This window comes from Opisthocomus hoazin, chromosome 3 (genome assembly GCF_030867145.1).
Source record: "Opisthocomus hoazin isolate bOpiHoa1 chromosome 3, bOpiHoa1.hap1, whole genome shotgun sequence".
NCBI lineage: Eukaryota > Metazoa > Chordata > Aves > Opisthocomiformes > Opisthocomidae > Opisthocomus > Opisthocomus hoazin.
The window spans coordinates 107,907,354-108,048,208 of NC_134416.1; the positions used below are offsets into that span (position 1 = coordinate 107,907,354).

The window sequence follows — 140,855 nt, forward strand, 5'->3', positions numbered from 1 at the left end:
GCAGAAGTAATTTGACTTTTAGATTTTTTTCTGAATTTAAATGAATGAGTTTGCTCTCATTACATGCTGCCTGGCATGCTATAATTACTGTAACACTACACTCTGCTGAGTGATATACCTGATTTGTTTAAGGAGATGCCAAGGTAAGGAAAAGAAAAGAAACCTGTGCCTTTCACCTTTCAGGGAAGTTCTTACGGCATCCAAAACTGATCGACATTTTTATCAACACTTCAATGTTTCTTAATACATCTTCTGCTGTCACCTATCTTAGAGTTTTCATAAGACGGGAAGAAAATGGCACTGTGCTCTTTCTAGTCCTTCATCTCAAACCACCAACACTTCTAGTGTCATTCATCTACAAAATTATAATCTGGTCTAAAGATTCTGTGAAAGAAATAGAAACACTTCCATTGGTTTGGAGAGGTTCAGAACTGAGGTTCAAGAAGACTTCTTTTTCTGAGTTGTTCTCACAGAACAAACTACTTAAATTGAGGCAAATGTAGATACATATTCTCATCCTAAACACAGCATAGGATCACATCCGCAGTTAACTTGACCTAGTGGTATGTTAGATCAGTGGCATAAAGCCAGTAATCAAAAGTGGACCTGAAAATAAATATTGAAAGAACGCATTCAACTTCTCGATATATTCGCAAGCAGCTGAGCTACACAGCCTGCTTCCTATGGCACGGTGCCTGCCCGCGTAATCACACACTTACAGATATCTTCTCTGCATAACCTCTTGCCAGCTTGGGGCCCAGTGCGGTAGGTAAAATTTTTACATCCCAACTAGTGAACCTAAGCTTTATTTTTCAATTCTGCAAACATCAGAGGCCTCCCCAGGGAGGCTGTGGAGTCTTCTTCTCTGGAGATATTCCAGACCCATCTGGACAAGGTCCTGTGCAGCCTGCTCTGGGTGACCCTGCTTCGGCAGGGGGCTGGGCTGGGTGACCCACAGAGGTCCCTTCCAACCCCGACCATTCTGTGATGCTGTGATTCTGTGATTCTATTCTTCTTTCATCTGGCTAAATCCTGACGTGTTTACTCAGCTTTTCCCCAGTGTTTTATGAAGCAAAAATTCCCATCATTTTGCACAACTCGCTTTCACCAACTTTCCAAACTTCCTATTTCCAGGGAGTGGGACCAAGGCGGCCAGCTTGTTTCATCACGGAACAACTATTAGGCCTAGTTCTTCAGTCTACAGGTCTTCCAAGTCCAGTTACAGCTACTGGTGTGCACTGGAGATTATCTCCACAGATGCCTTTGTTTCTGTGAAGCAATTTCTAGGTCCTTTACGCCCCTCTCGCCTCTTGTCCAGCTGCCTGGGACTCCCCCAGCTGTGGCTGAATGTGGATTTCCCCCTAAATGGGGAAGTTCCCCAGAGCAGATGGGACTCACAGAGAAATGAATGCGAGTCTCCAGTTGTGCGGAGCATTGAAAAGATTTCCCATGGGACTAACAGAGGGACAACGAATTTCTTCCCTTGAACTACCTCCTCTCTGAATCTTGTGCTCACACTTCAGAGAAAAAAAACCCAAAAAGCAAGCATTGAAAAATATGTACAAGAATCACGACAGTCTAGCAGAGGATACCGAGACAGAAGTGGAAGCAGGGATAAAGAGCATCACGCGTGCGGGCAGGGTATTACTTCCAAACACTGGGTTTGGGAAAATTGCCTGGGCTTCTGGGAGCTTGACCCCAATAAAGGCTGATGAAAAACCGAATTCTTCTCTATCACACTGGGGAAGCAGAGAGAAGAGCTGAAACTCTCAGGAAAGCTGGAAGAAAGAAAGTTGGCCCAGGTAACAATTTCCAGATCCATCCCAGGAGGTCTCTGGAGGAGGTAACTCAGAACAAGAGGGCAGGGTAGGCCAGTCCAGCTGACCTTGGACGGAGCCTGGCTGTGTCTGCAGTTCAGCGTTGTTGTTAATGACGCTCCTGTTGTGAAAATGCTGCCCTACTGCTTAGCCTGATTACAACACATGAATCCAGTCCTACTGCCAGAAGAGGCAACAGGAGTTTGACTTCAATGGGACCATGAAAATTGAGATCCATGCTGTACCAGACATTGTCCTACTGCATTGAGTTTAACCCCACTAAAACGTGGATGAGGGCAGGAGATAATCTCTTCCTTTGGTGTTATTTTACCTCTAATATCTACTGCTTCGAAACTTCCCCTTTTATTCCACTCTATACTACGTTCTGTCTTCACAATTCACAAACTTTCTATTCTCCGTATTCTTCTTCTTTCATTTTGGTTTAATGATTCACCCACCTCTTCTTCAGGGTCAAGAACAGCTTCCCATGATATGATGCGTGAAACGTGGGGGCGTTTACAGGAACTTGGAAGCATTTCTATAAACATTCCTATCAAGAAAGGAGCTTTGCAAATCGGAATTTGGTTTTTTTTTTCAGATAAAGTAGTTTCACAGAGTGTCTTCAGTGGTTTCCCTTTGTAGAAAGAAAGAAACTAAAAATAATCATTATTATATCATAATGGTACGATCTGAATAGTTTCAGAACAATCTTTAATTAGCTCAACGCTTTCTGCAGCTGACAGTGACATCTTTTGTTTACACTGAAGTAGTGCAACCAATATTCTTTCCTTTGGATCCTTGCTTTGAAGGGCGAGTTCTGTAGCTGTGACTCAGTGGATGCACGTTACATAGTGTGGACTCTCACCCACAACTCCAGCTCTGCCTTTTCTCCTGTGTTAGTGATGAAATGAAGCTTGTCAGACAAGCACTGAAATTCGTATCTGGACTTGTAACTGAATCAGGTCCCGGAGCTTCTCACTTGCCATCCTACTTCCTTCCTTGTGTCTATGCTGCATCTTGAGATAAAAATCTTCTGCTAGATCCTTGTCCCACAGATACTAATTCATGCTAAGTTCTTACTTTCTCCCTCTATTTTAAGAAGGTAAGAGTGAGAAAGAACCATAGGGAAAAAATCTGTATTAATAGTTTCCTGTGGGTGCCTGTCAATACACTTTGTCATAACCAAAATTAGGGGCTGACTTTTCTGTGAAGAATATGAAAATGGAAGAAATTAAAAATTGCGAAGACCGTGAATCTCAACTCTAATCTTCTCTTTTTTGCATGCACAGATAGTTTATTAGTAGCTTCATTACCAAAGAAAAAAATGAACTTTAATCAATCATGTAACCAAAAATCCTAGAAGGAAAAAAATGCTGTTCAGAGTAAAATAGTTATTTTGCTATTTTGCACTAAGGAACTTTTTTTTTTTTAATGACAATAAAGAAGTAAAATGAATTTCAGTTAGAGACTGGGCATGACCTTACTCACACCAGTGTTGCCTGGAGAAACTTAGATCCACATTTAATCTTTCACAGAATATTATGCTCTCCCTCTCTTTAGCTTGATGAAAGAAGCAGTGAACAAAGAACATAATGAAATATTTAGATCCATGGCAAAGGAACATGACTCTTATCTGTACTAGGTGGTGCATCAAGATCAAGGCACAGGTATTCATGCCAAGCCTTTTCAACTGTGATCTGTTTGTAGTCCCTGTCCTAGAGTCTTGCTCCGTTGTGGATTTGAATGTATCCAAAATCTCAATGAAAAATCGCCCAGATGCAGGGTGAAATTCTGCCAAATGGCCATGGGTTGTTTTACCTCAGTGAGTGACCCGAGTCAAGCTCTTCAGGAGAGTCAGCCATCAGAATGCTCCTTTTGGTTAGCCTGACACACGGCCGGAGGCTGTTGTAACCACACCGATCTGTAGTACATAACTTTGTTCGAACTGCTGGGCAGCAAGTCTGGGTACTAAAGGCCATAGCAAGAGTAAATGCTGCTTGATTTTAATCAAATATGCTTACATTATAACTTCAAATAAGTGCTGCCCAGTGTAGCACAGTTCTGGGTGAAACCAGCAGCTGCTTCTGGTCTCATGCCACTACACCAAAACCACTGGACAGATTCGACTGTTCCTCTCCAGCATCCCCCCCTCCGCTTCCCCCTCTACAACTCACCCTCTTCTAAGGGCAAATTCCCAGAGGCCTCTGTTCCCCTGTTCATTATTTTCTCCAGGAGGCATCTGCCCGTTGTGAGCAACAAACAAGGATTTCTTTTCAGACTTCAGACAGGTGAACCTTTCTTTCACCAGCCACAACGTGTTGCTTACTCTGGGAAAGAAGTAGCTGTGTGGCAACTGAGACAAGTCAGCCCCTCTGTTTGCCCCTTGAACAAAAGTGCAAAAATGGACATGAGCACTTCCATGTGGAAGGCTGACACCTTGCAGATGGAGCCAACAGAAAAAACAGCCACCTTCTCCGCTTCCCTGAGTGGCCACACTAAGTGGACCTGTCAGTTGGACTGTGCAAAGCATTTGTACCCGCACCCAGAGAACAGAAAATCTCTACAGGGCTGTGCTCGGTTAAGAACAGGGACCCCCTTGCAGTTATATCTGCAGCTCTTCTCGGCTCTGAAAACTTTTCTGAGTGGGAGTAGTGAGACGAAGCAGAAAGCTGGCTTAGCTCCTGAAAGTGCCAGCTGGGCACTGGAGAGAAAGCTTGCCATACGCTGCAAGCCACAGGGAACAACTTTCCAGGAAGGGAAAGTCCCAGAAACTACCAGCAGGGAAAAAGCCTGTGGGAAAAATGAATCACAGTCTTTTCCAACCAAAATTGGCCTCATTCGGGTATCAGTGAGCATTCATTCTCTCGTTCCCCTGAAATACTGAAGGGGATGACCAAGCACCAGGCACAGCTGAAGGTAACTGAGCAGCGTACCCTGTTCCAAAACCTTTGTGACAGCCGTATGATGTGCCTCTCCTTCACGTTCACGCCAAACACCTAAAGGAATTCCACTAGCACTCCAGGGCGCACGCAAGCCATTTGCTATTGGTGTAAAACATCCGTCTATCTACTTGTTGTAGCAGGGCTGCAGAGATTTTCAAATCATTTCAGCCACGGAAACACACCGGATAAGACAGCTATTTAAAGGAACAGCACTGAATTTCTACACACTAACCAGCACAAGCAGATTCCTCGTAGCGCACAGAGGCGAAAGAAAAGCTTCCACAGCAGGGCCGCTGCTATTTCCTTCGCTGCCAAGTCAGCATCAACTCGCCTTTTGACTGATCCCTGAGGAACTTCTCTTTGCAGCACTGCCTTTTGCTGTCTTCCCATTACCTCCCACTCCAAAGCTAGAGGAAGGCACAAGATGGCACAAAGACGATCCCAAACCCGTGGCACTTGCAAGCGAGCCAAAGCTGCTCGGTTCCTCTGTTGCCATAGACTCCCTCTGAAGAGCGCTGTGCAACTGCATCGTCTCAGTGCTCAGTCCAGCCCCAGAACAATTTATTTTTCAGAAGACTACAGTAAGGTCAGTGTATCAAACCCTGTGCTAGTGGAGTCATTCAGATACCGTGAGACAAACTTCAAATTTTGTTCGCAACCTTTTGTGTGCTCTTCAGAAAGAGAGGCTGGGTGGGGGGCAGAGGGGTTCCCCTGCACTGGAGGCCAAGCGGTAACATTTAGCAGTTTTCTATCATTGATAACCTCTTCCTGACCTGTGAGTTTCAGAGAATGCACGCAGCGCCTTTATCATCTTCGCTACCTATTGCCTCTCACTTGCAGAGGATGTGGGTGCTGTGGGCTACCAGAAGATGTTGGTAGAAGACGTTCCTCTTGCTTGAGAGCACATTTCACAGTGAAAATAACCGTTCGTGAACAATTCCACACCACAGCCTTGGACCTTGTTCGTATCTGGATGGGAGATACCAAGCGAGCCAAAATGCAAGCGCAACGTTGGGACCTGCACAGGAGCACTCCTGTCTCCGAGTCAGCCTTCCTTCGGGGACAGCGGGCTGAAAACACGGTGCTGCTGCCCTGGGAAGGCAAACACACCAGGGACCTTCTGTCAGTTTGGGCAAATGGAGGCTGTAAACGTCAGCGCGGTGGTCAAATTCAAACCATCAGTGAGGGATTCCCAGTAGTGCAGAATCGAACTGGATCAAACACTAATTGAAATCCACTTGAAATAAAATCAAAACTGAAATCCAATTTCATTCATAACGTTCTTCTGTAGCTGATTGGGTACCGTTGTTGAGCACGGTAAATATAATTTCTCAGTCTCCCACAGAGGTCCCTTCCAACCCCTACCATTCTGTGATTCTGTGATATTTGGCAAACCTTTAGATCACTGATAATGAATGGAAATACATAAATGTGAGACAATCACTTTCAAATTTTCCAGGCAGCTCCTAAATTTACACAACTAACTGACCTTCCTGCATATTTGCAATATTTTGAAAACCAGTGGAAAATGGGTTATTGAGTCTCCCAAGTGGTCTCCATGAAATTAACTTTTCTAATAATGGGAGAGAAGAAAAGGAATTGTTTAGAAAGGGAACCGTATAAGCCCGACAAATAAAAACTGAAGAGCTACAGTTCTAGATGGAGGAAAAACCCTCTCTGCAAAAAGCATCTGGGATTCCACCAAGCAGCCAGGGAAGACCCAAGGTCACGGAACCAGCAGAGATGCGTTGATTTCAGTTCAAGGGGGGTTTTTATGTATTATATTCAGTCAATGTATCAAGCTTTTGGACCTCTCACGTATTACAGAAATCGAGAGGAAAATGGCTACCTCATCTTTGTTGGGTTAGTTATGTGTAGGTATTTAGCAACAAATTCTACTTTGGAAAAAAAAATGAGGATTCTGTGCTTTCATGCAAGCCTGATATTCTGTCCTTTACTTATGTGAATACGTGCTTTTCATACAGGTACATGCATATGTACATATATTTAGTGACTAAATTAAAAAGAAGATCGCAGAAAATGAAGGCTACTGGTTTTACACAGTCACCCACTGGAGACTTGGACCTGAATAAGCTATGCCTGGCACGCCACTGAAGCCACAGGGCAAGCAAAGGTGCCTGCCGTACCATCTGCAACGTATCCAGTCCCCTGGGGACAGTGACAGCGTGTAATGATTTTCCTGGAGCCAATATGCCAGAGGGGAATTTCTTTCACATGCCCCTAAACAAGAGGTGTCTTCAAGGTCCTTGCTTTGCTTTACCATCAAGTGGGGACTTCCCTTGATGGGGAAATCCCTAGCTTCTCTGTCAGAGTGACTTTCCAGTCCGAAAGGGACTAGAGTAACCCCTATGAATCAGATCCTTGGCATAAAGTTGAATGAAGTACATGAAGTTCAGTGAAAATATTTCTTAGCACACTGCATCTGTGTAAAAAACCCCACAAACCCATCAGTACACTGCTATTCAATTTCTGATATGTCTTTGAAATGAAGGCTCGACTTCTTATGGTGAGCACAGAAGCAATTGGCAGAAGTCCAGTTCCTGTAAAGTATCAGTGAAACGTTATAACTTCATGCAAAACACCCTTAGCAGGCTTTGTCCTAGTAACAGTCACAAGTAAATTCAACTGAAGATAAAGAAGAGAGGATATCTTACCAGTTTAGTTTTCTAAAAGGACAATTAGCAAATTCACTAGAAGATAGGGCTGGTCCTTAATAAATGGACATGGTGGCTTTTTGATACAATTTTTTAAAAAAATTTTTTTGAAAATAAAATTTTAGAATTCTATTTTAGGCTACGTCCCATGCTTTATTCCACAGACAATCCTAGAATTCCTCCAAACCACAAAACAATTTCTTAACAGACAAGCTTTTTAGCTTTTCCTCTCTCTTCTCAGAACTTGGCCATTCTAACCCGGAGCTGCTCACATTTCGAGAATGTGAGCGTTACGCTCATCAGCAAACATGCTCCTTTACCGGGAAATACCTTCATCTTCACGCAAAGCTCTTCTAAAGCAAAGTGACAACAACAAGACGGTAAATTTGGTGCAGACAGCATGATGTAATAGTTCACGTTTCTGAGGTAAAATTAAAGCTTTTTCTTAGAAATTAACCACAAAATCACAATACAAGTTTGGTCAATTGGCTGCCCGCTAGAAGAGCTGACGCAGAATCCCACTGCTGGGACCGTGCTGGCCCCAGCAAGCACCTGTAGGGAACATAAGAGGAGTAACAGGAGAACTGTACAGCTTCACTGAATTTCTGAAGGATTAAAGGAAAAGACACTACGCAGAAGATCAAGAAGATGTAGGAAGGATATCCAAATGGACAAATTCTGTCTTTGTCGGAGCCCTGGAAAGCAAGGCTGGCTACTGAGGAAGAGACGGGTGTACTCAGAGAGGCAACAATCATCAGGACAACAGCAGCAGCTGCTTCCACCGTTCTTCCGTTGCCCCCAAAACATCTACAGTCTCTCCTAAGCTCCACCATATCTCATCTCCCAATTCTTCCATCTTTATCTACCTCCATCCAGCCTTGACATCTTTGGGCAAGTACTGGCACTGAGCTGGTCCTGGCTATCGTGCTGCCTCGGTGAGTCACCGCAGTCAACATGGTGGCACGACCCACTGATGAGGTGTTCTGAGCCACCAGCAAGGGAAGAGTTTCCTGACCAGCCAGGGAAATGAAACAACGTCCAGTCGCAGAATACAGATACAAGGAATTGAAGGCTCAGACAGCTCCGGGAGAAAGGGAGGCCCACGGGCTAGGTGGTACTTTCATTACTCAGAATGTCGTTTCATTACGCATGTGGTGCCTTTGCTTTCTCTCACAACTTCCTTATCAAAAGCTGTGCAACGCACACGCTACGATACCACGCTACTACTGCACTGGGAGCAGCCTCCACGTCACTGCCAGACTCCTCCGGATCTGTCCCTTCCTAGCCCCTTCATGCAGCCTCCACTCTTTTTGTCGCACTTTCTAAGCAGCTCAAAGTCTCTTCTCTTCTGAGTCCTACAGCATAACCCCGAGCAGGGCAAATATAAAGTCAAACAAACCCCCAGGTATGCAGCAGGACTTCGATACTACTACAGCAGCCCCACAGAAGAAAGAAGGAAGGAAGCACAGGACTTTTAAACAACTTCTCCTTTTCACAGGGTCTTTCTGGGAGGGCTTTTGCAGGCAGCGCTGTGAAGCGAGGAGCTACAGTACCAGGCTGCCATCTGAGGCAATCAATTTGCTACACAGGATTTTCAGACAGGGGTTCGGTGTCAAGCTGGGTACTTTGGAAAGCTTGTTGCAGTAGGCATTTTTTTCTTCCTAATATTTAAATGGAAGAGACGCCGTGCAACTGAGCTGAGCTCAACTTCTCTGTAACCGTTCCTCCATAAAAACCATGACTGATAGAGGTTGAAAAATGTCTTGGTTTTGTTTGTTTTGTAATGCAGGCTGCTACCAGGAGTCTTAAGATTATTTAAGAAGAATATTAAACTAGCATGTCACACGGATCAAATTCTGCAGCGTCTGATATTGGGAGGTACGTCAGGCAAAGTTCTGTCACTAGGTTCACGTTAAGTTTACTGACAGTGGAGGTTCAAATCCCAGCAAGATCAGCTCATCCCTCCATCTTTCAGACCAGAAAGATGAGATGGAGATGTGAGGCTTTTCCTGAATATGGCTTCATTTCCAAGGAAGAGTTTTGGAATACAATGTCATTAAAAACTGGGATAAAATCTTTTGGCTTCTCTTTCGTAGAGGAAGCGTCTATGATGGCAGCTGCGCTTCAGCTGTCTGCAGTAACTACCTACACTGTGGCACAGCTATTTTAACTAATGCTGTATGACGACTTCCAATAAGCGTGAATAAACTGCCAGTAAAATTGAAGATTTTTTAGATCTGTGACAGAAACGGTATCTGAACTATGAACACTGCCTTAATAAAGACAGGCTATTAAAGAGTAAAAGCTGACGAGTGCTTAAACCTTGTACCCAGCTGATGTTAAGTAAAGATTCCTGCCCAAGGCAGGGTGAGCCCTCTGTCGACACATCAATGACTTCATTGATTTTCAATAGTGAAAATTTAAGTCTAAGACACACAGTCTTAATTTCATTCAAGTTATTTGGTTTTGATTCTGGGTCTTACTGAAAACTTCTACTTGGTTTTCATGCCTAGAGCTGTTTTCCTGTTAGTCTTGTACTATCTCTGAAGGAAGCAAAGTTCGCTCTGTTTGGAAAGTCGTGTACACAGGGAAATAAAGGCTCACTTTCTTCTCCCACGGTTGCATGACATCGCTTACATGCAGTCATTTCTCTCCACACACCCACGGTTTAAAAACCAAAATTATTAATAAGATTTGGCACGTGATATCGTATGATCTTGGGACCTGGGGACAAACAGAGGTAGTCTTTACAGCCCAAACTCACCCATGCTGCGGCTCAGCCCTTGGCTCCGCGCGTGTCTCCAACCCCAGGGGAATCACAGAATCATTAAGGCTGGAGAAGACCTCTAAGATCAGAGGAAGCCTTCCCAAGCAGCGTCTCTCGCTGTTGCGATTTCTGCTAGGTGCTGCTGGCTCCAAGCCGTCTTCCCCTTCACGGAACGTGCCTGCCTGCCCCGAGTGCAGGGGGCTAGGGATATCGCCTCATACACTTCCCAGCCAGACTGTCCTTCCACCTAGCCATCGCCTGCGAGTTCTGCTGTGGGCAGGGGAAAAGTGACGCGTGTTCGACATCCAACGAGACCGCTGCCATTTCCTTCTCATTGCACGGATTCCCCAGCTCCAGAAGAGCTCTCAGCAGGGCTCAGTGGCAGCGAACAGTAGGTGACACTGAGTGATGGTGACGATATGGACACCAAATAAACTGTCAGCAAGGTGCTTGCATAGACCGATCAAACATACGTTGCCACATCTGTTTCGAGCAATATAAACGGTACTTTCAGAATCTCGTACGTGAATCCTAGTGTGTGGTTGTGAGCAGGCAGTTTTCCAAAGCACAGTTGTATTGTGGAAGTGGGAAAGCAAATAATCAATGCTATGGGATGCACAAAGATGTAGTTCTTCCCCAGAGACCTTTCAACACAGTGAAAGAATGATTTTAGGTTTCATACTGCTCCAGGGTGGCAAGTCAAGCAAGGAGGTTGGATAGGGTAATCAAAACGAAACTGAAATTTGTCTTAAAGAACAATACTTTCCAAAAGCAGCGTCATGAAGAGAGGACCCTGGCATTAGCAAGTATCAGCCCACGTCAGAAACCGTCAGAAGAGCTTTACGAGTGTTACCTGCCACGTGCAGGCACACAAAGAAATGAGTCACTGCGTCACAACGGACGAAACCATTAGAATCAGCGAACCCTGCAGGCGAGGTGTTCGCACAGCCCTGCCCCAAGCCATGCCCCAGCACACGCCAGGCTCAGCAGAAACCTGGTGTGCTTCCAGCAGGCCCGAAAACAGTGCTCTACTCCAGAACGTGGTGCTGGGGAGAAAGGCTTGGGTAAACGTCTCCGCAGCGTAACCACTGGCACCTAGGAGGTTACTCAAGCAGTTCGGTATCTGTCCTATGATTTTTATTAGAAAGAAACCAAGTGTGATCCATACCCTGTCATATTAGGTACCCAATATTATGCCAGTCTGCAACAGGTAAAGTAAGAAGTGCTGCCATGAAATGCAGGTGTTGGAAAGAGAGCAGCTTGGTCAAAGGTTTTGGTAGACAAACAAAAAAAAGGAAGAAATTGGTTTCTGTTAGTCCCAGGCTAAGTGTTCCCGCCTGGCTCCTGTCATATCGCTAAGAATGCAGCTGGCTAGTTATCCGCAGGGGTTTCTGTTACCGCATCGTTTTTTTAAGCTCAATTCTATGACACATTTACACAGACCAGGAATGTGTAGTGCATGTTCCTGTTCCCATTTCCCTCATCTTTCCATTGATTTCTTTTTTTAAACTTTTCTTACAGTTAAAAAAATAACTCGGGTCAAGACATCAGGGGGTTGGACTAGAGTACCTTGAAAGGTCCCTCCTGTCACAAACTATGCTATGATTCTGTGATCACCGCATTGTGTGGCAGCAAGACCTCCCGAGATCAACCCAAACCCACCACCATCATTTACAGCTCTCCTGTGAAGCAACACAGAATTTCCCCATCACAGCCAAGTTATCCTTGAGCAGGGAGCGTCCAAGCTTCACCACCTGTGGGCCCTCCTCACGCGGCGGGGCACGAGGCTGTCAGCTTTCGTACCCCGTGTGGACTGCGACTCCTCGGTGTGACGGCAGCAGCGGGGAGGCACAACAGAGGTGGGGGATCTCCTGCAGCCAGCTGGGCAGAGGGACAGCAGGAGTGAAAGGAGACGGGGAAACTGCTGTGGATGTTTGGCTGCCCTTCTTCCCCTCGCCTTCCTAAATGGTTCACCTTGAGCACCAGCCTACCTTGTTAAATAAGCATTCCCGATAGCCAGCGTTTTCGTAACAGAACCACAGCATGGTCGGGGTTAGAAGGGACCTCTGGGGGTCACCCAGCCCAACCCCCTGCCCAAGCAGGGTCATCTACAGTAGGTTATAGAGGACCTTGTCCAGGCGAGTCTGGAATATCTCCAGAGAAGGAGACTCCACAGCCTCCCTGGGCAGCCTGGGCCAGGGCTCCGTCACCCTCAGAGGGAAGAAGTTCTTCTTCATGTTCAGACGGAGCTTCCTCTGCTTCAGTTTGTGCCCATTGCCCCTTGTCCTGTCACTGGGCACCACTGGAAAGAGTCTGGCCCCATCCTCCTGACACCCACCCTGCAGATATTTGTAAGCATTTATAAGGTCCCCTAACACTTCTGCTGTACAGCCCTTTTTTCAGAAGTAGCCGTTCATTTCGGGGGGCCCAGCCTGAGCTCGCTCTCAACAACTGCCTGCCGCCAAGGGGTTTCTAATAAACCCGCTGGGACAGGGGCTGTGCCGCCCTTTGGCACCCCCCATCTCTTTCAAGATCAGCTTCCAAATTCGAGATAAATTAACCCACATTAAATGAATGAACACACAAAACAATAGTCTATGCAACTTTTCCCTGGCCAAAAAGACTGTCAGTGGCAGAGATGAAATGTTCTTGCCTCCCAGTCCCGCATGTATCTCCCTGACTCTTCTGTCTCTAAACCAATATATTTTTCCGTAATTGTATCCACTACCACAAACATTAATGCACAATTTTCCGGGTAAGATTCTGCTCCCGTAACAGTAGTTAGAGAGGTAGAAATGGAAAAAAAAAACAAAAAAAAAACCAAACGTATCTTGCTATGCTATCTTCCCACAATGTAAAACTGCAGTAGGGAGGGATTCTGTTACTGGGCAGAGTAATTATAAGAAAAAAAAAGACAACCATGATGGCCAGCAGGGCGAGGGAGGTTCTCCTTCCCCTCTACACTGCCCTAGTGAGGCCCCATCTGGAGTACCCTGTCCAGTGCTGGGCTCCCCAGTTCAAGAGAGATGAGGAACTGCTGGAGAGAGTCCAGCGGAGGGCTATGAGGATGAGGAGGGGACTGGAGCATCTCTCCTACGAGGAGAGGCTGAGGGAGCTGGGCTTGTTCAGCCTGGAGAAGAGAAGGCTGAGAGGGGACCTTAGAAATGCTTATAAATATCTGCAGGGGGGGGTCAGGAGGACAGGGCCAGACTCTTTCCAGTGGGTGCCCAGCGACAGGACAAGGGGCAACGGGCACAAACTGAAGCAGAGGAAGCTCCAGCTGAACCCGAGGAAGAACTTCTTCCCTCTGAGGGTGACGGAGCCCTGGCCCAGGCTGCCCAGGGAGGCTGTGGAGCCTCCTTCTCTGGAGATATTCCAGACCCACCTGGACAAGGTCCTGTGCAGCCTGCTCTGGGTGACCCTGCTTGGGCAGGGGGTTGGGCTGGGTGACCCACAGAGGTCCCTGCCAACCCCCACCTTTCTGTGATTCTGTGATTCTGTCTTTTTATTCAAAAATGTACGGAGCTGAAGTGTTTGGGTTTGTAGGGAGAGAAGGAAGGTGGAAAGGGAGGGGAGGGGAGAGAAGCTCACTTCTCTTTCAATTTTCCACTTGGGGTTTTGTTGTCAGCTTTGACTGCTGCATAGCAGCTGCGATACTGCTCTGCAGTCCGAGCCCCTGAACCACAGCAATTAATCCCAGAGCAAATTATTTGGGCTCGTGAGGTGGTGTGACGCAGGATGCTAAATGCCGACAGGCCGCGGAAAAGGTCAAAAAAACCAAGGGGGGAAGCAATGCAGATGTCGGGTTCTGTGAGAGCTACGCCGAGTCGCTGCACGGATAACTGAGTTTGGGGGATTTCTCAGCTCTGCTCGTTGCTCTTGGGGTTTGCAGCAGAGAGAAAGGGGGGGAGGGGAAGGAGCCAGCGGCGCAGATGCGCGGTAAGGAAGCAACTCTAAGATGCGACTTGTCGCAGCGGTGGTGGATCCGCGCGACTGGGTACGGTGCTGCAGGGAAGGAAGTTTGTGATGTGCCTTTGGTGGGGGAGGTCGGGGCACAAACGGGGATACCCCGCAGCAAGGTGAAAAAAAGCCAGCTCTGTGATTAACGCCACTTCGTGCGTGGGACAGACCTCTCTGAACCACACGCCGAGTCTTTGCCAACTGTGTCGCGCAGATCAAGCGCAGAAGCAGTCTAAGGTAACGGGGCACACGGAGGTGATTTTGGTTCATGTTATAGCAACTAACATAATATTTCTAAAACCAGAACTCTCAAAGAGTAAACACTAAGCACATGCAAATCACGCAATTAACAACAACTTGTATGAATATGCAATTTTACATCGCCCTAAGGCACATCCGCTCTGCCATTTGCCAAAAACTCGTCCTGGTTGGTCTGTAAGGCTGCTATATTCCACCGTGCGGGGCAGCTCAGCAGGCCAGGGTCTGCACGGGTGCCACAACCACCCCCTGTTCTGCGGGAATGCCCTTCTGTCTGCACTCGGGGAGGAGGCACACGTGGGCAGCGGGTACTTCTCTGTTCAGACTCCCCTCTCGCAGAGACGGGGGGGAGCAGCTATCAGATACGGCAACGCTCCAGTCCTGCAAAGGCTCACCTTATATCCTAAGTATTATAAAAGCCGGTATTTATCTGAGCACATCAACCCAGAGATCATCACAGCCCAGGTGTGCTTCAGGAGCGAGCAGCCCGCGGCAGCACTCGGACCCTGACCGGGCAGGGGCTGGGAGGTCAGCACCCAAGCAGCCATTTTCCAGGGGGTCGCCAGCCAAACCCCAGCTGCCCCCCGGGACAGCCCCGTTGCTGCCTGCAGCCTGTGTCGGGGCAGTTACCAGAGCAGAGCCGACACGGACATCCAGGCAAAGAGGGGTCCTGGGGGGCTGGGGAGTCCAGGGCCACCGAAAGGCAGATTACCTGCAGCCAGGCAGCAGGGACACAAGAGCACATAATATCAGGAATGTGTTTTGAATCCTCTGCTTCCCCAACCATGTGGGCACATCCCGAGCGAGCAGCGACCCGCAGCCCCCGCTCCCACACCCACAAGTCAGCGCGTATCTTTCCCTGCGTGTGCACGTGCCCATTTTTACATTTCCCCCCTTCTATATTCTAGCCTGATGATTAAGACTGGAATCCGAACCCTGCCTCCCCAGAGAGGATTTGATCACAGGTTTCACACCGCAGTGCGCCTCAGCCACCAAGCCCCATGACACTACAGAAGAGCAGGAGGGGGGGAAGGCTGGGCACCCCCCGGCTGAAGAAACCCTGACCTGCAGAAGGGAGCCGAGGGACCAGGCTGTAGCCTGCTGGCTGGCCCCGTCGGTGCGGGGAGGAGAAGTCTGGATGCCAGCTCTGGCTCCAGGGACGTTCCCTGTGTTTCACACTACACAGTCAGCACCTAAGACGTTCCTGGGCAAATGCTAAGTCAGAAGGTTTGCTCCAGGTGGACTTTAAGCGTAGCAGATTAGTCAGCAGAGCAGTCTAAAGGGCTGAAATTTTACACATAGGCAGACTGGAGGTAGCTATATCTTTTGCTGAGTCTCTCCCTTAGTCTCTAAGCACTGGTTTGCCTATCCATCAAATATAAATTAGTATTCTTTGTTTGTATCAAATACTATGGCAACAATATCTGTTCTATGAGTAAGCTGTTAAATGGACAGGTGGAACTCAAGATACCTAGATTCTTTGTCTGACATATAAAAAAGACCAGGAAAGGGTGGTGGAGGTAACAAAACAGCTTCTCAGCAGAATCACGCAGAAATGAAGTGACGAAAAGGAGTCGTGAAATAAATCTGAAAGACTGCGCTGTGGGCTGAGCATCCACATACACAAAGCACCTGGCAAACACAAGAAAGATTTGGACCGATTATTCCCTGTTCGTTTGGCGGCTTCCCCGAGACAGGAGCACGCACCCGCTACGGGGTGGGTGCTGCTGAGAGCATCTCTAGGCGCTTCAGCGTTTACCAGTGCCGAGCTCGGCTCCGCAGCACCCTCCGCCGGGCTTCGGCCAGCCAAGCACCGTCCTCCCTGCTGCAGGATTCCGTGTCAGGGCGCTGGAGAGAACGAGCCGCTGCTCCGCTCCGGCTGAAGCCTCAGAGTCCTTCCGTGGCAGAAATTCAGAGGTGCCTCCCCCCCGAATTACGTCCTCTGCGTAACTATTCCTTTGAACACCGGCTAAGTAGCTGGGTTTGTTTCAAAGCTGATCAGCACTGGCTGGCTCGCTATTTCCAATGCCAGGCGGTTAATCTTGAGCCTGGGTAGGGCACCGTGTGTTAAAACACTTTGATGACTTTTCCACCTTGGTTAACGTTCAGATCACGGGATGATGTGTCCATGTGCAGGGCTGATCCCACATTATAGCCTGATTCCAGGTCACTCAGCAGTAACCAGGCGGCCATAACCAAGTTACGTCACGGGTACGTCCCGTAACAAACCTTGCCAGGGTGGGTGGGTGCTCCCTCTCGGCGAGCTGCCTTTCTCCCCAGGTGGATGGCACCTGCGCGGAGGGGCTTGTCAGCGGGCGTTTCAGACAAGCACTCTGGCATGTAAAGAATTCTGCCTGCAAAAATCCCTCTGGAAATAACACCTAAAATTAGTTGCTTCTGAAATATGTTGTGTCACACATCACTGGACTGGCCCGAGGCAGCACCTTATCTACCTGCTGACGCCTAACTGAAGTTCATCAGCTTTATGGAATTGTGTTTGTCCCCGCCACAACAGGCTTCAGCCAGCAGCTGGGCTCCTTTCCAGCCTTACTTCTCAAATTTAAAGAAGCATCAGGCGGAATATGAAAACAGACTGTCAACTTGATGTATGACCTTTTCTCTGTAATAGACAAATATAAATCTTACATCTGGGATAGAAAGTAACTCTGAAGTGCAATGACTACAAAAGCAGGTCTCCCAAGTTTTTGTTTCATCTAAAGGAAAAATTATTGGTATAGAAAAATTACTTTCTCACTCCTCTGCCTCTCCCCTGGGGGGGTGGATCTTTAAAACTCTGCTTGGAGCTAGTGTTCAAAATCCAACAGGCAGAGCTGTAGAATAACTGCAGATTTTAAAGCACCTTCTCAGCAAATGGCCCAGATGTATTCATGTTTTTTAATACCACAGCTCTCAGTTCAAATACTCCACAAAGTGCCTTCCCCTGAACTCAAACCTCCTGTTTATTACCTCTTTAGGTACCAGCTAATATTCATTCCGCTCTGTATTTACATGAATAATTCCACAAGAAGCAGAGGGAGAGCGTAGACACAACCTGTGGCCTTTTGCTGTCACAAATGGGGCGAAGAAAGACAGTCACGCTTGGCAAAGGTTCTCATTATTCAGACGCAAAGGCAAATCCTAGATCTGCCGTGCTTTACACACAAAGACTGAGTCTACAGTCAGGTTTGAAGCTCCAGCCTGTGTTCGAAAGAGCATCACAGGCCAGACTTCTCAATCAAAAAGTACAGAAGAGATTACCAATTTACAAGTAACAAATTCATGTATCCCAGAATTTGTATTTGAATGACCTAGTCCCCTTACTTCCTGGCAAATATCTGCTAGCAGAAGCTGCAATTAAATTTCAGAGATAAAAGCCTTAAATACATATTTTGTTTATCACTTTAGTAGTGTTAAATATTCAACATCACAAGGTTTAAAAACAAGCACTAAGAATTGTTTCCCAGGACACTATCCCTGTTGATGGTTCGCTTTTCATTTTATAGACTTGTTAACCCCGGAGGTCACCATTTTCAGTTTCTCTTACTCACTACCAGACAGAGAGACGGAGAAGAAACACAGGTCGGAGTGAGAGGCTGTCAGTCACACAGTCCTCCTGCTGCCTCCCTTCCTCTCGCACAAGCCTGCCAACTCTTCTGCTCCAAGGAGAGAGATCGATGGGAGGACGACTGTTACCTTTACTAGCTGACCAAAGAAGCCTAGGAATAACTACAGTGTTACTGTGATGCACACAGGGGTACAGACCGATGCAAAAATATTTTCTGTAGGATATTACTTCTTAATTTCTCTTTTTTTCCTTCCTTTTTCAGTGCAGAACCACAGTACTGGCTGGTTAGAACTACTCTCTCAGTGGCCGTGTTCTCTGCAATGGTCACAGAAAACTAATATCAAATAGGATTTCTCTTATACTAACGATTTGCAAGCATCGTTTTTCCTTGCTGTCATTCTTAAAACATCTCCTCTAGGATAGAACTTGCGTTCAAGATTAAGAACTCGGCCTCGGTGAAGGCATCGCTTCTGCTGTGAAGAGAAGCCCTCGCCCCGGGCGCTGGAGGCCACAGCAGATAATCCTTTGGAGAGAAGGTATTGCAAAACCTTAGCATGCTGCTCCAGAGAGAAAACAACACCTACGATAAACTTTGTATTAATCCTAGGAAAAGGCATAAGGAAAACTAAAATAGTTCCTGCACAGTTACATTCTAATCCATTTCTTTCCTAAGACAGACGACCGTACCTTGCACCCCAACCCACGTCTGTAACCTGTATGTAGAAAATGCACATATGATATTAGCATTTCCACTTGAATTTATACAACAGATATTAAGGATCAAAAAATTGTGTGCTATATCATCTGATAAAGCGTGGGGAGGGAAAAAAACAGATTGCTAATCTAGTTCAGTTGCTGAAGGAATCAGGCAACCTAAGTGCTGTGTGTGTTTGTATTTTATGCTGTCATCTGTAAAGTTTCTGATGGTGTTGATGACTCAGTTCGTTGCTGGCTTGAAGCAACAAATCTGATTATTTCAGAGTAGTTTAGTCCTTGAACTTGAGAGAGTCTTATTATAGTATTCAATAACGCATTCTTAGCATGCAGATTTTAATGTTAGGACATAATATTATGTTCATATAATGAACATAACTTGGAGGCAATGTGTTATTTCCTCTCTATTAGATGTATTTGAAGTACAGGATTTTCTTATTTTTCTCCTATAATCAACTCAAATTTTCACTCCAGTGCTTGCAAGATGTTAGAACAGAACGTAAATAAAAGCACCTAGTTGTTTTCAGGTGTTCAGATACTCTTGTTTTGACCCTTTTTATTTCCTTTTTACCACCAATTGACAAACAACTTTTTTTTCTCCTACAGAAGGCTGCTGTAGGAAGCTTTCTTCGGACACACCTGAGGAACAGAGGCCTCTTTCTGCTCGCACAGCAGCACGACGCGTGAGGCAGCGCCGCAGATGTCCCCGTGTCGCCGTGCCACTACATCACAGTTTTGACCTGGAAAAACTCCTTTCGTTTCCATGTGCAATATTCCGGTGCTACACCTGCTCGTGGCTGTGTCTAGATGCTTCTCCCTGCAGCCACTTCCTAACCTGCAGTTTTTCAGTCTCCCTCCTGCTTCTGGCGTACTTCGCGGTGTAAATTTTGCCGGCACCGTCACAGCAATGAGCACTAGGCTCACTCTGAACGCTTCCCAGCAGAGGGGTTTCTGGCTTCTGACTCCTCATGAACAGTTCTACCTCAGGTATTTTATAACGCGGTGCTCACCGCACCCGGTGCCAGACAGCAATTAGCCTCAGCACGGTCGCAAAATACGCAAGTATCCCTTATTTCCTTGCCTTTTGACGTGATATAGCTGCGTTTTATTTACTTGGAAAACTGGGGTCTTTTACACGCCCCTGACAGGGAGAGCAGCACCCCTCTCCCCGCAGCCCGCCAAACGCCGCCCGCGCGCGGGTGAGGGCGGGGGCGGCCGCGCGCCATCATGGCGGCGGGCGGCGCGCGCTCGCGGCCTCTAACGGCCCCTGGAGCCCGGCGGGCGGCCTCGGGAGGGCAGCGGGAAGAACCGGCCGCCGCGCAACGCCTTCCCGCACCGGCGCAGAAGGCCGCGTTTCCTTCCTCGCGCCTTCCCCGGCTGTTTCTCGCATCAGCGGCTCAGCGGTGCGAGCTGCCCGGCCCCGGCGGGCTCTGAGGAGAGAAGCGAGGCAGCGCGGCGGGAAGATGGCAGGTAAGGGCCCATCCCGATGGCGCGTTCGGCGGGGTAGTGAGGCATTGCTCTGTCAGATGGCTGGAGCTGCTTCGGGAAGCGGTGCCTGCGGAAAGCCCGCTGTCCCCGAGCACCGTGCCCGAGCTCCCTCGGCCCCACCGGGACGGAAGCGAGCCAGCGGCGGAGTTTTTATCCTACCGCATCTGTGAGCTGGCGGCACCCCCGGCCACCGAACCGCTCGCCGCTTGCTGGGAGCTGCGGGGAGGAAACCGCTCTGGGTACTCCAGGGTGAGTGATGGAGCAGGGGTTTAAAGAACATACACACGTCTGAAATCCGTGACAGCATCTGACCGCACGTTTGAACAGTCTCTTCGCAAAGCTGCTGTTTCACGGGCGCTGCGCACACTGGAGAAATAATCACCCCTTGTAATTTAAGTGAAGAATGAGGTGGTGTTTCTTCAAGCGTGCAGCTTGCGTTCTGTTAGTTCTCTCTCCGACTGCTGAAACTTCTCTGTCACGCCGGTGGTGCTCTGGGCCGTACAGCGTCTGTGTCCCTGGAGGAACCGAGCTCGGGAGATGCCCGAGGTGTTGTGTCGGCAGGTAGGAGCCGAGAGCTGCGTGTTTTGCAGACCCAGTCATTTTCAATAGTCCCTGGAAATTTCCCTCTCTGCAGCGGTTATGTATAAACAACTACTGCCCCACAGAAGTATTTCACCTTTCTCGTGTGTTCAGTGATGAATGAGTTTTTTTTAGAGAATTATTAAAACTGAATGGCCTGCGTACAATAAAATTTTTAACAAGCAAGCTCTGGTACACCCTGTTACATCCCTTTAAGAAGCTCCGTCCTTGCCCCTCAGCTTACCTTGAATCCACTTTGTCAGCAGTTTGGGATACACTAGACAGCTCACTCTGGCATCTAAGAAAAAAATCACGTTGCTTTCTACTGAAGTGGCTGTGGTGACGCTGAAGTGGGATAGTGGCATCTTGAACATCTACCCCGACGCTGTCACTTGCGCAGCACTGAACTGGAAGATGAGGGGATCCCACACCGCAGTAGGAAGATGCTCTGAGCTCTCAGAATTTGTATCCACGACCTTTTGAGGGAATCTGAGGTGGCACTGCTTTGATCCCAGCCTGCCCCTTTCATTTGCTCTGTCACTTGTCTGACCCAGCCCAGGGAGCTAAACCAGCAGACTGCTGTTTTTTTTTCCTTTCTCCTGTTGTTGGGTGAGTTTTGGGGGGGGTTAGTGGAATCAGACAAACACAAATGCTGACTCAAGAGGAACGACTGGGTTGTGCTGATGTAGGGCAGTGTGACCTGCTGTGGAAACGCACCCATTGGCCACTGAGTTCCGCCCAGGAAAGCACAAAATTGCTGGGCTGGGGACATTCACTGATTAGTTCCTTGTGAGCCACTCGTTACTGCTGAGCAGGAGTCAAATGCTGCCACTGTCATTCTGTTGTCACCGATTTTGTGCCGCTTGGAAAACGCGCCACAGAAATATGAAGAACGAGGCATCAGCTCCACAAACTGTTTCATATCTGCCTCTTATGCTCAAAGGTATCTTCTGTTTTTCTTTCTGCCTCCAGGGAGAAAAGTCCTGATAGTCTATGCACATCAAGAGCCCAAGTCCTTGAACGGATCTTTGAAGAAGGTTGCTGTGGAGGAACTGAGCAGGCAGGGCTGCAGTGTCACAGTATCTGATTTATATGCAATGCAGTTCGAGCCAAGAGCAACAAGAAATGACATTGTTGGTGAGACTAGCCGAAATACACTTTTTTCAACAATAACGATGAGACAAACTTTCACCTTATCTATCCTGCTGCATGAACAATCCAGAACCATGCTGTTAGGTGCACTCTGAAAAAGTAGCTACTGTTATTTTATACAAACATCCCTCGACTAACAAGACACAGCTTTTTATTTGCTATTAGCATTGACTAAGAAATGTCAGTGTAGGAACCCAACAAGTGTCATCTCTATTTAAATAAATCTGATCGCTAGAAATGGCCTCTCAATCAGAAAAATTAAATATCTGTATAGTACAGATTTGTAAAACTGTTTTTAGACTAAAGTGAATGAGGGAAAACACTGTCTCTACAGTATTTGCAATCAACTGCAGCGACGTTCTAAGAACCACCTCCCCTTAACCAGCACGACTGCAAGTGCTTTCTGCACGCCCGCTCCAGGCGCTGCAGTGCTTGGGCTTTTGAGCTGTCTTGGCACCTCCTGACTACCCTTGGTAGTGTATGATTACTAAAAATAACTAGATGGTGCAGTTAAGACTTGAGAAAAACAGTGATGCTCGTTAGGCTTATGTGATATTTTCACTGTGCTCTTACTAGCATTTAGCCCCAGGATTTTTCCGAGTTAGAAAACACAAAGCCATAACATAATCTGCGACAGCTGAAACTCTTTCTTTAAAACAAGAATCAAATGAAATATGACAGGTCCAGTGCAAGCACTGGCAAAAAGAAGGAGAAACTTATTAACAACCAGACATAAACATTTCTTAAAGTCCACTCCTAGATATGAGCCTTGGCTCACAGAGACATTACTGAGAGGGAAAAATGCGTTAGCACGTGTCCACAGTCAGTCTCTGAAGTCCCCTTCTTGTGGGTGAGAAATGCCTTCAGATACTGTTCTGTGACTTGCTAGAGTTTAGTTCATGACGCTACTGCCTCTCTCTTCTGCTAGAGATTGGTGGTCTGCTGGTTGAATCAGCAGAATTAATGTATATGTCTGATTCAGACGTACTTGAATCAGCTCACCCAACTGTAGTGGAGTCAGCAGAGCTGGCTGATACTGGTTCCCCAGTGCTGCCAAGTTTCCCAGTTACAGAGGCTGAAAAGCAGCTGTGTAGTGCTTGTGACTGGGTGGTGGTTTCAGTAATCCCTAATGCAGAGGCAAAGCAATTAGCAAAATTCTCTTAAATCCTCTTAAATCATCCACCTGCGTCACCAGTGTCTAGAGCCAAGCTTAGGTCCTCTTTACTACCGAAAGGCGAAACTTTTAGTACTGTGAGACGCGACATTCCTCGCCAGTTTAAAATCAAATCACAGTCAGCTGTGATGATGCTGAATGTCCACACAAAATAAAAAAAAAAAAGGGAAGCGGGGAAAAATGGAAAGTGGTAACTAAATTCAGAACTGTAGATTGCAGCATGTATTTAATTCCTGTTCAGCTACGGCACTAGAACCAGGGCAAGGAGTGACTGTTCACTTCTACCCACAGGTTGCTTGCACAACTCGGAAGAGTTCAATTATGGCCTGGAGGCATGGGAAGCTTACAAGAGAGGAGGTTTGTCCAGTGATCTGGTTGAAGAGCAAAAGAAGGTGCAGGAAGCAGACTTACTGATTTTTCAGGTCATTATTTTAACTTCTATTAAAAAAGACTTTGGTTCTGATATACAGGGTTGAACGAAAGCAAAGCAATAGTGAGAAGACTATAAATTTCATTAGGAATGTTGAATCTAGCCAGAGTAAAAAGAGGTAGTAGCTCTGCCATCAACATAAAACAGTCTGTACCCAGCATAGCAATTTCAGGGTGTCAGGTTTTTCTGATACAGTATGGATTTTAGAAAATACAAAAAATACTAGGTCATGTGTGAGCATTATTCGTGCTAGCACACTATGAGTTTTTCACACAAATAATGGCTCCACACTGGCATTTTTTGGAGAGCAGGAAGGCATTTGAAATTTAAAATACCTGAGTAAAATTCACAGCAGTGCTTCACTTAAAAATCAACATTCAAAAGTAGTCTGATTGCATAGGTTTTGTGAAAACTGGTCCTTACACTACCCACGCTCCAAACCGATTGCATTCAGCAACTCAGACCAGGAAGTACTGAGTGCAAAATAACACTATAATTATCAATATAACAACCGAGCCATGTTATCAGGCAGCCCAATACTGTCGCTTTGCCTTGGAGCTCACGCAGCGTGAGCACAGATCTACACCCAGAAATGCGTGTGATGGCTTGAGGCAGCAGGTTCAGGGAATCTCGGCTTCCCCGCCTGGACTGTCCTCATTTATCGCTGAGCTGCAGAAGCACTGTCTGGACTTGCTAATGGATCCTTACACCCCATCTCCGTCCCCCACTGTGCCAGCTCTGTCCTCAGTGTCTACAAGTCCCAGAGGCACTGCATAAGGCAATACTAGCCTTACATTTCTTTATGTGACTGTGGGCCTCAGGCATAGCCTATATACGTACACCACTGTCTGATTCTAGGTGAAATTTAGGATGTGACCTTATCTCAAGCATTTCACTGTAAGTCTGCATCATTTTTACACTGTTGCTACTGAGACAAGTATAGTAAAACATCCCCCGAAGGAAGTGGGGGAAGTTTTACTACTTTCTTTAGAATGCTATTAAGAGTTGAGTATGGGGGGGGGGGGGGGGGGGGAGAAAGGAAAAAAGCCTCTGAAAGACACCATGAAGTAATTTACTACAGGCTAAACTCACCACTGCTAGAGATAGTGGTGATTGCTTAGTGTCCACATTGTTCCCACCTCGAATTAAGCCATACACGGATAAGCTTTTACAGAATTTCTTCTCCTGTACTGCAGTGTGCACAAAGGTTTAGGGATAGCGATGCATCCTAGAAGAAGAGTCCAGAAAGTATTCAAGATAATGCAAGTGAGACATCATAGCTTTAGGCTGCAGTCCCATGGGCTAAGTGGAGGATCTAGAAACAGGGGGTCCTACTGTTAAAGAATTAGTTTTCTTCTCAATAAAGTGATTCAGGGTGCTGGTGTCAGCAGGGCGTGAAAGTAAGTATTCCTTAAGATCCCACGGCATTTGTCAGCAGACTGTCAGATCAGAACTGATCACCAGATGTCAGTCCTGGTAGTAAGGCTCTCTGTGTGCATTTTGGCCACATTCTCTGTTAGATCATATGTTGCTTTTGTATTTCAGCAATAGGAGAGACAATTCTGTACAGTCTTAAGTTTGAATTAAATGGCACCATCCTACTTCATCATATTCCAACTTCAGTTTGTGTGGAAGCCCTCACGTTCATCGCGGTGTTAGCGTGCTGTAGATGCTCAGGTATGTACCTGAGACTACTACAAACATGAAGCACTTCAGTTATTTTTCCCAAGCATAGTTACTGCCTCTCCTGACGGGGAGCTGGGAGAAGGCATGCGCAAGACCTGAACAGATGAAGGGAATAGGATCTGGCCTGTAGACCAGGCCTAAGGATGGCCCGGATGCTCTGTGCTAACGAGGTAATTTACTTTTTGCCTAGTTTCCCTTGTATTGGTTCAGCATGCCAGCAATCATGAAGGGCTGGATGGACAGAGTCTTGGTCCAAGGATTTGCTCACGAATTTCCAAACTGTTACGATTCCGGTTTGCTCAAGGTAAGTTTCTGAGATTGTTTTATTAAGATCAAGATTTGCACAATGCTCTTGAGAGTATTGGTCTTTCTTTTCCATTATATTAGTTTAAAACTCTCACTTGACGCTATTCTGAAATAATACTTTGGTAACATGCTGAGTAACTTTCTGGCTTCTTAAAACTGTCTGAAAGGTAGTACAATAGGGGGAATGCAGTGGTTACTAAAGATTTAAGCAGTCTCCCAGAGATTTCTAGTTAGTCTACAAAATGGGCTTTGCAATTTGGTGGGTGTATCGGCGTGCACTAGGATGGCACACAGCTTGCCAACAGTTTAAATCAATCCATTTCCTAAAACTGTAGTCTGTCATTCTTCCCACTGCCGCAGAGCCACACAGATCTGTAATGAGTGACACACTAGAATAGGTGACAAGATCCTGTTCTGGGATTAGATGTCAAAGGTTGGAATTAAACTGTGAAACTTTATCAAAAACCTGAAATACCCAGTGCACGAGCCTCTGTCCCAACTATCTCTTTTAAACCTTTTCTTCTGTGTAGCTTATAAATCAGGCAAGATCAGTATCTCTAGATGCCAATTCATAAATTTTTAGTTCTCTGCAGCACTGGGAATATCCTTGGAAAATTTTGTCCCACTGTCTGCTGGATCTTATTTGGTAACAACTGCAGCATCCAGGAACAATATTATTTTCATCTTTATGTTTGCTGCGTATTAATCTCTGTAATTTCTGATCTTCTTAACAATTCCAGAAATTTCAGTTTGCTTACATTTCAGCAATGGCTGTCTCACTGAGCTGAACAGGCACAATCCCCTATGACCGTAGCTGCATGCTGAGCGCAGGCTTGAGGCAGTTCGGGTGCTGCACTGGAAAAATGTTATCTCAATTACAGAAGCTAAAACTTGCACAGGCCGGTGGCTAACGCCATAGTTACAGAAGCAGAAGGAACACAGGGGCTTAGAACACCTGAGGAATACTTTGTTCTCAAGTTATTCCTTGGCAAGTGACAAGCAAGCCCAGGTTTGACAGGGTACTGTAGCATTCAATTGCTGCGTTCAGAAAGGACAGGAATAAAGAGATTACCAGTAACGGAGCGCTTTCCAGCCAGTTTTCCAAACACTGCACAAGGGAGAACAAGGGTCAGCCCTGCTTCATATGAAGGTGTCAGACGTGTAATTCCTTTTCTTTTTAACCTGTTTCTGCCCAAAGCCCTGACACACAGTCCATTGTCTAGTTGTCAATCTTTGCCTCAGAGCTGCCACTACACATAAGGTCTGGGAAGGAAGAGGACACCACCTCCTCTAGAAATTCATGCTGTCCAGGTTCCCCTGAATATCCAAAAACCGCTCTTGAACCACCAGCCACTCTTCTTCAAACATGCCTAACTCAAGTGTTGCTTGCTTAATCCTAGAACAAGTTAGCCCTGTTTTCTTTCACCACTGGAGGAAGCAGAGAGATGTATGCAAAAGGAGGTATCAGCGGGGATATTCGCTATCTCCTGTGGCCAATGCAGGTATAATATAAGAATATTTGGTTGTTTGCCTTAATTCTTATTATTCCAATTATTTTTAACAGTTGTATTACTGTTTAGTTTATACAAAATATAATATAATAAGAAAGAATTAGGTTGTCAGTTCCAAGCATCTGCAGGTTATAAATTGGGCCCTAAAATCCTGAGACTACTTTAAAAGTCCACGGAGTTTTAAAGTTGTTTTGTGCCCCTTCCTCCCAACTGTAATCGGGAGAAAGCTCAGCCTTTTAAGTTTCTCTGGGTTTACAGAATTTCCTTGAGCCCTAGCGTGCAGGATTTCTTTTCCCCACATCTACCCGATTCATGTAGGATGCGGGGCAGGAGGGGAGTCACACGTTATCCTGGCATTAATGATCAGCATATGAAAGTTAGCTTGCCTTTTCTTATTGCTGCCCTTTTATCAGAAGTAGCAAGCATGCCTTGAGAAATTTGGGTTGCAAGGCAAACTGTGCCAGCTACTTCTTGACAGAATACAACTGATGTGTTGGTCTCCTACCCGTCGGCCCTTGTGAGGGTACCTTGCTGCAGAGCGTGCAGGTCAACGTGACAAAGAACGTGAAAAGCAGCTGTGAATTCAGAAATGCACACAGGGAAGATGGCAAGTTGGGCTAATTTGAAAGGCACTAGCCTTCATTCAGGATCGTTTTGCTAAGCCAGAGGCAAAAGATTAAAAAGGAAAAAAACAAACAAACTTAGAAGTAGATCAGAAATACACTGCAGTTCAGGAACAATCTGTGGAGATTCAAACAGTACAGTGAACTTTAGGCTGTCTCTGATCCTTGCAAATTTAATAGCATACAGCAGCCGCAGAGAACAGTTCTGTGGGTTTAATAGCACTTAAAAATAAATTCCAGAGAGCAGAATAAATGAAGTTTGCCTTATTTTTCAATGTATGGTGTGTCAATCTGCTTAATGCCTAGCCTTCAATAGTGACTGCCGGGATAGGTAATGAACTTTTGCAATTTATTTCCCTTCTCCTGATAAAAGCACAGGTTTAGAAAACCTGCCATATATTGGGTCAGAGGAACAAGCTTCCACATTCTTGAACTGAAAGTGAAGACGACCTTATTTCCTGAGGCATTTCTTCCTTTGTTTTGTGTCCAGCACGGAATCATGCACTTCTGTGGTGTCAAAGTCCTCGCACCTCACATCTGCTTCGCTCCAGAGTATGTCTCTGAGGAGAAGAGGAAGGAGATGCTGATTGCCTGGGCCCAGCGTCTGAAGACTCTTTGGAAGGAAGCGCCCATAAACTGCTCTCCTGAGTGGTATTTCAAGTGATGTTCAAGTACAGGACTACAGAGGGAAGAATTTTTTCTCCATTCTTTTGATGCTTTGTCTCGATAGCTGAATGCTAATCTCCTAATTCGAATGTATTATAAGTATCTTCAGTACTACAGTTAGCAGCTTAACTGACAATGTAGCATTTATTTTCCTTGATTCCTGAGGGATTCTCTTCAATGATGGGTGCAAAACTCTTTATGAAGAATTATCTTTGCTCATATAAACAGCAACATCCTGCCCACAAGTGGTTGATAACACAAGCAGTATTTAATTGCAGATTATACTGTTGCTGCTTATGAAACAGTACTTTGCCAAGTTTAACACTTTTTGTACCAGCTGCTGCCTTTTTTTTTTTTTTTTTTTGCCAGGGTATCTGCTGCCCATACTTGACCTTGTTATGGCCAGTCCTGTTCTTTTAACTGAGATCTACACTCGTGCCTTTGAGCTATGAAGCCAGATGCTGAATAATGCAAGATGGTGTACAGTTGCACAGTGACTTAGACAGCTAGAAAGCCCTGTGGGCGGCCTTAGGCTTTTCCAGATGTTTACAAAGCAAGATTAAAGCTATGACAGATACCAGAAAAGGAAAAAAACAAATACTGTATAGCAGTAAGTGCGTGTATTGCCTTTATTTATAGAACATAGCTCCCATTTGTAAAGTGTGTAGTTTCCTAAAATTCAAGGGAGTTCTCTATTTTTGTTGCCCAAAGTAGGGACAAAAAGGAATCCTCCCCGTTCCCTGCCCCTTCACAACAGTCAGTATTGCTGTTTGGGTCTGGAGGGCCGGGTGCATCTCCTCCGGCATCAGAGTAGGGGGGCTTCTGCGGAGATCGCCAGCACTGGCAGTTGGCGAGGCAGAACACCTACCCGAAAACCCCCAGGAGCACCGTCTGTCTGCGAGCCAGGATCTAGTGGGACAAAATGACTGTCTGGCTCTTAACATCCATGACTTTTACCTTGAACTTCAGGGGGATTATTTTTGTGCTCGAGAGCTGTTAGCCCTTTTTGTGCGTATGGCAAAGGGTGGGTTTCTCACTTAGCTATACAGTTTCTTGCTTCGATCAGCTTGCCTAACAGCTGGCTTTGCCCTTCGTTATTAAAAGAACAGTAGCCTGAATAAGAAATGGTCTTCTGAGTCACTGTCAAGTGCCACTTAGGCCTCTGCGTACAGAGCGTGCATCTGCCATACATTCTTTGTAGCAGCCTTGTCGTGCCCCACCCTTAGGTTTCTTTAACGGCTATTTGGGTGACAAACAGGCTGAGGGCAGATTCTGTAAGCTGATACACCCGACTGGGAACTGCCATCGCAGGGAAGGACTCGCCTGTTCCTGTCTGTCACCCTGTGGAGCGCAGCCCTTCACCTCTAGCAGAGACAGACCCGTGGGGAAGCAGAGCTGCCCTAAGCTGCTGCAGGCGTCCGCTTCAGTATGAGTCAAAGGCTTTAGGTTACGCAAGCTAGAAACTTGCTTTGGCTCAGTAAGTCTTGTATAGGAAAAAGAAAGTGAAAACATAAAACGTCACACACATAACTTGTGGAGAATGCAGATTCTTGCCCGAAAGACGTAAGGAAACAACTTTTAAGTTACCTGATGAGAGACTGAAGGGCAAACGCAAATTTTAAAACTGTATAGGAGAAGAATCATCCTTATGTTCACTGTGTTCAGTTACCAGACTATTGAAGAAAGAAGGAAATGGATATGAAAGCGGAACTTGCAACTGTCAAACCAAACGTTACTGTACTGGATCAACTGCAGAACTTAGCGCGTTTAACTGTTAGATGAAGAATCTCAGACTGACCTATGTGATGAAAATACACTTCTTGACACTATTTGGCACACGTTTGCCAGCTCCCACACGCATGGCAGCATTAAATGCCTGTGTTAGACTCGATACTAGCAATGTAAGTATACAAGAGTGGCTGTGCTAGGTCAGAACAAGGATCCTCCGACCCTGACCTTTTTCTCCACAGTGGTTGTAGGCCAGGAAGAGCAAGCACTTCCCCTGAATACTGTCCTGGGCTCCAACTGTATTTAGTTTGGGGGATTTCCTGGGCTATATATATATATATATCTATGTTTTCTCTGTATTTACCAAGCGAGATAGATCTCTGCTCTGAATTTTGTTCAGTCTTCTCTTGAATTCATGCCAACTTGAAGCAGCCAACATTTTTTGGCAAAGTTCAGCGGGTCAGCTTTTTCCTTGCATGAAGCATTGGAGTGGGGAGGGATCCTGGGGAGGGTGAAGCACCTGCTTCCCAGTAGCTTCATTTGATTCCTCCCAGTTAACAGTAAATGATCAGTCCCATCCATTCTTTTACACCGTGTTTAAGAGTTTTGTAGACACACATGACCTCCCCTCCTAAATAATCTCCTTCCCAGGCCATGGAGTCCTGTCCTGTTCAGTTGTTCTTCCAAGAGAAGGCATTGGCCTTCGGTCACCCTTGTTGCTCTTCGCTGAACTCCTCCAGTCTCACCATCCCATTACTGAGAAGAGGGGACCAGAAGTGCACAGAGAGTCAACTCCATGGCTCTTGGATTCATATCACTTTCTCTGCTCCTTTTCCAATAATCTCTGACGTACAATTTGCTTTAGCTGATGTTTTTGTCTGTTGTAACCTTAGATCTTGGATGTCACTGGTGATTGTCAGGGGCCATTATTTTATATGTCAATTTAGGGTCATTTTTTTTTCTCATGTGCACCCCTTTAAATAACGTGAATTTCACTTCCCATCTCATTGCCCAGTCACTCAGCCATGTTTCTAGAACTCTTGACAATCTGCTTTCCTTGTCCCCGCTCCCCCGAGTAATCTGTATCGTCGGCAGCCTTTCTCAGCCTCATTGCTCATATCCTTTTCCAGACCATTTTCAACAGCTCAGATCGCTGCGCTTGTAACCTGTTCTGAGAGCTGACCGGTCACTATTGTCCTCTTTGTGCTGTCTTTTAAACATGTCTCCATGGCACGACCTTCTTTCTTATCCCCTACCTGCTTAGTTTCCTTACAAAAACTTTGATAAGAAACTTTGCCAAAAGCCTCTTGGAAATGCAAGTAGACTATACCAGCCAGATCACCATTCTGCACATGCTTTGACTCCTCCTAAAGTAAATTCTTCAAGAATATCATTCCAATTTGAAAGCCACTGTACAAGGGGGTATATGATCAGGGGGAAACTAAGAGCCACTATCCAGCTGTCACTTTCTGCCATCAATCTCACTGCTCGTCCATGTAGTCTATTCTCATACAGAAACTGTTCCACGGGCCTCATAATTCTTGTCACTTTATTTCATGTCTGGCTCTCCTACATCTGTTCAGAGAAGAGGTGATCAGAGCTGCGAGCTGCGTCTCGGCTGCGGACACGTAACAGGTTAAACCACGTTTGCTGAAGGGTTCTGCGCTCGCAGTGCTTTGGCCGCCGGGCAGCTGGGCAGCGACAGTGGGCGCGGAGCCCAGATCAGTGTCCTTGTCCTGACGTGCTTTCAGCACCCGCCCCAGAGCACGCTCTGCAGGGGCGCGGGGATGTTCTGGCCCCTGCCTTTCAAAAACTCACGGGAGAATTTTACCGTGTAGAAAACCAACAGAGCGTGGTCTGTGGTTAATCAGGAGAGAGACAGGAAGTGGCACTATTAGTTTCTTAGTAGTACTGGAAACGTTACAGCCGTTTTGATCTAAAGAGTGATTGCCCTGCTAAATCACATTATGCTAAAAAACTCAAATATAGCCCTGTCAAAACAGCATTGATTTCATCAGAATAAAGCTAGAATTAGGTAACTGGTAGCTGCGTTTCAGGCTGGGGAGAAGGGTATAAGGGCAACATGCTTTCCTCTTCCATTTAGCCTGAGGATTTGTTTTTTTGTTGCTGGTGGTCCTCCTCTCCCACACACTTTCAGGCAATGCTCTGGTCTTTTTCTCCGACAATTTGTTCCAAAAATCATAACTCAATTTCTTTTATTTGATGTTCTGAAACAGCAGGTGAAACACGCTTGCAACCTCAGAAAAACACAGGGAAACAAGCAGATCCCCATCTGAACTACATTAACAAGAAGCCTCACAGCCCAGAGTAACCACAACAGATTTCTTACAGTAAGGTGCTTTTAATCCAGGTTTCAAAAAACTAACATTTAAAGGCAGATGTAGATAGCTCTTTCTTTGGTTTAATATTTGAGTCCTGGAACAACGTCGCTGAGATTAGCTGCCTGCTTGCAGAGTAACATGCTTTGCAACAGACAACTTACAGAACCATAGAACCGTTCACGTTGGGGGAGTCCATCAACATCGTCAAGCCTAACCCCATTAACCTAGCACTGTCAGTTCCACCACTAAACCACGTCCCTAAGCTCCGCACAAGGAGGAACAGCCAAGAATAAACACCATGCATAACTCATGTACAACTTTTTTTTTTTTCTAAGAAAAATCCTACTATGTTAGTAGGTAACCTAAAGCCTAAGGAACCTACATTGCACAAAAGAGATGCAAAAAAATTAAGCTTAGGGCGCTCTCAAGTTTTAGTGCCGGGTAATTGTCTCATCATTCTACGGGTATTCAGATGCCTACTGTATCCACACAAAAACAAGCTCCAAGATCCTGATGTTTCCTTTTAAATTAGGTGAGTCACTACAAAGAGCAGGCAAGAGAGCTGTTGCAGCCTTAGTTCCAAACCTGGAGTTAAAAAGTATAAAAGAATCTTTGACTACAAACATTTGGGGAAGCGGAGGGCTTAGCCCAGAGCAGCAGCCTCACATTTCAGCAGCCTTATTTTAGGTCCTTTAACACAGAGGCAGTAGTTGATCATTTCACAAACAAGTCAGGGAAATGTCTGTTCCTGCAATACTTTTGTTGCTTCCATCTTACTCTGCAGGTGTTCACGTATTTACAGAAACATTCTCCATAGAACAAAATACCAAGGAAACACCTACTGAAGAATTTGTGTTGCAATGCTTGGCACAGACTGATAAAAAATAATATATCAATAAAATACATCTATAAATACTGTTGAAGTTCTTATTTTTTTGAACAGTAAAATTTTGTGAAATAATGTTTCATAACCAGTTATTTCAAACCATCCTAAGACATTTTTTAACTCCTCCAGATTCAGCAGCATTGGTTTAACACAGTTTGAATGCACAGGAGTTCTGATCTCTTTGAAAAACTCTGGAAGGAGACAGAAGACCAGGTTCTTCCGTAGGACTGAGCAGCCAAAATACCCCATAGCCCTTCCTGACTTACCAATTGCCCTTGATGAAACAAGAAAGCATTTTGTTAACACCCGACAGAGAGAAGAAACCAAGACCTCACCAGCTTGCCTGGGCAACAGGTTGTCACAGAGGACTGCCACACCTGCAGACGCTGTGTGCTCCCGCAAGACGTGCGGAGCAAAGGCGGTGCCTTCACTGGAACTTCACACGAAGCCAAGGGCAAGCAAAGGCCTCTCAATATACCCTACACGTACACTCTTGTATTTCTGTCATCTGTTCCCAGGCCACACCTGAGCGCCCAGAGGAGACCACAGCTGGTCATCCTCCGAACTTAACTGCAATGAAAAATTGTGGCTGCGGACACGGTGGTTCCCAAGTCTCTTGGGGCATCCCGTGCCGCGTTCGGACTCCCCAAGCGCCAACACTGCTGGCTGCGCAGCGCTGCAGCTTCTCCACCTCAGCCCTCTGAGGGCTCAGAGAAATATGATTCAAGTTTTGTTGCACTGATGAGCCAAAGCTAGCTCAAATCATGGCTTCTTTCTGTAACATCAGCTGTACAACATAATATCTTGACAGCTGATGGACAGCAGTGCGATCAATCAGACCAGATAATGCTTCAGCTTTAGATTCAGAGGTAGAGCACAGAAAGATGACAGAAAAATATCTCCTTCAGGTTTTGCCCGTCGATGACCGATCCTCCCCAGAGGGGCACGGTGCTGAGCTCAGGTTTAACGTTTCAGCAGCGACTCGTCCCCGGAGCTGGGCAGCTCCCGCGCCAGGAAGCGCTCATCCCTGCTGCGCCCAGTGGAGCCCTTCGCCGGGGACGGCCACGGCACCAGCTCGCCCGGGTCCCACCACAGCCCGCAACTCACGCCAGACACGGAGAGGGAAAAGCCCTGAAGAGACACCTGGCACTGAACCGCAAGCAGAAAGAAAGGAGCAGAAAAATTTAAACCTCTGTAGGCAAAGCTGACTACAAGACAGCCTTCAAAGTCAGTACCAGGAAAACATCCCCGCGCAAAGTCACTTTCCCGTTACGACACAAGCTTACTGGGATTTGATTTTAGTTTTTAGGGTTCCTGAGACAGGTAACCATTCCAGGGAGTCTTGGCTTAGCGCTGTGGAGTTTTGATGTTTTTTATTTACCAGCCCCTGCAATTTTTCCAGTGGTGCAATGAAACCTGCAAATTTCACGTACAGCAGTTGTCATCCTGAGGACAAGAAAAACAGCGACATGGGGTTTTTCTTTAAAAAAAGCATTTAGAAATCCATGTATTTACATTTTTTCTGTCAGTTTTAATAAGATAGCTGAGATTTTTAGTACAAAGTAAGTGAAAGTTTGGTCAAGACTAGTGAAAGTTTCAGTTAAAAGAGAACTGATGGGCTTATTTTATTTTCTTTAATACTAAAATTGAAAACCGCTCACGTAAATGCATTATTGTGAAAAGCATTACAACTGTACTGGCCGTATCGTCCAGTTCAGGATAACCTTCCTTTCTTCTCAGCCAGAATTCAGAGATTGCTCAGTAAATTCAGGCTGCATTCTTGGATCAGTTTATTTTCCCTATTCACTTCGAGAAGCAATGTCGTAACTGGCAACGCTGACCTCTAAGCACCAACAAATGAATGCTAATTTCTGTCTTTTTTTGCCTAACGCTTGTTGGCAAACTGCCACTGGATGAGGCTGAAACCTTTTTAACTACACAGTTGTTGTAAATTTAGCCATCTTGCTCCCTGCCTGCAGCCCAGGTCTTCAGCCCCATACACAACGCAAAGCTCAAAAGCAGAGGAAACAAAACCAAAAAAACATCCAAAGTAAAACGTTATCAAAAGATTTCTGTAATGTTTGGGACTGCAACAGGAGACCAAAACTGCACGCCAGAGATACCACATCTGGATTTGCTTTTGCATTTTTAGCTGACGAATGTCCCAGATTCTCCAGGTTGCGGGTTGAATCCCACCCTCCGTACGCTACCGGACAACGCGGATGGACGCGAGACGTCTGTACTCAAAGTACGATGAGCTTGGCTTGGCCGTTCAGCACGGCCGTCCCGAGTCCCCTCGTCGCCGTCGGTGTGATCATCTGGAGCTGCTGGATTTACACCCACGTAAACCTCAACGGCCGCGTAATACTGAACGGGGCTCTTTTGTTTGCTGACGTGTTGTTTGTGGCAGGAACCGGGCAGGCACAAACACAGCCTCGCAAGTCCTCCACAGCCGAGGAACCCCGTACGTGAAATCCACCACGGGGCCGAGCGCAGAATTAAACCAAACCCTCTGCGCCCGTTGTGCTTCTCCCAGATCTGCGGCAGTCTGGGGGCTCGGCGTCAGCCAGGAAACAGGACCAGGTTCCCGGACCACTTCTGTCCTCTCACCGCTGCCAGGCTTGCCCTCCCGCTGTGCTGAGGCTCCCTCCCTCACACGCGAGCTGTGGGCTGCTGCTGCTGGCGTGGTGCCTGGGGTACCAAGCCGTGAGCTCCGCAGCGTCTGCAGAGCCCCGCGGGGAACGCAACAGCTCCCCAGAATGGGAAAGGCCCCGGCAGAGAGGGCGGACGCTCGCCATCGCCGTCGCTTCACTGGAGGAAAGGCACAGGGATCGGTCTTTTGTAAAGAATCACAGCATGGTCGGGGTTGGCAGGGCCCTCTGTGGGTCACCCAGTCCAACCCCCTGCCCAAGCAGGGTCACCCAGAGCAGGCTGCACAGGACCTTGTCCAGGCGGGGCTGGAATATCTCCAGAGAAGGAGACTCCACAGCCTCCCTGGGCAGCCTGGGCCAGGGCTCCGTCACCCTCAGAGGGAAGAAGTTCTTCCTCGGGTTCAGCTGGAGCTTCCTCTGCTTCGGTTTGTGCCCATTGCCCCCTGTCCTGTCACTGGGCACCACTGGAAAGAGCTTGGCCCCATCCTCCTGACACCCACCCTGCAGATATTTATAAGCATTTATTAGGTCCCCTCTCAGCCTTCTCTTCTCCAGGCTGAACAAGCCCAGCTCCCTCAGCCTCTCCTCGCAGGGGAGATGTTCCAGTCCCCTCATCATCCTCGTAGCCCTGCGCTGGACTCTCTCCAGTAGCTCCTCATCTTTCTTGAACTGGGGAGCCCAGCACTGGACCCAGCACTGCAGATGGGGCCTCCCCAGGGCAGAGCAGAGGGGGAGGAGAACCTCCCTCGCCCCGCTGCCCACACTCCTCCTCAGGCACCCCAGGATCTGCCCCTCCCGGACGCAGACCCGCCTCACCGGCCGCGGAACCGCAGCAAACAGACGCGTGGCACCGAGCTCCCCGCCGCCGCCGCCCGTCTCGCTGAGGCGGCCGGGCCGGCCCCGCACGCTGCTCCCGCCGGGCCGGGGGGCAGCGGGACCGGCTCCGCCGCGCCCTCCGCCGAGGCCGCGCCGCCTCCCCCCGCTTCCGAGCAGGCGCGGCGGGGCGGGCCGGGCCGGGGCCGCCGCCCGGGCCTCCGAGCGAGGCGGCAGGACGGAGGGGAGCGGGCCGCGGACGCGGTAAGGGACGGCGGGCCCCGGGGGCTGCGGGGAATCCCGCCTCCGCGGGGAGCCTTGGCGGGCAGCGGCGGCTGGAAGCCGGCGGCAGGGGCGGGGAGGAGGTCGGGCGGCGAGGAACTAGGCCGGGGAGAGCCCGCGGCCCGGCCGGGCTGCGGGGCCGAGCGCGGCCGGGGAGGGCTCAGGCGGGAGCGGTGGGGCCGAGGAGCACCCGCCGCTTGTGGAACGTCTTCCTCGCGTTTTGACCGCCAGCCGCCGGGACCCTGCCATCTGTCCCCTGTTCCCCGTTACCAGCGCGGGCTCCCGGGTGTTGTCCCCCTCCGCGCCCGGCCGGTCGCTGAGCCCCCCGCTCGCTGCCTGCGGTCGCACCGCGTAACCCCTCCGAGGAGCATCGCTGGAGGGAAGCGGCGGCGATGGCTGCGGGACCAGCCGTAACCCCGTGCCGGCTACGCGAGGGCTGCGTCCGAGCGGTGGCGAATCGCTAGGACAGAGCCAGCCGCTGCCCGATGGCCGTCAGGCCCGAGGGGACCCGGTGACCGGGTCACGGCTCCTGGGAGTTTGTGGGGTTCGAGGGCAGAACGTGGTGTTAAAAACACCGCAAAGCCGCTTGTTACGTTTTTATCCCTCCCTAAAGAAAACTAAAACATATTATTGGGCAAAATCCCCCTCTTCTAGCAACCAGTGTTGAAAGTTTTCGTAATACATCTTGGCACTTGTTAAATTGAACCCACCCAAATACAGATGCTCAGAATAGTATCGTAAAAAAAATTGCTTTATAGTATAGTTTTTCAAGTATACAGATGCGGGCTACCTCACGGAACACAAATTAACCCCTAGAAGCACGCGTAGCTTCTGCAAGTTAGGCTAAACCAAACTACAGAATTTCTTTTCTCCCAACCACAGGTACGTAATGTATGCCGTGGTGTATCCCGAGTGCTGAGGATAGACCTGAATCACCACCTGTCTCAATAAAAAGCAGTAAGCCTGGGATGAACTTGAGCCTTTGAGCTTCCCTCCTTGGTTTCTTTATCATCTGACACTTCCAGGTAACATCAGCCAATACCTCATGTTAAATAATACACCAAAATAAGTAGTCTTTGCTTAAAAACAAAGACTAGCTAGAGATTGCTTTCCTGCGATATCTGTCCTACAGAAAAAATCTTTAGAACAAAATAAGTCTTAAGATCAGCGAGCTTTTACTCAGGAGTACCTCACTATTTAATAACTTAACAAAAAGTAGTCGCATCCTAATAGTAGAGCATGCCCAAGGAAGAGGGTTCCCTCCCGTCTCATAAGAAAATTCCCTCTGTGGGGTGTTACCCAGCTCACTTCAGCAGATATCTTACGATTTCAGAAGTTTTTACTTCTTCTGAATTTCCAAGCCTTCTGGTTACGGTGATTACACGCTACCTGTTCCTACCAGGCATTACCAGTGTGAATACGAACAAGGTCCTGTATTGTTGCAGTTTGAGGCAGGGCTGGTTTTCATCAGGTTATTTGGTATTGAGTGGCAGCCCCAAGCTATCAGTAGCATTAACTGCAAACTATCAGTAGTATTAACAGTGCCAATTTAGAGATTCAGCACTCAAAAATACTCATCTAATTTGCATTCACAAGAAGAGCACGTGCAATTCTCACCAGATTAACTACTACCTAGATGCATAATTACTGTTGGTGTGGAAAAGTTACCATAGATATGTGACTTTTGAACCAGTTTTTGAAAGGGAGACCCGAGGTAAAGAAGCAAGATGCTAGTTCATGCCACGTTAGAGTCTCACAACTGAATGCAGGCCTTTGTACCTGTGACACCCACCCCACCTGCACAACAGTCAGTAGCACCACCGCAAGAAAGCCGAAGAACCATCCCCAGAAACTTCCAGGGAGACAAAAGCTCACCTGTGAGAGCAGCAGTGAGTATTCTTGGCACCACTAGGAGTCATTTGTGACTCAGCTATTTGATTAACTGTAAAGGAATATAAAAAAAACCCCAAACAAACCACAACAACAATCTCCTGTCCCCTAGCAATTATTAGGCTTACCTTCTTACTAAGTGAACGCGGCTGTATCCTCAGTCCTGTGCTCACAATGCAGGCTGGCACTCCAGCAAAACAACGTCTTCCTCAAGTTGGGGAAGCCAAAGTAGAAGACTCTGAAGAGAGCACGCTGCTCCAGATGCAGAGAGGATATATATGTGCTTGGAAGAGGAAGCTCTTGCTTGCTTTCTTCCACAGGCATAACCTTTTTTTTTTATTTAAAGTTTACTCTTCCCTGTTTTGGCTTGTCAGTCTTGAACTGACCAGACAATTTCCAAATCTGCATATAAACATCTCTCTTTCCTCAGAGACCTGCTTTCACAACCTCCATACTTCCCAGGTTCCAGAAGGAGGCTGTGCTAATTAGGCTGCAGCTGATGGTGATAACAACATTGAGCAGTCTTTTCAATTAGAGAATTGATGACACAGGTTCTCAGTAGTTTACAGGAGTTAGCAGTCACTTCTTGGTCTGAAAAATTTGGGAATCCCTTTGCTACACTCTTTAGAGCTTTTAATTACCCAAATGAGCTAAGAACGTTGCTGATAGTGACACTTTGAAAGGGTGTCTTTCTCCCAGCTCTGGTCCGTGTTGTGAGCAGCCAAGAGGTATGGAAACTGAACGGCCCTGCTAGTCTCTTGGACTGTGTCTTTGCTCAGCAAACTCTTTCCTTACCTGGTGTAAAGTGCTTAACGTAAAGGTTCAGCGAGTTACAAACCAGAGCTGTTGGCTTGTACCTGTGCTCGCAACGCAGCTTGCTGGTGTGTGCCGAAGGCACCGGCTGTCCAGCCTTCTTGTAAGGTTTTACCTCCTGCGAGACACCTTGGGCAAGAGAGAGCAACAGCTTTATCAAAGGCTTAAAATTATTCTGGCATTCGCTGGGATTTACTTATCTACCCGTGTCGTAGGCTCCCCTGGGTCTCTTTTTCTCTTGGTGCGCTTAGGGGTTGCTGCAAACCTTCACAATTCCTTTGTTCCTCTTCTTTTCGAGAGGTGGGGGAGAAGTTGCCTTATATCCCCACCACAGTCCTTCCTAGCACTTGTCTCCTTAAATTCGGACAGCTGAGACAGGAAGTTTCCTGCAGAAGCTGGGTTCTTTGTTTCACCCTCCAGAGAAACCTTTTGTTTGTTTGTTTGAAGCTTCAAACCAACTTTTTAGAGCTGGCCTGGCAAAGATACCCAAAAGGTAGCTGAGAGTTACAGAAGGCCACGTTCAGGCAGTTGAGGAAATGAGATACCTGTCAGAATCGTTAGGCACTACCTGCTTTTGGGACCGTGGCCCTGGATTTTTCTGGGTTTCAGTTTTTGCGTGTGTGAAGTGTAGGGACAGTACCAATCTGCTGCATATTGTGTGGATAAAAACTATTCATTAACAGCACTTTGAGATCTTCAGGTGACAAAATGGCTTTACATCATCTTAATGTAACTGTAATGGATTGACAGATTAAATCGTTGTGATCTTTAGGCCTGATCCTGTGAGAACCACAGCATCTTTGGTTTCAAACTGTGGCCCTTTATTCATAAGGGTCACGAGAGTATACGCTTGCGTCCCACTCCTTACACAGGTGCCTATTTAGGGGAACAGCTAAATGCTTGATAATGACACTTCTTTTTCCTCCTTTATGCTGCAGGTCCAGAAATACAAGGGTACTTGATTTTGTTTTAATTGCTAAGCCACAAAGACCGCAAACATGTCTCTGGAAGACATCCACATGAACACCGAGGATTTGCTTGAAAAAAAACAATTAGATGCTGGAGGATTTGGAACAATTTCTTTATGCTTCCACAAGACACATGGATATGTAGTATTAAAAAAAGTGTATACAGGACCTCAGCGCACTGAGTAAGTTACAGGTCTTCGTTCTGATTTTTGTCTTTCAGTTAGTCTAAGGAATTCTCTAAACTCAATGGGGATAAATCTAAATAAAGTGTAATAATTTCATATCTTTGGGTTCTGGAGATACTGTATGTGGGGAAAGTAAGATAATACTAGCAGCTGTCCTGCAAATTTTCCTTTTTTCCCTCATGAGCCAAGATTTTTAGTTTTAACTCGTTGTTCCAGTGAGTTCCTGTTTCCGGTGGCAAAGTGAGCGCTGCTGTGAATTGTTAAGAAAAGGCTCTGTGTGCTTAAGGAAATGCAGGAACTCAGTGGGCACATTATATTTTCAAGCTTGCAGATCAATTTTCAATACAGTTGTCCAACCACAGAGGTCCACTAGGAACTAAATACACCTGAGCTACCACAACAGGACTCCAACCCCACGTGTATGATACCAAGAATGTAACCCTCTCTCCCTTGAGAAAAAGCAGAGGGAACCAAGCCCTGTTCAGTTCAAGGACTGGATTAGCTGTGGATTTCAGCAGATTCAGGTCACATTGCAGCTCTGCTCCCTCAGAGCCATAGCTATCCTGAAACTCTCCCACGAGTCATCCACTAGAGAGAGACAAAACCCCATGTTCTTCTAGTTTGGGTTATAATGAATAAATTAACTGAGTTTTTATTTTGCCAGTGGAAGGTAAATTAAGAGATTCTGGTAGTTTGCAAACTGCACGGACAGTTTGGGATGAACACAGTTTAAATGGATGAGCCTGCCTGGTTTATTTTTGGGTTTGCGTTTTTACTTTCTCACTACACGGGCTTGTAAGTTTGTTATTCCTTAAAGTCCTAAACCAAAAGTCTTAAGCAGATTTACAGCTGAGCCTAGTGCAAACAAAACAGCCACTCCCTTCTCTGGTACTAGAGGAACACAGGGGGAGAAAGCAGTTTCCTTCTAAGTCACAGGGTAGAAAAGCATTAGCAAGCAACTTAGTCTCAAGATTATCTTACATCCTTTTGCCCAGTGACTAGAACAGGAGCAACAGTAAAAAGAAGACTATTTAATATCATGGGTACTATCCTTCTTTAACACCCTTGGTGAGCTCCTAGCTGTGTACCTGTGACTATTGATGGGTTGTACTGAGGCCCAGGTAAAGAGTTAGGCTTTGAATTCATCCTCAACCAGTAATGATTAGTAAATGTTACCACCACCCAGTATGTGGGTGGATCCCCTGTAGTAGATCCATTCTGAACGTGGACATGAATACCAGCCCACTGGGAAAGAGACCTATATAGTTTCCTGTACAAGAGGTGGTGGAGTATGTCTTGGTCCTCCTTGTCTGAAGGCTCTTTCAGCCTTGCCCTGGTCCTGCCCCAGTTCAGGGATTGGGACGTACTCAGCCAGCAGTGCCCATACAAAAAGAATGCTTCTGCACTTTCGGAAAGGCAGGCCTTAAAATCAGGCTGAGCAGACAGTCTCTGTGCAAGGCATTTAAGACTTAGAGAAGATAACCTGGCATGAACAAAGCTGTATCAGTTCAAAACCAGCTGAAGGTACGGTTCATCTTACAGTGGCTCTAGGGATGTTGACATTTTTGGCCATCATTTTCGTTATGAATCATCAGCATTTTCATCCCTCTGTTCTTTCTAGCCTGGCACCTGAGTTCAGTGTAATTTCTGTTTTACAGATACAACGCTTCCCTCCTCGAAGAAGGCAGGATTATGCGCAGACTGCAGCATGACCGCGTGGTAAAACTACTAGGTATAATTTTGGAAGACGGAAACTACTCACTTGTGATGGAGTATGTGGACCGGGGGAACATGATGAAAGTGCTACAGAAAGTGAGCAGTGAATTGCTTCACCCCTTGCCACTCCATAGGGTCGATAAGCTGCTTGAAAGGGGCACGATGTTACTGCTGTCTCCGAAGAATGAAGCCTTTAGTTTCTCGTTCTCCCTTCTGTATTAAGGAGTCAGTGGCAGCCCCGACTTCTCTGGAGACAGCAGGGGACAGCTGTGGCTTTCCTGCTCATCACAGAGGCGCAGACCACAGTTATAGGTCCAGAGTTATAGGAGTGTTTGTAGAGATACGTGGAGAATTTGCAAAAGAACAACGCTTTTGTAAATATGGAGTCACTCTAGAATTACTTCAATGCCAAAATTTAGATGCAAGAAGGACCTTGGTTCTTTTTTACCCTGGCTTGAGCGGAGGTACTCTTGTGACTGAGAGAGAGACTTTTTTAAAGACTGCTTTTTAATTTGATGGTTGTAGTAGCATTTTTTTAATAGATGGTACTTCTGTTCTTTATTTTAGCTCTCACTGCCCTTGTCAGTGAAAGGGCGTTTTGTGCTGGAGATCACAGAAGGAATGCTTTATCTGCATGAGCAAGGCTTCGTACACAAAGACCTAAAACCAGAAAACATCCTTGTGGACACAGACTTCCACATTAAGGTACTTGTTAGAATGTGAACGGAGAAAGCTGATGGTTGGGGTTGAAGAACCCAGTTCAGCTGCATTGGTTAGTATTCCCGATGGGCAGATCACCTCCTTTGTACTCTACCGAGCTATGGCTAAGAGAGTGTTAGCAGTGGGTCACTGAAGTGGTATAGTGGCCTATATAACCTGTGAGCCTGAGATTTGTATAATCTTCCCCCCATCCGTGGAAAAAAATATCACTAAGGGTATTAAAAAAATGAATAATATTGTTGAGAATGAATCAACTACAAATAACAAAACAGCTAGAAAGAAAAAACAAACCTTAACGTGCAGAGATTGAAGCAAAATTAAATGTCTTATGGATCATGTCTGTCTTTCATTGCTGTGATTTATCCTCCTGCCTTTACCTCCCCCTTTTTTTTCTCCTTTCCTTGTTTTGTCTATTATCTTTTCCTCTTTTGTCTCCCTCTTTTTTTCCCTTAGTCATCATTTTTAAATGACAGCCAGCAGCTACAAAAAAAAATCATCAGGAAACTGCTTCAAAGAATGATTTATAAGCCTGTTCCAAAGCCCTTCTATTAACTTTAGTGGGCTTTTGGATCAAGATACATAGGTACAGATCCTACTGCTGAATAAACCTGAGTAGAATTTGCAGCAGTCCTCATCGTATGTCCTGTCTGTGGTCAAGGTGAGTTCCTGAAATAATCACCCCATTACAGTATGAAACTACAGAATAAATTCCTATGAAGAGAGCTGTTATTTGGTATTTCTCACGCATGTATTAGTGAGAAGTGGTTTGACAAGGTTAATATAGTAGCAAGTCCTAGAGCAGTATGAGCAGCTTGCAGATAAGAGTTATAAACCATATTTTAGCCAAAAGTAGAAAAACTCATCACGATCTGCCTTAAATGTAAATTGGATTGGGAGGGGGGGTTCAATTTGCTTGTATGGACAGGACCAAACTAGGCCATCATCACACTGCATAACAAACTGAACTGGAACCCAGGATCAAATATCGAATCAGATCAGACTTCCTTAAGCAGCTTGATCAAAAGTATCATTTAAGGCAGCAGTATTATTTATCTGCTTGAATGTGTCTCACATTGCCAATATTTCTAAAGGGAAGTAGTCGTTCTAGCAAACAGCAAATGTAGGAAGATTTATGCTGTATCTTCCTCTAGCACATTAGACCTCCTTTCTGGAGGAGGATTTGGAGACATGAACTTGGACTCCTGCTTCCTCAGCAGGACGTCATGTACATTTTCCCCTTCCTCCAAACGCATCGCCTCAAAATTTATCCCAAACTTTCAGAAAGTGAAGAGGAACAATAAGCTGGTTAGAGGCAACAAGAGAGAAAAGCAAAGCAAACTAGAAGTGAGGCAAGGTGTCACCTCAGTTTCATCTGGAGTGACTGGGTTGTGCAGCTCAGTATGACAGCTGCCTGTGGCCGAGAGAGGCAGTCCTGTTTGCTGCCACTGGTTCCTCTCCTGCTGACCTCCTGTCCCCTGGTGTTAGCACTGGTGCTAACCTGACCACCCTGCCCTCTTGTAGGAAGCCAAACCAGCAGATCGCAGTTTGCCTTGTTGGCGGCGCTGCCCTTCTGTTGGGGAACACTTGGTCTGGCAAAAGCCATTCGAGGTCTTCCCAGAGCCAGTGCTGGGACAGCAGGAGCAGAGGGAGCACATAACAGAAGGCTGCAGGGAAAGGACAGGGGGAATTTCTTTCTTCACCATCCGCCATTAGCTTGGTTGTAAAACTGCACCCTAAGGCTTCGGTAATGTCACCTTGTCAAGCGCACAGCACCCAGCTATCCCTGCTTTAACTTATTCCATGCTGTCCTTTTCCATGTCTCTCTGCCATACACATCACATCATTTTAGATCCTGTTCCTCCACCTTTCTGTAGGAGGACCTAAGGAAGTTAAATGGAATCTAAATGGAAATGGCAGTGAGGGAGGAGGGGTACCCACCCGCCTCATCAGTTACTTCTGGATTTGAATCTTAGCTTCTTCTCATATGGATCTTCTGTTCTGCCACAAGCACTGCAAGCAGATCTTGAAAGTGACTGTCAATATGAGCAAAAACAAACTTATTTTTTCCTTACGTTGTGCGATTGTTCCAAGTGGGGTTAAGTTAATAATGAAGGCTTAGTCTAATGGTTCCCAGTTGGCAGTGATAGGCGAAAAAAGACCCCACAAAATAGCAAAGAGTTTGTTTTCTTTTCTTGTAGTTGCATTTTTTGCAGTGCTTCATTTTTAGATAAGTATTACCAGCTATTTGTTATAAAATTGAGCACTGCATGAAATACTTGTTTCTCTGCTCTTCACCACAGCACTAGCTCTGACGCGTCTCGGTTTTCAGATTGCAGATCTCGGCGTTGCCTCCTTTAAGAACTGGAGTCGGCTGACCCAAGAAGAGACTGTCCGACAGAAGCAAATCAACAGCGCTTGCCAGAACAACGCTGGGACGCTTTTCTACATGGCCCCCGAGCATTTACGCTGTCTTAACGTTAAACCTGTGGAGAAATCCGATGTTTACAGCTTCGGCATCGTGATCTGGGCAATTTTTGCTAACAAAGAGCCCTACGAACGTAAGTTACTTCCAAAAGGACGCTATCACAAAATTAAGTTACAAATGTTAAGTATTACAGAATCACAGAATAGTAGGGGTTGGAAGGGACCTCTGTGGGTCACCCAGTCCAACCCTCCTGCCGAAGCAGGGTCACCTACAGCAGGCTGCAGAGGACCTTGTCCAGGTGGGTCTTGAATATCTCCAGAGAAGGAGACTCCACAGCCTCCCTGGGCAGCCTGGGCCAGTGCTCCGTCACCCTCAGAGGGAAGAAGTTCTTCCTCATGTTCAGACGGAACTTCCTGTGCTTAGTATTTAAAGTTATAGAATTAAAATTAGTAGATTAAATCGCCTGTGCACAAGAATAGTGCCTGTTCGGCACCTCAGGGCCAGTAAGAGGCATTGGTTGCATCATTCCTAACTTCTAGGCATGGGCGAGAACATCTGAGCTGAAACGCGGGCGTGAGCCCGATCTGTTCACATCCACGTGGTGGGAGCACAGACCTGCACTCAGTGGCAGGAGTTAGACAAACCTTGGGCAGGCCAGGCTGGAAACTTTGATGTACACAGTTTCCTGAGCTGGGCTAGTTACATGTGGTTTTGCTTTATAACGGGAATGGGCACCCAGCCGGGTACTTCGCAGCTGTGCGGTGCTAATTTCTCAACGTGCAGCAACGTGCTCGTGTAGAGCAATAGGAGCAGGCTGTGGAACACCAGAGTAACACGTCTGTCATTCTGAATAGATTTCTTGCCAACTATGTGGCTAAACATTGCCTCTGTGGCCATCTTTGTATTCATACCCAGTGCAGAGTATAATAGATTCAGGTTCTAGGGAGCTAGATCTGTCACCCTTACCCATACTGGGCATGTGTTACATATAAAAGTCAATCCATTAATCTTAAAATGTATTTCTAATCTGTGGAAGTTAGGGCAGTGGGTTCAGATTCACTGATGTGAGAGATTCGTAGCTGTAAATCAGATACCTGTCTTTGAAGTCTTCTTTTACATATCCACAAACACACAGGGAGCTGCTTCACTATTTGTTTTACCTACAGAAAGGTAGCAAAACCCGTGATCAGGATCCAACAGGAAATTTTATTTTTCAGATGGTATAAATGAAGCCCAGATTTGCTTTGGCATCATGAATGGCAGCAGACCAGACATAAAGGAGATCACGGATAAATGTCCAGTGGAAATTATTGACTTAATGAAGCAGTGCTGGGAGCAAGAGACGGAGAAACGGCCAACCTTTGCAGGTAAGGCATTGCCTTGGGATTCTTTTTGTCACGTGTCCATCAATAGTTGTAATGCAGCAAAACAAGGTTGGGTGTTTTCCTCTTAAAATACAAATTTTTGCTTTGGAAACAGAAATACCAATTCACATGCCCAGTAAAGCATGCTCCGTGACTAGAAATGGTATCTGGTCCCACATTTACAGATTTGAGAAATACCAGTGAGTTGATGGAGCTAAGACAGTTTATACCTGCGGATGATTTGTCTTCAGCATGGTGTAATCTTCCTGCTGACACTCACAGAAAAGCTAGCATCGAGGTACACAGCATATCTTGGGTATGGCTGAGGAAACACCCTATGGAAACTAGCTTCAAAAGCTGTCCCAGCTTAGCCTTCCATGAGCAGTGCAACAGCCTCTGGCTAGCTAATCATCTTTCTGCATGGCCAGATTCCAGAGCACTTGCAGGCAGTAGAAGTCTTGACTGAATGATCTGGGAAGGAGACTAAGAGCATTCAGCAAAGAAGTCAAAATTCTTTATCTCCTCTTGTCTCTTCTTCCTGCCTCAGTACGTAGTGCCAAAAAAAACCCAAAACAACCAACAAGCAAGAAAAACAACAAGCAAAAAAGAAAACCCAACCCACAAAAAAAAATCCCCTACACGTAACAGGAAATGGAAGTTTGGATTTAGACAGGGGCACCAAGAGCTTTGTGCACAACAGGCATGTACTTAAATACTGAGAGGAAACGTGCATACCAGGAGGAACCCATCTACTGTTTCCAGATTTAACCTGCATAATCTACTGCTAATGGGGTGACTTGATGCCTGCACTGGGTCTTAGTTTCAAACTTCCCCATATGCAAAATACTGATATTTACCGTGTTAGTAGATTGTCCCAGTAATTCTACCTTTAGCAGAGACAGGGCAGTTGTTTATCACATAGCTGAATGCAATTCAGTTTATCTCATTTTTTAAAATGTGACAAGCAATCTTTTGTCAAGTCAAGGAAAGGTGCTGTCAGCCACAGATCATGGACAGAGAGCTTTCACTCTAAAAAGCAATAAAACCCAAAAATGCCTAGAAATCATCCTGTTCTTGTTACTGTATTAACGCTGAATGAGTGATGTGAACAGATTCCAAATGTATGTATAATTTTCCTGTTTCTGACTTCCTACAGGTCTTTATTCAATCCTTATCCATCAAAACTGTTAACAGTATAAATCACTTTCCGTTGGAAACCACTTTCACTTAGTTCTTCTCTTTTTGCAGAAATTAGTCAAAGATACAAGCCATTTTACTATACAAATCTAGGAGCAAATATTGAAGATGATCTGAAGGAGTTAAAAGTGAGTAACTTTCTAAGCATTTCAAGGTGTCAGTTCCCCACATCCCCTCTCCCCAACCCCAGTTACGGCCAGATTCTGCCACTTTGAGCCCGATCACGCTTGAGCGACGTGATTTCCTTCTGTGATAAAATGGCTGGATTTGTGAGTGAGGGGAGAGCAGTGCGTGGCCTTTACCTCAACTTTAGGAATATTTTCAGCACCGTCCCCCAAAATATTCTTATATCCAAGTTTGCACGTTACGGTCTCGATGGGCAGATGAAAGCAGGTCGGATGATGAGTCTCAGAGGCATGATGGGTCCTGCCTCACCTGGAGGCCAGTAACTGTGGTAGTGCAGGGGTCTGCTGCACTGGGACCTTTCCTCATCTGCTCCTCTATCAGTGCCCTGAGAGAAGTGATAGAGCATACTCTCGTTAGGTGTGCAGGTGACACCACACCAGGACAACCAGTCAGTCCAGTCACAAGGGCAAGGCTGCCAGCTGCAGGCTAGAGGAATGGGGTGACAGAAACCTTGGGAAATTCGGAAAGGACAAATGCAACGTGCTGCACCTGGAACAGCCCCTGGCTTCAGTGCTGGCTGGGGGCTGCCTGGCCGGGGAGCAGCGCCGCCGAGAAGGACCTCAGGGTGGTGGTGAGCAGCGACCTGGGCACCAGCCACAGCCTCCCTGGCAGCCAGGAAGGCCAGCAGCGTCCCGGGCTGGGCCAGCAGCGTCCCAGGCTGGGCCAGCAGCGTCCCAGGCAGCAGATCGAGCAGACCTGCTCAGCGCTCACTAGTCCTGCCAGGTGAGACAGGGCTGAGGGACCAGGGCTATTTCAGCCTAGACATGCAGTGGCTTTTGGGGGGACATAAATAGCAGCCTGCCCCTACCTATGAGGAGTTTATCGAGATAAAGCCAAGCTTTTCACAGCAGCGCATAGTAGGAGGGCAAGAGACAGAGGATGTAAACTGAAACAAACTGGTTGGAAGAGAAAAAAAAACCATTTTTCCCCATGAGGACAGCCGAGCAGTGGAGCAGGCTGCCTAAGGAGGTTGTCCAGTCACCATCACTGGAGGTTTTCAACACTCAACTGCACGAAGCTCTGAGCTACCAAATCCGATCCCATAAGTGACCCTGTTTTGAGCAGGAGGTGGGCCTGAGGTCCCCCAAAGTCTATTTCCACAAGAGTGACACTCTGATTCTATGATAATACTTTGCAAAAGCTCCTCATATATGCATTGCCTCACTCATGAAATCATAGAGATTCAACAGCAGCAGAATCTGATTTAGAGTAAGTTTAAAAAAAACCTCTGTAAATTTGTGGTAATTTTTGCCCTGCATTCAGGCAGTGTCTAATAAGTCCCAGCCTGCTTGAGACCAGGAAGCTATACCTCAGCAATAACAACAGGGAAAATTTGACATCAGATGTTTTTCCTGAGTGTCCAAGTCAGTTTCTCGTAGTTTTCTGGCTGTAGGTTTATAAACTATGATAAAAAAATATGTTTTCCTGATTGCAAATAAGAGAATGAGAACTTATTGAACAATTGAGCTGATTATGGAATCTTTTTGTCACAGATTTTATCAGTTTACTCACTTCACTAGTACTGACAGCTATTGGTGAGAACTCTTGGCATGAGGGGTTTAATCTTTGCAGTGAAGTGAGGTTCAGAAAAGTACATACCCAGTTGTTTTCATTAAGAAAAACAAATTCCTTTGTGAAACCATTCATTTGCAGTTTCCTTTAAAGCGCTTCCTTCTGTCGCCAAGTCTAAAATTGTGGAAATGAAAGTTTCTGGCTTAGGGAACACGTGATGTTTATGAAGCACCAGTGACTGTTCAAAAAAGCAAGAGAGTTTTGCAAAATGAAACGGGTTTCCTAGATCGGTTTGACCAAGCTAACTCACAGTGTGAAGTATATGCAGCTAATTGATGATAGCGGCCCCAAATCAGGATCATGGCCAATCATACTATCCACGTTAGCTCCCTGCAAATCTGCCTCTCGAATCATGGGGACCAAAGGCCTGTTTAGAAAACGGGCCACGAGTCTCTTACTTCCTCAGGAAGGAAAGCATCCATTTGGACTGGGTACAGACTACGAATGCAGCATCCAAGGCAAGTCGGTGTGGTGAACTGCTAGTACAGCTTCAGTAGCAACAGGAGGTAGAGGGTTTGGGCACAGCCTTCCTTCCTCCCCACCCTCGCCCAGCTCCCAGCAGCTGTGGAAGCAGAGTCCCCAGCCTCCTAACTAAAAGGACCGCAGAATGGTTGAGGCTGGAAGGGATCTCTGGATATCATCTGGTCCAGCCCGCCTGCTCAAGCAGTTCGGTTACTCAAGTGAAAACTAAGGGCCTAAGGCTGTAGTGCACTTTAGAGTGTCATCTTTTGCTTTTGGAAGGAAGGAAATTTTGGGGGAAGAGACAGCAGTTGTTGATTTTTAATCTGTAAAAGTACTTCTTGGGTTTAATTAAAAAAAAAAAAAAACAAAAACCAAAACAACTACTTTTAGAAATTATTTTATGAGTAAGAAGCACTGGAGGAAATTGAGAAAATTTTTCCAGCTAAAAAAATTTCTGACTTCCAGTGAAGTCTGAATAGTGGATGGGAACATGAAAAGCACAGAACAGGAGTGGATTTTGCCTTCACTCTAGTGAAGTGAGAACGAGGGTTTACGGAAGGGAAATTGCACTGCATCTTTCTGAAGATTTGCTCCGAGCTCCTCGTTCCTCATACTCTTCATAAAAGTCAATGTGACCATACCTGAGTGTAAATCATCTCCCTCACCTCTTCCCAGCTGATGAACGTACTTACTAAATACAGATCCACAAACCAGGATGCAACGTTTGCTGCCTTTCCCTCAGCAGCACCCTCTCACTGAGATTGCCTGCAGAAAGTCTAGCTGTTAAATGCAAGACAGACAATCCAAACGCACTCTGTCTGGATTAAGCTCATCCTCGTGGAGGCAAGGGTGTTGTATTATATACTGCAGTTGCATTGCAGGCCTTCCTCCCTTCACTGAAGAAAAGGTTTTGCCTATCTGTAGCAAAGCAACGGGTATTTTCTGTCGGGCTGTGCTCTCAGTAAGAGTATGGGATCTCTTCCCACAGATTCATGGAGTCTGTTCCTCTAGGTCACTTCACTGTGAAGCTGTGCTGCTTCCTATTCTTCAGGTACTCCCTTTGGTTAAGCTTTTTGCCTATAACTTGATCCTTTGCTCTTTCTGACGCGCAGAAAGAATGGCCTGAGTCAAGTGAACTGCTGGATAGGATGCAATCCCTTCAAATGGACGCTGTGGCAGAAGATCCCAGTAATGGTCAAGGAGGTAAGTCACTTACTAGCACATCAGTATTCTGTATATTATGCCAAAGATAAGTTGTGTACACATACAAAGTCAGTAATCTTACTATTAAAGGGTTATGAAGAGAGCCAATTATTCAGCACTTCAGAAAGAACTGTAGTCACTGAAAAGACTAAGTTTGCTCCCAGGCTCCCAAAAGTCGTACTTACTGTTCTGAATTTTCCACAATCTACAGTATAAACCCATTTCACTTTACACTCTTCTGCTTTCCTCTCCATGCTGAAAATTTTGTTTAACATTAGACTTTTCAATGGTCACTTTGATAATTACTTTTCATATTTGATGTTTCTTCCCATCCCTTTAGTCATACCAACTGCTTGGTCTGTAGGCTTGAATTTCAAGGAGACTTTCCTTTTTCCCCACTCCGGCCTTTCCTGTGAACGCTCTGAATACGAGCAGGACACATAATTATGACATATTCCTTTGTTTATGATCTTGCTCTCTGTGGAATCTGAGGAGCACTAATAGATTATTTTTCTCTCCTTTCTCTCATTATTTTCTATCAAATCTTGGATGAGTTGCACGTTCCGTGGTTTTGTAGAGCCGTCTCGACAATACATGATGATAGAGTTAGAGTTTTGTATTAATGTATCTGGAATTCTTTTACCCGAGTTTCTTAATGGCAAAGGATATAGGATCGTATTTGCAGCACTGATTCACAAGCAACATCAAATTCAGTAGAAATAAAATCCTGCTAAGTCAGCTCACACCATTTGAAAGACATTATTAAATGAATAATATTAAACTGTAACACGCAACCAATAAATCTTCCCCAAAGCTAGCTTTGCCGTAACTGCTCTTCAGTAGAACTGATGGACGTAGCAGAGCAGCCCCACTGCTGTATTTTTACATGAGTATAGTTACATTTCCCTAGCAGAAATAATCGCAGAAGGCTGCAGCAGATTACAGGTGCTCTGGTGTTTTAAGTACGAAAGGCTTTATTGGGAATCTCACTGCAGAAGGATACTAACTTGACAGCCTGTCAAAGTCATTTTTTTTCCCTCCAGTCAATAGGTGTTACTCAGACAGTGGTAGTAAGAGATGTCCCACAGGATCTGTTCCCACGTCTCAAGCTTGCCCTGGAGAACGGATGCCATATAGTTTATGCTAATAATGAATTGCGAATAGCTGTCACTTGATGCCGTTGTTTCTGTATTAGCTTATTCCTCCCACTCCTCCTCTAGCAGTGGTGACAAAAGCAGTAGAGCGAGTCAGACTGAAGGCGTACTGATATACAGCCGTCAAAAGGAACTAGTTTTGGTCCTGCCTAATATGGACTGAATTCATGTAATTTGGGGGGAAAAAAAGAAAAAACCCCACCCAGTTCACTGGCATTATCTGAGCTAACGCACACTTTATTCCGACTGTACAGTAGTCTGTAAGAGTCCCTTGCTTTAGGCAGTGTACAGTGTTTTCCAGACAAGTATGAAGCTTTCAGAACTTTCAGAAAGCATCTGTAGTCCTGCCCTTAAAAACACAAGAACAAGTAGTAATAAGCAGATTTTTACATTCTTCTTAGTCTTGGAACGCTGGCGCATGATCCAGATCATAACTCGGCCCAATTGAAGACTGAAGCAGAGCTTCCCGTGATAGAGAGAAGTAGTTTGAAGGATGTAAATGGCACAGACTATTTTATCTGGTAGGCGTTACCTGTAAAAATGTGTTCTTTGGGACTATGAAGAATGAACTAGACAAAAAGGATTCATCACAAAACACCCAGACGGGATATTTTACCTAATTATTTGCAAACATGACTTCAATGACAAATTATTTGTGCTGTATGAAGTAACACCTGTCACAGTGGTGTTATTTTTCATCCTTTTACACTCCCAATTTTGCACTGATTAAACTCCAGTTAGTGCCAGTGGAGACACCCTAGTCCATCAGACCCTGCAAAAGCCTCCAGGAACTGTTTGTTTCAGCAGTTGAGAACTTGATGTCAGTATAAGCAGAGTATGCAGTGAATTCTGACACCAATTGAGTGAGTTTTTGACACTGATACCTTAAACAAGCCTGTACTTCCTAGATAAAAATCTGTAATACGTCTCAGTAAAGGCATTCTATAAAATAACACACAGCTTATGCTGGAAGTAACGTTGTATTTTCACCCTTTGTATATTGCTATAATATTAAAGGTAGATTAGTAGATTCTAGTGTCATCACAACAAGTAGCATACTTGCATTTGGATGCATTTCAAATATTTCATTTTCCTCCCTTTCAGATCAGCCTAATTCTCTACACAGCTCTCAAGGTCCCATCACCAGTCAGGCTGACGAAGCCCTGTTTGCTGCCTCGCCTCAGAACCAGCCTGTTGAGAGCTGCGAGACCTCATTTACTGCTGCTGATATTCTAGAAAGAAAACTTCAGCATGAATACAACTACCATGTGTTTGGGAGCCGGATGGATAAAGCAGTTCCACCTGTAGTGTACACCCCTGAAATGAGAGAGGAAGAAAGGAGACGAAGAGTTTCCTACGATCCATTTGAAAAGCCATCTCCTGCTCCTCAACGGAGTGAACTGTATCCAAGAGCTGAAAAAACGGGATCAAACACTAATCCATATTTTTGGCCACAGGCAGCTGCAACAACGCCGAAACGGGGAAACATTGATAGTTTTTACGGGCCAAACCCTAGCAGTCTTCCAGCGGGCAGCACAGAGGGTCTCTATGGATTGGGTTCAGCCGGTACCTTTAGCCTAAGTAAACCTCCTGTGCCTGAATCTGGCGCACACCTGCAGTCGCATACCAACGCAAACTGGTATCCAAAGAACGGAGACACAGATACAGGTGAGATTCCTCCTCTCCCAACACCTATGTTTCTGAAAACCCACTTCTCTCAAAATGAAGTGGTCAAGTGTGTTTCGTAGTTTATGTAACAACCGCCTGCTTACCCATCACAGTTGATCTGTGATAGAGCAAAAGTGAATTTATTTCACAAAGTTCTCTTTGTTTACTTGAAGTTACTTGAGGGGGTGAAAACACTCTAGCTTCGACTTCATTATGCTGCTTTCACAGATTTCAGGCTGTTAATTTCAAGGGAACTATTTCTAAAGCACCAGTGTAATAGAGGAGCATCAGACCCAATGCTTAACTCTTCAGCTACCAGCCAAGCAACAGCAGACACTGCTACAGCAGCTCCCAAAACCAAGAGCTGCTACCAATCATTCTAGGAAAGCAAAGGAGAACTTCTGCCTCTCAAAAATGTAACGTTCATACCATAGGTTGTGCTTGTGCAGAAATGGCATTTGTAGCATTTTAGAAAATAGGTGGGTATTTTTGGCTCGATTTGCAGCAAGGGAAGAGACTCCCGAGCTCAGGGGGCCAACAAGGAGGGAAGGCTCCTAACCACCTTCTACAGAGAGCTCTGCCTGGTGCTAACGGGGAGCTTCTGTCGGCATTTGCTAGTGAGCTGTGGAGTAGAAGGGTATGGAGACAAGGAGGAGAACACTGAGCACTGGCAAAAAGTGTAAATAAATGATACCTAGAGGCCTGCAAGATGTAACTTTAGGAACTAGAGACAGCATGAGATATGTTAGCCTGGCCCTGCTAAATACTGGATATTTTTAGTGTGGCGTTCTTTTCCAGATCGCCTCACAAGGAAATCAAGGATGCCTAGCTGTTTACAGGCAGAATGCCCCAAAGGTGTTATTCTGTTAAATTATTTATGCAGAGGCTGTGATTAGTTGTTCATATGAGTTTATTTCCTGAAGTCAGTCTGAGAGCTGTCATGTCAGAAGGCAGGGATTAGACCTGTTGACATCACTAATGAAGTAAAATCTTTGGTTTGAAAGAAGAAAAGAAGACACTTGTTATAGGGAGGCTGCGTGCAGTAGTGTGCCGGATAGCAGACCGAGGTGCAGAAGAGCTGCAGAAGATCACTGCCCTGGGCAGGAGGTTACATCCCTGCCAGGCATTACTGCCACCAGCAGAAGACACAGTGGTGTCCCGTGCCTCTGCTAGAGCCGGTCCCAAGCAGCCTGCTAGGAGAAACCGCGGTCAGACTCAGCAGTGAGGGCACACCTGGGAGCTTGGCATTTTCCAGTCCGAGTGCCTGCTAGGAGGCGGCTCAGTCCCTAACGCGGCGCGCTGGGATCCCGCACTGCTGTCTGCTGGCCAGGTATTCGTACGCCCACGTGGACACCCACTGCCCTCGGTGGGATCCCACGATGGTTAAGGCTAACAGTCACCGAGCAAAACACGGTAAGGTCATTGCTTTAACCAGAGTTATTCAAGGAGTACAATCCTGTTAATTAAAAAGCTGCTCATCTCTTTGTATTTGTCCTGGTTTTGGTTAAAGCAGAACAGGACAGTATTTAAGAGCACAAACTGTGTACTCACACTGTTACAAATACAGCCGTCATTTTTAAGTACATTTGCTTTTCTATTTACATAATGCTGCTGGCATTTTTTTGTTTTCTCCCTTTGTTTAGGTAACAAGGATTCCGCTTCTTTCACAAGGGGAACTTTTGCGTATTGTTCTGGTGCATCCAGACTAAGTGCAGGTAAGTGCTGTAGCCTTCCAGCTGTCCTGGCAGCCAGCAGGCTGTGCATTGCGTCCTGATCAGGAGCGAAAAACCTCAGGATCTTGAAATAATGTATGTTACTGATTAATACCCCTAATGACAGCTAAAGTTATCAGTACCAGTATGTAAACTAATTCCTATCCCTATCAGGACCTGTGCACACCATTAAATGTGTATTTGGTGGATCAAGGACAACATCATCTTTCACATAAAAGAGCTTTTAAAAACCACGAAGGCATTGCAAGATCTCCTGTACGCCTAAACCGGTCACTTTCTTAGGTTAAGCATCAACTTGCTGCGACTGCCCAACTCCTGAAGCATTTGGGACACCTGTCCTTTCTTGCTCTGGATTTTTAATATAAATCCCTAGCTGCAGGCTTCGTGCTGACCAGCCTTCCGTGGGGCACAGGTCTCTACAGTTCAGCTGACTTAAACTCCTGAAATTACGTTCCTGTCCTTCAGGAGTTGTTATGCCCCTTTCAAGCTGTGTTGCTTGGGGCACCCTGAACTCTTTAATTAACCCTTTCAAGGCTTGTCCAGTTTGTAAGTGGTTTCCATGTGCAAAGAAAACTTGAAACAGCAAGTTTCTGTCTTCTTGACTGTACGCCCCTTGGTGCCTTTGGAAGGTGACCCAAATGTGACAAGCAAGCAGAGCGTCGAGGCTTGGGGAAGGCGATTTATAGGCACAGTAACTTTTAATACTGACAAAGCATTTGTACATGTTTTCGTATCTTGTGCTAATTTCATTTTCTTACCAGATAAGAAAATAGCAAACATGTAAGATTTCTTCATTTTCTAGCTAAAAATATGAACATATTTCCTGGCAACTTACTGCTGGGGATTCAGGCTTTAAAATAAAGTAGTAGGGTTTTTTTGGTAAAGTATCTCAGAAAACCTTCTAGTCTTTTCTTAGAACAAAAAGTACAGAACAAGGGAAAAAATAAAAATTTTTAAAAAAAGGAAAAAAAAAAGAAAAACATTGAAACTAACACTGAGCAAGTAGCATGTACTGATTCACTGTGAAAATAGATACAACTGCAGAATATACTTCTAGATAGCAGGGATGAAATACATTGCAAAACAGAGATGACATCAAGACAGCATAGTATAAGATGGAGTACAGAAACCTTATGAGCAACTAGAAATTATTTTCTGGAGTCTCACAGAACTTAAGTCATAAGTGTAAACCTGAAATTAAGTGTATGAAAAGTAAAGCTGAGAGGCAGAAGTAAGGCTTTAAGATTTAAACAAAAAGCGCTTGCAAGTAAAAACTGAGCTCCTGAAGCTATTAGCCACCAAAAAGCGAGGCTGCAGCTATAGATTCCTAATGCACAGGGAACACTATTTACAGTCGAGTAACTACCAGCATGTAAGGCTTAGTTATGGTACTTTGTCGTGGAATAGAATAGGATGGGCTTCCACTAAAGTACATTTATGTCACACTGCATAATGAAAATATGCTGACAGTTGCCAGTAAATGGCCATTTCTACATTAAATGCAATAAAAACATTTAACCACTTCCCCGATTGGCAGAACCTTCTTCCTCTTTACCTCCTCCTTATGTTACTTCTTAACATTCTTGAACCATTTTGTTGTTTATGAAATTGTATTGAATTCCTTATACAGAAGATTCAATCAAGTACAACATAAGTAACAGTTCTGGAATTCAAATTGGATCCCACAATCACATGAAGATTGATGAGCACAATCAACACATCAGCACTTCTCCAGCTGCTACACAAGCAACTTATATGCATTATGAAGCAATGGGTATATTTGGTAAGAGAAATACCTCCCTAGTTTTGATGTGTTCTCCCCATATATTTATCTGAGAATCATTTGGGTTGGAATGTACGAAAGCAGTACAGCTTTCTCCCTCCGATACCTGAAAAATAACTGTTTGGGTCCTCTTCTACTATATACTTAAGAGTGTATAAAACAAGTAAGGGTTTGTGCTAATACTGTTCTGTAAAACCACATATCTCACTTACCCTGTAGTTTCATGACCTCTTGTGAGACCCCAGATACAAGTATAGATGTATGTGTGTCAAGAACAAGAGGAATAACAACACTCAAATTGGCAGAAGCAAGGTTAGGACTGGTGGTCCTCACCTGACTTACAGTTTAAATCATAGAATATCCTGAGTTGGAAGGGACCCCCAAAGATCATCGAGTCCAGCGCCTGACACCGCACAGGAAACCTGAAAGTTAAACCGTGTATCTATTGTCCAAATGCTTCTTGAACACCGACAGGCTTCGTGCCATGGCCGCTTCATTGGGGTAGAACTTGAAAGATTTTGAAGTTTAGTTTGTTTTTGTTGATCAATACTGAATGAAACTATCCCTGTGCATTCCTAAGTAAACAAATTAATAGAGTCCCAGAATATAAAACACATCATACAGACATCAGCCAGCTGTAGAAGAACTCTAGGAAGGAGCTTTTCAATTATGCAGGTTTAAGTGACAAAACTATGATGGCCCCAGATCAAAAAGCAGGTCCAGCAACTGACCTGTGAAAACGTGTTCTGACTGGGAGTTTCTGTCCTGGCATTGGGTAATGCTGCCTCCATGAAACCCGCTTCTGGTTGTATCGCTAAAATTCTGTCTCCAGATATTGCCAGTAAATAGTTGGGGGAGGACGGGAGAGAGAGCGAAAGGAGCAGAAGAAGTGTGCAACAATGCCATTTTCTTATACTCTTTTTCTTGATGGCAGACAATGCTACTGTCCTGACCGAGAAACATCTGAATCTAGTGAGAGAGAAGCTGGCTAAGCAGTGGAAGCACTGTGCTCGTAAGCTGGGCTTCTCTGATCCCGAGATTGACGAAATCGATCACGACTACGAACGAGATGGACTGAAAGAAAAAGTTTACCAGATGCTGCTGAAGTGGGTCATGAGGGAAGGCTCCAAAGGTGCTACCGTTGGAAAGCTTGCCAAAGCCCTCTTTGGCTGCCGAAGACTGGATCTCCTTACTAGTTTGATGCAAATCAACGAGGAATAAGTTGACTGAGAACTGGGGGAAAACGAGGGTATTTTTTCCTGAAGACCTTCCAATAACAAGTCATAATTCTGAACAGAATTTCTGGAGCTCTCCTTTTTGCACAGACTTTTTGGAACACATTTTTTCTGCCAAACAGGCTTTGGTGAATACCTCCAGTAAATCAGAAAGTTTATGTCAAGATAATTGGTCTTCCAGAGGATAAAAGAAAATAAGCATCTTCATTCCGATTAAAATGGTTTTCTGAAGACAATAACAACCAAATGCAATCGTAATATCAATTCAAGGAGAGTGCATTGTACAAAATTTCTAGATTCTGTCTTGAAACGTGTTGGCACCCTTGTTCAGGTCTGGACAAGGGCATGTTATTATTACTGAATCGCTTTGCCGAAATATGTGAAAGACTGACTCACTCCGTGAAAAACTTGGACAGAAAACAAAAATCAACTCTTGAATTTTGCCAGAAGTGCCAATACTCAAAAGGGGACTATCCCAGATTGCTCTGAGTCAATACGATACTGGTTTTAACATCTTTTTATAATGTTTATTAAATACGTGTGCCTGGACTTATGCAGAAGAGCAGTGGGAATAAAAGCAAAAATTAATTTTTCTTAAAAAGCAAGTAATTGATAAAATACTCTTCTTTCACAGGTTAATATTGCATTAGATTTTTACATTGCTTGGTAGAAAAGATTTTTGCATGAGAAGTTTCTCATCTGCTTCATGAAATTGTGAAAAAAAAAAAAAATCAGTCTTTATGCAACCCAGAGTAAAAGCTTGGGAATATGAGAGCTTTGGGAAGGGGAAAGTACAGTATTACCACATGGCAGAAGACCCATTCTCCTCACTTTGGGGGCTCAGGGCATTCCTAGTTTCTGAATCTCTTAGGCTACATTTATACTAGTAAATTAAATGTGCCGGGGAACGTTCCTGGGTGCTGAGGGTAACCGGCATGCCGCAGCCTGCTGCTGGGACAGCACATTCTTTAAATCTCCAAAATACCATACAAGGGCTATTTCACAGCGCTGAAGTTGCGTCAGGGGACGCTGGAACAGCCCTGCAGCGTAGGCGATGGTATCCCAGTGCCCGAGAACGTCCCTTGCCACTCTGACTTACTAGTACTGACATCATCTCAGTGTGCAAGATCAACGACAGAAGAATTGCCGAGCTGCAAGTTTTTCTGCCCTAAGAATAATTACACCAGACTCTTCCTATGAAGGATGATACCTCCTACTGTCATCAAATCTGCAAAGATTTCCAGCAGATGTTTTGGACCAGGTCATTCTTTATGCTGTAGAAAAAGCAGCAAGTGATTGTTAGCTTCTGGTTATTGTCCAGAAAGCTAGCCATTTAGTAAAAGTGTAAGTTAGAACGAATTTCTGCTCTTTGATACAGCAGCCACCATTTTAGTAGAAGCAAAATGAAACTGGAGTCATAGCAAGCACCAACATATTTGTCATCTGTAAATGTACTTAGCACGAGGCAATAGTGGAAGTCGTCCCCAAAGTGGAGAGTTTAGCAAAAATCAATACAAAGAGTGTGTCATCACCCAGACACTGGAGCACTTACATACTTATTGTTAATATATGCTAAAACCTGTACTTTTCAGTGAGGCTGGCTGGGGGTGTATCAGTATATACCACAGGAATATTTATGGTTTTGATTTCTCAGAATTTATTGCATCGCCTTACTGTTTTGACTTAGCGACATGCTAGATTTTCTATAAACTCTTGCATATAGTGGACAGATAAAAGACATCATTCTCTAGTATAATGAGCATATGCTTTCCAGAAGTAATAATTTATTCTTCTTGAAGCAGGCAGAGAAATACGCAGGGCGGGAGGAGAGCCTTCTCCTCTGGGTCAGTCCACAGAGAGTTACAACCACCAGCTGCTCTGGTGCTCCATGAAACACATTCCTGAACAGATCTACAAAGTCCATTTACATTCCAGTGAGGTTGGTTTCGCTGTGCTGCTGCATCAATTCCCTACCCCTCATTTGCTTCTAAGTCTCACAGGCCTACAGTCTTTACACAACATGTTATTTTCCCCTTCATAAGATCCTTATTTGGTACACAGAATGAATCGTGATCATTTAATGGGCATACACCAAACGCTTCGTTTTCTCTTTATCAGACAAAGCAAGCCTGGACCTTACGTTCTGAAACAACAACAAAGCTGTAGAGCACAAACACGAAGCATCTCAGAACCAGACTTAGGCATCGGGCAGTCCTAAACCAGCGGGATGCAGGGGATGAGGGTAATTTTTGCTTCGGTGTTGTCAAGTCCAATTGTAGACTACTGCTCGTGGTTCAGGTGACATTGTGGGCAGTATGGAAAACAACCACAGAACCAAAAGCCAGAGACAATCTCTTTCAGTACACTGCTTACAGAACTCAATCACAGAGAAGATTGATTCGGCATCCCGTGCAGAAAACACAGAATACTACAAGCTCTTTAGCACATTGTGGGAAACCACATCACAGGACCCAATGCCTGGAGGCTGCAGCCAGGCATGCCAGAATTAGAATACATATTTAATAGTAAGGATGATTAACTACTGGAATAAACTACCTAGGGAGTCTGTGGATCCTCTTGATAGCTTTTAATTAAGACTGGTCTTGTTTCTTAAGATGGATACAGTCAAAAGCAAAGCTGTAGGTCTCAAAGCCAGGTTAACTAGGTGAAATGTAAAAGAGAATGGTGTACCACAGATCCAAAGAAAAGAGTTAGTGCTTTCCTCTAAGCTAAAAATTTACAGAAACGTTAAGTATGACAGAGAGAGGTCAGCTAGTATTAATTTACTGGGTTGCTGATTTCACTTACCAGCCCCACCAAAAAAAAAAAAAAAAAAAAAAAATCAAGGATGGAGTTGATTTTTGAAAAACAACCCATCACGACAGCTCAAAAATGCAGGAAAATAATGGGAGCAAGGAAGAAGGAGAGAGATATATTATGGCACAGATCAGATACCCTTCATGGCAAAAAACAGAAGAGAAAGGACAGAACAGTAATTTTACATCCAACTGGCAAGCTGTCAGCCTCAGGGACAGAGGTGGCAGCAATGCAGCCACCTTACAGGGTTTTTTCATAAGATGGGTGAGGTGCAAGCCAGGCAGAAAAAGGCTGTGGGTCGCAGCAGCAGACCTTCTCGTGGTCTGTCCTTGAAGAACCTATACAGCACGTGAACTCATCCACTTATCCCCAAGGATATTACGTTTTCCCATTTTAAGAGAGTAAGAGCTTTGAGGCTTCAGATCATGGTTTTATTGCTAGTTGAGTTCTGCTCACAGAAAGCACTATTAAAGAGTTCCCTACCTAGAATTCTTGTGTTCCTTGGAATCACTTGTTTTTGCTTTCTCCTGTACTCTGGGAAACAAGTCTAGGAGCTTTTTCTGCAGAGGCAAAGCTAGAACACTCTTGAACAGCAAATGATCAAGTACCATTGATTAGATATTAGGAAATTATTAGATATTAGGAAAAATTTCTTCACAGAAGGAGCAGCCAGGCGTTGGAGCAGGCTGCCCAAGGAGGTGGTGGAGTCACCATCTCTAGAGATGTTTAAAAAATGTGTAGATGTGGCACTTCAGGATATGGTTTAGTAGGAATGGTGGTTTTGGGTGGACAGTTGGACTCGATCTTAGAGGTCTTTTCCAACCTACAATTCTATGATTGAAGTACAGCCTCCACCTTGTAACTACAATCATTGTTACACAGCAGTCGATCTGTGCTGACATTCTTAAATGCAGAGAAGATTAGAGTCCATGTAATTATGAGCAATTTATTTGGTTAATTTTATTACTGTGTCCCCATTAACAGCATACAAGCAGCTAGGAATTTTGGGGAATTTTTATTGCTTCCAAAATAATTGCTAAATAGTACCAATTAATAATGCTGAATGAAAAACTCCGAGAGGACACTGTTGCAAGGATCTGATATGCCAACTTCTAACTGAGATGGCAACATACAGATCCTCTTCCTCAGAGGCCAGTTTCCAAGGAGAAGCAATACTTGAGAACTTGGCTGATCAAGCAGCTTCAAGTCAACTACGTCACTTTTTGCTGATAGATTTTTCATCATCATACTACAGCAAATGAAAGCCTTCTCTCAGCTTTGGAGGGATGTGGAAAATAGAGTAAGAGTCTCCGAGTCTCTGACATACGTCCAGCCTTGTAGGTGGTGAGAGGGAGCTACAGTGATACAAAGTAGGAAGGATCACCCAGTACAAGCAGGGCCACACCAGAGCTAACTAGCACTTGGGAGGGCTTTCTTCCCTGGATCCTAGTGCCCTCTGAGCATTTTTTTCCACCCCTTCCTCATCCGAGTCTCTGCAGAGCGCAGGGAGTGCTCCTCGCGTCGTGCCCGCTTGCCCCCCAGCACACCAGTGAGCGTCGGGAGTCTGATGCTTGTTCGTTCCTCCCCGCAGAACGGCAGCTGGGAAAGCACGGCACCGCATTCTGTCCTTCCTACGGCCCCTGGGGGGAATGGAAGGGGGAGGCTGGGATCAGAACAGCGTCCAGGGTGGGAGGCTAGAGGCTGTCTTTGTGCTGGAGGCAGCACTGCCTACGAGTGACGCAAAGGAGACCGGACTCCTGATTTACGCTGGGTTGCCTCTCCTGCTCCTCCTCTACAACTCTAAGTAGGTCACTTCCTTTCTCTTTAGCACGGTTTCCTCATCTCTTTGGGGCAGATGCTAACTTCTGCCAGAACGAAGATGTGATCAGATAATAAGCATTAAGGCTTATAGAGCTCAAAGAGACGCTTGAGGAGAGCTGCTTGAGACAAAAATCTACGGTAATTGCCTTAACAGACCAGTAATACTGCTTGGATTTTGAGCGATGGGTTGCAATTCCTGCACGCCCCACACACATCTCACGTCAAGAGAACTAAATGCAGCGCTGGAAGGGACGTCTGGGTCAGCGAGGTCACTTAAAGGGGTTCATACAACCCCTTCCATAAACATATCAAGAATCACAGAATGGTAGGGGTTGGAAGGGACCTCTGTGGGTCATCGAGTCCAGAACCATCTTCTGAATGTTGCTTTTGCCCTCCCCAAAGGAGAAGCTGTTTCTGCTTTTGTACCAGAGTGTTTGGAGCCATTTCAGGTCTCTGACTCTAAAATGCCCTGAATCAGAATAAAAATTATACCGAGGCTCTGCTTAGATTTACAGGATGCAGATCATATTCAACTTTGAAATTATGACATTGTCTCACATTAACACATCTGCACTTGGGCACTTCAGATTTATAATGCAGTTATTCATGAACATATGAAAGGTATGCAGACAGACACACACCTATCCTTTGCCAGCGTAAGAAAAATACAGGCAAACACAAAGAAATCTGTTCTTAGATGCATGTCTGTGTCTTAGTTTCTTCATCAGTCTGAAATGTTCTTTGAGCCAAGAACATTTTCTACTAGCTGATTTTTTTCTACTACTAGAAAAAAAGATCTGTATCTTTTCCTACTAGCTGTTCTGCTTATGACAAAGCATCCTTTTCTTCGCGACGCAAGTCCGGTTGTTCTCAGCTCGGCTAATATTCCAGCTAAACAGGCCTCCTGCTGCAAAAACACGTGCTGCTACTCTCCACACTTCACAGCTTCTAAAGTCTCAGTCTTTCTTGTTTGGAAGGTCAGTACCAAATCATAGAAACATCAGCACTTTCACATCTTCATTCTGGATTTGTCAGTTCACCACTACCCAAGTCTTACCTCTTTGCAGAGCCGGAGCAACGAGGTTTTGTCCCAAGGTGAAAACATTGTCTGCTCCAACAATCAACATCCAAAAGGCACAAGAGCCCGAGTATCAAAACAGGCATGAAAATAGCAGGATATTTCACTTCATAGAAGTAACTAAAATGAAAGAGGCAAAAATAAGCAGCAAAAATAAGCAGTCAGTGTGTACACAGGCTCAAGAAGCAAGTCTGCAGCAAGAAGGGAAGTCTGGAAGAGTACCTGGATCACTCAGCAGCCCACCCAGACACAGATACGGCTGCAACGTGGCTGGGGCAGGAACCAACAGCCCTGTGCTAAGCTGAAATGGAGCTCCTGGGCCCGCAGGCAGAGGGTGTGGGGAGACCCCAGCTGAGGCTGATCGTGGCCATTAAAGCCCTGACAAACCAGTTCCTCCTGGAAAGCTCCTGAGTTAAAGCCCCACTAATGGTAATGGTTCTGGTGTTTTCTATGGGATCTCTGCTACTGATACAAGAATCCCATGTGGGGGTGAATTTAGTGTATTAAAATCAGTTCCAAAGAATAATTTGCATAGATTCCTCCCAGCTGCGCTTGCGCAGTGCCTTCTGGTGGTGGTCGTCAGGGGTCCCAAGATGAAGGCTCATCCTCTTCATCACGGTGTTCGCTGATTGACCTTTGTTTCTGGGCAAACTCAGTTCTTTTTTGGCTCCCATCCAAACTGCAAGGTCAGTCTTAGCCGCTTCTAGGAAACTCCCAGCCCCTATCGGGAACAACCCCCCTTTGTAAGGAAATGCAAGACTCTGCCTCAGTTAATTCACACAGTAGATAAGCACTGTCAGTTCTCTGCACAGCAACTATCAGGCAGTGCTGCTTCTACTAAATTCCTTAACTAGCAGGCAGTGCTGCTTCTACTAAAATCCCTTTAACTATTAGGCAAGGCTGCATCTACTAAAATCCCTTTAACCCCTATCTTTACCAGCACTAAACAAAGCATTGCTCTGAGAACTGCTACCAGAGCTACCATTTCTGTGGTCCTTACTGGTATCCACCTGTGTGCAACCTCTCCTGTGATCCTCGTGTGAAATGCTTGCAGGGCGTTACTGGAATAAAGACTCACAGGGGAGCGGCTGCACATGACTGATATCTTGCCAGTTTGGGCTCTGCTCATTGACCGCTGCCTGCAGAAGCTGCTCTGAGCGTGCCCGGTTCCTCGCTGAAGGGCTCCTTACCCTATGGCGAGACCTATGGTGGTGTGCAGGACAACGGGCACTTGCTGAAGCTGTTCTCCCATCTGGACGCTTCGCTTCTGGTGTGTACCCTGCGCTTAAACTGCTCCTGCAGAGCAGGAGGTGCAGCGTGGCCTCCAGCACGGCACAAGACCTGCCCGCTGTGCCTCTCTGCGGCCCTGGTGGACACCAACGCTGTCCATCCAACGCTGCTCAGAGCTACAGACCTGAAGGCTGCTAATTCAGTTCCCACGTAGCGGGGGTGGGGTTTGTTCTGCTTCAACGTCACTTGCTGCTTGTGCCAAGCAATGGAAAACGCAGTTTCTGTGAAAACCTGGCACGCTGACAGGCACCCCGAAGTGACTTCAGATGCAGGGCAACTGTGGGGAGGACCAAAACTCCCTGAGGTGTGGCCGGTTCCCGTACAATTTCTCAGCACATAAAAAAAACCCAACTCCGTCGTTCTTAGTCCAGAAACTACTGAAAATTCTGTCTTTGTGGAACTCCTGGATTTCACTGGACTTTACCGAGGCACAATCTAAGAACAGAAAAGTGTCACAAACTCGGCAGAATTCTCAAGCCCCTGATGTTAATAATTAATCCAAAAAAATGCAGAACTGCCTAAAAAAGATCCAGCATCTGAATTGGGACAGCAGAACATCCGTTCCTTGTCTACAAGGGATGTATATTTTTGTCTACTAAATGCTGGTAGCCTTTTTTTAAAAGAAGGTAACAGGACAGTGATTATTTCAGTTTTGTTCAGAACTGGGAATGTTTTTGGCAGTTACTAATCAGAAGCAAGAAAAATCACATATTTCTATAAAAACTAGTAAGAGCGAGGTGCTCATTTGCTGTGGTGAGAATTATGATAAAATGACCTGTTGAAATGAAGGACAAGCCAAAAGATGGTATATCAAGGGAAAAATAACAGTTTTTAATAAATAGAAAAAAGCAAAAGTCATATATTCAGAAAGGGAATAAGGCGGCCACCTGAATGCTACAGTCAGAATTCAGGTTGTGAAGTACATAGCCACATCAGGGGTGACAGATGGACCTACAGGATGTTAACATTGCAGCTGAACTAATCACTTGAGTCACATTTGTGTAACAATTCAGCAAAACTGGCTGCAGTTGTAAGGACACAACGAGTTGCTCTGTACCCTTGCCACAGATCTGCGTTTGTCCTCCAGTTCTCAGACTGCCCCTGCACAGGCAGAAAGAGCCGATCCCGTTCTGCCCGGTCACAGCTTGGATTCAGGCGTGTGGCACGGCTGGGTGCGTTAGCTCAGCCGAGATTCCATGTAAAATCCAATGGCTTTGTGCTGAGCAGGTTCTGTGGTTGAGCTGCTGTTGCTGTGCTGGGAACCTGAGCTCACAAGCTGTTGTTCATTTTCCTTATGAAAAGTGTTTATGGGATTTTTTACCTTTACTCCACCATTTTATACTCTACAGGTGAGACTGTGCTTTTGTGCCGTAATTAGTTCAGAACTTATATGTTAAAAATGAATTTTTGCTAAGTTGCACGGTATGTATCATGGAATAGAGATTATTGTTACCTATAAGACTGGAAAACAGCATTTCTGTATGCGCGTGAAATTCACGTTGATTGAATTCACGGGGCAAGAAGATTTAATCTAGGTAAACTGAGAAGTGTAGGGAATAAGGGTTAACCATTAGGCAACCAAATGGAAAAATTTTTATCATATTACTACCTTTAGATAAAATGAGTTAGGAGAAAAGATGTCTTGCAACCGTTAGGGCACTGATTTGCTCGGGAGAACAGATGCAACGGTTTCTGCTGTGAAGAAGATGCCTTCCATCCACCCTGCTCTTGCTGTCTCTCTAGGTGTTTGCATCCAGACATGGAATCTCAGGGCACCTGTTTGCATTTACACATCTTGCTGGGTGCTGAGGGTTAATGTGGGGCTTGAAGGGCCAGGGCTGGGAGGTGGCCTGTGCGGTCGGTTTCTGAGGTACTTCTTTCATGGGTGGGTTTTTCTGGCCATGTGCTGTTTTCCAATTAAGCATCATCTCCTGTTGAGATTACACCGACAGATAAATGATTGCCACATTCTTCTTCCCCACCCTCATCTCAGGGCAAGGTGGCTTTCACTGCAGACACTCTGGGTCACGAGGAACCGTAACAAAAGATTGAGGTTTCTTTGGCAGCTGAAGAAGCTCAGTTTAGTAATTAGAAGGTGAATACCAGCCCTTTCAAAAGTTTTGCTGTCACAGAACGAGGTTTCTCCTCTCCAGTGTATTTCTCTCAACGTGTTTCTGTAGCCACGTAAAGGTGCTTTTATATTACCTTGGTTGCACAGTCCAGAGGTTTTTATTTTCCCCTCCCCTTCAGTCATTAAACTACGTTTGTGAAACCAAAGTACACATGTTACATCGTGGTCACAACTGAATACTTCTCTGCTCCTCACAAGTTTTTGTTTAGTTTTCTGTGCACCCATGAAAGGCAAGTGACCCGTTTAAATCTCACCGTATTTTCGTTAATGTCTAGAAAAAATAATTATTCTGAATTCCTTGAATGACCACGTAGGAATGAGAATTCACTGTCTGAATGTTTTCCTGTTTCTCTTCCCTTCCCCCATCCCTAGTACTTCAATAACATCGCCAAAATCATCGCCCCAGCCCCACAGCCCGTCCCCTCCTCCCCTGGCCTCTGGTGCAGCCCCTCGTCCCGTGCAAACCAAGCACAAACGCAGCCGCCAGGGCAAAAGGGACCGCAGGTGTTTCTTCAGTCACGCACCCAGCCAGTCCCGGGAGCCGCTCTGCCCCGGGGCTCGGGGCCCCCGACGCTCCCTCTGCCCCTCCGACACCTCGGCACTCCTTCCCGCAGCTGCGCCCGTTGATCCAGCGGCGAACAGTCCGTCCGTCGCCTCCCGGAGCGACGCGCTGCTCGGCAGAGGCTGCCAAAAATGAGGAGCAGGGTGCAGGCCACTACAAGAGAGGAGAAAAGTGACAGGTGGCTGGACAGCGGCGGTGGAACGAGAAAGCACCAAGCAGGGAAAGGGACGGCGAGAGAAGGACGGGGACAGGCAGTCCCACAGAGACGGAGAAAGAAGCAGCAGGAAGAGAGCAAGAGCGGCAGCAGAAAGAAGAAGAGGGAGCAGGACACAGACCGAAAATGAAGAACGGGGAGCAGGAAGGAGATGCAAAAAAAAACCCTGCAGCATGACAGAGGAAAAAAGAATAGCGGCAGGGACCTGGACAGGCTGCCCAGGGAGGTTGTGGAGTCTCCTTCTCTGGAGATATTCAAGACCCGCCTGGACAAGGTCCTGTGCAGCCTGCTGTAGGTGACCCTGCTTCGGCAGGGGGGTTGGACTAGATGACCCACAGAGGTCCCTTCCAACCCCGACCATTCTGTGATTCTGTGATTCTGTGACAAAGAGAGATGAGGAAATAGAATAGAATAGACATGGAGAAAGCAGTAGATCTGTGACGTGCTACGGAGCCGAGAAGGAAGGCCTCGAATCAAGGGACGAGGAGGCAGACAGAGAGCACCAAAGACAGCAAAAGTACTGACAGGCTACAGAGTAGGAGGAAAGCAAAACTAGTAACCGGGAGCTGAACAGAAAGAGGGGAAGAAGGAAAAAAATGCCACGGGCTGCAGGGCAGAAAGAGGGAGGACCTAAAAGATGGGCACAAGTCAGAGACAGATGGAGAAAGAAGGTACACAAGAGCAGAAAAAAAAAAAATCGTAGCAGTGGGGGAAAGAGAGGGAGCCGGGGAGGGCCCAGGATGCAGAAGAGGGGTGACAGGGCCCCGAGGGCCCACGACTCACCGCAGCTCTCACTCTCGGTGCTGCCGGGAGACTTGGACACTTCAGATGCTTCTCTCTCCTTCTCTCTTCCCTTCTTCTTCTGGAACTCCAATCGTTTGGCTCTCCTGCACCTGAGAGAAAATGCATGTGGCTGTCTTAGAGCTCATACGAGACGTGGCTTCCTAGACAAGAAGCCTCAGGAACAGGACAGAGAAAAAGAGAGAATATGATGAGTGGGAAGCAGAACACACGGATCGAGAGAGAACTTGAATCAGAGGAGTAAACAAGGCAGGAAAGAGAGATAAAGACAGGGAAGAAGCCACAAGAAAAGGGCCTTTCTGGCCTCTACTCGCACCCCCCGGCCTCCCACCCCTTTCTGGCCTCTACCCTCGCCCCCGGCCTCCCACCCCTCTGCAGCCTCCCACCCCTTCCCGGCCTCCTTTTCTTTCTGGCCTCTACCCTCGCCCCCAGCCTCCCACCCCTCCGCAGCCTCCCACCCCTTTCTGGCCTCTACCCTCGCCCCCAGCCTCCCACCCCTCCGCAGCCTCCCACCCCTTTCTGGCCTCCTTTTTTTCTGGCCTCTACCCTCGCCCCCGGCCTCCCACCCCTCCGCGGCCTCCCACCCCTTCCCGGCCTCCTTTTTTTCCTGGCCTCTACCCTCGCCCCCAGCCTCCCACCCCTCTGCAGCCTCCCACCCCTTTCCGGCCTCCCTTTTTTTTCTGGCCTCTACCCTCGCCCCCAGCCTCCCACCCCTCCGCAGCCTCCCACCCCTTTCTGGCCTCTACTCTCGCCCCCGGCCTCCCACCCCTCTGCAGCCTCCCACCCCTTTCCGGCCTCCTTTTTTTTTAACTGGCCTCTACCCTCGCCCCCAGCCTCCCACCCCTCTGCAGCCTCCCACCCCTTTCTGGCCTCTACCCTCGCCCCCAGCCTCCCACCCCTCCGCGGCCTCCCACCCCTTTCTGGCCTCCTTTTTTTTTCCTGGCCTCTACTCTCGCCCCCGGCCTCCCACCCCTCTGCAGCCTCCCACCCCTTTCCGGCCTCCTTTTTTTTTAACTGGCCTCTACCCTCGCCCCCAGCCTCCCACCCCTCTGCAGCCTCCCACCCCTTTCTGGCCTCTACTCTCGCCCCCGGCCTCCCACCCCTCTGCAGCCTCCCACCCCTTTCCGGCCTCCCTTTTTTTTCTGGCCTCTACCCTCGCCCCCAGCCTCCCACCCCTCTGCAGCCTCCCACCCCTTTCTGGCCTCTACCCTCACCCTCGGCCTCCCACCCCTCCGCGGCCTCCCACCCCTTCCTGGCCTCCTTTTTTTCCTGGTCTCTACCCTCGCCCCCGGCCTCCCACCCCTCTGCAGCCTCCCACCCCTTTCCGGCCTCCCTTTTTTTTCTGGCCTCTACCCTCGCCCCCAGCCTCCCACCCCTCCGCAGCCTCCCACCCCTTCCCGGCCTCCTTTTCTTTTTCCTGGCCTCTACCCTCGCCCCCGGCCTCCCACCCCTCCGCAGCCTCCCACCCCTTTCTGGCCTCTACCCTCGCCCCCGGCCTCCCACCCCTCCGCAGCCTCCCACCCCTTTCTGGCCTCTACCCTCGCCCCCGGCCTCCCACCCCTCTGCACCCTCCCACCCCTTCCCGGCCTCCTTTTCTTTCTGGCCTCTACCCTCGCCCCCGGCCTCCCACCCCTCCGCAGCCTCCCACCCCTTTCCGGCCTCCTTTTTTTTCTGGCCTCTACCCTCGCCCCCGGCCTCCCACCCCTCTGCACCCTCCCACCCCTTTCCGGCCTCCTTTTTTTTCTGGCCTCTACCCTCGCCCCCGGCCTCCCACCCCTCCACGGCCTCCCACTCTTTCTGGCCTCTACCCTCGCCTCCAGCCTCCCACCCCTCCGCAGCCTCCCACCCCTTTCTGGCCTCTACCCTCGCCCCCGGCCTCCCACCCCTCCGCGGCCTCCCACCCCTTTCCGGCCTCCTTTTTTTTTTCCTGGCCTCTACCCTCGCCCCCGGCCTCCCACCCCTCTGCAGCCTCCCACCCCTTTCCGGCCTCCTTTTTTTTCTGGCCTCTACCCTCGCCCCCAGCCTCCCACCCCTCCGCGGCCTCCCACCCCTTTCTGGCCTCCTTTTTTTTTCCTGGCCTCTACTCTCGCCCCCGGCCTCCCACCCCTCTGCAGCCTCCCACCCCTTTCCGGCCTCCTTTTTTTTTTCCTGGCCTCTACCCTCGCCCCCAGCCTCCCACCCCTCTGCAGCCTCCCACCCCTTTCTGGCCTCTACTCTCGCCCCCGGCCTCCCACCCCTCTGCAGCCTCCCACCCCTTTCCGGCCTCCCTTTTTTTTCTGGCCTCTACCCTCGCCCCCAGCCTCCCACCCCTCTGCAGCCTCCCACCCCTTTCTGGCCTCTACCCTCGCCCTCGGCCTCCCACCCCTCCGCGGCCTCCCACCCCTTCCTGGCCTCCTTTTTTTCCTGGTCTCTACCCTCGCCCCCGGCCTCCCACCCCTCTGCAGCCTCCCACCCCTTTCCGGCCTCCCTTTTTTTTCTGGCCTCTACCCTCGCCCCCGGCCTCCCACCCCTCCGCAGCCTCCCACCCCTTCCCGGCCTCCTTTTCTTTTTCCTGGCCTCTACCCTCGCCCCCGGCCTCCCACCCCTCCGCAGCCTCCCACCCCTTTCTGGCCTCTACCCTCGCCCCCGGCCTCCCACCCCTCCGCAGCCTCCCACCCCTTTCTGGCCTCTACCCTCGCCCCCGGCCTCCCACCCCTCTGCACCCTCCCACCCCTTCCCGGCCTCCTTTTCTTTCTGGCCTCTACCCTCGCCCCCGGCCTCCCACCCCTCCGCAGCCTCCCACCCCTTTCCGGCCTCCTTTTTTTTCTGGCCTCTACCCTCGCCCCCGGCCTCCCACCCCTCTGCACCCTCCCACCCCTTTCCGGCCTCCTTTTTTTTCTGGCCTCTACCCTCGCCCCCGGCCTCCCACCCCTCCGCGGCCTCCCACCCCTTTCTGGCCTCTACTCTCGCCCCCGGCCTCCCACCCCTCTGCAGCCTCCCACCCCTTTCCGGCCTCCCTTTTTTTTCTGGCCTCTACCCTCGCCCCCAGCCTCCCACCCCTCTGCAGCCTCCCACCCCTTTCTGGCCTCTACCCTCGCCCTCGGCCTCCCACCCCTCCGCGGCCTCCCACCCCTTCCTGGCCTCCTTTTTTTCCTGGTCTCTACCCTCGCCCCCGGCCTCCCACCCCTCTGCAGCCTCCCACCCCTTTCCGGCCTCCCTTTTTTTTCTGGCCTCTACCCTCGCCCCCAGCCTCCCACCCCTCCGCAGCCTCCCACCCCTTCCCGGCCTCCTTTTCTTTTTCCTGGCCTCTACCCTCGCCCCCGGCCTCCCACCCCTCCACAGCCTCCCACCCCTTTCTGGCCTCTACCCTCGCCCCCGGCCTCCCACCCCTCCGCAGCCTCCCACCCCTTTCTGGCCTCTACCCTCGCCCCCGGCCTCCCACCCCTCTGCACCCTCCCACCCCTTCCCGGCCTCCTTTTCTTTCTGGCCTCTACCCTCGCCCCCGGCCTCCCACCCCTCCGCAGCCTCCCACCCCTTTCCGGCCTCCTTTTTTTTCTGGCCTCTACCCTCGCCCCCGGCCTCCCACCCCTCTGCACCCTCCCACCCCTTTCCGGCCTCCTTTTTTTTCTGGCCTCTACCCTCGCCCCCGGCCTCCCACCCCTCCACGGCCTCCCACTCTTTCTGGCCTCTACCCTCGCCTCCAGCCTCCCACCCCTCCGCAGCCTCCCACCTCTTTCTGGCCTCTACCCTCGCCACCGGCCTCCCACCCCTCCGCGGCCTCCCACCCCTTTCCGGCCTCCTTTTTTTTTTCTGGCCTCTACCCTCGCCCCTGGCCTCCCACCCCTCCGCAGCCTCCCACTCTTTCTGGCCTCTACCCTCGCCTCCAGCCTCCCACCCCTCCGCAGCCTCCCACCCCTTTCTGGCCTCTACCCTCGCCCCCGGCCTCCCACCCCTCCGCGGCCTCCCACCCCTTTCCGGCCTCCTTTTTTTTTTCCTGGCCTCTACCCTCGCCCCCAGCCTCCCACCCCTCTGCAGCCTCCCACCCCTTTCCGGCCTCCTTTTTTTTCTGGCCTCTACCCTCGCCCCCAGCCTCCCACCCCTCCGCGGCCTCCCACCCCTTTCTGGCCTCCTTTTTTTTTCCTGGCCTCTACTCTCGCCCCCGGCCTCCCACCCCTCTGCAGCCTCCCACCCCTTTCCGGCCTCCTTTTTTTTTTCCTGGCCTCTACCCTCGCCCCCAGCCTCCCACCCCTCTGCAGCCTCCCACCCCTTTCTGGCCTCTACTCTCGCCCCCGGCCTCCCACCCCTCTGCAGCCTCCCACCCCTTTCCGGCCTCCCTTTTTTTTCTGGCCTCTACCCTCGCCCCCAGCCTCCCACCCCTCTGCAGCCTCCCACCCCTTTCTGGCCTCTACCCTCGCCCTCGGCCTCCCACCCCTCCGCGGCCTCCCACCCCTTCCTGGCCTCCTTTTTTTCCTGGTCTCTACCCTCGCCCCCGGCCTCCCACCCCTCTGCAGCCTCCCACCCCTTTCCGGCCTCCCTTTTTTTCCTGGCCTCTACCCTCGCCCCCGGCCTCCCACCCCTCCGCAGCCTCCCACCCCTTCCCGGCCTCCTTTTCTTTTTCCTGGCCTCTACCCTCGCCCCCGGCCTCCCACCCCTCCGCAGCCTCCCACCCCTTTCTGGCCTCTACCCTCGCCCCCGGCCTCCCACCCCTCCGCAGCCTCCCACCCCTTTCTGGCCTCTACCCTCGCCCCCGGCCTCCCACCCCTCTGCACCCTCCCACCCCTTCCCGGCCTCCTTTTCTTTCTGGCCTCTACCCTCGCCCCCGGCCTCCCACCCCTCCGCAGCCTCCCACCCCTTTCCGGCCTCCTTTTTTTTCTGGCCTCTACCCTCGCCCCCGGCCTCCCACCCCTCCACGGCCTCCCACTCTTTCTGGCCTCTACCCTCGCCTCCAGCCTCCCACCCCTCCGCAGCCTCCCACCCCTTTCTGGCCTCTACCCTCGCCCCCGGCCTCCCACCCCTCCGCGGCCTCCCACCCCTTTCCGGCCTCCTTTTTTTTTTCTGGCCTCTACCCTCGCCCCCGGCCTCCCACCCCTCCGCAGCCTCCCACTCTTTCTGGCCTCTACCCTCGCCTCCAGCCTCCCACCCCTCCGCAGCCTCCCACCCCTTTCTGGCCTCTACCCTCGCCCCCGGCCTCCCACCCCTCCGCGGCCTCCCACCCCTTTCCGGCCTCCTTTTTTTTTTCCTGGCCTCTACCCTCGCCCCCAGCCTCCCACCCCTCTGCAGCCTCCCACCCCTTTCCGGCCTCCTTTTTTTTCTGGCCTCTACCCTCGCCCCCAGCCTCCCACCCCTCCGCGGCCTCCCACCCCTTTCTGGCCTCCTTTTTTTTTCCTGGCCTCTACTCTCGCCCCCGGCCTCCCACCCCTCTGCAGCCTCCCACCCCTTTCCGGCCTCCTTTTTTTTTTCCTGGCCTCTACCCTCGCCCCCAGCCTCCCACCCCTCCGCAGCCTCCCACTCTTTCTGGCCTCTACCCTCGCCCCCGGCCTCCCACTCCTCTGCAGCCTCCCACCCCTTTCTGGCCTCTACCCTCGCCCCCAGCCTCCCACCCCTCCGCAGCCTCCCACCCCTTTCTGGCCTCTACCCTCGCCCCCGGCCTCCCACCCCTCCGCGGCCTCCCACCCCTTTCCGGCCTCCTTTTTTTTTTCTGGCCTCTACCCTCGCCCCCGGCCTCCCACCCCTCCGCAGCCTCCCACTCTTTCTGGCCTCTACCCTCGCCTCCAGCCTCCCACCCCTCCGCAGCCTCCCACCCCTTTCTGGCCTCTACCCTCGCCCCCGGCCTCCCACCCCTCCGCGGCCTCCCACCCCTTTCCGGCCTTTTTTTTTCCTGGCCTCTACCCTCGCCCCCAGCCTCCCACCCCTCTGCAGCCTCCCACCCCTTTCCGGCCTCCTTTTTTTTCTGGCCTCTACCCTCGCCCCCAGCCTCCCACCCCTCCGCGGCCTCCCACCCCTTTCTGGCCTCCTTTTTTTTTCCTGGCCTCTACTCTCGCCCCCGGCCTCCCACCCCTCCGCAGCCTCCCACTCTTTCTGGCCTCTACCCTCGCCCCCGGCCTCCCACTCCTCTGCAGCCTCCCACCCCTTTCTGGCCTCTACCCTCGCCCCCGGCCTCCCACCCCTCCGCAGCCTCCCACCCCTTCCCGGCCTCCTTTTCTTTTTCCTGGCCTCTACCCTCGCCCCCGGCCTCCCACCCCTCCGTAGCCTCCCACCCCTTTCTGGCCTCTACCCTCGCCCCCGGCCTCCCACCCCTCCGCAGCCTCCCACCCCTTTCTGGCCTCTACCCTCACCCCCGGCCTCCCACCCCTCCGCAGCCTCCCACCCCTTTCTGGCCTCTACCCTCGCCCCCAGCCTCCCACCCCTCTGCAGCCTCCCACCACTTTCTGGCCTCTACCCTCGCCCCCAGCCTCCCACCCCTCTGCAGCCTCCCACCCCTTTCCAGCCTCCTTTTTTTCTGGCCTCTACCCTCGCCCCCAGCCTCCCACCCCTCCGCGGCCTCCCACCCCTTCCCAGCCTCCTTTTCTTTTTCCTGGCCTGTACCCTCGCCCCCAGCCTCCCACCCCTTAGCAGCCTCCCACCCCTTTCCAGCCTCCTGGCCTCTACCCTCGCCCCCAGCCTCCCACCCCTCTGCAGCTTCCCACCCCTTTCCGGCCTCCTATTTTTCTGGCCTCTACTCCCCCCTCCTCGGCCCCCCCCAGCCTCCCACCCCCCATTTTGCTGTCCTCTACTTAATTCAGCTTCCCACCCCTCTGCAACCTCCTACCTCTTTCCAGCCTCCACTCCGCCCCCCCAGCTTCCCACCCTTTTTCAGCCTCCCACCCCTGTCCCACGCAGTGCAGGACACACTGACAGAGAGAGAAAAAGGACAGGCAACAGGAAGAAAGGTACTAAGAAACAAAGAAAGGGTCAGACGAAGAAGGGGGTGGGTGGTCAGGGTTGGAACCCCAACACAAACCAGCAAGGGGATAGAGGACAGACAGAGAGGAAGACAAGAACGGGCCGGGAAGCAGGAAGAGAAGGAGACAAAGGCAAAAAGGGAGAGCTGGGGGGGGGGGGGGACAGGGAGGTACAGCAAGAAACGACCGGACAGGCAGCAGGACAGAGAAATAGAGACAGGGAGCCGGCTAGAGAAATTCTGGAGGGAGAAAAAGAGAGAGAAGGACAGAAACACAGACAGAAGACGGGAGGTACAGGGAAAGGAAAAGAAAAGGAAAAAGAAAAAAAAAAATCACAGCAGCGTGGGGGAGAGAAGGATCCAGGCGAGGGCCCGGGACGCAGAAGAGGGGCGACAGGGCCCCGAGGGCCCGCCACTCACCGCAGCTCTCGCTCTCCGCGCTCCCGGGAGACTCTGCCGCTTCAGACGCTTCTCCGTCCTGCTCTCCTCCATTCCTCTTCCCTAACTCCGGTCGCTTGGCTGTCCCCCACCTAAGACAAAATGTCCATGTCTCGCAGCTCTTACGAGACAAGGCTCCCTACGCACGCAGCCGCGCTGGCGCGCTCCACAACCGGACCATGCTGCTGCTGGTGACACATACAGACCCTGCGGGGCACGCTGGCGGCCTGGCCTGCTGCGGGCTACCAAGAGGGAGCCTTCCTCACCCGCAGCGCCAGGCAGCTGCCAGCCAGCTGGCCTTCCATTTCTTCTTCTTCTTCAGCCTTCTCGGGACTCTCCAGCTTCAGCCGCGCCACCTCCTGCCCGCAGCCACTCAGCGCTCCGCCTCTCCCTTTTCGCCCCCACGCCGCCAGCACAGCGAGGCCCGGCACACGCAGCCCACACAAGCCCGGAGCGGGCGCAGCCAACGGCATCCCCAGGGCACGAACGGACAAACGCGTCCTCAGCGCAGCCCCTGCCACACATAAACAAGCAGCGGCGACCGCGTTCAGGGAGGCCGAGGCAGCCCGCACCACGGGCCTTGGGGGAGGCCGGGCGCTCCGGGACAGGCTTCAGGGGACGTGCTGCAGCTGGGGGCGGCTGCGCGGGGCGAGCGGGGCCGGGGGAGCGCTGCCGACTTGGGGGGGGGGGGTGCCCGCCTCCTTCCCCCCTTCCCTTCCGTCACCTCCCGCCTCTGGCCCCGGGGCTGCCCGCACCCGGCTCGCCTCCTGCAGCCTGCCGCAGCGGCCGGCTCCAAGCTTCCCGTCCCACCACCCTCGGGCAGCCACCACGCAGCCCCGCACCCGCCGGAGGGGAGCCCGCGCCTCACCGCTGGCCTCTCTGCTCCCCCGCCGCCCCGGCACCGGACACCAGCCCGCCGCCATGCTGCTCCGCCGCACCGCGCATGCGCCACGCGCCGACGGCGCGCCGGAGGGGCCAGTCCCTGCGCGGAGCGCCGGGCTGCAGTACCGCATTGTGGCCAGGGGGCGGAGCCAGCGGGCACGGCGCGGCGGAGGGGCCAGTCCCTGCGCGGAGCGCCGGGCTGCAGTACCGCATTGTGGCCACGGGGCGGAGCCAGCGGGCACGGCGCGGCGGAGGGGCCAGACCCCGCGCGGAGCGCCGGGCTGCAGTACCGCATTGCGGCCACGGGGCGGAGCCGGCGCCGGCTCCGGGCAGCCCCCGACTCGCGGCTCCGACACGGCGCCGCACCCCCGCCGCTCCTTGCCCCGACACGCACCCCGCGCTCCCGGGGGCTTTTCCCCGGGACCCGCCGCTCCATCCACCCCCCCCACCCCGCGCTCACCTTCTCCCTCGCTGCAGCCGCAGCCCGGCCACGGCTCCACTCCGGCCCCTCCACGGCCACCCGGGGCACGGGACCGCAGGTGTTTCTTCAGTCACGCACCCAGCCAGTCCCGGGAGCCGCTCTGCTCCGGGGCTCGGGGCCCCCGACGCTCCCTCTGCCCCTCCGACACCTCGGCACTACTTCCCGCAGCTGTGCCCGTTGCAAAGAAAAGTGACAGGTGGCTGGACAGCGGCGGTGGAACGAGAAAGCACGAAGCAGGGAAAGGGACGGCGAGAGAAGCACGGGGACAGGCAGTCCCACAGAGACGGAGAAAGAAGCAGCAGCAAGAGAGGAAGAGCGGCAGCAGAAAGAAGAAGAGGGAGCAGGACACAGACCGAAAATGAAGAACGGGGAGCAGTACAGAGGCGCAGAAAAAACCTGCAACGGGCAGCACGACAGGAAGGGAGGAAAAAAGAATAGGGGCAGGGACCCGGACTGAGACAGATGGGGAAAGACAAAAAAAAAAAGCTACAAAAATGGGGCAGAGAGGGAGGAATGAGACAACTTGGACAGGGAGCCGGGACCGCAAACGATGGAGGGAAGGGGCGAGGGTGGGGGGAACAATGTGAAACAAGCCACATAGCCACACACTACAGGGAAAAGAGGGAAGACTTAAGAAATAGGGACTGGGAGTTGGAAAAAAGAGCCAGAGAGCAAAAAGCATACCAATGCGTACAGAAAGAGGGGGGGGGGATTCTCAAACAGGGCCATCAGGGAGATAGAGACAGCAAGAAGGACAAAGGACAAAGGGCAAAAACAACAGGCGACAGGGTGGAGAGGGAAGAGTCCATGAACAGGAACAGAGAGGTGGCCCAAGAGAGACTGAGAAAGCCAAAAGATTTCATGGGCGACAGGGCAGAGAGGGAGGAATTTAAACACCAGGCACAGGGAGCCGGACAGAAGGAAAAGCAGAAATAAAAGGGGAAAAAGCAATGGGCCACAGGGCAGAGAGGGAGGAATGGATAAAGAGCAACAGGGGCCCGGACAGAGCACAAAGGAGAATGGAAAAAAAATAGCAGTGGGCTCTAGGGAGGAATTAAAGAACAGGCACTGGGAGATGGACCGAGGGACACAGAGATAGAGAAAAAGCAAAAAAAACCCAAAACCCACCAGTGATGGGCTACAAGACAGACTGTGGGAAATAAAAATCAGGATTCAGGTTACTGCTGGCCCTTTTCCTCCTGAGTAGATGCATTGCTGGCTCACGGTCAGCTTCTCGCCCATCAGGACCCCACGGAACAGCACTAAATCCAACCCCAAAGCCTCACCCTCGGGCAAGAGAGGCCAAGGAAGGAGAAAAGCCCAAGCTTACGAGAGCTGCAGGGGAGGCTTCTTCGTCACCGATCGTGTTTTCTGGAATTCTTGTCTACCTCACTCCTCTCTTCTAGACTCCAGTTGGCTGATTCAGTCGGTACAGGTCAAAGCAGGGAGCAGCACGACCTCCAGCAAAAATGAGTTCAGGGATGTGGAGAGCCTTTGCGAGGCGGGGCTGAAGTCCTCGCTGTGGTTGCTGCCCGCCCGACCCCGCTCGGCTGCAGCTCGCTCCCGTACGGCAGCCACGCCGGCCGTAACGCGGGGACCACTGCGCGTGGCCAGAGGACAACGCGGTGCTGTGCTAGGAGAGCATCTCAGGGTTGTCTACGGGGATTCTCCGGGGGCAAGGTCCTGTCTTGGCCTCACTGGCTCTCTGCCTTCGCCACCGCCTCCTCCTCTTCTGCCGCTGCTCTCCCCTGCGGATCCCCCCTCGCTGGGGAGGCCATGGGGTGAAGCACGGCCCGAGGGGTGCTGCCTCCGGCTGGAATTTGAGGGAAGGTGAAACCCGGGTGTATGAAGCCTGTGCCTCATCAGCGTCCAAGGAGGCAGCCAGTGGCCCCTCCATCCCCACGCCCCGGCCCAGCTCCCTGCTCCACCACAGCTCCCAGGGCAGGACCCCAGCGACAGTTCTCCGCGGGGGTGGGCTGGCACGGGGGAGGGAGGACCTCCTAATCTTCCTTGTCAGCAGTCAGCTTTCCTCTCTTCAGAGTCCACGGGGGAAGGACTTGCAGCACCATGTTTCTCTTCTTCCTCTCCCAGCCTCAGCTCCCCTCCTTTCCCCCCTCCCACCGCTCCCAGCCCGTACCAGCCCTGCTCCTCATCCCTGCCAGTTGTCTCCGCTTCCCTCCCGGCTCTCCCCTCCGGTTCCCAGCCAAGCTCCGGCGAGCAGGGCAGCGGGCAGGGCCAGGAGAGGGGGACAGTGACAAGATGCAGCTGCTGGCTGCTCTTGGCAGCTCTGAGAGTGGCCCCAGAGACCAGCAGCACGGACCAGGATGGGCAGGGCTGGCCGCACGGCGGGACCGAGGGCACTGGCAGGATGGAGGGCACCGGTGGGATGGAGGACACCAGTGGGATGGAGGACACTGGTGGGATGGAGGACACCCGTGTCCCCTCGGGATGTCAGCGCACGCTCCCCCAGGGTCACCTTCTGTAAACACTGGAACATCTCTCCTACAAGGGGAGGCTGAGGGAGCTGGGCTTGTTCAGCCTGGAGAAGAGAAGGCTGAGAGGGGACCTTAGAAATGTCTATAAATATCTGCAGGGTGGGTGTCAGGAGGATGGGGCCAGACTCTTTCCAGTGGTGCCCAGTGACAGGACAAGGGGCAACGGGCACAAACTGAGGCACAGGAAGTTCCATCTGAACATGAGGAAGAACTTCTTCCCTCTGAGGGTGACGGAGCCCTGGCCCAGGCTGCCCAGGGAGGCTGTGGAGTCTCCTTCTCTGGAGATGTTCCAGACCCGCCTGGACGCGGTGCTGTGCAGCCTGCTGTGGGTGACCTTGCTTGGGCAGGGGGTTGGACTGGGTGACCCACAGAGGTCCCTGCCAACCCCTACCATGCTGGGATTCTGTGATTCTGTGAAACACACAAGACCCATTGAGTACAGAACGCAAACAGGAGAAGAAGAACGCTTGGGTCGATGATGCAGTTGAAGGGCCTGAAGATTTGTGGCTTTGAGCTATTACCCTGAAACATTTTTGGTGGCACCAAGACCATTTCCTAGGGCAGTGAGGTCTCAAGGAGGCTGGGCAGAAGTTGCCTTGCCCCATCTCCTTCCCAGTTCTGCTGGAAAACACGCGTACACGTGTTGCATGACTTTGTCTCCTTCTCTGGAGATATTCAAGACCCTCCTGGACAAGGTCCTCTACAGTCTACTGTAGGTGACCCTGATTCGGCAGGAGGGTTGGACTAGATGACCCACAGAGGTCCCTTCCAACCCCGACCATTCTGTGATTCTGTGATTCCAGCCGTCCTCTCTCTTCTTAACAGACAGTGAGATTTACACCACGAAGAGGAGGAGCCCTCCAGCCAAAGGCTCAGGTTCCGAACCATTAGCACGTCGGGGAGCTCTGGTCCAGGATGATGCTTCGGGTCCATTTCTTACGATTGGAAGTTTGCAGGTCTACAAATGTGACAGCATCTGCTCAGACTATGCCCTACATTTCCCTGCCGGGCCTTCCCTCTTCGCGCTGGTTGGGGGATTTATGCATCCATGCAGCTTGCTGCTGCAGTTGGCTGTAAGGAATGGAAGTTCCCAGCTGGAAACTCTGCATTTAAAGAGAGTGTGCGACTGTGCAAAGCCCCTGAGAGCTTTGGAAAGGAAAGCGTTTCTGAACCCCCTACTCCCTCCCTCCCACCTTTTAAAGAAAAAAGAGCCACGGTTTTTAAGATCTTTCAGATTTTTCTTGCTGGAGGTCTTCCTTGGGGAGCCCAGATTAGTAGCTTACGCAGGCATTAATGGAACAGCAGCTGTTTAGTGTTAAACAAAGAGACATTTTCATCCAACTGATTGCTAGATATTGGAGTTAAATAAGAATTAATTAAGAATAAAGGCCCTGCTTCCCTTTCAGCTTGCAACTTTTACTCTGGTGAACATCTCCAAGGGACTCGGTGGAGTTTTCTGATTTGTGCCACGGTCATCAGGACATCAAGAGTTCTAAGTAAGCTGAAAAACAAAAGAATGTTTTTACGTTGCTGCCTTGGGGGCTATGAAACTGTATACCTGCTGGATCTTCAGTTGACCCTAGGGATATCTAGCAGGGAGTGGAAAAGAGCTTAAGTTTAAAATGTAAAATATGGAGAAGATGAATCAGCACAACTTTGATGCTGGTGGCCCCACCCACCTGTTTTAATCATGCATCTTCCCCCTTTTCCTGCTGTAATCATTCTCTGCACGTCATTAGAACTATTTTATGGATCACAGAATGTCAGAGATGATGCAAGTTACGCTGTCCCGGTATCAGTGACACCCACTCTTGCTAATTTATATTGGATATGAAGATAATTACCCTTGACTTTGGGCAAGTGGGTCAACGGTTTAGTTTATGGAGAGTTCTGCAAAATACCAATGACAAAACACTGCAGCATCTGTACCCCTGGTTGCACAGCAAACACTTTTTTGTCCCACTGTTGTCCAAAACTCTGCATTATCCCTTCCCACAGCCATCCCAGCACAGCCAAAATCTCATCTATCTGGAGAGCCAGGCAGCTCTTCGGATGGGAAGACGTTGCATGTTATTGACTAACACAGCTCTGTTTCGACATATGGGTACATTTTTCACTGTTAATCTCTCATTCTCATTTTTGGAGGCTGGTGACAAGTGGTGTCCCTCAGGGGTCAGTACTGGGCCCAGTCTTGTTTAACTTCTTCATCAACGACCTGGATGAAGAGTTAGAGTGTACCCTCAGCAAGTTTGCTGACGACACCAAACTGGGAGGTGTGGTAGATACACCAGAAGGCTGTGCTGCCATTCAGCGTGACCTGGATAGGCTGGAAAGCTGGGCAGAGAGGAACCTGATGAGGTTCAACAAGGGCAAGTGCAGGGTCCTGCACCTGGGGAGGAACAACCTCATGCACCAGTACAGGCTTGGGACGGACCTGCTGGAGAGCAGCTCTGCGGAGAGGGACCTGGGTGTCCTGGTGGACGACAGGTTAACCATGAGCCAGCAGTGTGCCCTGGCTGCCAAGAAAGCCAATGGGATCCTGGGGTGCATCAAGAAGAGTGTGGCCAGCAGGACGAGGGAGGTTCTCCTTCCCCTCTACACTGCCCTGGTGAGGCCTCATCTGGAGTACTGTGTCCAGTTCTGGGCTCCCCAGTTCAAGAAAGATGAAGAGCTACTGGAGAGAGTCCAGCGGAGGGCTACGAGGATGGTGAGGGGACTGGAGCATCTCCCCTACGAGGAGAGGTTGAGGGAACTGGGCTTGTTCAGCCTGAAGAAGAGAAGGCTGAGAGGGGACCTTAGAAATGCCTACACATATCTGAAGGGTGGGTGTCAGGAGGATGGGGCCAAGCTCTTTTCAGTGGTGCCCAGTGACAGGACAAGGGGCAATGGGCACAAACTGAGGCACAGGAAGTTCCGTCTGAACATGAGGAAGAACTTCTTCCCTCTGAGGGTGACGGAGCACTGGAACAGGCTGCCCAGGGAGGTTGTGGAGTCTCCTTCTCTGGAGATATTCAAGACCCGCCTGGACAAGATCCTGTGCAGCCTGCTGTAGGTGACCCTGCTTGGGCAGGGGGGTTGGACTAGATGACCCACAGAGGGCCCTTCCAACCCCTACTGTTCTGTGATTCTGTGATTCCTTTGCCTTGGTCTCTGAGAGGAAAAATCCAGGCACCTTAGCCTTGCGAATAGCTCTGTGTTGCCCAGACAATTAGCTAAATTTGAGATGCAACAGGTTAGGCCACAGAGGCTTCATCAAGGCTGGGGACTGTGTTTAGCAGGAGGGTGCAATATCACATTTTACTGACCACAGTATTGGTCAGACACGAGACACTGCCTCTGCCAACACAGCGAGACAGTTCTCCAGCCTCAACGTACCCATACCCCAGCTTCCTCTCGGAGCCCCACGTCCAGAGATGCTTCTTGATCTCCCCCAGGTCTTTAGCCTCTCATGTTTTTGTACCTCCTGGGACAAGAAGCCCTGGGTTAGCCTAGCTCTGCTTGTGCTTAGCTTTCTATAGGCTTTGGGTGGGAACCATGATGATTTTCCATGCTAACGAGCCCTTAATTGCACCCACCTTTAGATGCCTCCTCCCCTTAGCATAGCTTAGCTGGGCTCGCAGCAGGTGGTTCACCATGTGCCTCAATGTGTAGGGGCTGACTACTCTTACACACCAACAGAGAGGAGCTGATGCACAGCTGGGATCGTTTCCAAGCTAGAAGGTCCAACAGAGCCTAGGCAGGAGGCAGGGGGGGATTTGCAAAGTGGAGCTAACGGGGTTAATTACGCTCTCCCTTGCCTTTAGGGCTGTCCCAAGTCACTCACCTGCTTTTAGTTAAGTGATGAAGCAGCTGCTGGTGCAACCCACCATTTTCAGTGCCTTTATATTTGGCCCACCACTATTCATTTTCTTCTAAGAAGCATGGATGTGGGAGATAAGGTGTCTGGAAATATTGGTTTCTAGTGCACCTAGTGCCAGCTCCTGCTCTGTTCTTTGGGGAGAGACAAGCTGACCTGATATTCCTTCTATCTACAGGAGCTTCTCTGACTCTGAAGGTACTATTGCCAAGCAGTTTTTTAAGGAAGTGTGTTGTCTATTTTTAATTTGCTAAATATGGGCTTAAGTTCATAGACAGTTGTTACTTTTATTACTTCTGTGTTTTTTTTCAAAAAAGCTACTGCGGGAATACTTATGTCTAGGCTGCTGCTCAGCATCAGAACTTGGCTCTCTGTGATGCTGCAAAGAATACAGGGAACAAAAGCTGCATACAGAAGGTTAAAGAAAGGCTCTCTGGCAGCCACTAGCGTCACCCCTGCAAAGATCCTTGGAAAGCTGTTTCCATGGATTACAGTGCTTTGTCGGACGGAGGAGCACTGGGGTATCTGATGCTTCTTCAGAAGTTATGTATTTACAAAGTCAGACGCTAACTTCAAACACTTGGTAACATAAGAAGGTGGAGTTGTGTGTTATGCTCGTGTATTCTTCTTTTTCCTCCATGTCTTCCCTTCCTCTACATTACCAGTGTGTTTTCTACTTTAACTCTGTACTGCCAAAAACTGCTTGAAACAGGTTGTTCTCTTTTTTGGTTTTCAGTGACTCCAGTCAAATTCAGAGTTGATCTCTTCTATGTATGTTAAATGCAAAGATTCTCTTCTGGCTCAACTGCTGCTTTGCTGATGCCTGTCCTTTCTTTTCTCTCTCTACTTTTTTGGAACCAAATTTATGGTTGCCTCTCCACAAAGTATGCAAGTTTCTTTTTATTATTATTTTAAGTAAAAAATATGATGGCTGTGGTGTCCCAGTTCCTGGATGACATTGGCAACTTTACGTGTGGCTACTGACATTTTAAGACAACCATCTTCTCCAGGCAGTCTGTGTTTGGCTGAATTTAGCAAGCCACAGATCAAGTGGCAAGTGTGTTCCACCCTGAAACCTGCTTTAGGGAGGAACTTGGCATAGGCACCAAGAGGTTAAAAAGTTGTGTGTGGGGGAGAAGAAAAAAAAATAATGACAAGAAGCAAAATATTTCGCAAGGGTTGTTGCTACGTTCTGAGCTTCAGCTCTGGAGGCTCTGAATCGCGTTCCCTGGGGACACAGCTGTAGCTGCTTGAGGTGCTGCTGCTCCTCAGCTGTTTGCTGCCTTCCCTTTGCGAGCCGGGGTCTGAGCACAGACCTTCCTCAGCAGCTTCGGCTTCGTGTACTGCTTTTTGACCTGCAGCAACTAAGGCCAAGTCGCGTACCCCTTTCCCCCAGCATCGCTGGGGAGCGCAGCGGTCCCTGCAAGAGGGTTGGGGTGGGCATGGGTGTTGCAGGCAGCCCCGGTGCTCTAGCCTATTTTGGGGCGTTTGCTGGTCCATGTCTGACAGTGGGCCTCTCCAAGGCAAGTCAGGCGTCAGACCTGGTTGCCTTTGCTGGGACAGCAGGTGATGATTTTGCTGCACAGGAGGGAAGCAAGGGACTATCCCTTGCTGCTAGCTGTTGGCTGCTCTGCAGCATTGATGGTCTGTGCAGCAGGGATGCCCTTGCTGCTTGGGAACTTGTTTGAGCCACAGCGTGTGGGTGTTTAGGATGGAGACCCTGTGTCAGAGCTGCTGTGTGGCTAGCTATGAGCCCCAGCTGCCCTTGCTGTGCCTGCTGCCTCTCCAAGATGAGATGTGTGACTCAATGCTTGCTACCACCCTTTGTAAGCCTGTGCTCAGCTCCAGGACCCTCCTGTGACACTGATTCCAGCCCATACTTGTCCAAATCAGAATGTAACCCTACTGCTGATCCTTCCCCTACACTTCAAGTCTCCACACTCTCCAACCCCAGATCCTAATCCAATGTGCTGGCCTATGCTTGGTTATCAACCCACCCATCAGCTATGCCAGCTGCAAAGGCTCCTGGAATGGGAGGGCTTCATGTGCTGCACCTGGGAGTGTAATTTGTGTTTGCTCCTCCTGGGGCTTCAGGCTCAAAGCAAGCAACAGTTTGTCCTCTGCTAACATAAAATGTGTGTCAATATGACTGATACTTCATATTAAAGAATAAAGTGCTCATTTAACTTGCTTCCCTCTTTTTTTCCCCCACTTAAACTTTGGATGGATCCTAGAATCATGAGGAAAAATGAGAATAAGTTTTTCTTTCATTATGAATTTATTGAGAAGCAAGAAGAGCACATAGCTTAGGTACAGGATGATTCACATATCACTGAAGACATTAATGAATAAAAAATTCCAGGTAGACTCCAGAAGACTGAAGTGACAAATCCAGTGACAGGATGTGGATCACTGGAAAAAAGCATGTTCATCCTATGTGGTCTTTGTCCTGTGGCTATAACAATCTGTGCTAGTGGAGGCTCCAGACAGGCCCCAGGGAAGACTGAAAATGTTGAGTGCTGTAACTGCATAATGTGTGGTATGCATGAATGTTGTCTTTAGCCTGTGTGAGAAATGGATACCTCCATAACATACTGCAACAAAAAATGTTTAGGCTCTTGCCTGTTCTGCCCCATGCTGTTTTCATCCTAAAATGAGAATGTTGGCATTGGATGCTTTCTACTTACAGCTGTATATATTAGAAGCAAAAAGTGGGCTATGGTGTGCATTTAGAGATAAAATTACTGCTAGAGGGTCTAGTGACTTCTCAAAAATATTGAATTATAAAGAGGAATAGCATCAGAGCCACCATGTGGGGATTATTTCCTTCAGAATCACTGTAGCATGCAAGGAGCTTGCTTGGTTTGAACAGTTTTTGTAGTCTGTAGTTTTCCTGAAATTGGTTTGTTGCTAATAATAGTCTAAATAATTTTTCACAGTAAAATCGGCACAAGCAACGGTGGCATGATCTTCATTAGTCAGCTTTGCTGAAATGGTGTAATCTCCCTGTACAACACAAAACAAGAGATTAGCCCATCAGTAGTATAGAGCAGCTTCTGTTTCTGTGAGGGAGTCCTCTTCCTAGAAACAGCATAAGACTTTTCCCATCAGGTTCCTCAAAAACCTTTCCTGTCCAGAAGTTTCAGAACTGGTAAAGGACTTGCCCATATTTTCTGCGTAAATACTTTCATCAGGGGTATCAATGCTGACAGGACAAGTTTGAAATAAAAACAGTGCAAGGGGAACGAAACATGTTGATGCATAAAAATTCCTTTCCAATCTGTGTAACGTCTCAGGTTTTGTGTGAGCAAGCACAATATGGCCTGTGCTGTTCAGTAACTCGAAGGCAAAGAGGTGCTCAGTTGTCTGGCACTTCTCTTCCTTGGATCTTGTTGTTCAGTGTGTACTTTGTTAGTGATATGAATTCTTATGACAGAGCACCCTGGGGGATGTGTGTGTACAGATGACTCAACCTGTGATGAATTTCTATATAATAAAACAAGAGTTAGTTAAATTTCAAATTGTGTAGTTAAAACTGCTGGTAATTCAGGCTTTGGGGAGAACTTGTGTCATTGCAGTGCAAAAAATTTCCACCTTAAGGAAGCCATGGCTTTTTTGTATTGATTGAAACTGCTCTCCAGACACTTGGAGGATGAGAGGCGCTGGGCAGGGAAGGTGACAAGCCTCATCTGACAGATTTTGAGGAAGATACGAACTGGATTTCATTCACTCTATATTACTGGCACTGCACTATTTCTTTCTGTTTTTTCTGGAGTGTGGATGGGCACAAAACCGGGAGCAGGAGAACTTGGCAGTGGTGGCCTCCTGGGTCTGAACCACAGACAGCTCGTGTCCTGCTCAGAACTCTTCTGGTTGTGGAGCAGAAGGAGGCGCAGCTAGAATGAGTCGGGTTTCTTGGCATTTGCCATTACCGTGGGAAGCAATAACTGGCCTGTGTCCTCATAGAGGGGTTCAAGTTAAGTGTAACTTCTAAATTTAGAGAGGCCCAAAGGCAAGGTCCTCATGAAAATACAGCCTTGTTGTCATTGCTGTGCAGACTGTGCAAATGTCCTTTGGGCTGCTCGGATGAGGCTGTTCTTTGTAATTAGCAGAAGATGATTGCTGCATGGAATATCTTCTTATTGCCAGTACGGAAGGATGGTGTTATTTGCCTGATAGAATAATTAACAAAAAAGGCTTCCCATTCCCTTTCTCACAAGCATGTTAATTCTCCAAAAGCTTATAGTTTCATTCATGGAAGGGAGTTTATAGTAACTCATTTCCATTGCTCGTTAGTGGTTAGCTTTTTTCCTCCTCCAGAATAATTTTTTGCTCATGGGTAAAAATTCTTATTAAAAGAGGATCGTGAACAGTCTTGGAATTTCTGGCTCCAAATTCAGCTAATTTGCCTGGAGCTGGAGTTTTATTGGTCTGTGTGGATGTTTCTAGGGCTTCCTCTTTGTCTAAAGACCTATTCCTCAGTTAGTCTAGAGGCCTTACTACAGAAGTGTCCTCAGTACATTAGTAAAGCTGCTCCTGGAACAGGATGCTGACTGATAGGAGCTTGGGCACTCCAGTGCGAGAGAGCAAAAGGAACTGTTCACAACAGCATTGTTAGGCGTAGCCTTTAGGGAAGCAGGCTGGTAAGGGGGCCCAGCTCCCTGTGTGAAAGCCTTGGAGAATGAAGGTTGTGGTTGCTGCTGTTGCCAAGGAAAGACTCAGACACATGGTAGCTGTCATGGAAGCTTGATCCTTCCAGAAGCCAACTGTCCTTATTACACCCCTAGGGTCTTGGCAAGCCTGGGTCTTGGGGACTCGCTTCCTTGTTCTGTATTTCTGTTCTGATCCTGTCGTCTTTTCCTGCACCTGGACCAAACCAGTGCTAAGCAGGCCCCAGACCTCATCCTTGAGTCTCTGACATAGGTTTTATGTCTACTGAAGAACTGAGAGCTCATGCTGTTCTGCTCTGTGTGAGTAAATCTAAGGAGTGTTTGCCTGACCACCTGAACTGTGCGCTTTGCAGTAATGACCATGACTTTCTTCACCACATTCTCAACTGGATGCCCTGATGATCCAGATCTTGCCTCTTCCCCTTCAATCCAGTCTCTTCATGTATGTGGCTAAAAATCATTTAATACTTACTGGTCAAATATAGCTTTATGTTGTGCCCAGTTAAGAGACACTGTGGTGCTTTCAGCATTTGAGACCTATCTTGCTTTGCAGTATGATTTGGTTGACCTAGAAGGACACTTAGCTGAGTGTGGAAAAGGCTGCTTGTAAAGAGCATCTGTAATGGATGACCAGGAATTTCAGAGAGGTGTGTGGAATACCACCTTTTTTCTCACCTTGCTAAGAAATTATTTTCTTATTTTAAGGCTCTGTAAGTCCAGAGACGGTGTTCTTGGCCCCAAAACTGGTACTTTCAGTTGCAATCTAGAAGGCCTCTGAGTCTGTATTTAACACTATATATGTATAGTGGAATGCATACAATTGGAATAGTTATCTACATTGCCTTTGTAGCCAGTGAGGATCAATGAGCTTCTCCAAATTGTTCAGCCCGCTAAGGAGTGAGTTGAATTGCAGCCTTGGTCTCTCAGGAGTCCCTTGAAGCTGCTGCTTTTGCTGCTATTTTAAGAGTGATAGAGGGGGAGCCTACTAAAGAACTGTATGGCTCCATGATGTAGTGCTGGTAGGAGATCCGCTTTCCTAAGAAAACCTGTGCATCTCTGGATAATATGTCTCTAATGCTTTAAGCAAAGCCACTTCATTTCATATGGAGAAGGATTAGTCATGTAAATGCTGTTGGATCCAGTGTGCCAGCTGGGGGAGCTTGGAATATACTGATGTGATTGCTGGTAGTCCTCTGGCCATAACTCATGCAGAAAGCCCTTCTGCTTGGGAGCAGAGCTGTGACCAACTTACCTGTGGGATTTCTTTGATTCCAAGTGTGACTGGTCCCTCATAGTAGAGATGTTCTGAAAAGCAAAAAAAAAAAAAAAAAAGGTGATGGGTTGTTAGACAATGCAGCACATGAAGAAAAAAAAGTAGCTGATCATAGATGCTTTTTTGTAATAGCACTTCAAAGTGTTGCAGTGACAAGGGTTATGGAACTGCAAAGTGCTCCATGCACAGTCTTGCGACAGCCCTCCTGAGAGAAGTGTCAGGACGTGTACTGCTTCACGGGGAAAGCAGGGCAGAGCTTGGGCTGCAGGACAACCTGCAGTCCCTGAGTGGAGAGGGGGGCATGGCTTGGCACAGCTGGGTGGGTGTTCCTACGTCAGCATGCATCCTGCAAATGGGGAAATGAAGGGGGGGGGGGATTGCCAGACACAAGTCCCTTCAGCATGATCTATTAAACATCTGCAGCTGCAGTAGTTGAACTGTTCTGTGTTGGTAACTTTAAGAAAAACCAGAGCTGAGTGTTTCTGTAGGTGTGGACTTCTGACTGCTTGCTGAACATGACCTTAAAGTAATTGGAACATGTATGTCTTGCTGTTGAGGAAGCATTCATCAAGAAGTTACGTGATGTGCTAAAGCCATTGCAAGTTGTGTTTGTGACTGGAACAGAGCCGAGGAGTTCCACCTTCCAATCCTCATCTCCCCAGTCGCAAGGCGTGCGTGCTCTCTGCCTTTGAGGAAAGGGCGACTTTGGCATCAATGGACAGAATTAGCAAGCTGTTCTGCAGTTCCTCCCACTTTTTCATAGCTTACTGGGCCAAACTGTGCAGACTTGACTGAAAATAAAATTTGTAGATGTTTCAGTATTTCAGAATTTCTTGCACAACTTGCCCTTCACAAGTCATGAAGAGTCTAAGAACTGTTTAAGGATTCCCTTTTGGCAGGTGTCATGAAATAGTCTTTACTTTGCCAGTGACAGAGGAGTAAGTGTTTCATCATATTTATGAGTACGTGCTGGCATCTTGATGCTTGTTATGTCCAGAGTTGTTTTAGTCCAGTCTCACTGTGCTGGTTTAAACTGTTTCTTGTGAAAGGCTGGACAAAAGGTTTGTAACGTGTTTGTGTTGTATGGTCTATCCTACTGTGCAGTAGGTATCTGACTTGGAAAGGAGTCCACAGAAGGCCTTGCCTACATGTGCTATGAAATGTTAGTCAATGTCTTGTAACAAACTTCCATGAAAGAATCATGACTATAAGACAAACTCGGAAAAAATTTGGAGAAATCAGACTTCACCAATGTTCCACCCCTGTGCGTTAATGAGGAGTTAAACATAATGCCCTGATGATCCTGGGAGATGGAGAAAATGCAGAACTTCTCTGTTTTGGTATTAGGTTTTTCAAGGCAGTGCTGAGACTAGAGTAAGTATGTTTTGGCTTGTTAATCTCAAACTGATCAGCTGTGCAGCACTCATGGTACTCATTCCCCTCTGCATCCCTGACTACTTCACCTGGACACCAAGAAGTCTTTTGCTTTTCAAAGAGCAGCCACTATTGCTCCTTGCTTCTGTGCATGAGGCAAGAGCCCTGCAGTCTGACACATCTCTGCTGCAGAGTGCGGTGACTCAAGAATTTTAAAAATACAGTGCAGCCCACTTCTCGGTTCATAACTTATCTGGAGTCTAAATGGGAGTTAAAGGCACTGCAGACTGGGTGACGAGTGACGAGCCACTCCCTTGGGACTTCAGCTGTGTGCATGATGTGTGCTAAGCCACGTTGTGAGCTTCCCCCCGAGGGTGCTGTGGCCCATGCAGTGGTGTAGCTTGTGGTTTGTGCGTCCTTTTGTTCAGTAGAGAGCCTTGTTTGACTGTCTCCTTCAGTCAGCTCTGAACCTAGCAAATCTGGGATGGCAGCACAGTGGAGAGGAAAATGGGCTGTGAACAATCACCCTTCCCCAAAGTCATCCTCCACAGGGACATGGAAACTCCTGTTGGATCATGTGGCTTGTTGGGGTCTCGCCTAGGCTGTCACAAAGCCATCCAGAATCTCAACATACAGATGCAGTATTCAGGCTCTGCAAGCCTATATTTTAAAATGAAGTAGGATTTATCAGGCCATAAATTTGCTTCTGAAATGATGGCAAAGGTAATCTCTCTATCAGTGTAGATAGAAGCTATTTTTTTCTTGCCACTTTGCTGTGACAAAGTAATAATTATATCGGAGATAGGTGAATGCAGTCCTTGGGCTTTGCTTCAGCCCTCAGAAGTTTTCTGTGATCGCTCTGTGTGGTAGCTGTATGCCTTTGCTCGGTAATCAATGGAGCCACTCGCACGGGCTGTACAATCTTTTAGGGAGCTTTCAACTGTGGAGCTAGGTGCTGTGTGTCCAGTTTGAGGTCCATGTTTACTGCCTCATGCTTCAGCAATGCCCTTATTTAGCTCTTTCTAACTGAGGATCTGGCAGTGGTTCAGTTATTAACCATGTGGACCTACTCAAGAGAGTCCAGTGAAGGGACACTGATACAATCACAGGAATGGTAGGGATTGGAAGGGACCTCTGGGGATCATCTAGTCCCACTTGCTTGCCAATGCAGGTTCACCCAGAGCAGTCTGCACAGAACTGCATCCGGGTGGGTTTTGAATATCTCCAGACACGGAGACTTCACAGCCCCTCTGGCAGCCTGTTCCAGTGCTCTGTCACCCTCACAGAAAAAGTTCTTCCTCCTGTTCAGCTGGAACTTCCTATGCTTCAGTTCATGCCCGTTGCCCCTTGTCCTGTTGCTGGGTGCTACTAAAAAAGTCTGGCCCCATCCTCTTGACACCCACCTTTAAGATGTTTGTAAGCATCTGTAGGATCCCCTCTTCTCTTCTTCAGGCCAATCAAGCCCAGCTCCCTCAGCCTCTCCTCCTAGGAGAGATGCTCCAGTCCCCTCATCTTAGTAGCCCTCCGCTGGACTCTCTCCAGTAGCTCTTCATCTTTCTTGAAGTGGAGAGCCCAGAACTGGACACAGTGCTCCAGATGTGTCCTCACTAGTGCAGAGTAGAGGGGGAGGAGAACATCCCTTGGCCTGCTGGCCACAGTCCTCTGAATGCACCCCAGGATACCATTGGCCTTCCTGGCAACAGCGTGCATGGCTGGGTCAATGTTACCTCGTCATCCCCCAGCACTCTCAGTCCCTCTCCACAGAGCTGCTCTCCAGCAGCTCCGCCCCAAGCCTGTACTGGTGCATGGGGTTATTCCTCCCCAGGTGCAGGACCCTGCACTTGCCCTTGTTGAACTTCATTGGTTTCTTCTCTGCCCAACTCTCCAGCCTGTCCAGATCTCACTGAAGGGCAGCACAGCCTTCCAGTGTATCAGCCACTCCTCATGGTTTTGTGTTATATTTGTATTAGTTTGTCTAATTAAGGGTCTGGAGCATCTCTCCAATGAGAAGAGACTGAGGGAGCTGGGACTGTCAGCCTAGAGAACAGAAATCTCTTAGGGGAGAGAGCACACAAATATGTATGTATCCTTGAAGGGAAGGTGTGAAGAGGATGGAGCCAGGCTCTTTCCAGTGGTGCCCAGTGACAGGATAAGAGGCAGTGGGCACAAACTGAAACACTGGAAGTTTCTTCTGAACATCAGGAAAGACTTTTTTGTTTTTTACTGCGAGGGTGACTGGGCACTGGCAGACGTTGCAGAGAGGTTGTGGAGTCTCCTTCCTTGGAAGTATTAAAAAAACCCCACCTGGGCATGGTCCTGGACAGCTGCCTGTAGATGGCCCTGCTTGAGTAGATGGGAGTTGGTCTAAATGACATTCAGAGGTCCTCACCAATCTCAACTATTCTGTGGTTCTGTAAACAGGCCTTTAGAAAAGTCTTGTGATCTTCCTTGCTTCAACAGTGGGGCTGAGGGGAAAGACTATGCATCTTTGAAAGTATGTCCTGATAGGAAAGCAAGGGCAGCTTTCATTTTCAGCTAGTTGAGACCTGCCAGGGAATAACAGATCTATAGATCTACTGAATTTTATCATTCATGCTGTCTTTGGATCATGGCAACTTCCTCAGTGCCTATGCTAGCTGGATCAGGCTTTTCAAAGCCCATGCAATGTTTGTCTCGCATGAGGATTTCTGCTGTAATTCCAGAAGTATAAACAACCTCCAGAGCTTTAAGGACTGTAGTTTATCACAGCATCCTTCGTATGCTCATACACTTTTCTCCATATATTCATACATTTTTACATTCCTCCATTGAAAGAGGATGAACACATCTGCTGCAGTAAGTATAACTGTCACAAACACTGAGCCTGGCTCATTGAAAGAATTCTGTGGTCTTTTTAGAGCAAGCCCAGATGTAGTTGCCAAAAATGCATGAACACTGGGAAAAGTATGAATTAAGAGTGTGTTTTTTCCAATTAAAAATTCCCCTATGTCTTTATGGGTCTGCTGGTAAGTTATGGTGTCTATCAAGCATGCTGTCATCAGTGATGTGCTCTCAGCTCACCTTCCATTTTCAGCCCTTTTTCTTAAAGACTTAAGATGATTTTTGTAGAGAATCCTGGAAAACATTTCTAATGTACCCCTAATTCAAGATATTGTATCTGTTGTAGCAGGTTTTCACTGTTGTTTCTACCAAAAGTAAGTTAGTCCTTTTCCCTGCAACTGAGCAGGTCTCTAGTAGCTTCCAGTCTGAAGCAGAGCTTTCAAATGTGTAAGAACGAACTTCCTGAGGATTACTTCAAGTTACTAGTTGTCATTTATCATGAAGATGCTTCTCATTCCTGACAAAACACCTATAATGAAATTCTCACTCCTCTTTCTCAAATCTTCTTTGCACTGAAAATCTTTAAATGTTCTCACACTCCTGTGCTATATAAAGGCCCTGTACATCTGCACCCACCTCTTCCTTTTTCGATGTTTTGAATCTTTTTAGAACTTAAATGCTCCATGTTGGAGTTCTTCTAGGACGTGATCTTGCACCCATGCAACTGACACACAACTTCCATGAGTTTTAGGGATGCAGGAATGATCTAAGTAACTGCCAGCTATAGATGTATAGTTGAGTGAGAAATGTATATAAATACATAGCTGGGTGAGAAACATCCACTCTACTGGGGTGGAAAGTGAAATGAAGGGGCTAAGCAAGTACACGTTGTATATCAGCCCAAGACCCAGCTTCTGTGGTATGGCTGCATTTTCAGAAACATGTACCTGAACTCCGTGTCATACCCAGTTCTGTCATTCGTATTATGTTCTCTACTTCTATTCACAAATACTATTTTGGAAAGTTGCCCACTAATCACAGAATCACAGAATGGTCAGGTTGGAAGGGACCTCTATGGGTCATCTAGTCCAACCCCTTGCCGAAGCAGGGTCACCTACAGCAGGCTGCACAGCACCGCGTCCGGGTGGGTAAATACCTACTAATACCTACAGAAAGAGGCAGTAATGTAAAGAACGAGGCCTGAACCAAGGCAGCGTTTCTTTATGGTTTGGGAGTGTGCACAAGGAATTGTGCAAATGCTCTGATGGTGCCTTTATCAGTTGAGCCTGGAAGAAGACTTGTGGACTTGCAGAGGATGCAACCGTGTTTTGTCAGGAAGCTTTGCTTAAGCCTGCAGGTTGTGGTTGGCACATTGCTAAGTACTACCCTGGTAGGTCTTTTTCTGATTTTAGTGATTGCATTCGGAAATCTGTTAAATCTTATGTAACTCCTTTCTCTGGAGGAAATGGGGAATAACCAGAACTTTCTAGTAAAATGAGGAAGAGCTCAATTCATGTTGTGCCACAAAGTATTTAGCGGTTCTGTTGTTGTTCATAAATTGACAATGATCCATGTTCTTGTAACCTTTCAGCTAACAGCTTCACAACAGGCATAGAGCTCAAAGAAAAGTATCTTGGAATCTTATTTAGGAGTCCCAGTGAGCAGTGCCAGATGTGACCTTTGCTTAACTAGTAGATAGTAAATACTATCTAATTATGATGAGCATAAAACCTCTAGCTATATTAAGTCTCCTAAAGTATTTCCAGTCATAGCAGAACTGTAGTATTATAGGAGAGTAAAGAAAAATTAAAGCAGCCCCAAACACCCAAGACTTTGCCACATCCAGCTCTTACAAGTGTCGTTTCCTTGTAACTTCTGCTCTGCTTGCCTGTATGAGTGAGTGGACAAACAAAGTCTGCAGCAGAACTATATTCTGTCTCATTTTGGGAGAGGGAGGAGCAGGTAGTTTTTGGCCTCCTTGTGGAAGGCAAGCAAATTCTATGTGGAACTATATTTAAACTCGGGTCAGGTCTGGCCAGATGTTGGAAATGTTGCCTGTACAACAGGGGAAAAGTGGCTCTGCATGAAAAGCTTCAGCTGAAAGGGCTGTCTGCTCCTCTGTACCTTTGGGAGGCCGCATACTTGGCCATTCACGATGTTGTCCTTTCTGCACAGGACATAGATTTACAGCTGTGCTAATAAGGTAAATTATGGCTGTGCTGAATTGCCTCAAATTGGTCTTCAGCTCAATTCTGTGTCCTAAAATGTGGGTTGGAATCAAATGTCAGCTAATTAAGAAACACCACATTTTCAGTTTGAACCTTAGTCTGAGAAAGTTCACTTCTTTCCTGCTGTGACTTAATTACTGAATAAGAACAGCTACTGAACAAGAAGGTACGTATTAAAAAGTGTGGCAGAGGTCCTTGCACTAACTTAGGGATGCTTCTAAATGAGGATGTATAGTATTATTTAAACAATCAACTATAGTTTTATATCGTAATGTACTTCAATTAGAAACAATTACCAGCCAGTTTACGATGAAGGGACTTGGAAATGCCAGGAGGTTCTGGTTTTGTGGCTCTGTGTGAAGAGCAGTCTATGCTTAGCTCAGGACTGACTCTGCTTCTCCTTTATGTATTCTCTAAAGAATGTTATTTGGTACTTCATCAGAATAAGATGGTTTTCAGTATGTCTGTAGGTGGGTTTTTACCCCTTGTAATTCAACACACAATTGAAGAAATCTCTGATTTTAATTTTTTTTGTCGATCTGGCTTACAGGATTTACATAATTGATTGCTCATGCAGCATTTTCTCTATTATTCTTTGTGATATTTCTATGCTGTGTGAAATGTCTTGGTAATTTTCCAGGGGCTGTCTTAGCAGCAGTGCTGAACGTGGTCTTTAAACTCATAGCCCTTGCACATGAATTACTACAGCCATATCAGGATGGAGATGCAAATGAATGGAAGGAAAGCAGAATTCCTGAAACTGGCTGGTGCGCTAGCAACTCTGAAACTTCCCTGCAGCTCTACCTGTTTATTTTAAAATTGGCCTAGAGATGATCATGATGTAAGAGGGATTTCAAAATAACCCTTTAAGATAGATGGATATTACAGTCTGCAGGTATGACCGTAGCTCTTCCAGACATGCCATGGCTAGCTTTGCACTACCTGGCCTGGGTTGTGGCAGAAGGGACCTTGAGGTGCCCAGGCTCACCTGTGACCAAAGATGCCTGCTTTCTGGGGGCAGCTAATGCCACTGTAAACAACTAGTCCAAGTGTGTACCAGTTGGCACTTTGACTGGCATGAACTGAAATTATCTGACTGCTGCATAGGCCTGTGTTGAACAGGAAAAAGATTCAAATCATAGATGGTATCAAATAGTATTTTGGTCCAAATATCCTTATTCAAGCATAATTCCTCTTAAAGTGAGTTAAGAACCCCCTTTAAGGGCAGGAAGTGTTACTTGCTTAATAGTGAAGAACATGTTCAGAATGGCTTGTTTGTTTGCTCAGCCATTTTTTTTACAGATCTGGCCTTTATTTTTGTTATACTTCTCCCAGGACAACCACGTGGCTATAAATAGGGCGTATGAACCACTCTGCTGTTGGATGGGGTCACATTCCTACAGTTATCTTTCATGAACTGGAAATCCCATGTGCATGCAATATTTGGCAATTAAAAGAAAAGCCAAGCAAACAGGTTAGGGGAAGACGTAGGCTCTGGAATTCAAACATCCCTGTCCTACTGTGTTTCTGTCATCCATTAACACGCTGTTGAAGTAAACAGAACATTACAATGTATTGGTGCTTTCAGCAGCACAGCAGGTGCATCCTGCTTGGAGTATTCAGCAGCCATCAAACACTTAAAGTGCTACCTAAATTACCTCCTTTCTTCTTTCCACAGAAAATAAGCTTAGAAAGACCCGGCTCGCAAAGCGTGTCTGAGTAGGTTAAGACGGTCTTCCCATTTATGATCAGGTCAAGCTTGACGTACAGTTCCTTGATGCTGTGTCCTACACACAGAGCAGAAGAAGAGCTCAGAGAAAGTGCAAGGGTAGATAAGGTTATTGCTTCATTTTTTAAAACATTCTATTCCCCCCCCTTCCCCCCCCACTGTTCAAGCCATTGAATGTTTTCTTTTCACTGAGAACTCCTGATAGATAGAAATTCATGCTTTGGGAACAGGTCTCAAAGTCCCTTAAGGTACACAACAGGGTACATAACTGTGTATTTCTTTATTGTTAAATAAACTATGACCATGACCATTTTCTGACTATGAGGCTGATTGGCGTAGTAAATCTTGTGTCTGTACATCTAAACTTTCTTTCCTACTATCCCTAGCAGAGGGCCCATATCCAAGTGGCCCCTGGGAGCAGCAGCCTGTGGCTGGTACCTGCTGCCTGGGAAAAAGGGTCGCTGGCCTGAGCCAAACCTGTGCCAGGGACCAGCACAGCAGCTTAGCAGGACTGGGAGGTTGCCTGCTTTTGTCCCCGGCTTGCTAATGTAGATGTAGCCAGTGAAGCTACTGGATTTAGAGGGAGGTCTTGGACTCTGAGTTGTGGGAAAAGTGTTTGCAAATGCCTGCAATGTGGTTTTGCAGGCTTGTTTAATTTTGCAGCCACCTGAAAGCTGGTGCTCCCCAGGCAAAAGGGCAGCACGCCTCACAGCAGGGAGACCTTTTGCATGCAAGGAAGGGCACTTGGCACACAAACTTATTTTCAGCACCAGGAGCGTACAGCAGTGCTTTCGTACTTATGCCCTGGTAGCAGAGGTTCTAGGTGAGCTTAGGGCCAACAGAGTGGCAAGAAGGTGGGTTTCCTGTGCAGGGGTGATAAGGCAAGCTGTGGCTAATATGAACTTGTGCACCCAGACCATTAATGCAGTTCTGGTTTTGATCTTTTATTGCTGATCGGTCAAGTGCTGAAGGGCATAATTTCAGCTAGCACAGGTGGTGAGCTGATGGCATGACTTGCCTCAGGCTAGCACTTCCCCTGTGCTCCCCCAGCATGCTTCTCTGCCCCCACCTTGTGCTGTGGGTGTCCCTTCAGTCTCCTGCCTGCAAGGGTCCACCTTGGCAATGTGGTGAGCACTGCTGGTGCTGACACAAGAGCGTGGATGCTGTAGCTGTCTCCTTCAACAAGACTCTCCCCAGAAGACTTAGCTGTGAAGACAAACTCTAGAGCAGCCCCCACCTTGGCTATCCATGTGCATGGATGAAGCATAGGGAAGAAATAGAGGCTGAGAGCTGATAGGACCCGCTTAGGGTGACAGATGTAGTCTGAGGCTGAGCTGATAACAGAACTGACATTTCTGTAGCCCCACACAGGTTTTGAAACTCCTTGGAAATGAAACCCTTTTGTATTTTATAGGAGGTTGTCACCATTGCTTACAACTTAATACCAGCACTCACATGTGAATTACCTGTTTACAGTGTGAGAAAATAGCAATTCACTTACTTAGGAGCATCGCAGCTCTGATGTTAAATGTGTGGGTTGCGATATCAGAACAACGGTCAATGCTGAAAGCAAAATCCTGCTGGATATCTGTTTGGAGACAGAAAGCAGTGGGTAACAAGTTGTATTTTTAATGATACTGACTGTATAGAAGAAAACAATAAAGTACAGAAGTGTTACAAAAGCCAGATTTACATATTCCTTATGAATTCTGCAGGATGTGTTTAATAGCTGCTTCTGTCCTTCCTGTCACGTCAATCTGAAGCACATTCAGAGGACAGCCTATATGTGGCTAAAACCTACTGTGTGGGAAAACGAGCCAAGTTCGGGGACAGCAAGTTCCCTGCAGTGGTGGGTCCTCAGGTCTCATTCAACAATGAAGACTTAGCACAGCTGCCCTTCCTAGGCTCTGCACACCGGCATTCCTGATGAGCAATTGGTTATGATGATGTTTTTAATTAATTTGTATCACAAGATGGCTTGGCAAGACTGATTGGGAAACTGAATCCCGCAGTGGGATGAAAAGTCCAAAAATGAATGTAAAATTGTGTAACTGAGATCCTGCAGTGCTTCATGCTGGGTCCACCATCATGTGGTATTTGTAACCTAGGAAATACTCTACATTTCTCCCTTTCTGAGAGTCTTTAGCAGAGCTGAGGTCAAAGTGGACCCTACAGCTGATGGCTGACATGGGTGTGGCTCTTGCCTGTTCCTACAGTACCCCCTTCTCTGCATCGAGCTCCAAAACCCTTGTAGAAGCATAATTGCTTTCCCTCCACTTCCACTTTCTTCCTTGCTAGCCTCCATGAGACTCCATGCTGCGCCTGAAGGCTTGCCAGTGTCCTGCTCTCTGGTGACAGCTCAGCCCCAACAAACAGCAGCACATGCAAGTGTTTTCCAGAGCCGTGGCTGCAGGTGAAAGATCTGGCTGGTGTGGAAGCACATCATCTTGAGCCTCAAGGCCTGTTTTAGACAGAGGTTTGTCCCTCATGGTGGCTTGCCAGCCAGCCTGCGCGTCCAACTTCTTTCTCTGTGGAAACTGGAGAAGCAACTGCAGCATGTGCAGAAGCAGCCATAGGCTCCCCAGTTTACATAGAGCTGGTGGTGACAAAACAGATTTGCGAATTCAATTCTGTTTCTAAGTTGTTGCTTGAGGTAATCTTCTCACCAAATTGAAAATAATGGGCTGGGAAAATTTTCCTTTGATGCTGCGGTGAAACTTGAGTCACGAGTGTCCTCTGTGAGGCTGAGCTAGCATCTCCACGATCTGACCTTATTTTTGCAGCAATGCCCCACAGCTGTAACATCTGGCAGGGACCAAGCCTGGGTGACCAAAGCCTGATTGCTTAGAAGGGGAGCCTGGAGTTAATGAAAGTGCTGGGAGGAGCTGCAGCTCTGACTAAGCCAGGCTCTGCAAGCACATGGATTGTCAGTGTGGTCAAAAGGAGCTTCTGAGTTTGAAGTTCTGGTAACTTAAAATAACTCTTTAAAGGAGAGATAAGTCATTGGTATTTCCCCCAGCTCTGTGTCCCTGTGCTGGATTTTCTCCTTCGCACCACTAAAGCAGTCTCTGCAGTCGCATGATCTGCTTGGGACAGAAAGTTAGTGCCTGGAGTTGTTTATCGGCTCAAGTGTGACAAGAGAGCGTTGTCTTTCCTCCCTTTCCGTACTCCTGTCACTTCTCACTTTGTTGCAACTCCAGAAGATGTTGCAATCGGGCAGGAGAGCAGTTTCCTGCTCCAGCCGGAAAGCGTGTCGAACTTCTCTTTTCTCCAGGACCGTTATGCCTGCTTCCCCTCTGGTGTCTACCACCTCTTGGGGCTTGGTTTCTGCTTTCCTCTGGACTTCTGTAAAAGCCTTTCTTGTTTGTTTCGTGTGTGGTGCGATGATAAAGCCCAGGAAGAAGCTGCTCAGATTCAGAGCAACTTGGGCACTGCCTACAAACACTGCTGGTTGTCAGATGACTAAAATTTTCAGCTCTAACTTCCAGAGAAAGCTATGGTCAAAAACGACACTGCAACGCATACAATGCTTTTCTCTGTTCAGAGACTAAGATGTGCTTTAGTCAAACTAAATCATGGTATTGGGGCTAGAAGTTGGATTTCCATTTCAAAATTTCACATCAATAAATGTTTGGATGGAAAGCATGGGCTACTTATAATAAACTTGACCTCAGGGTTGTTTTAGTTTGGATGTCTCATGCCTGTTTGTTTTGTTTCTATGGGTCAAGGTCTTTTGTCGGATGACCTGTTTCATGGTGCATTGTAGCCATGGGTGTCTTCTACTGTACTGCTAGTGATGCAGCACAGGACTCTGGTTGTGTCCAAGGTAGTGTTATCTGGTCCCCAGAGAGGAAGAGAGCATGGAAGCGCGCACACAAGAAATTCCAGCAAAAGTTGTGAAACAGAGCACTTGGATTTCATGTTGTTATTCTGCTGCTGAGAAATGTAAACTTTTCCACTGGCAAAAAAAAACCCCAATTAATTTTCTGACCATCTCCTTGTGGAAATTCAGGCTATGACTTTGCAATTCAACATCTTGGATATCGTGGTGTGCATGAGGGCCTCCTGCTGAAATCAACTGGAAGGATGGCTGTGTTGCTAAAGCTATGGTGCCAGGGAGTCTGGATTCCAAAACGTGTAGGCAGAAGGAGATTAAAGAAAATAGTGATTTTTAACTATTAAATAAGCGAAGGTGTCTGTAAAGTTAGCTGTGCACTATCGACTAAGGTAGCATGTATACCCCTCCTTCTTTAAATGTTGAGGAGTCCCTCGTGTGGCAAAGGCAACTCGAGGCAATTGCCATTTTTGTGTTTCATCTCGGATGCACAACTGTGAGTCACTCTGTCTCTTATGGAGGTTTAATACTTATTCTTCCCTGTTTGCCTCAATCTGAAGTGAGCTGGTTAGACTGAAAAAAAAAAACCAAACCCAACAACCCCATGTTATGTCTTTCACATATGCAGAGCAATAACATTTACTGTTAAATCTCTCAGATACGTTGGGCTGCCCTTCAGCCTTCCACTTCCCTGCAGCATTTCATGGTGCATGGTACTGTATGTTCCCAGACTTCCCTCCACCCACTCCCTCCAATCTGCTCCCTCTTCCGTAATTAAAGCTAGAAACTCTTCAACTGGTTGCAGAGTTTTGCTTTTCCAGTTCAGCTTTGATATGTTATCAACACTGAAAACGTTGCTGGAAATTTTGCAAACATGAGGTTTATCAGTGAAAATCTGCTTGTTGAGGGGGAAAAGGGCATTTTTTTTGTCCCTAGTGAGAAGGGCTTGGGCAGCAACATATTTACAGCTAGCACAAAGGTGCCTGGGAGCAGGATTTTGCCTGAAGTTTCTCTCTGCAGTTCTAAATCTTTCAGGCAACTGCTCTGAGAAAGGGGCAAGTCTTCGGTTTTTGTAAACAATCAATCACAGAATGGTCGGGGTTGGAAGGGACCTCTGTGGTCACCCAGTCCAACCCTCCTGCCGAAGCAGGGTCACCCAGAGCCGGCTGCACAGGACCTTGTCCAGGCAGGTCTGGAATATCTCCAGAGAAGGAGACTCCACAGCCTCCCTGGGCAGCCTGGGCCAGTGCTCCGTCACCCTCAGATGGAAGAAGTTCTTCCTCGTGTTCAGCTGGAACTTCCTGTGCCTCAGTTTGTGCCCATTGCCCCCTGTCCTGTCACTGGGCACCACTGCAAAGAGGCTGGCCCCATCCTCCTGACCCCCACCCTGCAGACATTTATAAGCATTTCTAAGGTCCCCTCGCAGCCTTCTCTTCTCCAGGCTGAACAAGCCCAGCTCCCTCAGCCTCTCCTCGTAGGGGAGATGTTCCAGTCCCCTCATCATCCTCGTAGCCCTCCGCTGGACTCTCTCCAGTAGCTCCTCATCTTTCTTGAACTGGGGAGCCCAGAACTGGACACAGTACTCCAGATGGGGCCTCACCAGGGCAGTGTAGAGGGGGAGGAGAACCTCCCTCGTCCTGCTGCCCACACTCTTCTTGATGCACCCCAGGATCCCATTGGCTTTCTTGGCAGCCAGGGCGCACTGCTGATTAATGATTAATGCACTGTTAAGATCTTAGACCTGTTATTTGAACTTGGTGCTGGGGCTGATGCTGAGCTCGCAGCTGTATCTAGCACTGAATGTACAGCTCTCGCTGAAGACTGGCTTCTGTGGTGCAATCCTGCTTTGTGAGAGGGAAATTTGGGGGTGCACCTGGCATCTTGCCCCTTACACGGCATAGTGCCAGCTGACCACATGCACCCCACCCCCCGTTTCTCCCTTACCCAAGTGCCCTCGTGGAGATTCATTGCTGTATTGGCTTGATATGTGACTTCCCTTGCGTACGAGCTGTAGTGGCACCAAAGTGCAAGACTTCAGCCTGGCTCGCTGTCGCGAGGCGCTCGCAGCAGTGAATTTGGCTGGGTTTTTCTAGGAGGCTGAGCAGACGTGCATGGTACAGCCTAGAAGCTCAGACGAGTTCCTGAACTTTTCTTCCTAGAGTTTCTTTTCCTACTCTTGTTCTCAGCAGAAGGTTCGTAGGGAAATTGGCTCAGATATATTTACAGTGGTGTATCTAGGTGATGGTCCTGGCTGAAAGCCTTGTACCTTTGATGGAGATTATTATGCCAGTAACAGGGACAACAGATGGGAACATGTTTTCATGCCTCAGTCACTGCAGTTGTGGGGCCACCAGCTCATGCTCCTGCTGAACACGGGTGTGTGAGGACTGTGAGCTGGGGCTGCCCTTATCCCCTGCAGCCTTCCGTGCTCTGGGAGATGAGCTCCAGCAGGAAGATGAAGCAGACAGCTGGGGATGATAATATGCTAACCCACTATGGCTGTGTCCCTCAGAGCCTGAGCTGCTAGATGACTAACTGGGCATTACAGAAACTGCGTGGCCAGATGGGGAGCACCTGTTATAGGAATTTTGCTAGGCTGGTGTACAGCAGCCTCTGTCTTTTATTCTTCTCTCTCCCTCCCCCCATCTTGTTAACTATCCTCTACTGGCTTGACTCTCATCTGAATCTGCTCTAAAATCACATCATTTCCATATGAGCATGATAATCAGTGGTACGAGTGAATAGAAGCAGCAAGCAGGCAAGCTTTGCTTGAAAGAGTCTGCATCTGTAAGTCTTGCAGTGGTGAGAAGACTCTCCAAACCGGTAAGCTTTGGGTGTTTCAAAAGTAATACTTTTAGGAGCAGATAAACCACAGAATTTAATGGAAAGACATAGCTGCACTTGGCTAGGGTCAGACAAGGACAGGCAGGTGCTAGAGGAGCTGGAAATTAGCACAAGGAAGAAACATATTTAAATATTACCCAACGCTCCTCACCTTCAAAGCTCTTAATAAAATTAAGTCATTAGTCCTTACAACATTGAAGGTGATGTAAGGAGAGGGAAAGAATGAGGAACTGTTGGGGATTTCAGACTTTGTGTATTCACTCAACATTTTCCCTTTAATGTCTATTTAAATAAATTAACCTGAATGCTCAAGGTTGTATTTGACACTGGAATCTACTTATGAGGTACTGAGGAAGAAGCATCAGGTGAATTAGCAGCTCTCCAGTTGTATGTCTAGATTTCCCTGAGCACCTTTGGTTTAATGAACTTCCCTTTGGGTCTGCCTTCAGTGCATGCCCCTTCCATGTCTGGACATGGCTGGGAGGAGCAGAGTGAACCTCTGCTAGAGGAGCAGAATCAGTTGTGAGACTCATGTTGGCTGTGTCTAGTTTATCATGAGGATGCTGCATCCCAAGACGCTTGCCTCAGATGTGACCAGCTCTGGGCTTTTGCCTAGTTTGGACAGGCACTCTGGTATCCTTTGCAGAAGTCATGGTATGTTTTATCTCCTGTACGTTTCTGGCTTGCTTAGGCGACACGGAGGTGAAGGAGTAGGGAAGATTATAGTTCATGTATCCTTAATGTCTGGGGGGGGGTGCAGACTGTGGGGATTCCCCTTTGCAAACAACACTGTCAACTTGGAAGCGCTTGGAGATGTCTAAGGGAGCGAATAACTCTGTTTCCTTTCTGATAAATCTTACATGGCCATAGAGGAAAGTTTCTTCCTGCCCAGATCGCCTTTCTTGACAGCAAGCTTGTTAGAGCTGTTGGCCAGGTCTCGAGGGGAGGCTGGTGTCTGAAGATTCATGGAGACTTTCCTTGCTTTTGCCAGCGGTGGTATTTAGGAAGGGGGGGGTGGGGTCTGTGCTTTATGTGGTATGAGAAAGGTTTGTCTAAGCCTGTGTAAGAAGGCAAAACTGAAAGATGCTGCCTTTGAGAGATGGCACATACAGATCTGTATTTGATAATCCTGATTTGTCCTAGTTAGCTTGAGAGAGACAGGGAGGCAGGGCAGGCTTCAGCGGTGTAACAAGAAAATACTGCATTAATTTGGGCCCAGCAGGGAATGCATTAGAGAAAGTCTTTGTTCTTCTGTTCTTTTGGTAAGAAAACACCATGCGCTGTGTGAGTAGGATGCATACAGTAACTGTCTGTATTCCTAATCAGATCTGTCTCTCCTCTCTGCGTGCGTGGTTTTTTATTGTTCTTTATACTGCTCTACTTGAGACAGACCCCTGGCCATCAGTGCTTGCCAGTATGACTGGGGATTCACAACAGACTTGCAGGCTTGTGTCAGAAATAGAACCAAATGTTACTAGAAACTGCCCTGCTGTTAGACACATGCCATGCTCTGAGACAGCAGGCTTTACCGCTGATTATACAGAACAGTAATCAGCAGCGTATAAATGGGCTAAATGTTCCCATTTTCCCAGGTTGGGTTGAAATCCACCCCAGGAGTGTAGCAGTAAGCTATAATTGGAAAGGCATGCTCCCTCTGCTGCAGAAGCTAGCTGGGTTCCCACCTGCCAGATCACCTCTGGATCATTTGACAGAAGCAATCCATCTTCAGGTGAAGAAGAAACTGGTGCATTGAATTAATTTGTGGTAGTCTTCGAAATCTAGCTTTTAGCAACTGGAATCTCTCAGTCTAAAAGCAGCATCTGGGACAGATCAAAGGTTTTGGGTTTGGCGCGTGGTGGTTCTGTACAGGGTATTTGAGCATCTTGTCCCTGATGGCCATTGTTCCTCCCTAGTTTTTGGTTGCCATGAGCCTCCTTGAAGTTCGTGCGGTGACACCAACACACAATAGTGCTGTGAGAACCTGCTCTCTTGCCTCTAATTTTTGGTATACTGCAGGCATTGTAGGGTCCAGAGCTATTCTGAGGCCTTGATGACAGCTCTAGATGGGATGTGGCAATGTTGAGAGAGCCTAGCCATGCTTCACATGCTTAAACAGAAAGCTTTCCACTGGAGCACTTATGAGCAGCTATGGTTTGTTCTTGCTCCTGACTTTATGCAGTGAATGTGCCCTTTGATATTTTCTACTTTGATACAGGAGCTAATCTCAAATTTTTATCAAACTGTTAATATATTAATGTTATATAACAATAAGGTTAACAAAGCTGTGACTCATGTATGTAATACATTAGACTGCTCCCTCTAGAAATACTCAAATTCAGCATGCAGCAGCAAATGACAGTTCCACCTTGCCCACAGAACTCCTTGACTGCGGTGCAATGTACAGTTTTCTAGGCTTGTCTCCCCTATTTGTTTCTGAAGGGGAGACGTGTTTTCCTTTGCTTGCCTTGCAGTCTGTTACCCCTCCTGCTTGCGATGCCTTAGTGACTCAGTGCCTACAACAACTGCAGGTGTGACAGAAGTCAATAGGTGGAAAATGTGTCTGCTAGTTCAGATTTAGCAGCTGGAGATAAGCAGAAGGGGCTGTAACATAAACAACCCTCTTTTGCAGTCCGTGATGCACGACCTTCATTGATTTGGTGAAGAAATGGGCACTGTGAGGAAATCTGAGAACTGAATTAGATGGGAAAATTTCAAGCATAGTGGGAAAACTTCAGCTGAGGTTAATTCTCTCCATTGCTAGTCTCGGTGAAAGCACTAACATTGATTTTGCTAAATGGTTCAAGGTCTAGAAGCAGAACCTAATGTTTTTGCCAGAGTACTTTGAAGGTATGAAATTGACCTCTGCTCCTTCTTACCATTTACATTTTAAATCTTATTAAATACTGTCTCTGAAAGAAGAGAGAAAATGAAATTAGAACTACTGTAAGAGTTCACACAAGACAGTTTTAATCTTCTCTAATGAAGCAGAGAATGAAATAGGTGAGGTAGTTTTAATTCATGGAGGGACCAAAATTTTAAAAGGAGATTTGCAAGTGCAGTTGTATCTGTGCTACTTTTGATTCTGATGATAGCCAGTTTGTTACTATCTGGTGCCAGAAATATGCATGTCAACATCTGGCCTTCCCCCTGGAATAAGTAAGCTACACCAGATGAGCGTAGCAGCAAGGCTGTGACACTAAGATGGCTTGGACAGGGCAAACAAAAAAGTGTTTTCAAGTGAAATTCTTAAGTTCTTTGTTTGCCCATTAGCGATCTATGCAACAAAAGATTAGAGGGGAGTTGGTGTCATGTAGCTTTAAATAATTTAGAAGCAGAAGCAATTGCTGGAGACTGCTTGAGGGAGATAAATAAGTAAGTCCGAGAGAAGCATCTGGCTCAGTCTGTCTGCCAAAAAACCAAAGTATAATGGAAAAAGGACCTTCTTATAACAAGTATCTAGATGAACATTTGCCCTGAAGATGCATGAGGTGAGGATTTTTTGCAGACTTTGCTTTGCCAGCTGAAGCTATCGGATTACTTGTATCCTTCAACTAAAGGATGAAGTGTGTGGCCAGGGCAGAAAAAGGACGGGTAATATTGGCTGACATAGAAAACAAAGTGATGTGCTGTAAAATTAGTGCTGCAATGATGACGATTTAGCAGGATTGTTTACAAACTGGTATTGCTGACTGAGCAGGAATGGGTGTTACAGGTCTATATTTAAAAAAGGAAAAAGAGAATTTTAAAAGAAATAATGCATTTGATCTCTCAGTATGTAGGAGAAAAGATATGATGGGCTGAGTGTGTGCAGGGGGGGGACCCTAGTAAGACTGAAACTATTCAGCATGGACAGAAAAATCATCAGAAAACTGTAATCTGACCAGTCTCTTAGTCTCCACTTTTTTCTTTTTTTTTTTTTTTTAATTTAACCACTGAAAAGTTCCCTCAAAGCAGAATTTAACAGGAGGGTCCCTGTACTGCACTATCTGACCAGAGCAGGTTCTACACCAGAATAACTCTGTTGACTTCAAGGGGCCATTTTAATGGAGATACAAATCTCAGCTCACAAGTTTAAAGAAAAGCCATACAAATGAGAATTTCTCTATCTGTAAATTCAATCCAGTGAAAGCTCATACTGAAGTGGGCAGTGCTGCTCTCTCCTGCTGTACCAGGGCAGCAGAAATCTTTATAGAACTGTCCCTGCTTGAAGGGTGACACGGAGCTATGCAAGCAGTCATGGGGGTCAGTGGGCGTAAGTTCAGTCTGGCTTTGCTCTGTATAGGACAAGGCATTGGCATGTAAAAATAATTCTTTAGATGACGAGAGAGGCTGGCTTCTTTGTCTAGCAGAAGACATTAATTAAAGCAAATGGTTACCAATATACCTAAATATGTTTCATTATTTTTAAATCTGTAGATATGCAGATATAAAACTTGTAATGGGTGCAGTCAGTTTTATATTTAGGTTCTGGAGGTTGAAATGAATACTGATTGATTGCTCCTTCTCCTGAAACTTCAGCTAATGGCTATTAACCTTGCAGAATTCAGATGAAAAAAGAAGAAATAGGATATAGACAGACATGATTTGGGAAATGGGTTTGTCTGATAGTGAAAAATCCCATGTGGTCTGAACAGTCTTTCATGAAGTCTAGGGAATATTTCTCAAGACGTCATCTTCAAATACTACTACTCTGACTCTCCTGAAGATCTCCCTGAAATTCCCTGTTATTACTCCCGTGCACAGAAAACAAAGTCCTTAGTGGTTGATGTTCTCCAGATCCTTTCAAAGAACCTTCTGTCTTATCAGTAACCTTTTCTGCACTGTCAAGAAATCTAGAGTTTCAGGCAGCTCTGAAATCTCAGCTCCTAATCTGAATGTAGAACTTCATTAATCATCAAACATACTGGTCTGGGTTTGCTTGTTGAAACAAAAGCAGGCATTCTAAAACACTGATTTGTTGATGTAGGCCCAACGAACATCTCAAGAAAGAGCTGTAAAAGTAGTTAGGAAATGTTTTTTCATGTTTCTGCAGCAGCAGTCACCTGCTGTATCCTATGGAGAGGGCCCCATTTGAACACTCCATTGTAAGAATATTTTCGTGGCTAAGTAAGACAATTAGGCTTATGTGTAGTCTAGAAGCGGGTGCTGGTAGCTGTGTGGAGGGAGGTAGATTTTGTAGTCTCTGCATTGCACTTTGCACTTTGAGGTGGATGCCTGACACTCTCAAAGCACCGGTATCTGCTCGGAGCACTTTGCTACTGTTGCCTTCCCGCCTTTCCCTTCCCAGATGATTGCCTTTTAAAAATGTGGCTGGAAAGATCGAAAGCATTATTACTGTAAAAATCACTGTGAAATTAAAAGGGATAAGAATCGGCCATTTGTGTAGCAGGTTCTTTTCATGTCTCTGCATAGACTTGCCAATTACGGTTCTCTTTTCTCAGTTGGAGATGTTAACCTGTGCTGCTTTAATCTCTGGATTCCTGCCCAGGTTTCTAGAGTGATTTGTGGTCATTTGAAATCTTCATTTTTGTCACTTCTTCCTCAGAGGAAGAGTGGCACTGATGGGAAATGTCTTGCTATTTATAGACTGTCTCGGTGTTCTGTCTCCTGTGGTTCCATAGAGGAGACAGCATGCTGTCTGTTTACTTCTACACCACCCATCTCTCAGCCGGAGTTTCTCACCGTGGACTTGTTGCTGAGAATTTTTGTTTGATTTCTTTTAGATAACTTTTTTTACCAGTGCATTGTATTGATCACGAGGGTCTTGTCTAGCCCTTTCTTTTAAGGCATGTCTTGGGGTCCTGGTTACTGACTGTTTTAGCCTGATGTGGCTGGACGGGAATGGGGATCTTTTCTATAGGATCCAGAATGCTGAGTGAGGCTGGAGGCTTGATGCAAGCCTGTAATCTTTCCCATTATAGAAGTAGGATGCAGCTAGGGCAAGGGCCTGCAACAAGGAATTGGGGCTTGGTCCTGGATAAAGAAGATTGCTACGCTTTTCAGTTATCCACCTAAGTTTCTCTGCTACACTTTCCAGAGTTATATTAGCTCATATTTTTGGCTCCAGTCAATTTTTTACTGCATTATAGAAGAGGATCTCATAAACCGCAACGTAAAAATGAACACTTAGCTCCTTTTTAAATGCTCAGACTGAACTCTATTAATCTGTTGATAGTGGGAATTCGGCTCCAGAAATAGTTGTGAAATACTTGGCTAAAATTCTCTTGACTTTTTAAAATTTTACTTGATTCAACTGTGAGTCACTGATAACATCCTAGAGCTTATAGTAACAACAATGGAGGTGAAATCCTGACCCTCTTGAAGCCAACAGGGAATCCTATACCCAAGACTTCATACTAGATACCTCACTGTGGTCACTCTGTCCCAGAAATGTTGTAGTCTGGTGTCTTCAGTGGAGCAGGAAATACCCTGGGGATTTCTCAGACTGGAGGGACACATGGGGCAGCCTTCCCCTGAAAGAGCGAAAGCGCGCGGGCAGTTGCCTAGCATTGACTCTGCTTGCTGACACGACAAAGTTGTCGTGAGAAAGTTTGTTGGGAGAAGGTCTTGTCCAACCCAGGCACTAGCATGTCTGTTCCCTCCTGGGTGAGAACAATTGGCAGGGCGCAGCTAAAGAAGGAAACTACTTTCTGCCCATCTAGGTGTGGTTTACAGTGAAATGAAGCTTTCCCTCTCCTGAAAGGGTGATTGGCACCTTTGGCACTGCTGTGAGCTTGTCAGTCAGCTCAGTAAGAGCAGTACCTTCTCTGAGGGGAATAATAGACTAGTGTATTCAGATTTATTCTCCCTATGTGTGGATTTTTGGGCTTAGCCCCAAACACCTTGTATTTTTCTGCTTTATGCAAGCCCCGTACTATGAGCTGGGTCAGCAGAGATGCAGATGGTGCATCGTGGTCTGCTGCAGGTGTGGTAGCCTGTGGAAAAAGGCAGGGCAGAACACTGACAGCAGCTGTGGGTGTTGCCACAACTGATTCTGTCAGAGCTGTAAGGGAGCAAGGAACTGAGCTTCAAATAAGAATCTGATTTAATTCTTGCACTGTTTCCATGTCTGTGTGATCTTCCCATCTCCCATAGCTGTGCCCAGGAGAATGGAAAATCACTGTGTTGGGACCTGACCTGCATGAACTCTGGCTTGTGCTTCTCAAGCTGTGAATTCCTCCTGAATGAGTGTACCTCTTACCTTTCGGTGCGTGGCAAACCGAAATAAGTGACACAAGCTCTAAACAAATGCGTTTTTGTTAGCTAGGCCAGTGGTGTGCATAGTAAGAAGCAATGCTTGACTAACACATGCCCAGCAGACAAATTTCATCATCATTTGAATTGACTCAAACTGTAGCCTGTGCCTTTGTCATGGCGTTTCATGCTAGCTGAGACCTGTTGAAGGAACAGAACTAATTCATACAATGAGTTCTTACCAAAATAAAGGTAATAACAAAGCTTATATTCAATATCTAATTAAATATTTTCCTAATGCAGTATATCCATCTATAATATGCGAAGCCTGACTTCATGCCCTGGGAGGAGGTCAGTAAAGAATAGCATTACAAATATTTATTTACTTCTCTTGTCCCTTACTGGCTTTATTTTAATGGGTGTGCAAACCAGCATGAAAGCTACAGGGGAGAAAACGCCCCCTGGGAAGCCCTTTGTGTCAGGATGAATTGGAAAAACAAACTCTCGGGTGCCCATTTGCCACGAATCCCTTTTCACATCACGTGCGGAAAATGAATGAGGCGTCTGTGAATCTAATTCCCTTTGTCCCAGTTGTAAAGCAGATCAGCACAATAGGAGAGGCACAAGGCCAGCGAAGCGAGAGGTGGAAAGCAGGCACCATTCAGTGAATTCATTTTCAGTCATTCCAGTGCAGCTTGCTCCCTTTCTTCTCTACAGATTTAAAGAACAAATAAACCCTATGGTCCCCGGGAAATGCCTCTATTAAGTGCTGCTGCCGAAGTCTCACTAAGCACGGTGGCAGTGGCGGAGAGCACAAATCCTTCCCACTGTCACCCTGGGTCTCTTGTCACCCCAAGTGGGAGGACAGAAAGCCCATCACCACAGCCTCACCACACATTAGGAGAACAGCAGATCAGTGCATTGAAGAGTCTGTGCCATCCCAGGGGTTAAAAATAAAGATCTAGGGTCTTCCTCTTTTTTTTTTAAACCTTAAAGATAAAAATACTAGTTCTTTCATGCTGAACTGGATTTTTGACAGCTGTTTATTATTCTGAATTAGGTTATATTATTTTCTCATCATTGTCTTCTATCTCAATAATGTTAGATTTGTGGGTGTATGCCAACCAAACCCACTGTATTTGAAGGACTAAAAGTATTCTAGCTGCAAAACCCAGTACTGGCTTGGGAGTGTAACCCTTCCATTCATTGCCTGGCTTATATGCATCTCGCTGCCTAAGAACAACTTTGTTGCCCACCTAAAAGGAAAGTGGAAATTAAAAAAAAAAAAATCTCACCACAGCTTTTGTAATATATTTCCAAGTTGTCCTCTTTGCAGACTGTGTGCGTAGGCCATTCTGTGCTGGCATTGCTGTAAAGCAGGACTAAGGTTAGAACGAGAACATTTGACGTCTTCATGGTGGTGGCAGTTTGCACGATTACTTCTGTCTCGCTAGCCCTCTGTGGAGGGAGGTGTTCCTTCCTTGCTCCAGAGGAGACAGGAGTTGCTACGTTAGCAGAAGGGTTAAGAGAGCCAATGCAGCCTTAGCTTACCACAATGTGGTATAAACAAGAGGCTGATCAGGATTGGCAGATGATATTTCCGTGTGCTTAGAGTTCTGCTTTCTGTTTCGTGTTAGTTTAAACTCATGACAAATGAGCTAATCGCACCTACTCACTGCATGGCACGGCCCTGCCTCGGTGCCTGCTGGAACAGCGCAGCAAAGTGTTTGGTTTTTCTCTTGCTGCCAGTTTCTTCTCTTGTAGCCAAAGCATTTGGGTCAAGGCTTCAGACGGGCTTGTTTCGCTGCCAGAACGGCTAAATATTGCGATCCAAATCGCCCCGTCTTCATCACACAGACCAAATTTGGCAAGATGGACAGTTTGGTTTCTATGTTGTTCTTGGTAACTAATCTGTCTTCTGCAGGGAAGGGAGGTGTCTGATATAGCTTATGCCAAATAAACAAGTCTTGAAACTTTTAGGAATGAATCCTTGCTGCCTGACCATGCTAAATACTACATTTCTGTTCTTTTTGTTCAGTAGTTCTCTGGGCATACTGTTCAATAGTACACTCCTATCAGATAAACCTAGACTTAATTTTTTTCCTTCTGTCTTCCTAGTTATTTAAATGCCCATTAGTCATGCCTGTGCACTTGTTATTCACACCAGCTTTTTTTTTTTTAAAGCTGTGCTTTATGCAAAAGTTAGTGACTGCTGCAGATGGCAAGGAATGATCAGTAAGGAAAGGAAGGGAGGGTTGCTTCATCTCCAGTAAACTTCTCTGAGGCGGTTTGAGATCCAGGGTTGGAATAGAATTTCAAACTGCACTTGCCAAAAAGTGCAGTTTCCACCTTTTGGACAAGAGCATGAACTGGAAAAAAGCTACAAGCTAATTTCAGTCCTAAAGCAAATGTCTGCAGCAGTCTTCTGTCATGCTGCAGAGCCAATTTTGCCTTGTCTTCAGCCTGGAGGTTTGGATAAAAGCTCACTTTGGCCATCTTCGTTTTTCTTGCTCTGAAGGCTGCAAGTATCATTTGCTCTCTTGCTGAGTGAAGTTGAAGAGGAGAAAGCCTACACACTTTAGCAAACAGGAGAGCACCTAACAAGATAATTATGAAATAATGCTAAACAGTAGGGCTGTTCCTCGGGCAGAATCCTGACCTGAACGAAGGTAATAAAAGTAATCCCATAGACTAAGGAGGGGGCCAAGATTTCAACTATGATGTGTTACAGTTAAAAGCCAATTCAATGCAATCCAAGAGACCTTGCTTTGATTAGTGAGGCTCAGGCTTGCTTCATGCTTTGGGATACTATTGTAATGGTAAATTATATGTCCAGGTCCAGAGTGAGAATGCAGGCAACTGTCCTTAGGCATGGAACGTGTACGAGTCACGTAAAGAGGTTTGGGTTACAGATTTTTCTGGTTTGACTGGACTTTGGTTGTACCCAGCTGATAGCTGACAAATTCAAGTGCAATTGCAAAGGGAATAGTAAGGTGAGACAATGTCTGCGATTACTGTGATGCATTTAAACTAGAACCATATAGAGCAGAAGTCCCTTCCCACTAAGGCCTACAAAGACAGTGAAAATTGGATATAACATAAACTCCATATTTTTTCTAGGAATGACATCATCATGGTCCTTCATTTAAAATGTCAGCTTAATGCTCAATAACAACAAACAAAGCAAAATGAATGATAGGGCAAATACTTCAGAGACCCACTGGAGATCACTAAATAAACTAAATCAGGCTCAGGATCTCTCCTGAGATGAAAGTCATTGGAAGCTGGGAAAATTCATGGGAGAAATACCATACATGCTTGTCCTGCTCTTACTCTTCCCTGCATGCCTGCTTGTCCATGCTGCTGGGAACAGTTTACTGGGTTAAATGGAGCCTTGGTCTAGACTAGAATTGTTTATTTGGGCACTGGGCTTGTTCTTCGCCTCCCCTTCCCTCTGCATACCTCATCCTGTTGGAACAGCGTTGCCGGTGCTCTTGGCTTTCCAAGTGCTGACTCAAAGCAGTCTTTTGTCTTTGCGTAAGCCCTCTGGTAGCTGCTCTGCAGATATCCAGGAGCCTGGGCCTTGCCTTGCAAAGATTTCAGTCTAAGCACAAGGAGACAGCTTGGGAAAGTGGAACAACGCTGGACTTTTGGGATACAAGTTGTCTTGTTTCCCTGAAAGCAGGATGGCCGGGGTAGGTCACCTGGCAGAAACCAAATACAGCTTTGTAGATGAGCTCAGGATCTCTGCTATACACAAGCAAGTGCCTGCAGCCCTTCCCTGTCTGGTGTGTAGACTCTCTTGCTCTTTTGAGCAAGCTACTTCATCCTCTTTTTTGGCAGTGCTCCTGACACTGACTCAAAATGACAAGTCACAAGATATTTATTTTTTTCTTTTTGTGATGTGAGCTTGGAATGTGTGTCTCGTAGGTTTTGGGTAGCCAATGTTCTAAGGGGAAGCAGCCATGAAAGCTAATGTTTTGGAAAGCTGCGCTGACGCTTCCACTTTGCCCCCACCGTGTTGTTCTCAGTGGGAAGGGAATTTTACTTCGAGTGGTTCAAGTTTACAACACGTACTCCAGACGCTGTTTCACCATTTCATTCCCTGTGTAATCCTTGTATCTCCTAGAAAGAGCTTTATTACCAACTCCATCTGTTCTGAGAACTGCTTTCCCTTCAAACAGCCAAAGCCTGTGGGATGAGAAACTACATCTAAACGAAGTGGTATCGGTGCTGGCAGTGGGAACTCTGCTTTGGCAGGTTGCTTAGCTGTCCAATAAGTGTGTTTCTTTATCTGTTTGATCAAAGGCTTTGATCATGGAGATACACAGCTCAAAAATGCTTGTAAAGAAAGCTATGTACCTGAAGAGGGGCAGTGACTTCATGTATCTAGAGCACTCTTCACCTTGTTTGGATGCTTCTGCAGTATTAAAGAGTAGAAAAGCCTCTTTCTTATCAAGAACATTATTACATCTGTAATAAAATTGGGAAGAGTAAAAGATACAAGGATAGCAGAGTAGTAGGCTAGATAAATCTTCCATCAATGTCTCTAACTTCTTGGGTTGGCTGATACAAGATGCTGATCTAACTGTATCAGCAAATCACGTGCCCACCCACCCCACCAAGCAGCTTGTACCGCTTGCCTCTCGTACCTGTAACCGACAGCCAGCGCCAGCTTCTTGGGCAAAGTACAGCAATAAAGAGGGCTGGGTTTTTTGGGCTTTCATTTTTTTATTCCTTGTTACTTCGGGGTCCAATTCTCTTTTAGGTTGCAGTCAATACTGAGTCATAACTGATTTAAGGCAGCAACATCTATTGATCAAATGACATTATGAAGTAGCCTAATTACAGACATACTATTAACAGATATGCTGTTACCATTAATTTACAATTGTATCATTTTGCACAGTTACAACCAAATATAGAACTAATTCTCATTCTCGGATCTTATAAATCACACCCAACTATTTTATTATAATTCTGCCTGCCTTCCCACCCACACTACTTGGTGCCAGAGTGCAAGTCTGTCCCTCTTTACTCACCCCCACTGAGTCTTCCAGGCACAGAGCTGATGGAGTCGTGTGGGCTGTGCGCAGGGGTTCTGTCAGCGTCCTGGTGGGCTTGGGTGCACAGGCAGCTTCAGTGCTGTTTGTAGGTGCCTGCACCCTTGGAAGATTCCACTCTTTTTCTTTACCTGATTTTGTCTTATTCCTCCTTTTTTTTTTTTTTCTTCCTGTTGCAGGACCCATCCTTTTTGTCCTACCTTTACCACCTCCCTTTCTTTACCCTAATGCTCTGCAAACAACCCATTCATCTCTTTTTTTTTTTCTTCTCACTTGTCTGAATTCTGCTACATCTGCACTCAAATTTGATGGTTCCAACACCTTTACTCAGGCAATGTTTGCCTTCTGTGGGGTATTACCGATACAGTTGCTGAGACACAGGCAGCTTCCTAAGACTCTATTCCAAAACTCCCCTACAATTATCTGTTTCATGCTGGCAATGCTTTTTTGGGGGGGATTTTGTACAATTATAAGGCAAATTACTTCAACATTGATTCTTCTACCTACCTCCAATTAATGCATGTAGTTTCGTATATGAGGTGTAGCCTGCATACCAGAGCGACAAAGCTACGTGTTTTCATGTTCTGTTTTGTGCTCACATAGCATCCTTGCCCTTGCAGCCCTCGAATTGTTTTAATTACTCTCTGGGTTCCCCGCAGAGGTTTAGCTGGTCACGAGGCCCGGTGCTCCAGCAGGGCCTCTTGCTTGCATTCATACAACTGCACCTACGCTATGGCTTTTGCCAAAATAGTTATGGGTACATTGTTTTTCCTGTGCTCCTAGCCAAGTAGTTGTGTTTGCAAAACTTTTTTAAACGTAGACCTGGGTAGTGCTTCACCTGATCTCAGCAATGAGGTTTCCTCTTAAGAGTTTCTTTAAATAAAAGACTTTTTTTTTTCCACTCTATTGTGCAAGTCCACTATAAGGTGAGTCCTAGCCAAACTTTAAGTTCTTTCTTTCAAGCCATAATGTCTTTTTTCTTGCCTTTGTCTTTGTGTACGCCTGTATCATACAATATTTCCACAGAGAAAGCTTCACATTATAAGCTTCAGTGATTTATCTTCCTTTTTTTTGCGATTCTCTCTGAACAAAAGTTTTCTGCTTCATATTTCTCAGCGTGGGTCTCCTGCTAGTAGAAGACAGCTAGTGAAAATTTCTCAGCAAATAGATGAGACTTCTCAGATGAGATACCTTCGCTCCCCATAAAAGTAAACTTTTCCTACTGTGCTAGTAATAGTGTATTTAATATTTTAATTAAAAAACAAGGCCTAGAAATGCAGTACAAGCTAATGTGCCACCACCAACCCTTTCCTGCTGCAGATGAGATGAGTTTTTTTCTGAGGTTCCTGCGGTGCTGGGGGTGTTTGAAGTGCTGCGCTGCCAGCGCCGTGAGAACAGAGACCAGTGGGTCCTTGAGCCTTCTCCCTTCCAGGGGGTGGGGAAGCGTGTGGGACCCACCAGCCCTGCCAGCACAGTGCCTGCTTGGTGGGAACCCAGCTCCAGCAGTTGCCCCTTGTCCCTGCGAGTGCTCCAGGACCAAACCAAGAGCTGGGTCTGAGACTACTGCGAAGTGACAAGACCTGACGCAAGCGGGACTTGCAGACAGGGCTGCTGTTTTGTGCTGTCTCCGAGTGCCGTGAAGCTGAGCTTTGAGACCTGACATGCTCTGAGCACCAGCCCTTTGAGGCTGTCTGGGGCTGGCCTGCTGCTCCAGGGGTACTCGCTCCTCCTGAAACACCAGTGCTGTTTGTGTACAGCGTGAGCCTACGTGGATTTACACAGGTCAAGTTTCAATTACTTTGACACCTTAAATAGTAGCATACTACTATGTTAAGCTACCTTGCTAATTCCAACGGCTCTTTTTAAAATTAAAGCTTTCGGGAAAAGGGAGTAGTCAGTGGTATGGAGAAAATGAAAGAACTTTCTCCTTTTATGATATATATTAAATGTTCAAAAAATTATCTGAGTTGCAATGTTTCAGAACTCTGCCTGTAGTCTACAGCCTCTGACACAGACTAAAGTTTCCTGGTTCATCAGGTCTTGACCTGATATCACATTACAAAGCTAACAATGCTATTGTGCCTGCGCGGGAAGCCAAACTTGCTTTCTTTAATATGAGTTTCTTAGGGAAGGGGCAAGTAGTGTATTAGGATAGGCTGCTTTTTCTCAATGGATATTCAGAAAGCATCATCTGGGAGAGCTTCCAGCTCATTCTATCTTCTGTTTCCTTAGTAGAAGTCAGCATGGATCAGAGCAACAAGGTATTTCTAGTATGCAGATTGTCAGAGATACAAAATTAATGTAGGCACCTTCTTGTCCCAAAAGACCAGTGTGGCTATGGATAGCTTTCTTCAGAAAAGCCTATCTATCTGTCTTTGCATGATAGATTTCCCTTCCAGGTAGGCAAATAATGGCTTTCTAAGTTAGCAAGGACATGACAGTTTGGACTAGCTAAGCTCAGTTTGGATGTTGCTGAGATGAAAAAGTGGGATTTTCTTTTTTTTTTTAGCTTCCTCTGGCAGAGAATAGTTTCACTAGCAGCCTTGGTCAAAGCCTGCCTGAATTCATTTCCTAGCAGAAACGTGCTCATCTTTCCTCCCACTTCTGTTGCAGTCTCATCCAGAGGATTGGTGATGGTGGGAAGGAGCCAATTGCATTGGTTTTGAGGACTCCGTTTCTGTGAGCACCCCAGCCTGAGCTCCCTGCTGGCTGAGAAGAATGATGTGAGGAAATAGTCTCAGAGTCTGGGGAAAAGCTTTGCAGACCACCTGGCCTTCAAATTCCTGGCACTGCTCAAACTTGTCTCTGTAGGAAATCCATGTTCCAAGTCAAGCTCAGGTCACATGAGAAAGTGAATTGGGCAGGAATATTGAGTCCCTACTGATCTGCCAACAAGTCCACCCCAAGGGTCTTGCTCCATGGCTCTGTGCTTAGAGTAGAGCAGCACAAGGGACAGCCAGGTGTAGAAAATAACGTACTTACAGAAGTGCCTGGAGGTGGCTTCTGCAGGCTTTCCCATGAACCAGTGCTGCTGCAGGCTGACTTTCCTTACCACTTTGTTCTCCTGTCACAGAAAAACAGAAGGAAAGGGCTGAGGAAGGGCTTGAAAGCAAGGAGAATTAAAGTGGCAGGAAAAAGACATTTCTTCCTATTTTCTGTGTTCCTGCTGTCCTTGGAAGACTTCAGTTCTATTGGGTGCTGTTTACTCACTCAAAAAAAGTACAAATGTGGGGAGAATTCATACTTTTGTGCCCACCTGACCTCCTCCGACATCATTAGTAGCAACTGGTGAGATGTTGCCGTGTGCATTTAAGTGCTGTTTTGTGCATTGTTTTTCCCAAAATATCTGAGCTTCAGAGCAAGGTGCATAAAGAAAATGAAATTCAAAATGACTCTGGCACAATTATAGTAGAAATAAGCAGCTATCAAGCTTAGTGTAGATGCCATGATGGGAAGTGTAATCCCGTTTCCTCTTTTTATTTGTCTTTTGTGTTAGGTGCTCCGTTATCATCTTTATATGGGATGCTCAGAAATTTTATTGCATTGAGCATATCTGGGAATCCCTTTATTACAGAAAGCAGAGATTTTTGAGGTGGGCTGTCAACAGCTCGCAGTGACGGTCGCTGAGCCACCATAAAGCAGAAGCAGCAGCAGTTTATTAGTTAATGATAACACTCTTATAACCCCCTGTCCCCTACCCCCAGTGTCTCATTGGTGAGGGTCTTTTGGCACGTAGCTCCTTTGTTCTTCTGACTGATAACCGCGAAGGCTGCGTGAACGGACACATGATGACCAAAGAGTTGGATTTTCCCATGCTGTTTCTTCATTCCTTTCCTCCTGTTTTATAACCACGGGTGCACAAAATAATTAGCTCATAGGTATGGCTCTGTTCCACCAAGACGGTCAAGGCAGCCCCCGGCCCAGCGGATTCCCCCAGCCTGGGCCGGGGGGAAGCAGCACGCTGGAAGCTCTCCCTTACGGCTTTGCCTGGACGTGCCTGGCTGCCGGTGACGGCTTCCCCTGACGATTTCCGACTCGGATTTTTCCGGGCTTCGGGAAAATCTTTCCCGTGCCCGGGGGAGAGCGGCAGGCGGCGGCGGCCCGGGCTGGGCGCTGCTATTTCGCGGCCCGCCGCCGGGTGGTGCTGTGCGCCCAGGTTCCCGGCCCGCGGGTGGAGCCGCTGTATCGCAGGGCCTTTGTTTAATAAATAAATGGTTAAAAACAAACAAAAAAAGCTTTGCATCGCCTGCGTGGCTATGGCGGTGGGAGCTCGCCTTTCTGTGAGGCCCCAGGGCAGCAGCAGATAGGGTGTTTTTAAGCTCGATTTTAAGCAAGTGCCTTAGAGAAGGGCTGGGGGAGGCCGGGCCTGGGTGGTGCTGCGTTTCCTGGAGGCCGGTGGTGGCTTGCTAGGCTTTCCTAATTTATTTTGCATTCCTCTCACAATTTCCATGGTGGAGCTTTCCCGGGCAAGGATTAACCGTCGCGAGCGGCGCAGTGCAGCGCTGGCAGCCTCCCTGGAAATCGCACGCCCTGAATAACGATGAGAGCTGGAAGCGGCACAGAAAAATCCCCCCTCGTGCAGCCCGGAAAACCACCCAAGATGGAGAGCGGTGCTTGGCGGCACCCCCAGCTCCCACAGCCTGGCCCCCGCAAACCGGTCAGCCCCACCGCGGGGGCTCGCGTCGGAGCACACAGGCAAGGCGAGAAACCTCACCTGGAGTCCTGCCTTCAGCTCTGGAGCCCTCGGCACGAGAAGGACATGGAGCTGTTGGAGCGGGGCCAAAGGAGGGCTACAAAAATGATCCGAGGGCTGGAGCACCTCTGCTGTGAGGACAGGCTGAGAGAGTTGGGCTTGTTCAGCCTGGAGAGGAGCAGGCTGCGGGGAGACCTGATTGCAGCCTTTCAGTGCTTAAAGGGAGCCTATAGGAAAGATGGGGACAATCTGTTTAGCAGAGACAGCAGTGACAGGACGAGGGGTGATGGTTTTAAACTAAAACAGGGTAGGTTTGGGCTGGATAGAAGGAAGAAATTCTTCACAATGAGGGTGGTGAAACACTGGAACGGGTTGCCCAGAGAGGTGGTGGAGGCCCCATCCCTGGAAACATTCAAGGCCAGGTTGGACAGGGCTCTGAGCACCCTGATCTCGTTAGCGGTGTCCCTGCTCGCTGCGGCGGGGCTGGACTTAGAAGACCTCTGGGGGTCCCTTCCGACCCAAAACTTTCTATGAAACTTTGAGGATGCTCCTGCCCAGCACCAGGCGCCCGCTGGGAGGGCCGGGCTCCTCATCTGCTCTGGGGGGTGCAGGCTTGTGTCTGCCAGCTTCGGGACCAAGCCCCCTCGTTTAAGGAGCAGTGTGGGGCTTTGAGTTGTGGGTGCAGGGGATGGGGGCAACTGGTGGGAACGACCAGGGCCAACATGTGAGAGAACAAAACAGCTCACCATGCTGCCGTGCTCGGGTCATCTTCTGGTTATGACAGAGGGCAGGGAGCAGAATTTAGCCCAGGCTGCCCCACTTTCTCTGCCACAGGCAGCACCACGAGTGGGTCCCTCTGCAGTGAGCAGGCTAACTCCTCATTTGTTTCTCGCTGTCAGGATGATGGGTCCAACTAGATTTCTTTCTGTTTGTGTTTGCTGTTTGTCTGTGCTGACAAAACAAGCGTAGTTTTTAGCTCCCTGGCTTCAGCTGGCTGCTGTTCCATTTCAATGCGAGGCGCTTCGTCAGAGGTCACTTACTCAGTGTGTTGCTGGGCCACTTACAAATATGAGCTGATGAATATTTCATCGTTGTTCACCAGGAATTCTGTTGAGGTGTAGAGCTTCATGGCAGTGAGTCAGCACGTGATGAGTTCAACCTGAAATTGTTTCCTTGCTGCATCTCTCATCAGATGTGCTAATTGCTGATGTTGAGTAAAGTTAGTGGAAGGGGGAGGAATACATATATGTATTAATATAATAATACTTTCTTTCTCACCTTGATTCTATTTAAATATCCCTGCTTGGGGAAGCAACTCTTTCATGAAAGAGCAAGAGGAGCCATCTCTTCCCTTTCGCTCGAAGAGCAACACCCAGGCTGGCTTTCCTTCCTGCAGTGCCACACCTCCAGGAGGAAGGCTCTGCTGGACTCTGGAGACTCCCTCTTAAGTGCCAGGAAGAGTGAGTACTTGCAGCGGAGTAGGCGGTGCGAGCAATTTGTCTTGCTGCAAAGCACCCTAGTGGAAGCAGGGCACAGTGTGCAGCGGATGCGTGCCGGTGTTAATGCCTGCTTGAGACTGCAAAGAGCCTGGAGCAATAGTTCTGCAGAGGGAGACCCAAGCCATTCGTCTCGGAGTCCAACGATGATTCGGGCACCAGCATCATGAAATATTTTATTGCTGAGCCGCATAAAGAAAATGGAGGCTGGGATAGAGTACCAAGGCTGACAGCAAGGGTCTGTAAAGCTGGTTTACTCAGCAGCTGCCAGCTGAGAGGGAGGACATTGCTGTACCATGGCAGTGGAGCAGCAGCAGAAAGTCCCAGCTGGATGGTGCAGATGTGCTGGTGGCAGTGCCTCCTGCCCCACTAGCTGACTGGGGAAAACCCAGTGGGAAGGTGTTCTCCTGCTATGGCGTTGTTTATGCCATTACAAAATAGTTTGCGTTGCAGTCTTGGATTTTTTGGACTGTGTGGCTTTCATGGTGAATGATGTCTCACCTTGATAACTAGTGCTATGAAGAGTGTTAGGGCACGCTGTGCTTCGTTAGTGAGAAAATGGTACAACCAAAGAGATCCTGTAACCATCCAAGCTTCTTCAGCCTTCTCTCTCTGTGGTGCTGAGGTCAAGCTGTGGGGATGTGCCAGTAACAAAGGTTATTGTCACTGTGTCAAACACAGGAGAAGGGCCCATGTGTACGTGGAAGACATCTCCTTCCCCATGTACTCAGAAGCTTCTCTCTGCTGTCTAGACCACAGAGATGGGCTGCAAAATGTGCCTGCTTTTCATTTACTGCTGGCTGGTCATTTGGTGCTTCAGACCTAAAGCAACAGAGAGAAGCTGTGACTATATTAAATCTGATAGCTGTGTGGGAAGTAGGGGGGTAATCCTGTCAGCTGCAGAGGAGATAGGCTGATACTTTGGAAGGGAGTTACTGGGCTCCACAGCTCTTCTGAGGGTGGAAGATGAGATAGGTGGTTCTTTTCACTTTTCCATCTCAGCTTGGTTGGGTTACGCAGTTCACACAGCTCTCGATATCACAGAATCACAGAATAGTAGGGGTTGGAAGGGACCTCTGTGGGTCATCTGGTCCAACCCTCCTGCTGAAGCAGGGTCACCCAGAGCAGGCTGCACAGGACCTTGTCCAGGTGGGTCTGGAATATCTCTAGAGAAGGAGACTCCACAGCCTCTCTGGGCAGCCTGTTCCAGTGCTCCATCACCCTCAGAGGGAAGAAGTTCTTCCTCATGTTCAGACGGAACTTCCTGTGCCTCAGTTTGTGCCCATTGCCCCTTGTCCTGTCACTGGGCACCACTGAAAAGAGCTTGGCCCCATCCTCCTGACACCCACCCTTCAGATATGTGTAGGCATTTCTAAGGTCCCCTCTCAGCCTTCTCTTCTTCAGGCTGAACAAGCCCAGCTCCCTCAGCCTCTCCTCATAGGGGAGATGTTCCAGTCCCCTCATCATCCTCGTAGCCCTCCGCTGGACTCTCTCCAGCAGCTCCTCATCTTTCCTGAACTGGGGAGCCCAGCACTGGACACAGTACTCTAGATGAGGCCTCATCAGGGCAGTGTAGAGGGGAAGGACAACCTCCCTCGTCCTGCTGGCCACACTCTTCTTGATGCACCCCAGGATCCCATTGGCTTTCTTGGCAGCCAGGGCACACTGCTGGCTCATGGTTAACCTGTTGTCACAGTTAGTCTGGTACAACGTGCCCTTATGCAGCAGGCTATCCTGTGCTGCCCCGGGGGTAGGGTCCTGCAAACCCAGCTGGGTGCCCTGCTGTGTGGGAAGCTCTTGCCATGCGCTGTGCAGAGCAGAAGCTGGATCTGGAAACTGGGCAGATGTTCCCCAGCCTGCTGGCTTTATTGGGACTGAGTGGGAGTTTTGTGCTGGTTATGCTGACTAATCATTGCTGTTCAGAGGGGTCTGGTGTGAACTCGTGGTACGTGGACTGGCCCTCAGCACCAAAATGCCTGGAAGGAGCTTTAATCAGAATGCTCTGTGGGGTTTTTACTTTGGGGTGCGTTTAATTTTGGTTTTAAGATTCTGTAAAGTCTCCATAGCATAGATAGTCCACCACTGTGCTGTTCAAGTCTGTCTGTGTGTGTATATACATGTGGTATGTTTTCTCTTATTGCATGTTTTGACTTAGTTTCTGGAAGCACCCCCAGGAGAGGTCTGGTTATCCTAGGTATAAAGTCATAGCTGTCCTTGGGTTCCTGGGGCTGGCACCCCACAGAAAGGGCCCAAACCCAGTGAGGACGGTGGGAGTGCTTTCTGTTGCAGTTAGGCTTAGGCTGGGATGGAGTTTTTGTGACTGGAAACTTTAATCTCTGTCCTGCCAGAAGCTTCACTTACATGCCTGGGGAAATCAGCCTTTGGACTACTTTAGACCTCTCTGTGCTTCAACTCTACTTTGACTAGGTTTTGGAAGTGGTTTTTTGTGTGTTTTTCTCTTTAAACTTAATTAAGATCTTCAGTGTTTTTCGGGCTGGTACCCTATGATACAAAGTGCTCCCTGAAAACCGCTGAAGGACAGGCCAGGTTGTAAAAGGAGGATGTTGTCTGGAAATTAGATGTATGAGAGCTTGATGCCAGTATTAATGAAATGAAACAAAAGCGGGCAGTGTGGGGGGGAAAAAAATCTGAGGGTGTCCTGAACTCCATCATAGTCTTTATTTGGCTTCTTAGTAGATTTTGTTTTTTAAATGTAATTGGATTTTTAATTTGACCAATTGGAATGACAGAATGAAACTGATTCTGTAGCCAGTTCTTCCAAAACAGCTCAATTAACCTGTAGATCTTTAAAATCTAATTAATTACTTGTTGTAGAGTGAGACTTCTTTTCTGTGGGGGTGCAGGCATGTGTGGGTGGTTACTGAGAATATGCGGTACTCTGATCACTTCTCACTGTCGCTCTTTCTGATGCACACAGATATTATGGGCCAAAATTTGCCACTTCTGTCATCCCAGAAATACACAGGACTAGTCATAGGGCAAAACATGACTTACTACAAATCCAAGTGACAGAAACTGTACCTGAAGAAAGAACAAAAATGGTCTTTTTTTAATAACGCTTTGTTAGTTTCCAAAGTGGAGAGCAAACGAACGAACTTGTCTTATGCTATAGGTGAAGAAAGAAGAATTATTAGTGTTCTAGAGAAACTTGGTGAAGGGAGGGCAATTACAATATAAATTGCTATTTAAGGGAGAGTGTCTAAATTTTGATTCAGGGTAGGCTTTCTCAGCAGCATAGCTGACATTTCCCAGTTTTTCACACTGTGATTTTACAGTACTTCAGCCATGAGTTAAGTAAGTTCAGAAATTGCACAAAAGAGTAAGTACAGCAGATTTTACTTTACTTAAAAAGTAGGTGCTGCATCTGTCCGTGTTCTCCATTAGTCACTTTTCTCACCAGACATGGATGCTGTATGCTCTGTTAGTTCATCTGCCAGCTGATGTCTTTGCGTGTCCATCTCTTAAGGAAGCCTGGAATGAGAACCATCAAATGAGTTTCAGACCTCAGTGCAAACTAGTCTGAGCCTTGCCACTGTTCTGAGCTGTTTCCAGGGCAGTGGTTCTGCTGGGCAGGCAGAGGTGGTGGTAAGAACCCCAAAGAAATATGGGGTGTGGGGGGGGGGGAATTCCTCTGTTTCTCATCCTGTTACCAGCCCATACAGAAGTGCTTGGCTGCTTCCATCTCTGGAAGCCCTGTGTTTGATCATACTGAAGACCAACTGCAGACTGAGCTGTGTTAGCAAGATCTTATCCATCAGGTGAAGGGAGGTCGTTATCTTCCTTTATGTGGCACTTCTTGGGCCATGTGTAGTCTACTGCCCAGTTCTGAGTCCCCAGCACAGGAGGCAATATTGGCAAGTTGAAGTGAGTCTACTAACATGTAGGTGCATAGAGCATATGACATAGGAGAAGAAGGACGAGAGGCAACAGACACAAGTCGCAGCATGAGAAATTACACCTAGATATAAGGTAGATGCTTTTCACAGGCAAGGTAGTCAAACTCTGGAAGAGGTTGCCCAGGAACACTGTGGGATCTCATCTTTGGAGATACTCAACTTTGGAAGTTGGACTAGATGACCTCCAGAGGTCGTCTTGTACTTAAATTATTCTGTGGTTCCATGATTTTGTGCAAGAGTCTGAGCAAGCATCTTGCACAATCTGTACTGCCTGTGTAATGCACCAGAGACTTCCAAAGCAAGTGTCTTTGCTCCCTTTCAGAAACAGCTCTCTTGGGACTATCTATACCATGATCAGCTTTGCCACAGCTTTGCAGGCTGCCGCTCCACTCCCAATGCACAATGACCTTTGTCTTTGCCTGTATTTGCCAGTGTGTAAAAATGGCTATTAGACTGATCTCCAGCTGAAATCATCTTCTGCTTTAATGAAGATCCTGAAACAGTAGAAAATACATGGTGCTTTCCAGGTATTTCCCTGTGCTCCTCAACAGATTCTCATGGAAAGCTTCTTCCTCTGACAAGTCTTACTAAAGGACTTGTGCGGGAGGGTTATTCTCTCTTTTCACCAACAGATGTCATTGGTGAACTCCCTCCTCTTTTCCCTGAAGTTCCAGGCCACCAGGCTTAAACAGACTGCAAATAATCACAGTGTCAACATTTAAAATGAAACTGAGACCTTGACTTCAGTCTCAAGAGGTTGAAATAAGGATCCATGCTTTGGATCTGCCAAATGCTGTTTAGTCCATACCAACATCTCTGAATAGGACACAGGGCAAATAGGAATTTTTTGAAAATTTAAATTTTGAAAAAATCTCATCTCGTATTCAGTGGCACAAAAAAAATTGCAGAAGACTATTTATCTACAAGTCTTCCATGTTTTCACGGCATCGTAGGATAGTTGAGGTTGGAATTGATCTTGGGAAGTCTGTAGTCCCACCACCTGCTCAAAGTAGGATAGGCAATGTGGTTGGACAAGTTTACTTAGGACTTTACTTGGCTGTGTCCTTAAAACCTCCAAGGAGAAAAACTGCACAGCCTCTTTGGGCTATGACTCTTCCACAGAGGTCAGTTTTTCCAAATTTTCTGGAAAAAACGCTGGTAAGCTGAAGCCCTAGTTTAAAGGAATATGTCGCATTGTCAGCAGAGAGCTGCGAGCAGCCTGACTACGGCTTGAATAAATCATTGAAATGTCCTCCAGCTTCCCCTTTGTAAAGTGGATCCAGTGGCACTGGAGGTGCCAGAAAGGCTGCATCCTAGTTTGAGTTGCAGCTGAGCTTCAGTGCAATCACAAGTGCTGGCGCTCCCCTTGCCTTCAGCCCTGGAACTCATCCAGTTCTGGACAAAATCACACTGGCCTTAAAATCCAGAGCTGAACTCTGGAAGCAACATGGGTTGGTGTGGGTTTTTTGTTGTTAATTTAGAATGAAAGAGAGAAACAGTTGCTGAAGGGCACTCTCTTGTTAGCAGTCAGTAAAGTAAGACAGTTCAGGATTTCTGTTTGAGATCTCATGCAAAAATATGTTAATTGTGAAATTTCTTTGCAGAAGCTGCTGTGAACTGGGAACATTGCAGCATACACCAGCTTAGCAGAAAGGTGCCATGAGTTACTGAGAGACCTAGGAATTCGTGGTTGAAAGATCATGGCCTGTGCTCTGTGGGAAGCCAGACAACTGCCAGGTTTTGGATCAGCAGAGTTTGAGCGCTGTGTAAGCGTTTGCAGAGTCCCCTTTGCCAAACTTTTTGTGGGCTCAGTATTAGGACCACTTCCACGAGTGAATGGATCTGTGACAGGAGTGTAGAGCAGTGTGGTTAACTGTGTCTGAGCTAACACCAGTTGCAGAAGCTTTTTTGAGGCACCTTCTCTGAATGCTGATGAAGACTAGCTGGTTTTTTGATAAGCTGGAAAAGGTTCTTCCTTCTTTGTCCCTGTCTCCTTTACTTGATGAAGCACCTTTTCCAGGTCAGCTTCAACAGGATAGATGGATTTCTGGCATTTGTCTTGATGCCCAATGCCAGAAAAAGGAAAAAAAAAAATCAATATTTAATAATTCCTTCTGAATACAGCCTTCTTGTGTCCCTGCTCAGAACATTCAAGGTCACCAAGTGCTGTTCAGAGGCATGGGAACAGTAAAAGCTGTGCTGTGAATGCTGTCATAATACTGTGTGTCATTAAGCTCGTAGGTTGCTTTCAAGGACTCCACATGACAGCATATAATGGTAATCGTAATCTGACATACTTGATGGCTTCCTTGTTAACTGAGCAAGTACAAAAACAGCTTGTTTGAACTGGTGCTCGTGTTTCCTTTTGATAATAATGCCCTCCATCAGCCTATTAAAAGTAGAAGTGATGTTTCATTAACAGCTTTCCTACAGCCCTGTCTCCCTCTTGTCTGGCTCTGAGCTAAGACATGGTGGCTTTCTCTGTTGTCCATTGCCGTAGAGGGGTCTCTCTACTAGTTTACTTCTCAAAGGTGAAAATAGTGAGAAGTGTGTAAATGATATAGGCTCCAAATTTAAGGAGAATTGGGTACTTAGAAGCCCAGATTGCACTGATAGCTCAGGAGACCTAGGCTCCCAGATTTTTCTTAGGATGCTGCACCCAAGTGAAGACGTTTCCTCCATTCATTAATCACAGGACTAAGCAAACAAGCTTCCCTTGTCTTCCACAAGGCACGAAGCCCTTTTCAGCAGTGGTTTAATTTTGTGTTGTAAACTAGATGTTTGTTTTCTCCAAATTTTTGCCTTTCAAACTGTGCTGTTATGTATCCTTTACAGTTCCGGATGTTGTTCCATCTAAGGGATGAATCCTTATGGGAGGAACCCATCTGCAGTCACTCAGCCTCAGACAGCCCCCTGTGAGATTCATGCAGCTTAGTGCATACGTGGTCATGCTTTACCTGGTGTTTTGATCAAGTCTCCCACTTTTTACTTTCTAGGTTGTGCTCCAAGTTTCAGGGATATGTGCTATCTGTGTCTATGCTGGCCCTAGTTTTAACTTAATTTTGTGTTGTTTTCTTCATTATGACTTCCAGATAATCTGCTAGCGATGTTGCAGTTCATAATGAGCAGATAAAACCTCTCATTCTACTGAATAACCATAGGCCTTCATTTATGGCTTCACGTGCAGAGCGCTGTGTTTTAGAACCACCAGTTTCCATGATAAGCAACTTTTCCCACGTTGACACTGCAAGTAACAATTGAAAAAGTTTGGAGACCTCGTCTCTGCCTATAAATACGCCAGATGAATCTCTTAGCCTCTTCTGAGGTCTTCTGCCTTAAACTATACGGCAACATCCAGCCGCTGAGGATTTATGAAGCCTGGGTAATGGTAACTTATGGACTTCAGTGTTCTTGCTCATTTACGAAGACAGTCAGGTGAAGGAGAAGCAGTCATACTTTATTACTCTTCCTTGAACAATGGCATTTTTTCTCAATAATCGTTTTTCTTTTTCATTTTAATTTAAAGGCAAAACACAATTTCCCTTAATTTGATGCATAAGAGAAGATTGTCCTGAGATGCTTTGAATTCCTTTTTTAATAATTACAGAATTCACTGTCCAGTCTTACTTTCAAATAACTGTAGGATTAAAAGTGGAAAAACAAACTGCATAAGAATAAGTCGTTGCTGAGATGCCATCATTACATTTTTTTTACAAGAAAATATATTTTTGACCGCTCCTTCACAAATCATGCTAATTTCACTGGATGCTCTGATATTACCAATAGCTCAACAAAATAATAGAAACTATTATGAGGATAGCAGAACTAATTAAACCTGGATGCCTATGATTTTTGTGTCCTAAACCATCCACCATTTCAAAACTACAAGCTCGTCTCTGTGTCCTTCTTAACTCTATTAGGCAAGAGAAAACACTAGCGATGCCAGTCTGCTGCTGAATGTGTACGGGTTTACTGGCTGTCTCAGACTTGCTGGAATATATAGCGACTGAGTTTTGCCTGCTTTCCCTTAATGGAAAGCACTAATTTTGGTCTTTCTTCTCTCTCCAGCTGCCAGATCCCTGAAACTTATGAAAATATAATTATCTGTGAGACTCCAGCCCTTCTTTCAATTTTGGTTAAAATTAGCTAAGGAGAAAATTCACTAAAGAGAGCTGATAGACAGGAACAAGGCCAAAAATACATCAGCCATTGTCAGTTGTGTGTCACGGGTAGCTGTTAATTTAATACTGCACTTCTCCCAGACCAGCCTGTGGGGATGGCTACTCCAGTGTCCAGGAGGTGGGATTGTCCTGTGCCTGCTTCAGCAAAGAGCTCCTCAGAAATGTTCGGGTCCGTCCCCTTGCAGTGCCACTTGGTGCTGAGTGTCATTGCACGCTCCTGGGGGGGGCTCAGGTTTTTTCCATTCCTCGTGGATTCACCAGACGGCTCTGCACAAGGCAGGAGAAGCTGCCCCTGCGGGCTTGCTTGTGGCTAAGGGCTTTTAGGTAAGAGCAGCAAGCAGGCTGTGTCAGTGTGGGACTCCTCTCCAGAGGAAGACCTCTGCAAGCACCAGTCCTCTGCACACAAGCTGGTGTTGCTCTGTTATTACAGGCAAAAATAACGTTTCTCTCTAGATCAGAGCTAATGCAGCAAGTCCCCTTTTGCTGCTGCGTTTTTGACTGTGAGACTCGGTCCAGCTCTTATGTTTTGAGCCTGTTGAGAGTAAGGCACATTCAAGTGTGCAGTAAGAGCTGTATCCAAGGTACAACACCCACTTGTGTTTGGCACTGTCACCCCAATAGCGCATCATCTTGCACAGGCTCTGAAGAACTAGTTTTCATTGCGTGGGGGGGTTACCAATTTTAGGCCCTACCGCTGCAGAGGACCCATATGCCTGGATGTAACTTTGTGCCTAAGAGCACTTCTGTTGAAATTTGTAGGCATGTTCCTCTGCACAGTTAAGCTGCATAGGTTGTCTCGGCTGGGGTCTTTCTGGAAGGTATATTTAACAGCTTCTCTCTGCAAGGCTACCACAGCCACTGTTCCACCAGTATAAAGGAGTTAGCAGTGCATTACCTGCCTTTTCAAGCTGCCCTGCAGAGCTGAAAACAAACAAACAAAAATCCAACACCTATTTCTTCATTGCACAGTGCAATCTGGTGAAGAGATTTCAGAGAAAACTCTAAACTAGTTAGCTGTAAGTACTGTAAGCAATATAGCTGCATTAGCACAGAGCTCAGCTCAGTAAATTAGCATTGTGCAGCATAGACATACCCTAAATTTCTGCTATGGTTTCCTCAGTGACACTTTTTCAAACCACAGCTTGAAAATAAAATATGATTTTTTTTTTTCCGCCCCTCCAAAACACTGTGCTAGGAAAGCTTGCATGCATTTTTCTTTTTTATCTCACAATCTTCTCTTTTAAAATAAATTCTAACCTGACTGCCTCGTTTTATTTAATTTTATTATTTTTGGTTTTGGTGGCATCCTCTCATTTATCTGAGCCTGGATCCCCTGTAACCAAAGCTTTTTCAGCTGGGGCACGGAAGATACCGGCTCTGCATTATAGAAGCTATTGTTTCAGTTCCCTTGTGACCTTGCGATGGAAGGCTAGACAAGATCAGAAAAGGAACAGAGATCTAATATCATTATGTCCCTGTATAAATCTATGCAGTTCTGATCACGCCATCTCAAATATGGTGCAGTAGGACTGGAAAATGCTCAGGAAAGAGCAAGAAGGATGATAGATGCTGCAGCTTTTATAGCATGAGAGTAAGTCACATCCAGTCTAGGGGTGAAAAAAGACTGTGGGAACGCAGTTGAGGGGTGCTGTGGAGGTCTGCCATGATGACTGGCATGGAAAAGGTAAGGAACTGCTGTGGGCTACCACACTGCAAGAATACTAGATGAAGTTCACTGGGGGAACAGGTTTAAAGGTCTTCAAGGGAGAACTGTGTGCAGTGATTGATAAGCAGTGAAACTCATGGCCACAGCATGTGGGCAAGACCAAATGTTTAAAAGGAGTTAAAATGATGACACAGATAAAGGTCATTACCTTGACAGTAGTTCAGCAATGATTAAGGGGTTTAGTAGTTGGAAATAAGGAAGGGTAAAGATGGGTTACTCATCTCAGAGGGGGAATAAGAAATTATCACTTGTGCTTCTAGGACTGGTTACTGGCATCACTGTGTAACCTAGTAGGTTAGTCTAGGCTCTGCCTGTCACAGCAAAGCTACCATTTTACACAGTGTAGGTTCTTAAGCTAAAGCATTGAAGAGCAAGGAAGAAAGACGCAGAACACTGCTAAGGTGTATTTGCTCACTCAGTCTCCCAGAGGAAGGGCAGCACCGTAACCATATCTATTCAAAAAGGCTGTAAGAAGATGAAAACTGCCACTGTGTCAGAGATTGATGCCTACCTACCCTGAGGTACCTCCCCTGCATCCCACAGTCAGATGCTGAGGGAATTCCCAAGATTAAAGTTACATCAGAATTGGTCTGTTTAATCAATTACAATGGCTATTTTAGACCCCTGTAAATTGGAAATAGGGGCAGGGGAAAAATGAGATACAGCCAAGAGCATAAGAACCTACACGAGGCTTCAGTTCTGCAACTGCTCAAACTGCACAAGGTTGTCTTTCGAGCAGCTTGCTAAGAGGAAGGTGTTTTTGCAAGGAGAGTCTTGGTTCAGTAGAGTATGGACTGCATTTGGTATTTGTTGAAGTCTAATACAGCTAACTTTTCTTAACAGCTTGTAGTTTTCCATGGCGTTTGTTTAACGTGATGATTTTCTGCTTCTTTGCTCCACCATCCCAAGAACTTCATAAACGAATGGAGTGAAAATCATGGACCACTGGCATTTTTCTATCCTCCAAAGTGGTATAAGACAAAATTTTAAGCTTATTATTGATGTGTGGATTTTGGAGTCAAGTTTCATGTTTTGGAGAGTAAATACAAAGTTTCTGGGATCAGATAATTTCTGCCCATCTGAATGCTTGTTCTGGGACAGAGTGATTACCAGAAATGGGACTGCAGGCAGTAAAATACAGGTTTCAATACGCAGGGTCTGGAGTTGGCTAAAAAGATAGCGTGACTGACATTAGAAATCTGATCCCTGATCTGAGTTATGTGCAAGCAGCCAAAAATAGTGCTATTTTTGCTAGAAGAGTTTGTTCTGTCTCTGCCGTTACACCTGGCAGAGAGGCAGTAACTCCAAGGCACAAATCAGAAGCTCCCACGCACAGCCCTTGATTGCTTCTTTTTCAACTCACCATGCAATTGCCATATGGGAATCTAACAAGTGACACTGCCTACTGGTAAAGCACTGTCGCTTTCCTAAAAGCACAAGCTTAAAGAGTCTGCGTGATTGTGTAAATGAAATCAATACTAAGCCTAAAATGTGAAGAAGGATGGACTTCTAATAGGACAAGTACTCTTTCCTACTACAAATAGTAGTTATTGATACTGGCAGCAAAAGGCCAAGGATTTGGCTGTCACAGAAACCTGGATTCCTGTGCGTATGTGAAATAAAACCTAGTGAATGAAGGGCATATTGGAACTCAGCTGGGGTGGTCAGGTTGTCCCCATCCTTCTCCATTTTCATCCTCTGTATGTTCTGCTTCTGAGATAGTAAAAATATAGTTCAGGGCAGAGCAGCAGGTAATCTTATTTGATCCTTCGCTTAGTGCATCTTTTCCAGTATCTTAAAGACCCGTCTTCCACAGATCCTCAAAGGATAGAGGCTGTTTGCAGAGAGTAGGGGGAAAGAAATAAGTGAGGCAGCCTGGGAAAACATCTGTCTCGGTCTCCTCTGTGATGAAACAGCAGCGATTCCTCAGAAAAGATCTAGAGGCAGCACGCGCAGGCACTTCAGGGGTGAGTAAGATGGATTTGGGTCTGGATCGCCAAAGCACCGACAGGTAAATTACAAAAGGCAGAATCTTCATTACTGGTGATTTAGGAGGCATAAAGAGACACAACTTGATTTGTGGATCCTAAGTGGATTTTTCAAGGCTGACAATTAATAATACAAAATCGACTTGTAAACTGAATGAATCTGACATAGGGTCATGGAGAGAAAATTAAATTTGGAAGCACTACTGCCATTTTTCTAGTCACTTGTGAGAAGAGTGTGAAACTGCATTCGCAGATACGTTTCTGCTTTTCTCCCGTGCTTTACTCATGCCCTCCCACCCCCAAATTCAAGCCTTTCTTTGGAGATTTAAGTATTTAACTTCTTAATCTTGTAATTTGAAGTAACAAGACAGTTGGGTGACATTTTACGAGACGAAAACCATTGAGTCAGCCTCTCATAACTACACAACTGTTAAAATCCCCATATGACTAATCTCTTATTCCCAGCAGTCTACTGCAAATAAAATAATATATTGAACTCTGCTACTTTAATAACCCAAATAAAGCTCCCACACGACTTCCAGTTCAGCTCAGAGCTTGGTTAGCCTCATGCCACGGTGATGTTTACACAGATCGCAGACTGCATTAAGCAAAACTCTCCCCGTGAACGTTTGTGGGAGATTATATTAAGATAAACAGTCCATGAAATCTCCTTAAAAATGCAGGGTGCCTGGCCTCCTGTGAAATGGTGTTCAGGAAGATTAAGCCACAACAGTACTTCTGAAAGTCTATCTTTAGTGCTTCACAACTGAAGGACTATTCTGAGAAAAAGATTCCGTTGCCTATGCTGATTTCCAGCCCTGTCCTTTCAAACCTGTATTTAAGGGGCCCTTTGGGAAGCTGCTTGCTTGGTTTGTTCTCCTGACACAGGATCCCAGGCCCAGGAGAACTCGTTTGCTGATTCCTAGCTGCTCACGGGTGATATTAAGGGGATCTGTGGCATTTGTAGTTTCCCACAGTTTCTCTGTTAGCTTTCAAAGCAAGGTGATGATTTGCAAGTTGGAGGCAAATGGAAAGATGGCAAGAATCAGACCTGTGCATTTACAAAGAAAAGAAGGGGCATGGCCAATCTTTAATGGCATCCAACCCAGAGGTGGGCAAGAAGCTGCTTCTGGGTGTCCTGCAGATTGCAAATGATTGAAGTGCAGGTCTGTGCAGTACGGGAGCTTTCTTCGGTGTGAGAGAGCAAAGCGTGGCTGCTCCACCTGCTGCTGCAGGGACAGCCAGCACCTCGGGGAAGAGCTGTGGCGGGGCTGGGCTATCTCCAGGCCCTCAGATCTAGAGTGGCTTGGGGATGGATCCAGTCTCTCGGATGTGGAGGTGTTTGCGGATGGGGTCCTGACTGGGGGAGGCAGTGAGCAGTAGGAGACTGGCACGTGGTAAGTGAAGATTTTGCTCTGTGGCTGGCTTGCTAGATCAGGAAGCCTGACCCTTTCCTTCACCCATCTTTCAATGAATGACAGTGGTACGACAGCAGAATGTCCTGGCTTGGTAATATATAGTGTATTTTCAAAAATGACTTCTATCTTTGCTAGCAGATGTGTTTCACTTAAACTGTAGTTTCAACACTTAGTAAAAAAAAAAAAGGCAACTTGAATGTTACCGAGTACTGTGCTGAGGAAGCTCCCAGTGTGCAGTCAGAGCTGCCCTGGGTGACACGACGTTGGGCCTTACACGTTTCTCTTCACTTAGCGAACACTGGGACTTGGAGGATGACCTGCACCACCGTGGATCTGGATAGGATTTTTACTGTGAAACACACAAAAGGAGATCTTGGAAGCACTGCGTGATGATTGCTGTCAGTGATGTGTTCCCAGTACCCAACGTGGGAAAGGGAAATGCAAATGAAACATTTGTCTCCTCGGAAAAGGCTCTGAACTGTTTGGATGGGAGGGACAGGCTGCGGGTGCTCTGCAGATCAACGCTCTCCTCCGCGCGTGCGGCCCAGAGCAGAATCTGCCTTTGCACTTCTCGACTTCGTACTACAAAGGATGCTACGAGGATGGTGAGGGGACTGGAGCATCTCCCCTATGAGGAGAGGTTGAGGGAACTGGGCTTGTTCAGCCTGAAGAAGAGAAGGCTGCGAGGGGACCTTATAAATGCCTCTAAATATCTGCAGGGTGGGGGTCAGGAGGATGGGGCCAGACTCTGTTCAGTGGTGCCCAGTGACAGGACAAGGGGCAATGGGCACAAACTGAGGCACAGGAAGTTCTGTCTGAACATGAGGAAGAACTTCTTCCCTCTGAGGGTGACGGAGCACTGGAACAGGCTGCCCAGGGAGGTTGTGGAGTCTCCTTCTGTGGAGATATTCAAGACCCGGCTGGACAAGGTCCTGTGCAGCCTGCTCTGGGTGACCCTGCTTCGGCAGGGGGGTTGGACTAGATGACCCACAGAGGTCCCTTCCAACCCCTACTATTCTGTGATTCTGTGATTCTGTACAAATCCGCGGTGCCTGCTCACCAGCTGGTGACATGAGGGGTTGGCTTCCACCCCTGCCCAGGGGGGAGACCCTGCATAAATTAATCGATGTCTGCAAACTTGACACCTTTCAGCAGAGAAGCTCAAAGGTGCCTGGCTCTGAGACCGAGTCCCCCCCGCTGTGGTCCCTTGGATGGGGGCAGGGGGGACAGGCAGCGCTGCCCGCTGTGCCGCAGCCGCTCTGAGCTGCGGCGATGCGCTGCTTCGGGGCTGTCAGTCCCGCGGCTGTCACGGTCCCGGCGTGGGCACAGACTTTTGAAAGGAGCTGCAAAATGTCAGGGATTTTACCTGTGTGACCTGCCCCTGCTGTGCGGACCGGAGCCGGTGCGCAGCGCAGAAATGCGGGTGCGACGATGCAAATAAGCACACAAGCGTAAGAACTTTTGTTGGGTTTAGTTTCAAGGTGGGATTAATTTTTAGGATATATGTTTGTGATAGCTATACGTATGCCTGCACGCAGTGGGCCTTCATCCTCTTGTGAGGCAAGACCCTTGATCTACCTAGGGCAGTGGCAGGGTTTTCATTCCCTCTTCTACTCTGGGCTGCTCTTTTAGTGTTTTTGTCTTAGCCCCCCACCTGGTTACAGTGCCCAGCTGGAGCTGCATTGCTTTGTAGAGGAGCAAGGCAGCAGGACTGCAGCCTGGTCCCCATTAGACCTGGAGAATAGCACCACTTCTCACATCAGATGCAAAAGTCTTAGGAATCATATTTGCTATGAAACAATTTTCCCACAGAGCAGATAGCAGCTTAATGGCAATAACAGTGAAACACTGAGAAAATAGAGATGTACCTTCAGAAAGAAAGGAAAAACTTTGAAGGCTAAAGTGACATAAATGTTTTGATTCTAGTCTTCTGTGTCTTTTCAGGTTTTTATTTTGGTTTTGTCACTCACATTTTTCTGAGACCATTTGTGCTGTCAGTGAAAATCTAACTTGATCTTTTCCTTGACAGTAAATATCATCTAGTTTGATCAACACTGATCAGATAATTCTAGTTAGAAGGGGAATGGAAAAGAACTCTTTTCTTATACAGAAAGATTTTTGGTGTTCCCTGCCTTCTGACTTCTTAACAGCTACAATGGCTTAGAGCAGGAATAAGTTATTTGACATTAATATATTATTGACAAAATAGTACCCTGAGGTTTCCCAAGATCTAATGTTAGGTTTTATGTGGTATAGTTTTATTACCTGTGATCTGGTGTGTTTTGTGGGACATCAAGACTTCGGTCTGTGTGCGCATTTGCACTGCCTAGACTCAAAGAAGGCAATCAGAATTTTGTCCCTCACTTGTAGGCTTCTGGTTATTGCTTCTGGTTTCATTGAAATGTAGGGACCAAGGGTATTGCTTATTGACCTCGTGTCATAGCTGCAAAAGGTGCAGCTTGTTCCCTGCACCTTGATGGCGTGCTCGTGTGAAGGATCGTGGTTCTCTTTGCTGCTGCTTCTTTTCCCTCCAAAAACCAAGGACTGCCTATGTCTGGTCCTGGTGCTTTGTTCTAGAATGTCTACAAAGCTCATGAGGTTAACAAATAAACAAAGTTATTAAGCTTCATACATTTACTTTGACTATATAGTGTAGACTTCTGGAGCCGTGTTTCATATTTTGTATGACTTCCATGTGTCTATTTTTGAAAAGTAGGGTTCTGGTGTTGGTGGCTATAAAGAGAAGTTTGAAAACAAAAACTCTTTGACGTCAAAAACTCGAAGACAAATAAACCTCAGAATTCATAATTGTTTAAAAACTGTTCTATTTCTAGGAGCTGAGTCATTAATTTTGAATGCTGGTGGCTGGCAAGTACTGGTGAGAAGACTGGGTATGCACTCCGATGAATCAGACGTGGCTGAATGTAGTACTGATCAGAAGATCTAGAAACGTTAAGAAAAATGGCTGCACGTTTGGGTTTTATTGTAGGAAAGCCTGCCGTTATGCTATTGAGAAGGTTTTTAGCTAATGAAGTGTGTGGGACGTTTTGATGGCATCTAGCCAAACATGTACAATTCTGTATGAAAGAGGAAGTGAAGACAGGTAAAGACTGAGAAGGTGTTAGTCTTGTATCTACATATCCTGGGGCAGCTAAAGGGTAGGTGAGAGATCCCTGTTTGTTCTTCCCTGTGACTGTGTCTAAGCTCAGGCATTTACCTAAACAGCTCTGTTTCCAGTATTTTTGAGCATTGCATTTTAAAATTCTTTTTACAGCTTGCACGTACTTTTACCTGATTTTTTGCAAGCAAATAGGGCCTCAAAGGCATGTAAA

At 47.3% G+C, this 140,855-nt stretch overlaps 4 protein-coding genes and 1 long non-coding RNA gene across 7 annotated transcripts; 2 read left to right on the forward strand and 3 right to left on the reverse strand.

Annotated features, from left to right (window-relative positions):
• Positions 1 to 19,911: 19,911 nt before the first annotated feature.
• On the forward strand, positions 19,912 to 33,280 carry NQO2 (N-ribosyldihydronicotinamide:quinone dehydrogenase 2). Its single transcript, XM_075417190.1, has 6 exons — positions 19,912 to 20,168; positions 21,738 to 21,902; positions 23,383 to 23,513; positions 25,398 to 25,511; positions 26,914 to 27,015; positions 28,138 to 33,280. Exons 1-6 carry the CDS (start codon positions 20,162 to 20,164, stop codon positions 28,309 to 28,311), a joined length of 693 nt encoding a protein of 230 aa, XP_075273305.1. The 5' UTR covers positions 19,912 to 20,161; the 3' UTR covers positions 28,312 to 33,280.
• Positions 33,281 to 34,889: 1,609 nt separating this feature from the next.
• On the reverse strand, positions 34,890 to 36,841 carry LOC142360773 (uncharacterized). Its single transcript, XR_012763347.1, has 2 exons — positions 36,737 to 36,841; positions 34,890 to 36,080 (listed from the first exon to the last, which is right to left on the reverse strand). It is a non-coding gene; the product is annotated as an uncharacterized LOC142360773 (long non-coding RNA).
• A 77-nt stretch (positions 36,842 to 36,918) lies between these two features.
• Positions 36,919 to 59,894, forward strand: RIPK1 (receptor interacting serine/threonine kinase 1). The gene is made up of 13 exons (XM_075417191.1): positions 36,919 to 36,997; positions 37,898 to 38,040; positions 40,657 to 40,868; positions 42,530 to 42,683; positions 43,155 to 43,292; positions 45,637 to 45,865; positions 46,950 to 47,099; positions 48,345 to 48,421; positions 51,626 to 51,716; positions 53,975 to 54,538; positions 56,182 to 56,253; positions 57,902 to 58,054; positions 58,989 to 59,894. The coding sequence occupies exons 3-13, from the start codon at positions 40,717 to 40,719 to the stop codon at positions 59,273 to 59,275; spliced, it is 2,067 nt and encodes a 688-aa protein (XP_075273306.1). The 5' UTR covers positions 36,919 to 36,997; positions 37,898 to 38,040; positions 40,657 to 40,716; the 3' UTR covers positions 59,276 to 59,894.
• LOC142360907 (uncharacterized) lies at positions 48,511 to 78,308 on the reverse strand. Of its 2 annotated transcripts, none has more exons than XM_075417194.1 (6): positions 78,229 to 78,308; positions 77,343 to 77,452; positions 69,986 to 70,095; positions 68,951 to 69,141; positions 64,985 to 65,125; positions 48,511 to 48,804 (listed from the first exon to the last, which is right to left on the reverse strand). In XM_075417194.1, the coding sequence occupies exons 1-6, from the start codon at positions 78,303 to 78,305 to the stop codon at positions 48,702 to 48,704; spliced, it is 732 nt and encodes a 243-aa protein (XP_075273309.1). In that variant the 5' UTR covers positions 78,306 to 78,308; the 3' UTR covers positions 48,511 to 48,701. The 2 variants fall into 2 exon arrangements, with proteins under 2 accessions (XP_075273309.1, XP_075273308.1); XM_075417193.1 differs by lacking the exon at positions 48,511 to 48,804 and adding an exon at positions 62,516 to 63,746.
• Positions 78,309 to 82,486: 4,178 nt separating this feature from the next.
• LOC104333480 (lymphocyte antigen 86) lies at positions 82,487 to 114,703 on the reverse strand. Of its 2 annotated transcripts, none has more exons than XM_075417195.1 (5): positions 114,337 to 114,703; positions 100,670 to 100,756; positions 99,098 to 99,226; positions 90,997 to 91,049; positions 82,487 to 82,719 (listed from the first exon to the last, which is right to left on the reverse strand). In XM_075417195.1, the coding sequence occupies exons 1-5, from the start codon at positions 114,455 to 114,457 to the stop codon at positions 82,711 to 82,713; spliced, it is 399 nt and encodes a 132-aa protein (XP_075273310.1). In that variant the 5' UTR covers positions 114,458 to 114,703; the 3' UTR covers positions 82,487 to 82,710. The 2 variants fall into 2 exon arrangements, with proteins under 2 accessions (XP_075273310.1, XP_009937288.2); XM_009938986.2 differs by lacking the exon at positions 82,487 to 82,719 and adding an exon at positions 87,321 to 88,080 and having other exon boundaries at positions 114,337 to 114,694.
• Positions 114,704 to 140,855: the final 26,152 nt, after the last annotated feature.

What these genes read in the sequence shown, in the direction of transcription:
- LOC104333480 (XM_009938986.2), bottom strand. Translation starts at nt 114,457, where the DNA reads ATGAAGACGTCAAATGTTCTCGTTCTAACCTTAGTCCTGCTTTACAGC. An exon ending in CAGAGCTGCGATGCTCCTAA is followed by an intron (nt 99,227 to 100,669) that starts GTAAGTGAATTG and finishes CTCTGTGTGTAG; the next exon opens with GACACAGCATCAAGGAACTG. An exon ending in CTGTGGAAAGAAGAAAGGAG is followed by an intron (nt 91,050 to 99,097) that starts GTAATTTAGGTA and finishes TTTGCTTTTCAG; the next exon opens with AACATCTCTACTATGAGGGA.
- NQO2 (XM_075417190.1), top strand. An exon ending in AACAAGAAATGACATTGTTG is followed by an intron (nt 21,903 to 23,382) that starts GTGAGACTAGCC and finishes TTCTACCCACAG; the next exon opens with GTTGCTTGCACAACTCGGAA. An exon ending in CAGACTTACTGATTTTTCAG is followed by an intron (nt 23,514 to 25,397) that starts GTCATTATTTTA and finishes CTTTTTGCCTAG; the next exon opens with TTTCCCTTGTATTGGTTCAG.
- LOC142360907 (XM_075417193.1), bottom strand. Translation starts at nt 78,305, where the DNA reads ATGCGCGGTGCGGCGGAGCAGCATGGCGGCGGGCTGGTGTCCGGTGCC. An exon ending in CACCGAGAGTGAGAGCTGCG is followed by an intron (nt 69,142 to 69,985) that starts GTGAGTCGTGGG and finishes CCTCTCTTGTAG; the next exon opens with TGGCCTGCACCCTGCTCCTC. An exon ending in CGGCTCCCGGGACTGGCTGG is followed by an intron (nt 65,126 to 68,950) that starts GTGCGTGACTGA and finishes CTTTCATTTTAG; the next exon opens with TTACTTCTATGAAGTGAAAT.
- RIPK1 (XM_075417191.1), top strand. Translation starts at nt 40,717, where the DNA reads ATGTCTCTGGAAGACATCCACATGAACACCGAGGATTTGCTTGAAAAA. An exon ending in GAACGGAGACACAGATACAG is followed by an intron (nt 54,539 to 56,181) that starts GTGAGATTCCTC and finishes CCCTTTGTTTAG; the next exon opens with GTAACAAGGATTCCGCTTCT. An exon ending in TGCATCCAGACTAAGTGCAG is followed by an intron (nt 56,254 to 57,901) that starts GTAAGTGCTGTA and finishes TTCCTTATACAG; the next exon opens with AAGATTCAATCAAGTACAAC.